We start from the raw sequence: 108,132 nt of genomic DNA, 5'->3' as shown, positions 1-108,132 counted from the left end.
TATAAAATTATTGGATAAAGAGAATTCTCTAAACACCTCCAGTAATATTTGAACAAGGAGGGAGAATCAGTGGTCTTCCAGATGTTGTGGAACTACAGCTCCTGTCATCCCTGATCATTGGCTATGCTGGCTGGAGCTGATGGACTTGGGAGCCAAACTACACTTGGAAGGCCCCAGAGTGTCTGTCCCTACGCTAGAACCTGGGACCAGCCTTCTGTACCTGTGTCCCCATACATTTAAGAACCCTGATTCTCCATAGATACATAAACACTCCTGGTGTTTCTCAAAATTGGGTCTCCACCCATTTTTTGGACTACAATTCCCATCACCCCTAGCTAGCAGGACCCATGGTCAGGAATGATGGGATTTGTAGTCCAAAAACAGGTGGAGACCCAAGTTTGGGAAATACTGAGACAATACAAGGGTGACAAAATCAGCAATGGGGCCTGGGGGACCTAGCAAGCATGCCCCCTAAACCCATGCATTTACTTTTCAGAATGCCTAAAGTCAGAAAATGCAGTTGGGGCACATGACTTTTAGAAAATATCTGAAGGCAGCCCTGTTTAGGGAAGTTTTTAATGTTTGATGTTTTATCAATTTATTATTATTATTATTATTATTATTATTATTATTATTATTATTATTATTATTAATATTATGTTGGGAGCCACCCAGAGTAGCTGGGGAAACCCAGCCAGATGGGCGGGGTATATTATTATTATTATTATTATTATTATTATTATTATTATTATTATTTTTACTAACAGCCTTGAAAAAACCCTTTAACCAAACAAGACTGTTGCCATCCATCTTTCCATCTTTCACTGCAATCTTCTTACCATGTTCTTGTTTGGCTTAGGATATTGGCTTTTCACAGCAGATCCGCCGGAGTAGTCATGTGCTCATGAAATGTCAGGAACATTTTGAAATACTGTCAAATATAATAATTATGCTTTTGGGATTCTGGATCCCCGTACGACACGTATCCCTGGTCATTGACTGGCCAGCTGCGGTCCGGATTGTATCTAGCAGGATAGGCTGGGGACGTGTGAGGGACGTGGCTGAATATAGCATTCCCGTTGTCGCGGGCTTCCAGGGGTAGAAAGAGACGCAGTTGGCTAAGAAGATGTCCTGGCCAGAAATTATTTGGGTCAGTCTTGGGATTCAGGTGGGCAAACATCTTCCTTAGCTCACTGAAAACAAAATCCAAGGAAATAAATACTGTTAGCGTGAAACACAAACCAACACACAACCACAATATGCAGGCTTTGTGACATGGAGACTTCATGAAAACATGGTTCGTCGTTCTTGCAAGCTCAATATGAAAATACACAGGTCTACATAAAATGGAAAGGAGGCCTAGCTTTGGAGTAGGGTAGCGTTAGAAACTCAGATATATAAGCTAGGCGCTGAATGACTCCTTAAACCAAGGTTACGGTCACCAAACTTGAATGTCTAGTTGCCATTTTGGGGCAAGATGGCTCTAAAGTCTTATTTCTCAAATGGTGGACTGACTGTGATTGATTCTCATTTAAACATCTGGCTCATTCAGATGACAACCTTGAGCTAGGTTAAGAGCTTTGAGAACTTAAGGAAGAAAGGTCACTTGGTCCAGGGACAGTCTTTCTCTCTCTCTGCCTATTCCAATATATGCCTATCCCAACCTTTTTCTTAATGGTGACTGCTCCTGCTCTGGCTGCACAGAAAAAGAACTTTGGTTCCTGAAATCCATTATGATTGTGCAGTTCAAATATAACTGTTAGAATTCTACAGGATGCGGTTTTAGTGTGTGAAAACAATCTAGATCCAAGGATCCCCAGTTGATGGAGATGTCAGGCACCGTCCTGACACATCTGCACTAGACATTTAAATCACTATGACACCACTTTAAGAGTCATGCTTCCCCCTACAGAATCCTGGGGACTGCGGTTTGTGAAGTGTGCTGAGTTGTTAGGATACCCCTATTCCTCTCACAGAGCTACAAATCTCAGAGTGGTTGAACCATCAACTCCAATCTGCAGGTGACTCTGAAAACTGTTGTTCTGTGAAGGGAACAACTCTTAGCACCATTAACGACCACAGTTCTCAGGATTCTTTGACTGTTTATACCACATTACTTTAAAAGCATGGTGTGGACACAGCCTTAAATAAAGATGGGATGGGGAGTTTGAGGGAATGCACACAAGCAGGGAGAGAATAAAAGAATGAAGCAGAGTTAAAGAATATTATTGTTAAACCTGGGAATGGGAAGAAACCAAAGCAAAGTGGAAAAAAAGGCGAGGGGAGGGAAGGAAGAGGCCAACCAAACCTTTAAATCAAAAGCCTGCCTGAGGAAATTCCTTCAGGTACGAGACTATAAATTGTTTTTAAAACTCTTCTAAAAGAAAAGAAGAAACATTGTGTGCCATACCTTTCCACATATTGTTCCACAAGTATGCCCATTGATTCAGCTAAGGCGAAGTTATAAGCAGTGAAAAAATTATCTGGAGGAAGCACTCTTTTTGAGTGAGGCCTGCAAAAAGAAATGCAGTGTGAGCTTAGAGGTGGCCAAGCTGGAAAGGAGAAATCTGACAGGATAGAGGAGCCCCAGACCCAACACCTATTTCTACCCAAACAGTATATCTGAAATATTTCAGCCTGATTTCAGATCTAATACCTGGAAGCAAGCGTAGCCTAACTTCTATGTAACACACGTGGAAATATTACACACTCATTCACACCAACTGAAGCGTGCTCACTGAATGCAGTGGCTGAATTCAAAGAGAAGGCAGTAGCAACCGGTTCTGCCAGCACTGATCACCTGACAAGCCCCTGACTTATTCTGCACACTCACCCCGCGAGCACTCTTGCCCGTGTTTGCACTGGTGGTGGGAAGAAGCACCTCGGCCTCCAGAATAGAGGGAGCAGCCAGCAGGCTGGCTTTGGCTGATGCAAAGCAGGAGTGGGGAGCTTTCTTTCAGCCCAAGGACCGGAAGGCAAACTGGGCCTCCTTCCATCAAGCACCTGACGCCATCACCTGAGGCCACTTCAAAGGGGCTTGCTGCCTGTGCCAATCAGCTGATTGACAGCGAAGCCCCTCTTGGTCAGTTTGCAGGTGTGTTTTGGATTCAAACCACGCCTGCACGTGGATATATTTCCTCTGCAGACAGGCAAAGCTGCTCTGCGGAGGAAATAACATCAGTTTGCGAAGCAGTGGAACCACAAACCGAACCTGCGAACAGGCAACTGCAGAGGGGCCGTGTGACCCGCTCACCAAGGAATGTCCAGCCTGTGGGCCTGCTTAGACACAGCGGGAGACCTCATTTGGCTCACAAGGCTGTTTTCCAAACTATGCCTGCTTGTCCCACATCAAATGTCCTACGTGACATCAGGTGCGAGGGCAGGTAAGGGTGCGGCCGAAGAGCAGCAACCGGATACTTACAGTGCTCTGTGTCCTCAGCGGCACAAGAATGCCTTCCATCAGCTTCGGCTGGTGGCCCAGCTGAGCTCTTATTTAGACAGGGACAGCCTATCTACTGTTGTCTGTGCTCTGGTAGCTTCTAGGTTAGATTACTGCAGCGCGTTACACGTAGGGCTGCCTCCAAAGACGGTTAGGAAACTTCAGCTAGTGCAGATTTCAGCAGCCAGGTTGCTCACCAGGGCAAGATGGTTTGAAAATATTACACTGATACTGGCCAGACTGCCAATTAGTTTCTGGGCCCCATTAAGGTGCTGGTTTTGATCTATAAAGCCTTAAATGGCTCGGGGCCACAATACCACAGGGACTGCCTCTCCCCATATAAACCGACCTGGACTCTGCAATCATCACCTAAGGCCCTTCTTCATGGGCTTCCTCTGTGTGAGGTCTGGAGGGTGGCAACACGAAAACAGGCCTTCTCTGCAGTGGCTCCCCGTTTGTGGAATGCTCTCCCCAGGGAGATTTGTCAGGTGCTTTGTTCATACACCTTTAGGTGCCAGGCAAAAACGTTCCTCTTTAATCAGGCCTTCGGCTGATGGAAATCTAATACCCTTTTAAATGTGTTGTGCAAGTGGGATTATTGGGTTGTGTTTGTTTTTATTAATATATTGTGTTTTTTACATTGTAATTTTATGTTGTGAACCACCTTGAGATGTGTGATAATAAGGTGGTATACAAATTTAATAAACAAAAAAGAGGCAGCCTGTATGGGAGAGGTTTTTTTTAAATAATAATAATAATAATAATATACTGGTCTCAGGGCACTTCACAGAATAAAATCAAAATATGAAACCACAAAATACATAATCAAAATAAAAACCCAATAACCCCGCCTCTACTTTAATGTGAGGTAAACATTTGTCCCCTGTGGTTTAGAGATAGAGGCCCCAGAAGTGGCTTTTCGCCATCACTAAGACAAGACACCAATCAGCTTTTGCAGAGTGACCAGGTCAACTTCAATAGGAAGGGTCAATAAGGCTGTGAAAGAATAAGGCTGCAATCCTCCTCACACTTACCTGGGGGTATACCCCCTTGCTTCTGAGTAGACGTGGGTAGGATTGCAGCCTGAGGGGGCCAAACTCAATGGCACAGCTCTATATTACAAGCACCGATAAAAATCTAGGATAACACCCAGCAGATTGAACACATACTTCATTAGTTTCCAAAACTCTCTGTATGACTTCCAGCGAGTGTTAAGGGTCTTGTCTGTTTTTTGGACCTCTGGCTTCTTAACCTCTGCCTTCTTCTTTCTAGGGGAGACGGAAAAACAATTTGTTTAGAGACACCAAGAGGGGAATACAGGGGGAAGACAAGAAAACACTCAGAACGGCGTTTGTCCGCAAGCCTCCTAATATTTTTGCAGCAGCAAAAACGCTGTTGTTCAAATGTTGCTGAGGAAATGATTTTAAGCCAGTGACCCAGTATGGGAGCCCGTAAGCAGCCCATAATGGCTGTGCTCTGAAGCAGGGGCATGGATGTGGTATAGAAATCCTAAGACCTTCCAGTCCAGCGTTCTGGACTTTGCATCCTATAGTGCCATTGCTTTTGCTTGTGCCAGGTTGAAGCACCCAATGTTCAAAGTCCACCCCCTCACTTGCTTTAAGCCTCGGTGCTGTTCAAGCCTCAGGAACATTTTCCACAGTTCTTGTGGCTGCATTAAGGTATGGTACTTCAGTCAAAACCAGGTGCCCTAACCTTATGCAGCTAACAGCCTATGTTCCATGTGAAAGTTGCCCAGAACACCCATGGACAATTAAGCCAGGGAGCTGTGGACTGAAAGTGCCCAATCGATTCAAAATGCCCAGTTGACTGGCTTTGGTTGTAGCAAGGAAATTCCAGCATGAGAATTTGCAAAGACTTCTCTGCTGCTTGTACAGGAACTGAAATAGGATATTATCTTCAAACCAAACCAAACGAAACCTATTTGTATATTGTCTTGATTTTTTAAAAAAGACCCAAAGCCAAACAAACCCTTTTTTGTCTCCTGAAGTGCTTATGGGTTGTGCTGATGGCAATCTTGGTTGGTATCCAGATTGGTCATAATAACCTCCAGGTTGTCTCATCTTGCGGAAATAGTTCCCCTCTCTTACAGTTCTGTCCGGTGGGTAGAGCAAAGCTGATGGTACAGAAAACGAACATTTTAGAAGAAAGAAAGAACTGTGGCATTACAGTCAACCCACATACAGCAAAATTTCTACCTTAGCTATACAGTGGTACCTCGGGTTAAGTACTTAATTCATTCCAGAGGTCCATTCTTAACCTGAAACTGTTCTTAACCTGAAGCACCACTTTAGCTAATGGGGCCTCCTGCTGCCACCGGAGCACGATTTCTGTTCTCATCCTGAAGCAAAGTTCTTAACCTGAGATACTGTTTCTGGGTTAGCGGAGTCTGTAACCTGAAGCGTATGTAACCCGAGGTACAACTGTACAAATAATCCTGGGTAGGTTCAAGCAACTTGTGGATTTCCCCATGACTCAATTGAGTGGTGGACCTCTAGAGCAGTCAGCTTGCCTGAAAGAGCCCAACATGAGCCGGCGCATCTGAGTTAATTGGGCATTGCTGGCGTAACTCTGCACCAGCCAAACTCCCTCCTTCTTTCCCTAGCTTACGGAACTTGGATGGGCATTGCCTGCGCTCTAAAGCCTACCTTCATAAGGGCTAGAAACGCAGCCAAGTTGGTGTGCTTGTGGAGCACTTGTATGGAATCGCAGGATACCGACGGGCTGTGTGTTAAGTTCCACAGCACAACCCTACACATCTTTACTCGGAAATAAGTCTGCTAGAACATAACTCCCTAAGCAAGTGGGTTTAGGGTTGTAACCTGAGTCGATTGTATTCTTTGTTATACCAGACCCACCACCCACCAGACCTGAACTACTACGTAAAGTGTTATTCTGCCTAGGTATTTTTTTTTTTTTGGGGGGGTGTGTGTTAGCAGGCGACTTTGACCCTGAGCCAGTGTAAACACCACTTTGCTTTGATGATATATATGGTGGTACCTCTGGATGCGAACAGGATCCGTTCCAGAGCCCCATTCGCATCTTGAGCAGAACGCAACCTGCACCTGTGCGTTGCAATTCACCGCTTCTGCGCGTGACGTCATTTTGAGCGTCTGTGCATGCGGCGAAACCCGGAAGTAACCCGTTCCGTTACTTCCAGGTTGCCGCAGAGCGCAACCTGAAAATGCTCAACCTGAAGCGACTTTAACCAGAGGTATGACTGTACAGCATTCCCTCCGGTCCCCTTGTTTCACCATACCCCTTTTCAGCATCTTCTCGGTAAGCGGGACGCCGTATTTTTCACACAGCTTGAGACACTGAGTGTAGACCAGGTAGCAAGCCAGCCGGTGTTGGTCCACCAGCTCTCCCATTTCACCCTCGATGGTGCTCGGAAAGCAGTGGCCGTCCACAACCGCGTCTCCGGATTTCACAAGCTTACACTGTTCTGCATACTCTAAGGGGTTGGTCTTTCTCTGCAACAAAAAGACATTGCCTCTTTTGTTACAAAACATCTGAAAGCCGCTGTGCTGTGCAAAACACCATAGCATGCCGAGGAGGATTTTCCACCCGAGAATTCAAGGACCTACAAATATAGGGCTTGTGGGAAAGTGTGGTCCTCCAAGTATTGTTGGGACAGCAACGCCTCTTAATTCTAATCAACAGGACTGATGGCTGGGGGTGATGGGGATTCTTGGTTCAAACGCAGGTTTTCCATTCCTGACCTAATGTTATATTCCTTTCTAACTCTGCCCTACACACTGTCAGGGTGGGGAGCCTGTGGCCCAGCCGATGTTGCTGCACTCCAACTCCCATCAGCCCCAGCCAACATGGCCAACAGTCAAGGATGATGGGAGTTGGAGTCCAACGACAACAACAACAACTGAAGGGATACGAGTTCCCACCCCTGATCTGTGAAAAGGTACCTGAAAATGGTCTGAGAAGCTCCCCTCCCCTCCAAAAAACCTCCCTTCCTCCTGCAGCCTTTTAGGGACCCCAAAATCTGCTCTGAGGGAAGAGGGAATCAGGACAGAAAATGGAAAGAGAAATTGCTGAAAGGAGCGTCCAGTTAGCAGGGGGAGAATTTCCACTGGATTTGACTCACTGCTGTGAATGGAGTAAGTCCTTTAACTTGCAAAACCCAAGGTTTGGAGCCAACTCAACAGAGCAAGACAGTGTTTGAGGGGTAACTCGGCGTGTCTTTTTACAGCATCGAAGGTGCAAAGAGTTCTGCCGTAGAAACACGATACCTTAGTCCGTCGTCTCATTTCCTTGTATCTTTTCCCAGCTTCCTCCATCTGATTATAAGATAGATGCATGCGGTCTACTTCTGTGTTGATGGGGGGAACTTCAAGCCGGCATATCTTTGCTTCACCAGAATGTTTGGAGAATGTACCACTTCTCCTACAAGACTTCTGTGGTGCGGAAGGTGGGAGCTCTTCTGTTTCTTTCAGAAGGGGAGAAAGGGGGAAACATTACAAACCTGTCAGAATATCTCACAAACAGGAAATCTGTGCCATGAGCACCAGCAAGCACCTGTCGCCTGACAGTTTAATGCCTTTTCATGCTAGATCATGCTGGCTCATTCTCTTTCTTCATGGGAGGACGTCATGAGATATTTTTCCTCACAGGGGTTTTCAAAGTGAACAGCAGCCATTCTTGTCATGAAATTCTACTCAATATTGAACCAGAGCAGAACTCCGACGTGGAGTATAAACTTAAACATGTTGCAGGATTCCCCCAAAATAGACCAGAGGCAATTAATATTGAATCCAGCAGAGTTTTACTGCTACTGAAGGCAAATTAGCATAATGGTCACAAATCCAATACATTCAGGATTGGCACAGTCCGTAAGAAATCCAGTTGCAGCAGACTTAACTTAAACTTACAATAACTAAGTCTAAACCTTAACACTAAGCATACTATGTACAGAACATCACACCAGAAGGAAAAGAGATGGAAAGAGAAAGAGAAACCATGGCTCCTTCTGGCCTCACTATTATAGTCAGCATGACCTTGACTGAAAGAGAAAGAGAACCAGTTTAAACCAGCTGTACTCAGCTTCTCAGAAAAAATAACCCAAACATCAGTAACCTTCTGCTTGTTTCTTTCACACAGAGAAGCTTCCAGAACCCTCTTGAATTAATTAGAATAGGAAAGATCTCTACACATCAGATCAATACTTTCTGCACTAAGAAATGCAAACTGACAATTCTGGCCTGTTGTATTAAAAGAAAGTAATTCCCTTGCAATACTTATTTGAGAGTAATCACCTCAAATCCAGTAGGGCTTACATCTGCACAGCACTGGGAATTCTAATCTGAGGTACAGACTCATAGAACTGTGGAACTGGAAGGGACCCAAAGGGTCCTCAAGTCCAAAGCAGGTGGCTATGGTGAAAACCAAAACAAAGCAGCCCTTGTTTCTGATATAATTCAGAACGATTTTGCCTCTGGCTCCACCTCTACTGGCCTGTAGCCCCTAACAGATTACACACACACCACTGAAGGAAATACAGCTCTTGGCATAAAAAGCCTGTCCATTTGACTCTGAATTGCATTTGTTGGGGTTTCCTTGGAGTAGGCACAGCAAAGGGGTTGAAGGACTGCGGTGGCAGCTGTACTGCTCCATCAGTCTCCTTCGCTTCTGACCAGGGGCTAGGATGGCAGCCTTACAACATACTGGACAGCAGAGTATCTTTTGACGAGGAACGAAAGCATGGACTGGCGTGGAACTGGAAGAGGAACGAAAGAATGGACCCCCACCCCCTCTGGCAGTGGTTTGCTGGTTGGCCCAGTCATGCCACTCAGTTATTTTATGTGAAGATTGACTCCACAAGACCAATGCTGCTGGAGGTGAAAAGTACTACTAGGGTTATTCAGATATGACTCAAACATGCCTTTCAAATATGTAGGCCAAACCTGCCTTTCTTTCCCATCTGTAATCAGCTTGGGTTAGCATGGCTCTTAGAAACTCTTGGAGGTGCAGGATAAATTGCTACAGCCAGGGCTTGTAGTATCAGGATACACACTGGAGTGCCAACTTATTTTTTTTTTTTGTACAAGGAATTCCTATGATAACCTTTATCACAACCATCAGCAACTGAAGCTGAAAACTTCATCCCCGTTAGCGATGTGAAGACAACAGAACCAAGTCCTAACACTTTTGCTTGTTTGTTTACCTGGCTTTGATTCTTTAGGCTGCCTCCATTGCTCTCTTAAGTTATCTGCCCATATTCTCTGACACTCAACCAGGTCATCATTGTTTATATAATTCACTTTCTTTGACATCATGAGGTAGGTGATCACGTCTTCCAGGTCAGTTGTACTGAGAGGAATGTTGGTCTGCAAACGAGTATAAAATCAAAACTGCAATCATCAGGTCCAATCACAGTAAGTAAGATGTGTGACCACCAAACTGAAGAGAGAGAGAGTCACTCCTTATTGCAATAATCTGCCTTATCTTTGTACGTTCTTCACAAAATATGCATGTTTGAAATGCATCATATCCTAAAAACACACATTATGTATGCATTTTAACCTAGTATGTGCTTATCTTTAATGTATAGTTTTTGTGCTGAGAACCATATTAGCAAAGTGCAAAAATGGAAGGGGTGATTTTATTTCAATCTGTATATTCTCCCAGGAAGCAGAATTCAGAACCCGTTATATTCAAATGCTAACCCATTGAAATCCTTGAGCATTCGTACTGTGTGTGCCTGTTAGCAGCAAGTGAAATTATGTAGGCCAATAGTTGGTGTGCAAGAGGATGCCTGTGCCCTGATTTGGCTAGAAGCATAAGCATATAGAAGCTGCACACACATCCTTCAACGTAAGAGGAACAAGTGTGCAAAAAAGGGTTGAATATGTGATTCCCATGGCTGAGAAGCAACTACCGAAAATCCCCACCCAGGAGCATCTACCCAATCTCTCTGTCTAAACAGGGAAATGGCTTATAAATAGTCTTTGCCACTTACCTCTTGGATTATTTTAATGAAGTCGGCTCTGCTGAACCTCATCGTCTTGGTCCTGTCTGATTTCTTAAAGAGGTCCACCAGCTTGAGTTTTTGCTTGTGCAGAAGGTTTTGCAGTGTCATGAGGGACTTGGGGTGAGGAGCGTTGACACGAGGGATGACAATCTTGTGTGGTGGCTTCGGTCTCAGATTCTGAAAGACATTGGGCGGCGGGGGGGGGGGGAGAGGATAGAAAAGAACATGTTAAACTTTCTTCCTGTGAAGAAGAAACATTCTCATTGGTCATAGGAACATGAAAGAACCAGCCAATCAGTCGTCACAATGAACACAACATTATGAAGCCATGTAGCCAATCAGAGCTGGCAATGTGTTGATGGTGAAAGCAAGAAAAGCAATTCCCATTGACCTCACTCTGAATGGAGGGAACACTTAAGTGTCCCTTTTGATCAGGTGAGTGAGCTGAACTCCCTGTCATGCTGCAAGTTTTCTTACCTGCCAGGATTGCAAAACAAGCCTGTTGCCCTGATCCAAATGCAGTTTGTGGAGTTGCAGGTGATGAGTTGAGGCAGAATGTAGATAGGGATGCAGGCAACTCCCAATTAACATGGGATTTGTTGCAAGACACTGCACATTTAAGTGAAATCGAGTATATTTGAAGAACCGCCATTGAAAAAGTCTGTAAACACCCCGTTCAGCCACCGCACCACCCTTTTTCAGATGCTTCCGGGTCACTTCCGGGTTTGGCGCAATGCATGCACGGTCATACACATACTGGATGCACCTGCCTGTATATATAGATTCACATCCCACTGAAGAGGATACACTGTAAATAATCCGTGTCTACTTTTGGATGTGCTTACAGATACACATGTCCATGCATATTGCATTACCTTAACAAAATGCCCATTGGCTGCAAATCCCGTCCCCATCTTGCCCTAATCAGGATCTATGCTTGATGGGATTGTGGCAGGAGAGGGTTACGGTTAGCTGCTTGGCAACAGAGACACGCTCCCTCTTCCCCCCCAATATCCTTCCTGGTGGGAAAGGTTTTTAACCGTGTGTGTGTGAGAGAGAGAGAGAGAGACCTTGTTGTTATATTGCATAATTTCATTTGTTACATTGTTCTATTTTTGTTAATGGATATTGTAAAAGAGTAATAGCTGAGATGGGGGAACATTTTTGTTTGCAAAACGAAAACCTCCATTTGGGCTCTTCACTACCTTAAATCAGTCAGTCAGTCAAATTTATCCGTTCTGCTGAGCTGCTAAGGCACAGGCAGAAACCTTATCAGTAGAGTATTTATCCCAACCCATCAACAAATTACGTATTTCTCCCATTATTCGAAATTGAAACTCCCTGGAGAATTCTATCCCTATGAGATAGCACACAGGGAGCAAAACTGCCTTAAATCTCAAACAGCTGAGTCGTTGAGGCCAGCTGTGGCTCTCTGTGGCACTATGAATTTGCAAGTTCCTAATAAGTTCTAACACTGTCACACAGGCAACCCCTCATTTACCCGTGAAACCGCAAACCCACTGAAAAAGCCTGCAAACACCCCGTACCGCCCTTTTAGTGACGTCTTTATGACGTTTCTGGGTTACTTCCAGGTTTGGCGCTGTGTGTGTGACAGCACATATATTGGTCACACCTAAAACAGGAGGGACGCGGGTGGCGCTGTGGTTTAAACCACTGAGCCTAGGGCTTGCCGATCAGAAGGTCGGCGGTTCGAATCCCCGCAATGGGGTGAGCTCCCGTTGCTCAGTCCCTGCTCCTGCCAACCTAACAGTTCGAAAGCACGTCAAAGTGCAAGTAGATAAATAGGTATCTCTCCAGCGGGAAGGTAAACGGCGTTTCCGTGCACTGCTCTGGTTCGCCAGAAGCAGCTTAGTCATGCTGGTCACATGACCTAGAAGCTATACGCCGGCTCCCTCGGCCAATAAAGCGAGATGAGCACCGCAACCCCAGAGTTGGTCACGACTGGACCTAATGGTCAGGGGTCCCTTTACCTTTACCTTAAAACAGAAGGAGAGCGGATCTGGCAGTCAGAGCCAACCCCCTGGGCTAACTGTAAGTAAGAAGGCAGGCAGGTGGGGACTAGCTAAGGGCAGGCAGAGATGGGGGGCCCGCCACACTAGCCCCTAAAGGACCAGCCTCCACTGCTTACCTCAAGGGTGTCATCTCCCCACAACTTGGCTTGCACTTTAGTCTTCAATGCTTCCTTGTCTTCTTGTATCTTCCTCAGCACATTTTGTTCCTGCTCACTGACGGGCTCTTTCGCCATCAGCCACTGCTCCAGGTCCACACAGTTCAGCAGATTCTGCAGTTGTATTCTTCCCTGGATCCAAGCTTCCAGCTCTTGCAGGTCTGCCTCCTCTTTCGTAGAGGTTTTATCTTCAGCCTCTGGAGGTTTTCCTGAGCCCACAGGTTTCTGCTCCGGAGCGGGAAGTTCAGGCGGGTGAGGCCTGGGCCCGCAAACCGCCATTTCACTCATCGGAGGGGCGATGAGAATGCGACGTCGAGATCTGGGGGGCCCAAATCTGCTTGCTTTCACTTTGAGGAAAAAATGTGGATAAGCCTCTCTGAACTTGAATTGTTTAAAGCAGTGATCTAAAACCCAATCCAGGTTGTCGGCGGGGGAGTCTTCGTGCGATGCTGCATTTGACAGAGCTTCGCCTTCGCTGAAAAGAGAACAAAGGGATGAGGAAGTTAAATTTACCCCAATAAAACAAAACTTTGTTTTATATCCCCCCCCCAAAAAAGCTAAGTCTCTTTCCATTAGACCTCCACCAGGAATGGGTAATTCTGCTGTTTCTGCACTGCGTTTGATCTGACCAGTCAATCACAGTGACTCAAGGGCACAATTACAGGCTCTCTCTGAGGCACATCATAGCAGTGGCTCATGAAGAAACAAAACAAAAATTAAAAAATTAAAAATGAAGAAACAGAAGGGGCTGGAGTGTCTCTATCGCTGGGCATTTTTTTCTCTTACACATACTAGATAAACTGTTTGGAGTATAACAAAATGTGCTTTTTTATTTTTTTAATTATTGCATGTAACTCGTATTCAGATTAATGTGTTTGTGTGGCGTGGGGGAGGGGACTGCTTACTTTATGTGATGGCCTCACCCACTATTGTTTTTAGAAAGGGATGGGGAGGGGGGACAGTAATTTGACAAAAACTACAGGGGGCTGGAGCTTGCAGATTTCCTAAAGGGCTCTCATACCTAATTGCCACCCCCCCCACACACACATCCATAAGCTGGGCACCACATTTCATTACTTCAATGTGCAATTTGCATGCACGGCACATTACTGCCATATAGAACAATAAATTCATGGGAAGGGATGCATTTATTGATGGCATAGGAACTACATGTGTTACTTGTTTCACCCAATGAGCAGATTGTTGAGAAGACAAGCCAGAACAGGTGTCTTCAAAGTCGGACAATCCAGCTTGGGTTGCCTGCTGGGTGATTGTGGCCCTGTGTCTCAGCTACCACTGTCTGGGAAACATCAGTGTACAGAAAGAATGCCTCTTTCAGTTGCTCACTCAGTGCCATTGTATCATAGCAGGAAGCAACTTAAAAGCCAAATCCCACACTATGCTCATGAGAAAGAAAGAAAGAAAAAACTACGAGGTAAATTGTACCAGATAATTAAGGTTGCCAGTTTTAAAGGTTTTTACATGTCTGCACACCCTTCTTTCTTTCTTTTTTAAATGTATTTTTATTGAAGATTTTATTGGTTTACAAAAGTATGTGCAATCTCTCTCTCTCTCTCTCTCTTTCCCCCCCAAGTAACATTTTTTACAGATCAGTTTCATTTGTTGAGACATTAGGAAGAAGAGGGGGAAAGGGGGGGAGGTGAGTGGGGATGGGGTTGGGTGGCGATGTTTCTATTATACTTAATATATGTGGGGCTTTGTGTCAGCGTCGCTTGTGCAGGTTCTCTGCTATTCACTTGTGTTCCTTTGATGGTGAGAGAGGTTGGGGTTAGCCTAGGCACACCTTTCTTTCTTAAGGAAAAACAAACCAGATTTTACAAGATTAAAATTATTCTACCCCTATTTCTTTACAAGCAAAGAACAACCTCTTGGGGGGGGGGTCTTGTCTTTTATATGCTGTAAGAAATATTTATGTTTTATATGAATGTTTTCCTGTTCTGTTTTACAATACAGTACATTTATGTATGAGTTTTTCTATGTAACCCGCTCAGATACCTCTTAGTTGACAACTTTTGGCCCATCTTGAGTGCACCACGTTGGCCATCTCCAATAAACAATAACAGTTCCTTAAATGCTGCACGATTGAATTCACGCCCCCTCAAAACCCTACTGAACTAGTTGTTTATAATGTTATCTATGGGAAACGGGCTGCGTAAGGCCTCATGCTGCAGTCTACAAACCTCTTGGGCGAAGAAACGACACTTAGCCGAGGTTGCGACGAAGTGCTAAATTGCCGCGATCTACTCCGAGCGCCTGATGTTCCCGATGACCAGCTCGTCTGATCCATTTTGGTCAACATTTCGGTGTAGGATCGGACGCCTCCTAACGAAGAAAATCGTCCGGTGGGTTTTTCAGAAGAAGCTCAGAAAAGCCTTCTCATCTCAGATCGGCAGAGGGGAAAGAAGCAGCCGAGGACGAACCCCCTTCTTTCTCTTCTGTAGCCCTCAAGCGGCCCTGGGAGCAAAAGGGCAAGGTCCGCGTTGTTCTTTCTTACGCATCTGCGTTAGAGCACAAGGCAAAAGTTGCATTTTGGCGGGCGCCAAGGCAACGGCCGCGGACGCCGGCAGCTGATTGGCCGGGAGACGCCGGCCCGAACGTTGTGTCGGCAACCCTGGGAAGCAGCTCGCGCCAATCCCGCGTGGCGATGAATGGCTCGGCGTCGCTCTTGCGCCTGTACAGGGGATTCTCGAGACGGAGGCCGTGAAAGCGGGAAGGAGACTGGACGTGGCGCAGACTTTTGGTTTGCTCGCAGCCTGATCCTATCCAAAACCCCACTGAAGTCAACGGGGAGCGCGCGTGGCTCTCAAGGCGGAGCACAAGTTAACACTTGAATCGGTTTCTCTGCTTCCCCGTCTATGCAGTTGGCCGAGCAAACAGAGTAAGCTTCCCGGAGCGACTTTTTAATACTAGGTTGCCACATTTCAAACAGTGGAAATCCGGAGCTTTGGGGGGCAAAGTTGTTGAGCTATTTTTTTTATGGAAAATCGGCATGGGCTGCCGTACATCCGAAGTTTCCCGGGCACCCAATCCACTGGGATGCCGCTAGAGACAGCGGTATTCCGTATATATTATATATAACCGGCAAATTCCAGACGTATGACAACCCTATTTCCATAGGAGTCAACTCCTAGGGCCTGAGGGGTCTTTGCCCCCTAAAATATTTGAGGGGGCCCACCCACCTCGAGTTGATGGGCATTGCCATTCAAATAGTGTGCTGTGCCATGTCATGTGATCCAATTTTGCGGGGCAGGCCTCCCCCCCCTATATTTTATTCAGGTTTGCACCCGTCTATTTCACGATTCATCCTGTAGCTCCTAAATTCTAAAGCATGAACACTCTGCCCATCATGAACTTGTTTGGTTATATAATAAATCAGAAACAATCTCATTGTTGGCACAGTCCCGCTAAATGTTTCTTTGGCAACATTCAGGAATATTTCGTATGTTTGGTACCAATGAAAACCTTGTATTCCACTATGAAATATATTTTATGGCACTCATTCTTTTCTAAGTTTTATATGATTATTTTATTCTATTGTAATTTTATTTTTCCTCTTTTTATTATTGCTTTAAAGTACAGATAGGGTGAACCCACAGAATCAGCAAGTTGCAACAATCAGCCATTTGGAAGTATATTTTCTATTAAGGCCACTTACTTTTATTTAAGGAAAGGGCTGGTGCTGTGATGTTTTCATTCTTAACAAACACTGCTCTTTGCAGTTTTCTTTGCCATGTTCATTTGCTGCAGAAAATGTGCCCAAGAGTCTTGCAGGTTCTTAAGGATTAATTTATTATGTTATACCCCTTCTTGGACATACCGTAATCCTAAACCAAACTATATGTTGTATTCAATTAGCTAGAAATCTGTGCTTACGTTGTTTGTCCTGGGTAGGACCTATTAGTTGAGAGAATTGGGAGGGAATAGGAGGAAAGAGTTTGCTAATAATGTGTTTTATTGTTACGAATAAGGATTTCCTTAAGAATCAGTTGAATTTATTTCTTATGGTTAAATGGGTAGATATAAAACCATGACTTACCCCAGCTAGTGAAAATCCATTTAAACTTGAACTTAGCTCCATTTATTTCAGTGGGTCTACTCCAACTATGACTTAGTTGGTGATGTTTAGAGAAGGTTCTATATCTTGAATTTGTAACCATTTAATATTATATACTATAGGGACTTCAGTAAATAAAATACAGAACTGCATCTATCGTAGAACAAATTGGAGAATTATTCTGCAATTATGTTGCATTCTAGTAAGGTTAAGTAAGTTTCATGGTTGTTTGGTACAGTATTTGCAGTGCTGAAGGACTGAACAATTTAGAAAGTGTCACTTAATATTAACACAACTCTTAGTCAACTTTAATTACAAAAGGTCTGAACAGGATTATGTACATAAACCAATGCTGAAATTTAATACACAGTGTTTATACAATACAATATCTATATTAAAATATTTACATTTATAGTAACCAAGAGGGATGACTGAAAGAGTTTGATATTAAAAAACCCCCAGTAGATACTGTACCTACACAGAGCTATGCATTAATTAATATTCAGTTTATCATGATTTTCCCGCAGCCAGGCATGATATACATTCAGCTTATGGTCTTGTGGCTGTACCTGAAAAAAAGATCAGGATGTTAACCATTTTAATTAAGAAATACAAAGATTGTATTAAGCTCAGAGTCTCAAGCACACAAATGGAAACCATTCTTTGGCTTATTGCCATAATTTCAAGTACATTTACTTGGAAATAAGTCCCACTGAACAGCTTTGGTCTTACGCTGCAACTGTGTTTGCTACTACAATATAAAGCAGCTCTGAATCTTCACGGCGAAGGGTTGAAGATAGTCCAGCTTTCTCCTCCACTCTGATGCCTACATATTCTTCTGCAGAGCTTATTGCCGCATCTTCTGCAAGGCATGAGCACAACCAAATGGCAGTGCTACATTGCAGGAAGGAAATATGGGACTCTGCACACCCACCCCATCCCAATGCTGGCTCTGAGTCTATTGCTGCATAGCAGATCACAGAGCTGTACCCACTTGCTTTATGCAGTTGTGGTTCATGCTCATTTACAAGAGAGGGACTGAAGGGAAGCAGAGCCACCTCAGCTTTGTGGAGAGGCAAGCTCTGTCAGGCTCCTCCTTCCAACAACTGCCTGGCAGCAGACGTTACACCAGAGGACGATCATTGGCTGACAGATCAGCAACTTTTGGCTCGTCTCTCTTTTTTGTGACTGCTTTTTGCTATAGAACAGGGCAATCTAGAGCTAGTGCCTGTGTTTGCTTTTCCCCTCCTCCCTCCCAATCGCTTTTCCTTTTGTGTCCTGTCTTTTAGGCTGTAGGCTTGAGAGTAGTGTCTTCTTATTGATCTCTGTTAAGCTGCTCCAGGAAGCTTTTTTGGTTTGGTGGATGAAAAATCATTTAATTAAAAACAAATAAAGGAGAAAGGGCCTGCCCTCACCATAGGTCTTGTACCACAAGATTAAGGGCTTCTTGTTTTAGGGCCTTGGTCATTCCATTATATATTCTTATTTATTTATTAAATTTGTATACTGCCCTTCATCCGTAGATCCCAGGGTGGTTCACAACATAAAAATACGAGATGAAAACCACAAAATACATAATAAAAAGAACAACAACAACAAACCAATAACCCCATCCATCCATTCCCACAACACATTTAAAAGGGTATCAGATGTTATTCATCCAACAGGCATTACAAAAATCAAAAGCAGAACACTTAATCTTTCATTGATTTAAGAAGATGGCAGCATCAGTTACCTCCTTCCACTCATTGATGCAAAAGATCCTGTAAGAGTCGTTTCCATATTTCCCAATCCCATGCAACTCAATAGGATACCTCCACTGCTTGACCAAGTATTCATCTAGGGAACAAACAAACAAAAAACGTACAATAAAATATCCAAGACTGGATTCATTAAATTCACCTTTAAAATTTGTGAAAACATGCATCTTTGAATAAGAGGTGAGCTACACAGAACTTATTTAAAAATCAAAAAAGGGTGGAAAAAAATGGGTGACGTCTAACATTTGTCACTTGGGAATAGTTCCAGTGAAATCAATGTACTTGATTCCAATGGGTCTACCTTGTGTGTGACTTAGGCTGTGTATGCACGTTAAAGCACCTTTGAAACACATTCTTTATTTCAAAGAATTCTGGGCACTGTAGTTTATTAAGGGCTGTTGGAAATTGACACACTGTGTTGGGTACACAACACCTGGTGGGCTGATACTACAAGGAAACACAGCAAGTTATTACTAGCATGCTACATTGATGCTGACAGAAGTGACTAGAACGACATCCATAAATAAAATATAAAGTTTAGTTTCGGTTTTCTAAACTGCAAGACACAGCATAGAAGACATTAAAATGTAGTGTCACAGATGCAGCTCTCCAAACAGTTATCTAAATGGCTGTCAATAAGATCAGAAGTCTTTTTACAGCAGAAAGGAAATGTATAAATTCTGTATGTGGACTTAATTATTTTCCTCAACTTTTCCTCCCTCAAAACCTCCCCACTTCCTCATTTAGTAGCCTCTGTGCTTTTTTTAAAAAAAATGTTCTGTGCTTGGGTAGTTCAGCAATTCAATATGGATGGTTTTCAAAAGGGAAATGTCACCACTGTTCTCCAATCTTTCGCCTCCCACTCCAAATGTTCTTTCAAGGTAGCAGGTTTATGCTCACTTACTGAGGAGGAAGCCTCATACAACACAGTAGAATATAAACCTGAATAGGAGTGCACTGTTAAAAATAAATAAATCCTAATGCCAAATCTCTCAAATATATTTTGTGTTAGTTCTATGGATCTGAAGAACACCCAAGCTTATACAGAGACAACCTTGGAAAAAGAAACTACCAGTAAAAGAATAAAACAGAAATGCAGTTTCATGTGCAGAGCATGCGTGTTCTCATTTCTCTGGATCATAGTCTTTAGTGTTCTACCTCAGTGGCAGCTGGAAAATCTCCAGATCTTGTCTCAGTCATGAAGTCACTAAGTGGCCTTTAATATACCACCATCTCTCAACCATGGCTTCCCATCTGTAATATGAGGATAACAACACTGATCTACTCTGCAGGGCCGTAATTAGGATTTTATGAGATAATGTACTCTTTCTAAAACAAGCTATAATATACATTACATGCCAAGAGTTGCTACCTGAAAATTTGATGATGGTCTTTGCTCTGAGTTCATAAAGGCCAAGAGGTTTAAGCAACTCTGACATTTCCTTCCAGTTTGCAGCTCTTGCTATTTCAGGTGAAGGATATTTCTTGAAAAATTCCCACAGCACAGGGATGGCCATCTTACCTAGTCAGATATAAGACAGTGAATAGTAGGGTTTCTACTGAATTTCTTTGCAAGGCTGGCATAGGCACATATGCTGAATTCCTAATACAGTACAGATAACGTCTAACCTCATGTAACAACTACTAAAAGTAACAAGACTAAGAAGCATCTTCACGTAATCTTCCACACTTGGCATGAATCCTGCTGCCAACGTGTCTTCGGGCCACATGTATGTATAGCAAAACAGACACATGTGTTTACTACGCATTACAATCAAATGACTTCCACAGGAGAAAATTAAGAGTTGTGTGAAGAACTCCCGCAGGACAGAAATATATTTTGTTTCAGTACAGACACAGAAGATGTGTCATCTCAATTTTTAAAGGTATGCATGATCCCAAACTTGTATAATACATTCAGCAAATGGCAAAATTTAAGTCTATTCTAGTCAACCTGCTTATTCAGCATTCATCCTGATTTGCTTACACAAAGCTTAAGATGAAGATAAAATGTGTGCAATCTTTACTGAGCATTCATTCTGATTTGTTTAACGGGCAGCTAAACAAGAACAAACATTCATACTGATTTGCATCATGTTTTCCCATTAGTCATTATTTCATCCCATGCTTTTCAGTGCATTTCCCATCATTTTCCTAACTGCAAAACAGCTTTTTAGGTATTTGTTGCACTAGGATGACTGAACAGCAGAAACCCAAAGTTCCAGTATGTGTTGGAATCCCTCTTGCACAAAATGGTGTCATCATTTTAGTAGCCCTTTTCCCACTTCACATAGGTCAAGGTCAACATTGGCCCTTTTCTCTCTTCCTGGGGAATGTGTGTGAATCAAGCAGAGCCATTTACCATCTAGCCAGCCCCCCACGGGAAAAACTGAAGTAATCAGTTCTGCCCACATAAGAGATTCGTGAATGCTCCCTAGCAGCAGTGTGGGACTGTATAACTGGAAAGCTGCTCAACACTGGTGTGCTTGCAAGTGAGGGGCTGGGCGGGGGGCGGGGGAGAACAAAAGTCTTGTACCTGAGGTCTTATTCAGAAAGATAGTTGCAATGAGAAGTTTCCATGGATCATGAAAGAGTGTTTCTTGGACCAAATTAAAAGGAGAACGAGGTGGAGTCCATTTCCGAAAGGCCTTCCTTCTAGGTGGGCTTGGAGCTATATAGAGGGAGATTCAAAATGTGAAATTCAATTGCCTCTCTTTTATTTAAATACATTGTTTTCCTTAAATCAATCTGTGTCTACAGACAGAAGCAGAAAGAGGATCGTTTTGACTGCCTCTTCCGGCTCTAAGGAGCCTGGTACAGAAACAGCTCTTTCAAGAGCCCAGTGGGATCAGCTGAAGTGAACAACATCTAAGAGATGCATGTCCATGTTGTAAGCCTTCATCTTCATTTGCCCAACTGCAATCCTTACTGGGAATTGTGGTTTATTTAAATCCCACTTATTAAAGTTGCTTCTACAATATCAGTCACCATAGTTTGATTGTAGTTTGTCCTGAAGCAAGACTTTTAAACAACTACAATTCTCCCAAGTCTCGCTGTAATGAGGAACTAGGGTTTGTTTAACATTGGAAGAAGCCTCTGATAGCCTCTGGTGCACAAAAAGAGAGAACACACAAGGCAGTGGCTTATTTACATAGTGAGAAACCATAGTTTCCTAGGCTCACAGTTAGCTTTTTTGACTGGATACCTTACTATTCAGATTTAATTTACTCTCCCAATACCAAACATTTATGAAGTGCTCATATTAACCGAAAGCTGGTAATAATCTGACCCATTAATTTTACCCACTACATGGAAAGGAGTAAGAATTATGGATAGTTGCTGTGTAATCTCTTCTTACCTCACATAAATTCTATCCCAATCTAAAGCACTTTTATTTGGAACCAAGTACCAATAGGACGCTCCTGCCAACCTAGCAGTTCGAAAGCACATCAAAGTGCAAGTAGAGAAATAGGTACTGCTCTGGTGGGAAGGTAAACAGCATTTCTGTGCGCTGCTCTGGTTTGCCAGAAGCGGCTTAGTCATGCTGGCCACATGACCCGGAAGGTGTACGCCGGCTCCCTCGGCCAGTAAAGCGAGATGAGCGCTGCAACCCCAGAGTCGGTCACGACTGGACCTAACAGTCAGGGGTCCCTTTACCTTTACCAATAGGTGAGGTGGGCTTATTTCAAAGTAAATGTGTGTACTTAGCTATGCAAGTGAGAAATACATTAGATTTACTTCTGACTAAATATGGCTAGGATTGGTGTGCAAATTATATTGCTAAATCTTGTAACCCCCCCCCCCCCACAAGCCATTTTCATAGAAAGCATTTTTTACCTCCTTGAATGAATTTACTAGAAAAATATGGACTGGTTTTCCTTCTCTCCACTTGAGGTCTTCGAAAATGGCCCTCTAAAACGTTGAAAAGCAAAGTAAAAAACAAATGCAGATATATATATATAAAACTAAGTACTGCACTATCTTTGTATGTGCCATTCTCTTACAGAGGATCTTCTATTATTAAAGAGTGGTGGATTGGGAGCCCACTGTAGTCTATCCCAGCAGCTACACTGGCTATGTTTGGAAGATCGTTTCTCAGCTTAATAAGCAAAGATGTGAATAAGTCTTCCTTGCTCCTTTCTTTGGGCTTTATCCAATGTAGTGTTAAGTCAGGGTTCCATCAGTTCAAGAATACCTGCAATTGCAACGTGACATGGGACGTGCACTGTAGGGGGGATTTCTGTCACTCTAGCAGTAATCCTTGCACTGATAGGACGAGTTAGTAGAATATCACCTTTTGTGCAAGTGGGAACAAATCAAGAAGTCTTCCATTAACTATGATTTCCCATTTTTTCTGAACCAGGGAGCTATGGCTGATGACTTCAAAGCCATGATTTGAAGCTGACTTATCCAGGCAAGCAAGAGGCATTTATTATGGTTCAAGGAAAAAGAGAAACATTCTAGCCAGGCAAAAGCACTCGAGGATGCAGGGACACTGACAGGGGATGGCAGACTGGAGAGAGTCCCAAGAACCAGACAGAGCTCAGACAGTCACATTCAGCAAAATCATGTGAGCACACTCAGGTAGACAATACTAGCCACACCAAAAGCACAGAGCATGAGGCAAAAAAAGCTCATTTGTACCACTGGCCTGTGATTATCTCCACAGGAAATTTAGAAAAGAGCTCTACTCTGAAGAATATACCTTTTACTGATGTAAAATGGCTTTCATCACTGGTCTGTGACTCAGTAACTTCCATATTGGAAGCAATGTTTAACTCTTGGCTCCCTGAAGGCACCCTGTTTCTCCGGTTTTCCAGTTCTGAAAAGTTTTCATCAGCTGCTACAGAAACTACGCTGGTGGGATCCTCATCACATTTTAAAACTTCTGTGCTTGACTTGTGTTCCAAGATAGCAGCTACTGGTCCAACATGCAACTCCACTTTTGGTTCAGAAACCAGCAGTTCATCCTTTAAGCATGTTTTTCTTTTTCTTGAGCCTCTCTGGCACACTTTATGGACACTATTAAAAATGCATGTATCTTTTTTCCTTCTGGGATTTTTAACAGTTTCTGCCCTTTGACTTTTTTTGGGTTGTTTCCTCTGTCTTGTGTTATGGGCATCATCCAGATTCCCCATTTCTGAACCGCATTTAGCTTTCTTAATCTGGGTCTTCCTCTGAGCAGCACTCCTCTCTTGGGCTGTGAAACATGAATCCTTTGAGGGGTCCTCTGCAGTGGGCCCATCCTGCAAATCTGGCTCACCAGGACTGGTTTGAAATTCCAAAATCTTATTTTGCTTTTCTTCACTGCTTTGTGGTCCAAGATCTAGAGTCTGGCTGCTAGTGATACAGTTCGGTCCTTCTGACCCCAGAGCCCTTGTGCTTGATTGAATACTGTCCCGAACAGAAACAGAAAAATCAAAGTCCTCTGATTTAAGAACAGTCTCTCTGTTCTTTTTAAAGTAATCCAAAAGTGCACGTCTGGATCTGACCTTCACTCCTTGGGGACTAAAAGGGAAAAAGACCATCAAGTAAAAAGAAGTCAAAGGGCAACGTTGAGTGGAATGCAGTGTTGCACAACAGGACTTCACCTGGCAGTGGCGTAGCATGGGGGTGCAGGAGGGGCCGGCCGCACTGGGCGCAACATCTGGGGGTTAGGGGGCGCAAATCCACGGGTTAGGGGGCGTAAATCCACAGGTTAGGGGGCACAAATTACTTGCCTTGCCCCAGGTGCTGACAACCCACGCTATGCCACTGTCACCTGGTTTTCCCCCCTGCAGCAACTGCACCCCCAAAATCAGCTCTGGAGGGTCAGAGAAGGTTCTGAGGGCATGCAGGGGTCAGCAGGGAGAAAGAGAGGATGGTGAAGTCCCATTGTAGGAGTGTACTTTTATTCCACTCTCACACGGAAAGGGTTGGATACAAGTTGTCAACTGTAGCCACCCTGTAGATTATATTGTGGAAAGACAGACTATACATTTTTCAAATAAATATATATTTTGGAAGATCAAAGTTGAAGCTCCAATACTTAAACTATTTGTAAGCTGTTATAAATGCATTTACAGTTAAACAGTGGTGCAAGTACAGCTGCCTTGGGAATTGCAGCAGAAAGATGAGATACAAATGAACACGAACTTAGTATTTGCAAATATTATAAACACAGATGTTTTATACAGCATAGAATCCATCAGCATGATGCTTGGTTGGAGTACTAAAGGGGAACACAAAACTGTGTCCTGACTAGATATGTGTTTCTAATCTTAAGGAAGGAAGGAAGGCTATCTGGAGGATCTGAAGTTGTTGCTCAGCTGAACACTATTATTCTTTGGAAAAAGCTGCCCAATGCCCTCTGCTTCTGGAGAGCTATGGGGGCAGGGGCAGGTTACAACAATTCAGACTTTGAGTCGGAAGAGAAGCAAAGAGTGATTATTATGCAGGAGATGGGGAGAAAGAGGGGGCTCAAACTGTGGTTAAGAAGGAGGAACGGGGGGCTGCTGTGTTGTGGGGGCTGCTGCTGTTGGTGGGACACAGCCCCTTTTTTTCTTGATAGACCATTCAACCCTGGATATGTAGATGAAACAGTACAGAAAATTGCATCTGTCAAATTTCTGAATACCAGGTTATTGTCAAAGCCATGAGAGTTCTGTCAGAAAACAACAGCAACCCCACATAATTTCTTCCTCTCTTTAGTAACACTTCAACAAGCATAAAACATAAAACAGTATATTTACACTTCTCCCTATTATAAACATAATTATGACACTATGGCTCTCAGTGCACCAAAATATCATTTGGATGACATAAGATGTACAATGTCAAATTTTACAATCAGCATTACTGTACCTGACAAAACAGATGTCGTATCTTCCTTTTGTTTTGCCAGACTGTCTTTGCTTTATTATCCTTTCCCATCCTTCAGGAACAGCTTTGCGACACAGAGGAGCCAGGAAAGATACAGTTGCTTCAGACTCTTTGCACCAAGTTAGACTTTCTGTGATGGTCTCAGTATCTTCCTCCTTGGGATCAACACATTCCCCTCCTGCTGTTATAAGATGCCCTTTCTCTTTGTCTGCATCTTCAGTCAGGTGCCTATTACCTATATCACTGAAAGGGAATTATCAGAATATCAGAACAAGTTTCACCTTTTTGTAGCCTTTCCTTAAATAGACATTCGAACCTCTCAATCATTTCAACTGCTTTTTTTTTTTCATCTCCCCCACATTTCTTTTTCGGTTGTTTCAAAACTGGTTTATTTCTGGCAGAGTAAGAGGCAATAAATTTTGCACCTAAAGGTAGAAAAATAAGGTACAACTTAAGCAACGGAGAGCCCTGGTTTTGTTTTTCGGGCTTCAAACACCAATTGCCTAAAAGGTCTGGGTGAATAAGGAGGTCTCCACTGGTGCTGGAAATAAAGAGGGTGCCAGGCAAGCCTTTCTGGGGAGGATTTTCTATAGCTAGGGTGCCATCACTGAGAAGGCCACCTCGGAGGCAGCAGCCCACCTTTCCTCCTCATTTGGTGGGAGCACACAAAGCAGTGGGAATGGGAACCAATGGGGCAATAGAAGCAGGAGGCTAGGAACGGCACAAGTTAAGAATGGCTTTATTCTGGTTTGCAGTACAGTGGTACCTCGGGTTAAGTACTTAATTAGTTCTGGATGTCCATTCTTAACCTAAAACAAAAAAAATTCCTTCCAGTAGCACCTTAAAGACCAACTAAGTTAGTTCTTGGTATGAGCTTTCGTGTGCATGCACACTTCTTCAGATACACAGTGTGCATGCACACGAAAGCTCATACCAAGAACTAACTTAGTTGGTCTTTAAGGTGCTACTGGAAGGAATTTTTTTTGTTTTGACTATGGCAGACCAACACGGCTACCTATCTGTAACATTCTTAACCTGAAACTGTTCTTAACCTGAAGCACCACTTTAGCTAATGGGGCCTCCTGCTGCCGCTGCGCCGCATGAGCACGATTTCTGTTCTCATCCTGAAGCAAAGTTCTTAACCTATTCTTAACACTATTTCTGGGTTAGCGTAGTCTGTAACCTGAAGCGTATGTAACTTGAAGCATATGTAACCCGAGGTACCACTGTATTGCCATAGCCCTCAATCAGACAGAAGACCATCATGTCAAGATGCAGCAGAACGCAGGCGTGCCATTTTTCAAACTGCTGTGACATCACTACATGCAAACGAAAGGTGATGATAGTGAGGGTGATAATAGTTGCTTGCAAAGCAACAGGCCGAGGGGAGCGTTGCCTATTTCAAAAGCCCCGCCCTCGCCATTCCCTCCTGCGTTAAGTCCTTACCTGCCGTCAGGCTGCCCCGTCGCCCCTTGAACTAGCGCCAAGGACATCTTTCCTCTCCTCTCTTGTAAGGCGGCAAATTCTCCCGCGCCTGCTCGTACGGCGCGTGCGCATTCCTAACACGCGCGCCGCCAACCCGCACAATGACAGTAACCAAGAGATCGCTCCCTCCTCTTCGCGCCGGGATGAAACCTCGCGAGCAGCGCGAATTACACCTGAGTGGGCTTTTGCGCACGCGCACTTTCTACATAAGCTCCTCCTCTCTCCACACCGTCGTCCCACTCGCCTCTAATATTAATATTGCGCGTCCTCCCCCGGGCGCCTTAGAAACTGTGGTTGGGGAGAGGGGGGCGGGGAGGAACCCGGCGGAGAGTTCAGACATGCGCAAGAGGCGCTTTTGCGCGTGCGCACAACCAAGGGCGCTTCGCTCGTCGCTTTCCCCCTTGTGCAAAAGGGAAGGAAAAAAGGATGGGAGGCGCGTGGACACTGCGCATGCGTGTTGCCTTGGGTTGCAGCCCGGCGTCCTGAGTACACAAATAAATAAATAAATAAATGAAAACGGGAGTTGGGCGCTGGGGGAGGGGCAGGCAGGGAGGTCGTGAAGGGGATGCGCCGGAGGGGGAAACATGCGAGCTGCGCTGACCTGGAGAGATAAGGCCGAGCAGTGGTAAGAAGAGGAGGGGCCTCCCTCTGACAAGCCTAGAGGGTGGAGTGGGGGAGACTGGGGGGGGGGGGCATGGAGGGAAGGAAGTCGGGGCTTCGACCTCCAGTCAAAAAATAAGGCCTCCTCAGTCCGCTCTCCCTTCCTGCATCACCAGCAAGTCGTGAGGGGGACGGCGTGCAATTTTATCCCGCTCGCGGCAGGCAGCATAAACACCCCCGCAGCGTCCCTCACGTCCGTTTCTGAAGGCAAATGAGTTAATGCAACCAGCGGCAGCAGCAACAGCAAAAACAACTCAGAAAGATGCTTCCACGTTTAAACTGGAAACCACACAGCTGTTAAGATAATGCTTTTGCAGCAGAAAGGGAGCGCGTGGGTTTCCCTTTTTGGTGGAAGGGACACAAAGCGAGACACTGGCAGGTTTCAGTTGTTGGGGGGGGGGTGCGCCTTCCAGAGCCCCTCTGTCCCCTCGACGGTCCTGTTGTGTCCGTTGATGTAACGTTAGATCTTACCCGCTGAGTTGATGTTCTTACGGTTCTCCATCGGTAGGACCGGAACCCAGCCATATGGGCGGGGTGCAAGTAATAAAATAATATTAAAAATCCGCAGTGGCTTTATACTGGTTGTTTTACTCGCCACCTCAATTCTTGTACTGGGCAGGTGGGTGAAGCTTTCATGAGGAAACTTTAACAAAATAAACAGTTGATGCAGGTTCGTTTTTTTCCTAACCCCGTAGGTAGTACAGTGGTACCTCGGGTTACATACGCTTCAAGTTACATCCGCTTCAGGTTACAGACTCCACTAACCCAGAAATAGTACCTCGGGTTAAGAACTTTGCTTCAGGATGAGAACAGAAATCTTGCTCCAGCAGCAGCAGGAGGCCCCATTAGCTAAAGTGGTGCTTCAGGTTAAGAACAGTTTCAGGTTAAGAACGGACCTCCGGAACGAATTAAGTACTTAACCTGAGGTACCACTGTATATATTGCCGCACATCATCTTAAAATTCAAATGATTTGGTTTAATTGAGGTGCATCTTTTTTTTTTGGTACTATCTGTGTACACCTTGTGAAACTGGTCTTCAGCTGGTGGGTTGGGACTCACCTGATTGTCACACCAGCACCATTACTGCTGGGTCAGACCATTGTCCTCCCGTAATCCACCACCTTTTCCGCACAGTGGCCAACCAGACGCCTTTGCAGCAGAACATGACAGCAACAGCACTCTGTCCACCTGTGATTTCCAGCAACTCAGAGTCATAGGCATATTGCCTCAGATATTGGAGGTGGAACGTAACCACCTTGGCCAGTCACCGTTGATAGCCGTGTCCTCCATGAATTTGACTAATTCTCCCTTTTTAATGTATTTTTATTTTATTTTTATTTTTATTAAATATTTTCTTGGTTTACAAAAGTATGTGCAATGTCTCTTTCTCCCCCCCCCCCAGTAACATTTTTTACAGATCAGTTTCATTTGTTGAGACCATCACTGCCCTCTGTGGAAGCAAATGCCATAGTTTAACTATGCACTGCATTATAAACACTCTCATCTGTCATGAATCTTCCAAAATTCAGCTTTGTTGGATGAGCATGATTTCTAGGGGTGTAAGAGTGTGGGAGAAAAAAAATATATATCTAGCCACTGTCTTTATACCATGTGTAATTGTGTAAAAGTCTATCATGTCACCTGTTACCTTTTCTGGAAACTTTAAAAGTTCCAAATGCTGCAACCTTTCCCCTTCATCATTTTGGTTGCCCTTTAAGCATTTATAACTCACATTTCATTGGATACTTCAGTACTACAGCAGAGAACAATTAAATAAAGCAATAATAAAAGATACATAAAAAGATAATATACAATAATTTCAACAGCCATAAAAACAATTGTTTGGCTGAAATGTTGATTTTTTTTATTATTATTGATTGTGTGGGTGAATAAAATCCCCAGTTTTGTCTAGAATATGTACATTTAATATAGATAAATCGCAATGGCTAGAGTAGCTAAATGAATAATAATAATAATAATAATAATAATAATAATAATAATAATTTAAATTTTATTTATATCCCGCCCTCCCCAGCCGAAGCCGGGCTCAGGGCGGCTAACAACAATAAAACAGTACAAAAGTACAGCACAAACAGCACAAACAAAATAAAGTCAGTGTTTTGATGTAATGCTTTGAGTATGTAAATTGCAGCCTTTTGATTTGGCAGATATGAAATGTCTTGAAAATAGTGTGATTGAGGAAATGTTTGAATGACAATTGTGGTATATGAATATTACTCTGAACCTACATCCACAAATTAAATTCTTTTCAAAATACTCATTCTGTAGGGTAGTGATCTATATCTAGAGATCTTGTTTTTTATGTACCATATGGGAAAATATTGGGGATATGAGGAGTTTGGTGTGCCATTTAATACCTTTCTTTGTTTTCACAGTATATATGACCTTGCTTTTAAGCCTGATGGAACTCAACTAATAATTGCAGCTGGAAACAGATTACTGGTACGAGGGTTTCTTTAAAACCACCCACTCTTATTTGTTAGTTAACATCTTGAAATATTTGGTAGATTAATTTATCAAAAGAACTCTTATTTCTTTATTATTTACTATAACACATATGGTAATCTATTGAAAGTACTCTTATCCCTTCTCTATTTAATGTAACACATTTTTTTAAAAAAATCTTACAACTGTGATGTAATTTGACTATGTTAAAAGCTAATTACTTTTTAGCTATTTAACATCTTTAAACAGAGAGAAGGCTCTTGTTTTTGTTTTGATAAATTAAGCTGAGCTGGAAGAAGTCAATAGCTATTTTAAGTAGATACACCAAATTATCTGTCTGCATATTTCATAGATGCTTTTTTCCAATTTCCTAATGTTTGTTATTTGTAAAGTTTGCCTCTAATTTCTGGTTGTGGATTTATGAATGGTTTCTAATTACATGATGTAAGAAGTTAAGTGAAGGTAGGTCTACACCAGCCTTGCAAATAAGCCCATAAAGATACTAGCCTGTGGCTTTTGTTTTTCATGCCTGAAGGCTGGTGGCCTGAATTTCCATGCTGGTTATGAAGAAGGGGAAAGTTCCCTTCTCCAGGTCAATATAGAAATACAGGGTACTAGCCTCTGCTAGAAAAAAAAGCCTTCTAGCAAGAGTTTGTGGGAAAGGGATGGGCTTCCCTTCTTTTGTGACCAACATGGAAGCTAAGCAGACTGGCAGAGGTGGGACAAAGAGACTCATTTCTTCTCTGCCAGCCTGCTCACTTACCTGTATGGCAGGGATGGGGAACCTCTGGATATTGTTGGACTACAACTTTCATTGTCCTTGGCCAGTGACCATGCTAGCTGGAGCTGATGGAAGCGTAGTTCAACAATTATCTGGAGGGTTGCAGGTTCCCCATTCCTGGTGTATGGAGTTTCATGGACTTACCTCCATGGAATTTTTTCTTGCTTATGACAGGAGATTTATTAAATGTAAGGCTAGTCTCTACACTCCTTCGATAAGAGGTTGCTATGCGCACTTTGGAAATTGGTTTGGAGGGGTTAGTGCAATGGTATTCAGAGCTTGCTGAAATAAGACTTTCTCATAACTTTTCAGGCCTGGATTTTCCTTTTAATACCTCTCATTTCTAAGCCCCAAGGAGCAGATTCACTGCTCCTAATGTCAGCTCAGTCTGGCGCTGGCTAGAAGCTGTAACACAGGAATTTATTTTTTGTATCTAGAAGAAACAGAATAGACCTGCCCAGCCCTGCTCTGCTTTACCAAACCCACGATCCCCAGTGGCCTTTATTTGTAACAACACTGGATATGAAAAGAATAGGGTTAGGCTGTTCGTCCTGTTATAATGCTGGCTTCTATGTGTCAGTCCATTAAGAAAATTCCTTGTTGGAGCTGTATTTTAGAAGTCATGTAACTGCTACATTTAAAAAAATGAATAAACAGAAGAGAGCCTGTATCTGGACTGAGAAACATAGGAAGCTGCCTTGGTTTGTCTAGGGCTATAGTGTTAATTTGTGTGCCTAATTCTTAGACTTATCTCTTTATTTTATCTCTACAGGTGTATGACACTTCGGATGGAACATTAATCCAGCCCTTGAAAGCACATAAGGATACAGTGTACTGTGTAGCTTATGCCAAGGATGGTAACTTAAACCTTATGGATTTTTTCAAACCATTAGCATTTGATCAGGTTTCATAGGAACAGAGTGTCATTTGCATTTATATCCAGTCTATTATTCATAAATATTTTTAAAGAAGTATATCTGTATCACCACACAATGTCGGTACAGTCCATACTGTGACAACTGAGTTTCATGTCAGACCAGGGTATATGTAGATACAAGTTTGATTCTTGCTCACCTGAAGTCACTCAACTAATAGTAAACAGTGTCATTGCTTTTCTGTGTGCTTTAGACTTACCAGTTGCAATAAACTTATGTGAGCTTCCATAACATTCCCTAGGTAAGCGCTTTGCATCAGGAGCTGCAGACAAAACGGTGATCATCTGGACTTCAAAGTTAGAAGGTATCCTGAAGTACACGTAAGTGGATTGCTTCATGATTATTTTGCATGCCTTAAATATCAATTTTGAGTATGGACTCCAGCCACTGTTATTAATAATAGTAGAAGGAATATGAACACAGGTAAGAAGCTAAACATGCAAACACAAAGGACATTACACCACTTCACCAGGTTAACGGGAGAATGAGAAAACAAGTTGTGAGGGCTGTTCTCACTTCATGGCTCTTGAAAGGGTTTCGCTGCAGTTACTGCACTTCTGAATCTTATAGTACAGATGCATTCTGGATCTGATATTGTACTCCTATTTTCCTTGTTCACTTCCATCACAGAAACAGATTGGCCCGGCATTGTGTCTGTAAATTCTGCATAATAAACATTATGCTACTGGGGGGGGGGGGCGGGGCGGGGCGGGGCGGGAGAGGTAACTCCTTCAAGATTACTTCCTGAAGTGCTTCTATTCAGCATTAAAGGATAACAATATAAGTTGCTGTCTGATGTGTTCTAGGTAAAGTTTTAGTTACTTATTAACAGCCCATTACCATTTCCTTGTTTTATGTATTTAAGAAACTTTTATTCCACTCACGGTAAAAATTGTCAAAGCAGCTAACATAGCAAAAACTAAAACAATAAGGAGTAAATAAGAACAGTGTTAAAATAGTACCAACGGAAGGAGAGCTGAGTCAGAGCAGAGCATTATACTAAAACCCAGCATAGAAAGGCTTGGGCAAGTAAAAATATATTCCCGTGCCACCAAGAAGACAGCAGAGTCAATGCCAGTCAAATGCACTTGCACTAAGGATTCTAGAACTGGGATGCCACAACTGAAAAGGCACTTTTCATGAGCTGCCACTCATCTCTTTTCTGAAGTTAGGGGGACCACTCAAATAAAGTTCTCTGAATGGGGTCTTGGTAACCAGGCAGGCCTGTGTGGGTAAGGTTTTGCTTAAGAGACTCTGGTCTCTGACTTTTGAACCAGCTCTGGTGCAGTGTTGAGAATCATTATAGAAGTATCTCTGTATTCCTCCCCTCACCTCACACAATGCTTGAACGCTTTATATTTTCAAATAACCATATTGTACCTGAACTATTTTTAAAGCCTGTTGGATTTTGGTTTGATTTGCACTGAGCTCCTGGTAGAGTTGGGTGAGGCTTAAAAAATAAATATCCAAAGTTATTTGTTTATTATGCCTAACCAGTTTTCAGATTGTTTTGTTTCAGTGTTTCTGGTTAATTTGTTTTAGGCACAATGATTCCATACAAAGTGTATCCTACAATCCTGTCACTCACCAATTGGCATCTTGCTCCTCCAGCGATTTTGGTACGTCTTCCTCATCCTTAGTTTCTTAAGGCCAAATCCTATGACTTCACATAGCATTCAGGAATCAATCAGATAGAAATGCAGTGTGTGCTGTACCATAGGTATAAGCAGTTGAAGGACCACAGGAAGTTGCAATACAGCAGCTCAGACTGTCTATTTGACCCTGATCTCAGGCAAATCTCAGGTATCCAGAGCTACTCTTGGCCACTATGAGAGCAGGATGCTGGACTAGATGGGCCACCGGCCTGATCCAGGAGAACCATTGATATTAATGGACCTGTGTTCATCATAGAATAGAATCATAGAGTTGGAAGAGACCACAAGGGCCATCAAGTCCAACCCCCTGCCAAGCAGGAAATTAATCATGCTCATTAATTTCATTGGAACTACTCTGGCTAGGTCTAGACTTAGATACAACAGTTGGTTTCAAATAATCCATCACATAGAATGCTTTTGACCAAAGAAATAACTGATTAAATGTGGAACCTTCTGGTGCAAAGCATGTGCTCTGTCATTGTGCTGTGGTCCCTTTCTTGGCACTGCTATCAGATGGTGCATTGTGGCATCATGTAAAGCCATTACGCAGCACATAAGCTGGCAGAGAGAAGGTGTGGCAAGGGGAAGGACTTTGGGGAGTTGTATTTTGTTAAGATTTAGGAGCTCTTCTCTTTCCCATTCCCTCGTTGTTGTTGGTGTGAATGTTTTCTTATAATGATGAATGAATTGGATGGTAACACTATGCTGTTGTTATTTTCAAGGTCTTTGGTCTCCTGAACAGAAGTCAGTCAATAAACATAAAGTTAGCAATAAGATCACCTGCTGTAGGTATGTAAAATGTAGTTATTTTGTTATTGTAAATATTAAAACATCTAATGAGTTGCCACACGAAAGATTGAGAACTCAAGGCAACATACAATAGAGGTAAAAACAAAACTGAAACAAATCTGACAATACAATAGAATGGACAGCAAAATTGTCCTCTAATGAGTTTGTAGAATTTTATTATACATTTAATTATAAGATAAGGTTCCAGGATGGGTTGGAACAAAAGAGTAAGCAATTAAACTATATCCTTGTTCTTCCTGTGTGTGGCAATTATTCTGTTCACGCTGTTTCTTCCTTTCCTTGTAAGATGTTATGTTTTTCTTTTCCCCGGTTGTTGCTGTTATTCGTCATGCCTTGAATGGAGCTGATATCCCACTGTCGTTCCAGAAATTTCTCCATCACTCCGCCCCATGCTTCGTTGTTTTGCAACTTTAACAACAGCTGCAAAAGTCACTCTGTCCCAGTAAATAACCTTTTGTCACCATTTTCCCTCTCAGCCTGGGAAGAGTGGTCTGTTGATCTGCAGACGACTCAGTAAGGAACTGTACCAGTTGCTTGGCAGTTCACAGACTCCTTTCATCCTTCCTTCCAACTGAAGACATATGAGCAATTATCTTCCAATTAAATTAAATTCCAAGTTCTCTTAGTGTTATTCAGTTCACATCATTAATAATAAAGGATGGGGAAGTTTCCATCGTAAACCTTTTGCAAAATGGAGCTTCCCTCCCATTTCCCTTTTTTTACACAGTTTACACAGTTCTGTTTGATGTTATATTCTATATTTATAATCCAAACTCTTCCATCCTCACTTGTACAAATAAAATGCGAACTAACATTGAGAGGAGGGTTGCTGAATCATAAATGTAGAGAATAAAACTTATAATAAAGAAACCGTAGGCTCCCCCCCAACCATCTTTTGCACTGAATGAAGTCTTATCTCAAGTTCAAACCATAAAGTCCTTACAATTGGTTTGTTCTGTAGTTTGTCATCTCATCTCTTCTAGCATGTGCCTGTAATTTAGTCCAATTAAGCTCTAATTAACAGGAGAACCTCTGCTTCTTAATGGCAGTGTTGGAGGGTTTTCGGCAGGCTTTTGCACTCAGTGCCTCCCTGACCCCCGCATTCCCTGCTGGAGTGAGAGCCAGGTACCAAGATGAACTGCGAGTGAAGCCCGTTCCCCCCTCCATCCCTGGGGGAATTTGCATGGATAATTACCCTCAGTCACCCTTGTTTTTCCTTCACCAACAATCTCCCGTTGTCATGGGGGCTGCTTCCATTAAGGCAGAGTGGAACTGGAAGCCAACCTTTCAGAATCACTATTTAGTTAAACAGAGGTTGCCTTATGCTGCTACTGCTCCATATTCTTAATTAGCATGTCCTCTCCTTCTGAATGCAGCTGCAGTTCATTTGGGCAAATGTATACTTTAAAGCCATATTTGTCAGTGCAGTGGAAGAGTTCAAGGAGTACTTTGTGTCCTCTTGAGCCTTTTATGCCCACCTCTAAGTAAAAGGTATAATTTCTGTAGGCCTCGTGACTCAAATGTTGAGGAGGGGGGAATTTTTTCAAACTGCTTTATTATTGTTGCTATCAAAGGGTTAAAAGGTAGCAGAAACGCTCTAATCACTGAGCAGCTGGAGGTCATTAGGCTTCCAGGAACATGAGTTTGTATAAATAGTCTCCTGTGTGTTTGTTCTTCCCCCTTCTCCCCTTTTTTGGGCGTGTTTGCTGAGATGTGTGGTTCTTCGCCAGGGTTGTTTTTTGTTTTGTAAATAAACCTTATCTTTCAGTTACAAACCGCATGCTCCAAGACTCCTCTTTGAAAAAATACTGCCTCTCCTGCCCTTCTTCAACTGCTGTGCGAAATACTCTGCTGTAGTGGGACTTGTGACGATGGAAGCGCACTGGGCATTTACATTAAACTAATTAAAGTTTAATGGGACAGGTTATGGATGTTTGTACGTCAAGAAGGAGCTAAGGAGTGCAGTTCAGAGTGATTTATGCAAGGACTGGAGCGAAGTCAGAAGCGGTTGCCGACAACGAAAGCTTTCAAAGCAGCTTGAGTCCTGCAATGTGCCTAGAAAAGTTTTAAACAGGCACTGAGCAGTTTGTACTCGCTGGAAGACGTCTTATTCTTCAAGGAGCCACCTCAGCAGCTGGGAGACGGTCTACAGGTGTGTGAGTATCGTTCCTAAGCCCCAGGGAGGATGGCAGAGTCCCAGGAAAGTTTTTCTGTCCCGTTTACGCGACTCAATGGGAAAAATTGGCAAGATTGGAAGGCTAGAGTGAGGGTTTGGTTGCAAGCAAAAGAGTTGTGGAGTTGTACTGAAGCACCGCCTTTACAGGCAGCTGCAGACGCGTCTGCAGAAGACAAAGCAACAGCAGCAGCTTCACAGAAACGTGACAGGAAAGCCCAAGGTCTACTAGTTTTGGCAGTGGGACCAGAGCAAATGCCTTACGTTTCTGAGTTAAAGAACACGCATGAGGTCTGGACGGTTCTGCAGCGGCTAAATTCCAGAAACACTGCGGGGGCCAAGATCCATGCTACAAGATGTTTGTTTGATTTACGTCTCCAACCGGGAGCATGTGTAAAAGAACATATTGCCAAAATGGTGTCTGCCTTTAATCAACTAAGACAGCTGGGCATTCCTTTCTCTATGGAGCAGCAGTCATACATATTGTTGTCTTCTCTTGATAAAAGCTATGAGACTCTAGCTCTAACTTTGGAAGCTATGCCTTCAACTGAATTAACCCTTGAATACATTTCATCTCGGCTTGCAGATGAACAGGATAAAAGGCAAAGAGAAAGAGGTTTGTCTTTAAAGGGGAGTTATGCTGTGCCTAAGAGTGTTGATGCTGAGTTTGAGCACACAGTAAATGCTTTTACAGCTAGACACTGTTTTCGCTGTGGTTCCCCTTCCCATCTAATTAGGAATTGTCCACGTGAACCTGGTCAAGACAGCACCAAGGCCGTTACCCCTAGTTACCAGACAAGGAGTTCCAGGGGACGTCGAAGAAGAGGAGGAGGTCATGGCTACTCCCACAGCACACAGCACATGGCTTCAGCAATGGCATTGATGCAAGGGCGTGGCCAAGGCAGCAATCTACGCTGGTTGATCGACAGTGGTGCATCTCACCACCTGGTGGCGCCATCTAGTGTCCATTTGCAGAATTGCAGACATTTGCAAACCCTTAAAGTTGTGACAATGGCAGATTCAACTAAACGTTCCTTAGAGACCGTAGGCACAGTGTTCTTGAAATGTTTGCAAACAGAAATTGATGCCTACGTGCTAAAGGGATTGAAGGGGTATGTTTTGTCTGTGTCAGAACTTGATAGAAATGGGTTTAAAACTGTGTTTGAAAATGGGGTTTGCACTATTTCAAAGAATAACGTATCTCTTTTGCAGGTGGAATGCAGAGATGGGTTATATTATTTTGAGACAAGTCCAGATGAAGTTGAACAGGTTCATGCTGGTTGTGTGAACTCACCTACCCATAATTCTTGTGTCCATTTATGGCACCGCCGTTTGGGACATATTAATTTTCAGTATGTTAAAAGGCAACCTGAATTATCAGAAGGGTGCAAAATGAACAAATGTACTAAGTATTTGGATTGTACTGCATGCAAAAGGGCGAAGGTTCATAGATGCAGCTATCCCAGTTCAGATAGGAAATCTGACAAAGTATTCCAACTTGTGCATATGGACCTATGTGGCCCAATGCCTGTTGCTAGCATGGGAGGTTCGAGGTATGCACTGTGTCTCTCGGATGACAAAACAAAGGTTACATGGTTTTTTCCTCTCAAAACAAAAGCAGATACTGCAGAAACAGTTAAAAATTGGGTTCATGCAGTGGAACTTGAATTCGGTACTAGAGTACTTGCTTTTCAGACAGACAGAGGGTCAGAATTTACCGGGTCTGTGTTGCAGAATTTCTTTAAGAAAAAGGGAATTAAGCATCGTCTGTCTACACCTTATTCCCCCCAAGAAGGAGGCGTGGCCGAACGTAAAAACAGGGTTCTGCAAGAGTTGGCAAACTCTATGTTGTTTGATGCTAAACTCCCTCAAAGTTACTGGGCGGAAGCCTGGCAGGCGGCTACTCATATTCTGAACCGAGTATATAGTTCGGTAATTGCCACTACCCCATATTTTGCTTTATATGGGAAGAAGCCCAAAATTAATTACTTTCGGGTGTTTGGATGTCCAGCCTATGTACTTATCCCAAAAGCGTTAAGGAAAAAGGGAGGTCCAAGGGCTAGGAAACTCATCTTTTGTGGGTACGAACCACACGCCAAATCTTGGAGGTTCGTGAACCCAAATGGGGATACTACAAGAGTGGTCCTCAGTAGGAGCGCTGAATTTTGTGAGCAGTCCGGATGGACTCACTTACATGCTAACCCTGACATTTTGAGAGATGATTTAGGCATTTATGCTGAGAATGAAAGTCCAGAGAGTAGCGAGCCAGAAGAGGATGGTGCACATGGTTCAGATGCAGATTCTGACCAGGCACAAGGTTCTTCTCCTAAGGTAGAAAAGCCAGAATCTAGGAGTGTTCCAACATCGCCAGTCAGTAGGCCTAGCAGACAGCAAAAGCGAAGCAGGACACCTGCAACACCAAGCCCAAGGGAGGTATCTAAACGGAGGTCTTTATCCCTAGAGGCACATCCAGGTATAAAGTCTGAGACAGATTCTGACAGCCAACGGTCAGAGGGGGCACAAGAGGAACAATTGCGCAGGTCAAATCGTGCCACAAAGGGCAAGCTGCCAGAGCGGTTTAAGGTGACAAGTGTATACGTAAATATGGCACAGTGTGAGCCAGATAGCTATATGGAGGTACAACAGCTTCCAAGCTCAGAAGCCGTTAAGTGGCAGGAAGCAATGGAAAAAGAGATGGCTTCAATGAAGTCTCTCGGTGTGTTTACAAGTACAGAGCTTCCGAAAGGGCAACAAGCTGTAGGGTGTCGATGGGTATATCGTTTAAAGCCCACAACTACTGAAGAGTTGCAATATAAAGCCCGACTAGTTGCAAAAGGGTTTTCGCAGCGCAAAGGTGTTCACTATTCTCAAATCTATGCACCTACTTCAAGATCGGAGTCACTAAGAATGCTTTTAGCCTCTTCAGCTAAGAAGGGAAATAAGCTGTTTCATTTTGATGTCAATGTGGCTTATTTAAACGCAGACTTACAGGAGGAAGTCTATATGACACCACCACCGGGTTTTGAAGGAGACAAGCCAAACCAGGTCTGGCGCCTACACAAATCCATTTATGGGTTGAAACAGTCCGCCCGTAATTGGAATTCCTGCTTAAACGATGCTCTAGAGCAGTGTTTCCCAACCTTGTGCCTCCAGATGTTTTTGGCCTACAACTCCCATCATCCCTGACCACTGGTCTTGCTAGCTAGGGATGATGGGAGTTGTAGGCCAAAAACATCTGGAGGCACAAGGTTGGGAAACACTGCTCTAGAGAGCATGGGGTTCAGAAAGAGCGCAGCAGATGCGTGTCTTTATCTAAAAGGCTCGGGATGTGAACAAGAAGCAGTTTTGATATTTGTTGACGATTTATTATACAGTGGAAAGGATGATAAACTTGCACAACAATTTGCCACAAAGCTTGGAGAAAGGTTTCAGATAAAATCACTAGGCAATGTATCTGTTTATCTAGGAGTTAAAATTCAGCAAGATGAAAATGGGAACTATTGGCTCAGCCAAGAAGCTAAGATCCAGCAGTTGCTGGAAAGGTTTAAAATGGACAACTGTGCTGGCGTTAAAACCCCAATGGAATTAAGCTACACAAAAGATGCTCAAGCCGAGCAACAGGCAGAGTTCTCTAATCCCGGGGTTTACCAGTCAGCGATAGGCAGTCTACTCCACATTGCACAGTGGACTCGGCCCGATATAACATATGCTGTCAACATGCTGTGTAGACAAGCTGAAAAACCATCAATGCATGCTTGGCAAGGAGTAAAAAGAGTTTTAAGGTATCTCCAAACTACCAAAAGGTTTCGCTTAAAATTATCAGCAGAGGGCAGCACACAACTTGAGTGTTGGGCCGACAGTAGTTGGGCAGATGCTGGACCAGATAGAAAATCAGTGTCAGGAATGGCGATAAAATTTGGAAATGCACTAATTGGTTGGAGATCAAGAAAGCAGTCACTTATAGCTTTAAGTTCAACTGAATCTGAGTTCAATGCATTATCAGATGTATGTAGAGAACTGGAATTTTATAAGCAACTGGTACAAGAATTGTTTGGAGAATGTTCCCTACCTATCAGAGTGTGGGAAGACAATCAACCTTGTATTAAACTAGCTAAATCAGGTCAATTCAAGGCACACACAAAACACTTGGATATCCGTTATCAAAATGTATGCCAAAGTGTAAAACAAGGTTTAATTGAACTAAAGTATTGTCCAAGCCAAGAAAACCTCGCAGACGGTTTTACGAAAGCTTTGGGTCCGCAATCTCATAAATGTTTCTGTTCAGGTTTAAATTTGAATTAAGGTTGGTACAGCTCAGTGTTACGAGCGAGAGGGGGTGTTGCTATCAAAGGGTTAAAAGGTAGCAGAAACGCTCTAATCACTGAGCAGCTGGAGGTCATTAGGCTTCCAGGAACATGAGTTTGTATAAATAGTCTCCTGTGTGTTTGTTCTTCCCCCTTCTCCCCTTTTTTGGGCGTGTTTGCTGAGATGTGTGGTTCTTCGCCAGGGTTGTTTTTTGTTTTGTAAATAAACCTTATCTTTGAGTTACAAACCGCATGCTCCAAGACTCCTCTTTGAAAAAATACTGCCTCTCCTGCCCTTCTTCAACTGCTGTGCGAAATACTCTGCTGTAGTGGGACTTGTGACGATGGAAGCGCACTGGGCATTTACATTAAACTAATTAAAGTTTAATGGGACAATTATGATTCTTCCCCTTTCTCAGTTGGACTAATGATGGCCAGTACCTCGCTTTGGGGATGTACAATGGTGTGGTCAGCATAAGAAATAAAAATGGTGAAGAAAAAGTCAAAATTGAACGACCCGGTGGATCTTTATCTCCTGTGTGGTCCATTTCTTGGAATCCATCAAGGTAAATGTTTCTGTCCCTATATTGTTTGTCTTTGATAGTGTCTGCACACTAGTCTGAATTTGACTTTTAACAGTAGTTCTATAAACATAAATAAGAAATCATTTTGATGAAGCTCAGAAGACTGATTTAATTCTTTCATTTTCTTGGCAATATCAATAAAAATTCTTAAACTTTCTCCAATTTGAAGGGAATTGCTAGTTGCTGAAGTTGCTAAAATTAACTGTTCCTGAATCTTTAAAAAAAACCCCACAGAAATAAAGCACATTATAACTGATCAGCTCCCTCTTTGTCTGCTAATACAACATATGGGATGTGGGTTGGAGGTTGACTTTGGAATGAAGAATGCCTAATGCATTCTTGGATTGTTGAGACTCTAAAAAAATATATATATTTTACATATTTACATGCTTTTTAATGATATTTGTTGCTTATGTGTAGCCCTGTAGGTCAAAAATTCAATATACAATATTTTTCGTCCCATAGGATGCTCTGTCCCATAGGACGCACCTAGTTTTTTTGGGGGGGAAATAAAGGAAATATTTTTCCCCTTTGTTTCCCCCCCAAAAGCAGGTCGGGAAACCGAACCAGGTCGAGGAACAGTGGGATGGCGGCGCTGCGCCTCCTTGCTGTCCCCCGAGCTTGTGGGGCTGGCCGATGTCTGCCCGGCGCGAGGGGCGCTCTGCTTCAGTGCACCCCGCCCGCCGGGCGGCAGGCTGCTATCTGCAGCGTGGGGGGCCCTGCGGGGAACTCCTGCAGGGCTCCCCACGCTACGGATGTCTGTCCGGCACGCGGGGCGCTCTGCTTCAGGGTGCCCCACACGCAGGGCGGCAGGCTGCTATCCGCAGCGTGGGGAGCCCTGCGGGGAACTCCTGCAGGGCTCCCCACGCTGCGGATGTCTTTCCGGTGTGCCAGGTGCTCTGCTTCAGGGCGCCCACCCGCCGGGCGGCAGGCTGCTATCCGCAGCCTAGACATCCCTGTGGGACCTCCCGCAGGGCTGCCTAGGCTGAGGATGTGTTCCCAAAGCGCGGGCGCTCTGCTTTCAGCACGCCCGGTGCTCCGGGAAGCAGGCTACTTATCTGCAGCCTAGACAGCCCTGCGGGAACTCCCGCAGGGCTGCCTAGGCTGTGGATGTCTTCCTGAAGCCTGGACCCCTCTCGCTCTCCACACTTCAGCGAAAGCCTGCATTCGCCCCATAGGACGCACCCAGATTTCCCCTTCATTTTTGTAGGGGAAGAAGTGCGTCCTATAGGGCGAAAAATACAGTACTCTATCTCAAATAATATACTGGATTTTAAAGCAAATGTAAAATGCATCTCATTTAAATTAAACAGCTGGAAGCATACAACTTAATCAAGCCACCCCCCCAACCTACTCAGTGCTCTTAGGATGCTCCTGGAAGATCTTTAGTGCTTTGATGAATGTTTCTGGTAAGGGAGTTCCATAGTTTATAGGGAAGCTGTATTTGCATAGGTGTCCTGAGAGATAATAATCTCAGGAGCATGTGGTTGGTGAATTTTAGAGCTTGTAATACAAAGTGGGGAAGGAGGCATATATTTAGATATGCAGGGATTGACTGTTGCATCAAATGATACTTGTTAGCAATTGCACGTTTACCATTGTATGTACACACAAGAGGGAGCTGCAGCAAATTCTAGCTCCTTGGTATATGTACCTGTATGGTTCTTATGCTGTGCATACATCAAAACAGTTTTATAAACAATTTAAGGATTCATATAAAGTTAATACCCTGTTTCTTACTGTTGCACATTTCAGTACAGTCATACCTTGATTTTTGAACAGCTTAGTTCTCAAACGTTTTGCTCCTGAACGCCACAAACCTGGAAGTGAGTGTTCCGGTTTGTGAACTATTTTTGGAAGCGGAACGTCCGATGGGGCTTCCGATTGGCTGCAGGAGCTTCCTGCAGAAGCCGCGCTTTGGTTTTCGAAGTTGAACGGACTTTGGGAACAGATTCTGTTCGACTTCCAAGGTACAACTGTATTTGGAAACAGCTGTATTTTGAGAACACATATAAGAAGAACCCCACTGAACCAGAACTAAAGGCCTAGTCCAGCATCTTGTTCTCACAGTAGCCAACCAGATGCCTCTGGGAAGCTTCCAAGCAGCATGAGTCCAACAGCCCTCTCCCTGCTCATCATGCTCTCTAGCAGTGGGTGTTCAGAGGCACACCATCGGCAATACTGAAGATGTTACACAGCCATCATGAATAGTAGCCATTGATAGTCTTATCCTCCATGAATTTGTCCAGTCCCCTTTTAAAGCAGTCAAAATTTGGTGGCTATTGCTTCATCCTGTGGAAGTGAATTCTATACTTTAACTATGTGCTGGGCAAAGAATGCTTTCTTTTGCCTGTCCTGAATCTTCCTACATTCAACTTCACGGGGAGGCATTGAAGAACGACAAATTACTTTTATTTTCTCCAACCTTATCCTTCTCTATCCCACAGCGGGAGGGTCATGTTTTCCTAAAGCTTGACAACCAATTGAGTTTGCACTGAAGAAGACTTACTGTCCCTTTTAGTAAATCTGGGGAAGAAAAGTTTCAAAAACTACCTGGGCAAAGTGTTTTAACATCAGGAGAGTTGATCTTGGGCTAATCTGTTTTGAAATTTAAGTTTTGTAGCAGTAGGTCATGTGAATGAACAATTGATATTTGCAGTCGATGGGAGAATCTCTGGAGTTCTAGAGAGAGCGAAGAGGAGGAGGAGGCAGGTCACGCCTGTTTAGAGGATATACCAGTTCTGAAGTCCATCACATGCAGTAGTCAGGGTAGTGAGGCAGAGGAAGAAGAACATGAGGAAGATGAGAGCCCTAGGAATGCCAGCTCGTGAGTGCAAAATCAGAGAAATAAAACTATAGTATGAAAGTAGACATATATTTAAATCTTAGCTTGTTTCTGTCTAATTATCAATTTATAATTACAGTATTGCTTCACAGTATATAAACAGAACAGTATTATATATATATCTGTGGCATTTATATTCTGCTATTCAGGTGGACTTCACAAAGCATTTTACGTGAGATTGCTACAACAATAAGCATTGAGTGTTTATTTTTAAAATAAGTTATAATAACATGGAAAAGACAGCCACTTAGACAAAGCTGTAATTCTCTCTGCTCCCCGTCAGGGCAATTTGTGGTGATAGAGAAGGGAGGGACCATTACTGGGAGCTGGATTATAGTGACTCACCAGACTATTTCTTTTTTCTCCACTCCACTCAAGCCAAAGTGGAACCGCTATTAGGGCAGATAGAGGCTCCTGTGAAGACTGTTGGATGATAGGGAAGGGCCCCCGCTTGAAACTGGATGATAGCAGCTCATCAGGCTATTTTGTGACTGCCTGAGGTTCCCTTAAAGCGACCTCACAGTGTTTGTCCATACATTCCCCTTCCAATAAATTTCTCCATTCTTCACTCTTAAGGATAGTATCCAGCATTTCTCAGCATAAGTTCTGGCAGTCTTCAACAGAAGTTGAATGTTTGCCTGAACTCAAGTTTGGGGAAATTTCCATGTTTGTGCAGCACACCTTGATTCTAGGGATCTGTAGGCCACACAGATGTCTGAAGAGATTCCTGGAGTTCCAGGTAATTGTTGAAAAGGACAGTTAATACAGGTCAACAGTGCTGGGCCCCGTGTTTTTTCCTGCTAATCAGAAACTGGCTAATCAGAAGCTCTTGAGTAGATTGACTCCTACGGCTTATGGCTAAATAGCATTTATTTTAATAGATGGAATTTCAATTTATTTTAATAGAAAGGTTTGAACAGCAGTTTGCCAAGGATCATTTTGAAGGAAAACATGGCAACCTTCTGTAGATGGTGGGATAAGAGGTATATTTAGGTTTTGGAGTTGTATTTTCTTTTGCACTTGTGTGCAGTTGTGCAAGTGAAAGGGAGCTCTACACATATAAGAATGAGGGTCAAGGGACCGTTTTAGGTAAGGTGGGGTGGAGACTCCTTTTCAGACTGAGGAGTCACAGCCCCTCCTGGCCAACCTTCCAGGTGCTTCATGCCACTTGTGAGCGCAGCCAAAATAGGCATGGCCAGGCACCTGTCTTCATTGCTGCTCAGCAGTATCAGCGAAGCTGAGGGAGGAGGAGATAACCAGGAAGGGTTAAAGACACACATCCACACAACAGAGTCCTCCTTGCCTTTGCATCATTGGGGGCAGATGGGTGGAAGGGGATTAGAAAACTCTGTTTACACAGCTGACAGCCATAGTAGAGAACACTAGGGGCTATCTGTTGCTTTGTAGTTCATCAGAACTGTTTACAACGTATCATAATTGGCTTCTCCTTTTGTGCATGGTAGAGATGAACACAATGACATCTTAGCTGTGGCAGATTGGGGACAAAGGCTTTCCTTTTATCAGCTCAGTGGCAAGCAAGTAAGTGTTATATTAATACAATGCCTTGGAAAGTACACTTTTTATTTTCTTCCTGGGAAAGAACTGAGTTGAAAGTTCCACTTATCCAATAAGGTGTGACTTTAAAATTATAGGCCTGCTTGCTGGCCCTTTGTACAGTAAAGCATTTATATTTTTCTATATAAATCATTAGCAGCTCATGGCTCGGATTTGCAAGTTGCTAAGGAGATAAAAAGCATTGTCTCCTTGATCATTAGCCAGTTCAAGCTGTACTGTTTCTCAGGTACTCATTAGAGTAGCTCCACAGCTGTGCTGAGTGGTGTCACTTGTCAATATCACCATGTGCTTCAGAGCCAAGGACTGCTGAACAGGAATATCCTGACCAGGCTCCATTGACTGGTTTGAAGAACAGAACTGGTGTATGAGGTAGACTTGCCACCTGCTACCAGAGCTAAAGACCGATCGTAACCTAACAGCATTAATTAAGGAAGGAAAAGGAAAGCCTGTGAGATCAAACAGCGATATGTGACAGATTTAATAGGAACGTGTATTTAATTACTGCATTACCTATGAACTCTAAAAAATATATATCTGATGTCTTCTTTCATATTGTTCTAGATTGGAAAAGACAGAGTCCTGAACTTTGACCCCTGCTGTGTTAGCTATTTTTCAAAAGGAGAATACATTTTAATTGGAGGCTCCGACAAACAAGTCTCTCTCTACACAAAGGATGGTGTGCGCCTTGGCACCATAGGGGAACAGAACACTTGGGTGTGGACGTGTAAAGCGAAGCCAGATTCCAATTACGTGGTAAGAGTGAATTGGTAAAAGCCCTTGCACATGTGGAACTGCAAGGGGTCCCCCCACTTTGGGGTCATGATTTTGTTACCACTCTCCTTTGTTCCAAAACCATCAAATATGAGGGATAAGTTAGCCATGAGACATACAGTCGTACCTTGGTTGACCAACACCTTAGCGATTGAAAGTTTTGGCTCCTGAACGCTGCAATCCCAGAAGTGAGTGTTCTGATTTGCAAAAGTTCTTTTGGAAGCTGAACGTCCAGCGCGGCTTCCATAGTTTCCGATTGGCTGCAGGAAGCTCCTGCAGCCAATCGGAAGCTGTGCCTTGGAAGCAGTGGCAGAGGAACACTCTCTCACAGCCAGGGCAGGACGCCGAGGAGCGGGGCAAACCACCTGGTGATGCACACACGATGTCCGTATGGAGTGTGCATGTGCGACATCCTATACAGAGTGCACATGTGAGGCATCCCGTACAGAGTGCGCACGAGCGGCAGCCCATATGATTGCCGTGTGAGCCGCAGCCCATACGGACGGTGTGTGAGTGGCAGCAGCCTGTACGGTCGCAGTGCGAGAGGCAGCCCGTATGGACGCCCGTACGGACGGTGCGTGAGCGGCGCCCATACTGACTGCGCGCGCCCTCGGCCACTCTACAGCTGGGAGGAGGCAGGGGCCATCTTGTCCCCCCCCCAAGTGGCCTGCCCCCTCTGCCCCCCACTTCATACGCCCCTGCTTGGAAGTCGAACGGACTTCCGGAACGGATTCCGTTTGGCTTCCAAGGTATGACTGTACTTCAAAACAAATGGCATGAAGGTGGCTTTTTACAGTTCTTGGAACAACATGTGTCCTAGGAACCATTTCATGCGTTACAAAGAGAGGCAAATCTGAGAATACAGTCAACGGGACAATACAGCTGTTCACAGCTGGTGTTGCCGTATGACACCTGTTTTTTGGCAGACATATTTGTTGCATTCTCCAGTGGTGGCAAATGGATGGCATGTGGATTAAGGTCTCCCGCAAGTGTAGTTAGCAGCCAGATAATAGGTCTGTGCTAGGAAAATTCACTGAGCTCTGAGGCATTTTGCCTTAACTTTAATAATACTACTTCAAAGCTAACATGCACATTTGGGGCATATAACAGATGAATAATGCCTCCAATCTCTCCAGCTTTTTTCCGTTTCATTTTTCCCTTACATGCTGAGATTTGTCTATTTGAAAGGCAAAATCTGCCTCTTACTTGGTACAATGATCTTTAAAAAAGGTCAAGTAATCTAAGAAGGTTGCCACCTTTTCAGTCTGTTTTATGGTTTGGATACATAACCATATGGTTTTCGACTTCTGGTGATCTTTTGCTTTCTCTTCAGGCAGTAGGATGCGAGGATGGAACAATTTCATTTTATCAGCTGATTTTCAGCACAGTCCATGGCCTTTATAAGGACCGCTATGCTTACAGGGACAGTATGACTGATGTTATTGTCCAGCACCTCATCACAGAGCAAAAAGGTAGCTTTTGAGGGGCATGTCTCTCAACTTGGGTGGATATATACAGCTTAATTGGTGTCTGCATATTTGACAGTAAAGGTAAATGGACCACTGACCATTAGGTCCAGTCGCGGACGACTCTGGGGTTGCGGCACTCATCTCGCTTTATTGGCTGAGGGAGCCGGCTCAGCTTCCGGGTTATGTGGCCAGCATGACTAAACTGCTTCAGGCGAACCAGAGCAGCGCACAGAAACACCGTTTACCTTCCCGCTGGAGTAGTACCTATTTATCTACTTGCACTTTGACGTGCTTTCAAACTGCTAGGTTGACAGTACAAAGTGTATTTAAAATAAAACATTGATCTGCCGTTTTATGCCATGAGTATGAAGGTTACAACAATCGATGGAGGCCCTGCTTTTTGATTTGGCACCAAAAGTGGTCGAGGCAGGGCCTTCTTTATGGTAGCTGCTCAGTTTCAATATTACTTCCCAAAAGAAGGTAGACTAGTGCTATTCCTGAGATATTCACTCTGGCTTTTAATGAAGTTTTCTACTCTCTTTACTTTTAATCCTTTCTCTTAGTTCTGTTAAATTATGTGCATAATGTTTCAAATTGTCCAGTGCTAAACATTTTTGTGAGCCCTTGTTAGGGCTGAACCACAATCTAGAAATCGTCTTGTAAATAATTTTTTTGCATCCAGGAGACCTAGCGTACCCTCTCAGTGGGTATCTTTTGGCAGCTGTCCAAGATTTGTTGCTGCAGCTGCTATTTTTGAAGTTTGCTGCTGCTGATTGGTTTTATTGCTTTAAATCTTGAATTGTGAGCTTCCCTGAGGCATAGGGCTGGAAGGTGCAGGATAAAAGTATTATTGCAAATCTATATTTTTTTTAGAGAACATGAAATTAGACTTTTACTTGGATGTCACCATCCTTTTGGGGTCAGTGGGCACATTTGGAATTTTGAGGAAGGGCTGTGGGCACCAGTCACAAAAATGGAAAGCAGATGAGGAATCAGGACCACAAATGGGTGTGGGCAGTGCCGGATTTATGTATAAGCTAAACAAGCTATAGCTTAGGCCCCACTCTCTTGGCCCCCCCCCCAAAAAAAAATTAAAGGAAAAAAACTGGATGTACATTTCCACAATTTTAAGTTAGAGCTTAATAATTATTTCACTATTAATAGACCTCTTCTTAATTGTATTTCACTATTAATATACTACTTCTTAATTGTATTTCATTTCAATGATTGCTTCGATAAAATACGTATTTTGTTATGTGCAAATGGCTTTAGATACCTATTAGGTCCATAAATTACCATATAGCATATATTCAACACAAAAAACAGCAACAATTTGTTGTTGACAAAGGACAGCTGGACATATAAAGGGCCCCATTACCTTCAGTAGCTTAGGGCCTCATCTAACCTAAGTCCGGCCCTATGTGTGGGCATATTCCTGCCCCCAAACCAGCCTATCCATTGCAACCTTGGGGAAAAGACACTCATATTAGCCACCATGGCACTTGTTCACAAAGAAAAGCTCTTTGGACCTCTCCTTTGTTTGGAACTGATGAGAGGGTGGATGTTCAATCCTAGCATCTATTATGAAATGTGGACATTTCTAAGGACGTGCATTCAAACAGGCTGATTCATTGCACGCAGAAACAGAGCAGGAAAAGGAAGCAGTTTCTCAATGATGGTGGATTTTTGAGGAGATAGTTATTGAAACCTTTCACGGGCACCATAGGAATACTAGTGGGCACAGTGGTGCCTACAAGTGTTGTGTTAGTGACATCTTTTTAAAGTAGTAAAAAGAATGAGTACTAGTAATAAGTGGCTTCTAATAATTGGCACCAGATATCTGTCTTGTGTCGTATGAATCTAAATAGATGCTGTAATAGGATATAAGGCACTTTAACTTAACCCTGCAAATCAGTTTACTATTTTCTTTTCTTTTGTTCCAGTTCGCATTAAAAACAGAGAGCTTGTCAAGAAAATTGCAATATACAAAAACAGATTAGCAATCCAGTTGCCAGAGAAAATCCAGATTTATGAACTATATTCTGATGATTCTTCCGACATGCATTATCGTGTGAAGGAAAAGATAGCAAAAAAGTTTGAATGCAACTTACTGGTTGTGTGTTCTGAGCACATTATTTTATGCCAGGTAATTAATAAATGTATACTTTAAAATGAACTATACACATATTGAAATATTTTTTTATAATAAGAGTTTCTTGGGCAGAAGTCATCCATAATGAACTAGTTTATTTCAGAGATGGCTGTGAAATGAGGTGCATATATTTTTTTCCACCTGTCCCACCCCAGATGTTACACATACATGGCTTGCCCAAAATGTGGTACTTAGAAGAAACATCAATATTTTATTGGGGGTTAGATTCCCTCCCCTTTTTAAGCATAGCAATATTATCCCTTTTATTTGGTTGCTATCGGAATGTTAATAAAATGTTGCCAGTAAATCATCCGTCCTTGCTTTTGACATAGTTGTTCTTAGAGACACTAAAATGGTTTGCTGCAGACACTCAATGCAACAATCTAGTAGTAAAATAATCTGTGGCTATCCTTTAAATGCTGTCTGGCAGTTCTTTTTGTCTCTCCGGAGGCTTCTGTCCTGCTTTGATGCAGTCTTGAATAACTAGATTATAATGTGTGGTTGTAAACATTTCTAATGAAGGATCCTTGAAGAATTGTAGATACTGCAAAACCTGTGTTGTTGCGTTGTTTGCCGGTGTCCGGGATGCAGAGGGTTCATTGAGTCCTCCGCACCAGCCCAGCTCTTGCCACCAGAGCCAAGCGGGGCCACGCCGTGTCACTTCCTCACCCACCCAGTGAGGAGCCCGGCTGGATGATGTGGCCCTTGTCAGGCAAATTCCCCCGACGCTGGTCGAGCAGCCATTCAACAAGGGGGACACGGTGGTGAGGCCAGGCTCTGGGGCTCAGAGATGCCTGGCGGCAGGCAGGGTGGGATGGGGATCCCAGGGGAGGGCACGCTTGGTTTGCGCCCCCTCAAATTCATACCTCTGGGACTAAGGCCCCCCTCACTATCCCCCTGTGTAAAACCTTCCTCACCTGTTGCAATGTAAGCGGTTGATGAGTTGTAAATCATACTGATATCTGTACCTTGACTGCCTAGCATGAAAAAGGCCTGGCATGTGTACAGCACTGTTAGGCTGAGAGATATGAGAATTACTTTAATGAGAATGTAACATGTTCTTCCCTTTTTTTAGGAGAAAAGGCTCCAGTGCCTCTCATTCAGTGGTGTTAAAGAAAGGGAGTGGCTGATGGAGTCTCTCATTCGGTACATAAAAGTAATTGGTGGACCTCCAGGCCGAGAAGGACTTTTAGTGGGGCTAAAGAATGGCCAGGTGACCTTTTGTGATTAAGTTCATAGGCTTTTGTGAAATTTGTACTCATTAAGGAGATGATTTAGATGCTAAAGGGCCCAGTCAACAGGCTGAAATTGCATATATGCTTCTTAGTGTCTTTGGCTGCTCTTTAAGTGACATGTTTTTTAGTTTTTTGCACGTTCTGTATTTGATGGTTACCAAGAATTACATGTTCACAGAAAGCGACAGTTAATCAAAAGCTTCCTTCACCACTTCTTTCCTTTAATGGAAAATGAGTTTCAAGGAACTGGTTTGCAATAAGTTAGGGAAAAGTACGTACTTCAGTAAAGTGCTGTAGAGAGCAACATAGACTACTTGCAGCTTACTGTTTTGGATGAAGTTAATACACTAGCTTCCTGGTAAGCTGGTTGCTGTTGCTTACCAGTCGGGAGAGGGGAAGAGGCAAAGCGGCAGGGATATTGGCAGGGTGCTGTTGCACTGTGCCAGATTGGCTCCAAGGTATGTTTCCACCACATCAACCTTCCTGCCACTTTGCAAAGTGACCCACAGGAAGCTGTTTCTGCTTTTATATTAAATATTAAATGTTTTTTGGGGGAAAGAATCAAAGTGTGGAGTTAATTTTTGTTTCTGATTCTTGTGACCCTAAACCTAGCCATCATCTTGCCTCATGTTTTTATTTTTATTATTTATAATCAAGGAAGTAATTTGGGCAAAAGCGAACAGTCTGCTTTAAATGTGTTAGACTAATTATTCTCCTGAGTTGTATTCTCCTGTGCATGAGTCTGACAAATAAAAATAGTATTGCTTTTAAGACGTATTTTATTAACCCTCTGAATTTAATCACATCCAGATTCTAAAGATATTTGTAGACAATCCTTTTGCAATTGTCTTGCTGAAACAATCCACAGCTGTGCGCTGCTTGGATATGAGTGCATCTCGAAACAAGCTGGCAGTGGTTGATGAAAATGACACCTGTCTAGTGTATGATATTAACACCAAAGAGTTGCTCTTTCAGGTAAACATTTGGAAACTCCTGCCTTTGTCTAGCCCTAGCCACATGATTGCAAAGAGCTAAATCAGAGAAATAGCTCTATCATGCTGTTCCTTTGTCACCCTGTATCTTAGAGAAAAGTTTCCCAAAAGGATGAGAAAGGAGCCTTAGTGAGACTGCTTGGGTAGCTATTAGGAGTTGTTATCTACTAAAAAGAGGGTGGGGGATCTCTGGCCAGCAGATCAATAGTGGCCCTCTAGGAAGTCCAAGTTGACCTGCCAAGCCTTCTTCAAGCATGATCATGTTCCATAAATGAAGACCATTCATTTTTTTGTATTGCATCTTGTTTGATCATCCTCTAGGAACCCAATGCTAACAGCGTGGCTTGGAACACACAGTGTGAGGACATGCTCTGTTTCTCTGGTGGTGGATATCTTAACATCAAAGCTAGTAACTTTCCTGTCCATCAGCAGAAACTTCAGGGCTTCGTTGTGGGATACAATGGTTCCAAAATTTTCTGTCTCCATGTTTTTTCCATGACTGCTGTTGAAGTTCCCCAGGTAATCTTTAATCTTGTTCATTAATTCTTTTTGTTGCTGATGTCAGCATTATCTTAAGTGCTCCTGAAACATGTCTACTTTCTGTCCAATAGAGTTTAAAAATATTTCTTCACCAACTTTTTGGCCTTCCTTTCATGAATAATGTCTGTAGTTTTGTGCTTGGAGGAGAACGGGATAGTTTTCACTGTCCTGTGAGAGGTAGGTGAAAGTTTATTGGGTTAATCATTTAACACAACAATATAGAATAAAATCAGGTAGACAAGAAAACTCCTAGTAAAATTTGGCATTACCAACTGCAATTGCATATTATTCCATGGCATGCTTTCACTTTAATGCTACTGTTTCTCCTATTACTATAGTTATAGGTAACTTTGCTCTGTTTTTTCTTTCGCTTTGGTGAAGTTCCAGCCAAATGCCAGTTATTCTCCTACACATTCTTGCTTGTGACTTGTTCACGTACCAGTTGTGTTGTTCAAAACATTTTAGATCAACAACAAATGTGATTTGTCCCTAAGAAAACGGTGTTCTCAACAAACCAATTGTTTGGACATGATGGAAAGTACTAGCAATAGAGCCACTGAAGTATTTAATATAATGAGTAAAAGCTGGTGGTGTCAGTCTACCAGCAGAACAGACCTCTGCAACAGGATTTCCATTTCTCCCCATTGCAACCCTTTGTGCGCCCCCAAAGTCTGCTCCAGAATTTTGTAGGGTCTGCAAGTATTGGGAAGAGAGGAAAGGAAAATCTGGTTGCGCAAATGGAAGGTTGCTTGCACAGTGTGTGGATTACAGGAACAGTTCACTTAATGGTCAAGTTCAGATGTATTTATTACAATTTAATAAGTAAACGTATGCTTAAGCCTTGTGAGTATATACTTCATCCTTGTGCCATGCCTTTCGTCCTCCTTAGTTCACTGCAATTAACTCAAAGTCTTCAGCTTATCATAGTTATCCATTACCTCCAGCAGGGAAACTATGGTTACCGGAATTTAAACAAGTCATGGTCTTAATTCATGGTTTGATGTTGGGTTAAGATCCTTGCTTGTTTGTATCCTGGCAGCCATAGTTTCTTGATCTGAACAAAAAGGGAAATAATTAACTGAAAAAATCCTGAGTTAATTGTGGCATGCTAAGAAGGAAAAGGGGTAACATGAGAACAAAGTGTGCAGGCCTGAGGTACATGCACATCTCAGCTTATTAAGGCAAGACACAAACCAGACTGTTAAGTTTGTAGGGACTACTTTGGAAATGCCTTTCTTTGTATTGTTTGAAATTTTAAAAAGTATGGTGGTGGAATTTGTGCTTGATTTTGCACTTTGTGTCCATTCACAACTGACTAACATTAGCAGAAAGAATGCAGAACTGGGGTTTAAATTTAGCTGTTTTGCATTTACATGATCAAAGATCTAGTAAATGCCACTCCTAAAATTAAAGGATTTTGGAATGCACTTGTTTTCCACTTGGCTTACATTTAAAGGAAGAGAAACTGAGGGGGTTTTATAGAGCTTTGGCTTGGAGCTGGTGGTCACCCTTTTAAATAATGACTTGAATAAGAGCAGACAACAAAGTTGTCACAATTACTTCTTCGTTTTCTGTCAATCTATATTTTGGAGTGTAGGATAGGAGGATAGGATTAGAAATGAAAATCATATTGACTGAGTGTACTATAAAGTTCAGCAAAAATTCTATTTACACGTAATTGTGTGTAGAGAACAAATACAAAGGATGGTAGACATGCAGAGGAGGATGTAAGGTTCATGACTGATCATAAACTGGACCTTTGCCAGCATTGTTGCAAATGCCATTTAGGCAAGTAACTATGTAAAGGGGAAATTTGAACACACAAGAATAATCAACACGAATCTGACATCAGAAATGGCAATATTCAGAAGCCAGTGGGGGAACATTTCAGCATTCTGGGACAATGTGCATGCCCTTGAAGTGGCCATTCTGAAGAAAAGGGAATTAAAACAGAGACTGCAAAGTAAAACTAATGAATTACATTCTGCTAAGAGGTCCAGTAATGTCCCTTGTGGATTGAACTGAGACAAAGGATTTTTAGCACTTTAAGGGGCAATCCTATGACAAGATCCTCTGGAATGAGTAGTTTAGGATGCAGCAGAACTCCAGCTTAGTCAGGGTTAAGTTTCCAACCATAGCTCAGCAGAATATACACAGGTATAGCATGCTTGGCAGAACCAAGTCTGGTGTAAGTCCTGCAAAAGGAGTGGCATCTTATCTTGTCTACCAGTGGGAGTTGACCCTTACCAGTTTGCGTACAAGGCAAAGAGATCCACAGAGGATGCTGTGGCAATGGCTTTACAAGCTGTCCACACTCATTTGGAGAAGCAAGGAAACTATGCGAGACTGTTATTTGTAGACTTTAGTTCTGCATTTAATACTATTCTTCCACATAGATTGCTGCCCAAATTGTTAGACCTGGGACTTCCACCATGTTTGTGCAGGTGGATATTAGATTTTCTATCAAACCGTTCCCAAAGGGTCAGGTTGGGTTCCCACATCTTTGCAGATCTCATCACGAATACAGGGACGCCGCAGGGGTGCGTGTTGAGCCCGCTTTTATATACACTCTATACAGCTGAATGTGCCCCCAAATACCCCAGTAATAAGATCATTAAGTTCGCAGATGATACAACGGTGGTTGGTTTAATAACGGCTGGAGAGGGGGAGGTGACCTATAGGAAGGAAGTTGAGCAGTTGGGGGAGTGGTGCAGGAAAAACAACTTACTCCTTAATTTAAAGAAAACAAAAGAGATCATTATGGACTTTAGGAAATGTAAATTGAATATTCAGCCACTTATTATTGAGGTGAAGTGCGTGGAACAGGTCTCGGTGTTTCGATTTCTGGGAATGGAGTTGAGAGATGACCTAACCTGGGGAGAGAACAGCAAAGACCTGGTGAAGAGAGCACAGCAGAGGTTATATTTTCTGAGAATCCTCCGGAAAAACAATCTCTCAAAGGACCTGTTGATGGCATTTTACCATTGCACTGTGGAGAGTGTACTAACTTATGTTCTGTGTGTGTGGTTTGGGAGCTGCACGGCCAGGGGAAAAACAATGCTATCCAGGGTTGTAAAGACTGCAGAGAGAATAATTGGGTGCACTCTTCCCACCTTAGATCAAATCTATGCTGCTAGGTGCCATAAGAAAGCGGCAGAGATAGCGCAGGATAGTACGCACCCCGGAAATGATCTTTTTCAGCTTCTGCCTTCTGGAAGAAGGTATAGGGTTATAAAGGCCAGGACTAGCCGCCTGAGAAACAGTTTCTATGCAAATGCAATTCTGGTTCTAAACGCAGCATAAGGGGTCTCTATAGTATAGTGTATTTTAAAATGGGGTTTTAGAGTTTTTAGGGGTTTTTGAATGTTTTATGTAGTTTTGTAGTAGTTTTATGTAGTTTTGTGGTAGTTTTATTTGGTTTTTATGTAGTTTTATGTAGTTTTTCAATTTCCCTGTTCTGCATGGGACAGTGACAATAAAGATATAGTAATCGTAATTCTGGAGCCCTGGTGGGTGTGAGACCAGGGAGAGGGGACCCAGCCTGAATCCTAAGGCCACTTAGCTCAATCACAAGACGTGGCCATGGAACATTATTTTAAAGACTTGTTTTTCCTCTGCCAGACATAGGCAGAACAGCCGCAGCCCTGCTGCTTAGCTGAGTTTGGATACGGTATAACTTTACATTGGCTTAATTTACACTGGCTTGCTTTCCCTTAGTTCCTTGTTTATAGCATTGCTCCCTTATTGTGCTAGTTGGCTTAGTAATGGTAAGAGGTCTGTGGCATCAAGAACTGTGAATGTAAATTAGCCCTGTTAATTAGATCCTTTTTTGCATTTCTTCTAACCTCACTTCTCAGAATCCTGCTTCAGCCTGTGTGTGAGAGAGTATACATGTACACCAGGGGTGGGGAACACAGGCCTCAATGTGACTATCCAAGGTTCTTAGGACACTCCCCAGGCCACACCCCTCACTGGTCATTCTCTGTCCCTGGTTTGAATGAATCCTTGAGTTGCAATAATGTATCCTGCATAACTAGATGGATGACTTTTGCATGGTTGAAATATAGCCTGCTGTACTCATCTGATGTCCCACCCATCTTCGTCTCTGGCACCATCCGCCCCTGGAATGTGGCTCTTAGGAGGTTCCCTCTGAGGCAATGCAACCTTTTAGCTGAAAAGGGTCCCCCATTCCCAATATATATCTATAATATGGGGGAGAACTTCATGTATCTGATGATGTGAACCTAGTTCACTAATGCAAATGGTGTAATATATTCGTTGGCGTTTAAGGTGCCACCAGACCCTTTACCGTTTGGACTGTAGTAGTAAGAAGTCTTGTCAACCAGAAATGGATGGGGGAAATTCAGTTGTTTGGACTGGTTAGACCCATGCAGGAGTCTTTCAACTAGATGATTATAGAAGTAGATGTGTACATGGGATCATGTTGGGTTTTGCATTTCACAATTAAATTACCGTGCTGGGGAAGACGGAAAAGTTTAGCAGAGATGAAATAGCATAGAATACAAGAGACCGGAGAAAATGTTGGATGCATTTTAATTTATTTATTAGCACAGAGAACGTTAGCACTTGCTTTGTAACATGGATTTCCCACCAGCAGCTAAAGAATGGATTTGTTTTAGCACAAGGAGAATGAAGTTGCTTGAAAACATCTTTTAAATTATAGATGGGTGCAAATGTAGCCTTAAGGAAAGGGATTTTAAAGGGGATCATGGAGCGGGAATAATTTTCAAACATTTAAAAGGCTACCGTAAATGGTGATAGAGCAATTGCAGTCTGTTGCTTTGACAGAGAGAAAACAGAATGCTATCTGCAAGAGCAGTTTGGCAACAGAACAAGTTAGCCAGGGGATGTGTTTTGGAATTTCCTACACATGAGATGTTTTGTACAGAATTCTTGGTAAACATCTGTCGAAGAGCTTTCTTTAGTGAATACTGCTCTTAGAGAAAGAACACTGATCCAAATAATCACACTTAAAATGGTACTTATATGTTATGAATTCTGTCATAATGTGGATAGAGATGCACATTCAAACATGAAACCTATGGAAGTGCCATTTAGATGGGTGGCATTCGTTATTTGGTTTGTAGTCCAGAGGACATTTAATCGGATGCATGTCTTTCAGTTCCTGATCCAGCAAATGATAGACATCCAGATTTCCAAATTGGGGTACTAGGGCTACATTATTGGGGCTACATTATTTTATTGTATTCTGTCATGTCTGAAATTTTCTTTATAGTATCTTAGTGGGAAATGCAGAAAATTTGGTTTGCCCTAGAGTTATAGCCGCTGTGATATGATAGGAAGTTTATCAAGTGCAGGAAATCACACTAATATCTTAATGCTTTACTTTGGTTTTTCAATTTGCAGTCAGCACCCATGTATCAATACTTGGAAAGAAAAATGTTCAAAGAAGCCTATAAGATTGCTTGTTTAGGAGTAACTGACACAGATTGGAAAGAGCTGGCTATGGAGGCTTTAGAAGGACTTGAATTTGAAACTGCTAAAAAGGTAAAGTGTTCCAGCTTCATATCTGAATCTTCTGCAATTTGTATTGGCATGCAGTTAGAGTAGACTAATTGTACATACATTCCCAGCTGTATCACTAGGAACTGTGAGCTGAGTGCTTAAAAAAAATATTCATGGTGAAAACACGTAATTTGTTCTCTTCTATTTCTGTTCGGAATGCAGAAAATCTAACGGACTAGGGCTTAGCACATACATTTTGCTACTTGGGCTTTTAAAGGCATGAGGAATCTATAAATTCCAACTGAATTTCAGTGATAGGTAATGATTTAAATGAAAGTTTAATTAGAACAGCACTTTTCACTATGGGTAGAAAAAAATCACCCATATTCACCCATCCTTGGCTGTGTTGACCACTATGTGGCAGTAAAGATTTATTTTGCTGTAACGTAATAAGCCTGCTTAAAAAAAAACTGCTTTAACTTTGAATATGGACATTTATTCTATTTCTCTCTCATTCAGAAAAGCTTTGAACATCTCTTTTTAAATGCCCTCCTGTGTGTGTCTATGGGAGGGGGGTATACAAACTTCACATGTTCCAGACAGTATGCACTCTCTTAACATCTGGAGCACATGTGTCTTCTCATCCTGGCGGTGAGGAGTTGCATGGGCTTGGCCTTGGACATTGTAAACAAACCTAATAAGTGATAGCACATTTTCTTTCTCTTCTCCTTCTAATGTAAAGTCCCTTGCCATTAGGACTAGGTAACATTGTGTTTCCTAACATTTGTACTTAACCTGTTTTCAAGTTATTTCTGACGTAGTGTGGGAAAATGTACTTGCTGATCAAATATATTCCCCACCTTTGTCCCATCATGGAATTCAAGGTTGTGTATATGAAGTTTCTAGATGATCTCCCATTCTGGCACTGACCAGATCTACTTCACTTCCAACATGGTTGCTGTAGTGTGTCCCTTCAGACCATGCCCTGGGACCATTATTCATCATTTGTCTTTCTGCTTCAACAGCCTTCTATCAAATAAAGGGGATCGTTTTGAAATTAAGACTAGGTATTGCTTAAATACCAAGTTGTTCAAATGTGTGTCCTTCTTTCTTAATTATCATCTTCACAGAGCTTCGATACGCAGAGTTTAGATACAATTTTCATTAATAGTAGATTTTGTCCCATAGTGACTTTGTGCAAAGATGTTTCTGTTCCTAGAGGTGAGGCATCTGATTTTCACTGATACCACCATCACCTACTGCAACTCTCCTTACCGTATCCTGTACTGTTCCAGAGGATTCCCCTGACCCTCAAGAGCAGCTTTTTCAATGGGGGGTGGGGGCAGTAGTGACAATTGATGAAAAACAAGAGCCTTGCCTTGAGCAAGCAGGAGTGTTTCCTAGAAAGCCACCACTGACTAAAACTCAATAGATGCTTCTTATTTCTTAAAGCGTTTTTATCCTATTACTTCGCCAAAGAAAGGGTATTAGATCCAGTAGTTTAAAGGGAGGTTGTTTTTACCATCTTGAAGATGTTAAGTAACCTGTCCACTAAGTATTAGAACAGATTAGCACGAAAAGCAGCTTCCAGAATACATAAAAAGAGAGACACAACTATCCTTGTGTAAGCACAATATATTTGTTTTAGATTAAATATCTCTGTAAATGAGGAGCTATCACTGCATTTATTCGAGCAGATTATAGAAATGTAAATAGCTGTGACTTATTTAGTATGTTGAGATTATATTCTTAAATGTCACAGATTAGATTATTAAATGCTACAGGTTTTGAGATTTTTTTTAATTGAACTTTTCTCCTCTTAATTTATATGCTATATCATATAACAGCGCACAAGGCAGCCCATATAGATTAAAGATAATAAAGATGAAAGATAACAACTTTTCCTTAAAAACATTTTTAAAGGAAGCCCCATGCAGCATGCTTAACCCTGGTCAAATCTCATTATTGTAATGGCATGGCTGACAGGGGCTAAATTCCAGTCTCTTTGGAAGGGATGCAGGAGGTGTTTCAGATTAGCTGACAAAGGAACCTTCTAGCCATAGCTACTACATTTCCCCCTGTACTGTGTTTGGATGCAGGTGCTTGCACAAATTGCACACCTGATTCAGCAGTGCCACCAGTGTACCACGAATCACAAGTAGATCATATCCCCAGGAGCATCCATGTTACAAGCATTAACATCATCTTACCTGTGTTCAACATCTGTTGTTGAGCCTCAAAGAATTTTGCAATATCTCACCTTTATGGTGTAAAAGCGCCACTCATGGCTTCTTACAATATTTAGAAATTACAGTTTTTTTAAAGACAGTAATATAAGATAAGTAACCAAAGAGCAGCTGTTCAAACCTGAACATGGAAGCAGCTACATACAATAAAAGCTTGCTGTAATTTGTCTTTAACTGGAGAGAAACAGCAAGGGAAGATGCCAATCGACTTCAGTGGCAAGTGTTAATTGGGCTAAGGATTGTAGCCTTGTACCTTGATCCCTAAACTTTAGCCGTGAGCTAAAGGATCAGTGAACGGGAACTGCCTGTGTTGTTAGGATTCCCAGCAATGTATTAATTTATTCATTTTTGCCTCCCCACCCCCGGTTCCATAGCAGTGGCTGGATAGGTGTTTGGCTGTCTGCCCTCCTGCAACAAAAACTGGAAGGAAAGCTCTGATGATGTGTTTATTCTTGGGCCCCACTGAATTGTGGTCAGTACACACAAGAAATTCCCATTGATTTCAGTGGTACTTGCTTCCAGTTAATGCATTTGGGATCAAGTGTTAGACCAATTATCTTTCCATGACTATGCCCATACTTAATTAGTGCATTCAAGAGATCCTACAATAATTCCGTCTTTTGAATACAAAGTAGATTAGTGGTCTGACCTGTTTTAAAGGATGACCTGTTGTTTTCCAGTTTCTGGCCAATGCAATCTTAGTATTGCTGTACATTCATTTTTAAAAAATGATACCTGCTTATTATAGATTGGTTATGATTTATCCTCAGTGATAATGACTAAGGCAGTTCCATCTTTTTTTTGCTGCCGGATTTGTGTGTTGTTTTATCCCAAGAGTACATGACACATGGGGTCCCGTTCTTAATAAAGGCTATACACTGCACAAATACATTTCCCCCTTCACTGAATTAATATCGTACCTATACACAGGAGGCTAAGTTTATTACAGAGCTGCATTTTTAAAATATGCTTGTCTCAACCTGACTCTGTGTAACTCAATGCTTTGCACAGCATGCATTATGTTTATATCGGATATTCTGTTTAAATCTCCATATTTAGCTCATGCAAAAAGTATAAATAGTAATCTAATTCACTGCCACTTGTGGTACACAGTAATCAATTTTTGTCTAGTATGCATAGTAAGTAACCATAACTAAGTATATGTGGAATATATTATACCTGTTGACTGTTTGCCTACACAATATTAGGACATTGCTGATGCATTTTTGTTTCTTTGTTTCAATAGGCATTTACCAGAGTACGAGACCTTCAGTATCTAGAACTGATAAGCAGCATTGAGGTAAAGAAAAAAATAGGGGGATGCAAAATGTGAATTAAGGAAAAAGCTTACTCGGTGCAGTATCCATATAACAGAATGTTAAATGGACAATGAATCTATTGAGAGTAAAAAAAATGCTGAGTATTTTTGATTTGGAATGATGATTGATATGTATTGACTTTGATCCACTCTTATGACAGAAACTTAATGAAAAAATGGGGAATGGCTTGAATATTCAATTATAATGCTGTAGATTCCTATGGCTTGTTTCAAAGTATTTTATAAATAGGAATTAATTAAGTCTTACATCACCCTCTTGAGATAGGTAATTATTTTTATCTCCATTTTCCAGACCAGGCAACTGGCACAGAGGTACTGTGACTTGCCCAAGGTCACATGACAAATCAGCGACAGATGGGAGTAAAATTTGGGGCTTGCAACTTTCATGTTGCGCTCTTAACCTGTTCAAATTCCTAGCCCATGACTTGATAGATTTTTTAATTATAGAATAATTACTAAGAAGAATCTAAAGGAAAAGCAAATCTATCACCACTCTGACCTTCCTGTAGGATGTCGTAGTAATGTAAAACATGTGGGTCTACAATGAAAAGTCTAAAGGGAATCCTTCATGTAGATGTTAATTGGGGTTCCTGTCTCTTGTGTAGGGATGCAATCTGCTCTCTGCAGCCACTGGTGGCAAAAATGTCCTTGTTTTATCACGGTGCTTAAAGGAAGTTTACTACTGACATGGATGACATTGGATGCAGGAAGGAATGCCACAGTTATCATTCTTTTTACAAACTATGAAAGAGCAAAAGTGTATTTGCGTTACTGAATCAGCCCGCCATCTGTCCTGTTGTTGTACATGATCTCTGGGTTAGTTATGATGCCTGAAAATGAATGGCAAGGGAGCTTGAATTGTGCAGACCACACTTTTCGTGTGTAGCGATGGGGATAGCCAAGTCTAGGTTTGAGAATGGTTACCGAAATGGTTGGAACTATTTAAAACCTTTCTTGTGTAAATGCCCCCAGTTAGTATGTTAGGCTTATTTTGAAGCTAGGTCAGAGCAGTATATGCCCAGCAGTATGTTAACTTGCTTGTGGCAAATCCAATGAAAAGAGAGATAGCAGGGTCCCAGGGTCACATATTGTGCTTTAAAGAATTCCCACTCAGTTGCAGTTTTATGCAGTAAAGGTACATTTTATTAATCATTTCACATGGGAAGAGCCCTGCTGGCTCCTTCAGACCAAAGCTCCTTCCAGCCAAGCATCCTATTTCCCAGACAATTCCAGGAAGCTCACAAGCCGGGCATCAACTCTCCAGCAACTGGTTTTCAAAGGTCTGTTGCCTCTTACTTGGACAGTCCACTTAATTAGCATGGATAATAGCCACTGATGGATTTATCTTCCATAAATGTGCCAGGTTCAGACATTTCATGTCATTTGCAGAGATGCTGCATTATCCTAACCTCCCAAACCACAGTGTTTTTAATACTTCTTGATACAGCACCTATAGATACGCCCCTTTTTTGTGCAGTATCTAGATGCTTGGTGTATCTAAACATACTTGATGTTACTGATTCCCAGCACCATTTTAATTTGTTGCTCTGCTGCTGTATGATTCATAAAACAGTAAATCTGCCTCCTCCCATTCTATCAAGCAGATTTTGTTTTAGGTGTGGGTTTGTTTTTCCATTTGAAGGCTATGTGCTCCCCCTTTTCAGAGTTGTGAAAAAGCTTTGACCATTTCACTTCTCTGCTTTTGATAGCAGAAACTGAATTGAGCTGGGAGGTTCTGGATGCTGCCAGTATTTGCAAGCCTGCCCCCCAGCTGTCCTCTGATTGGCCCATTCTCATGGGCAAGGCCTGCTAAGCCATGAAGGCACAGGGGGAGGCTCTGGTGTCCTCCAATGGTGCCGCCACAGTGTGGATGGCCCCAGGAGTGGGCCGCAGCCGCACCGGGCTGCAACCGCCACCCCAAGTTCCAGTTGAGCAGCCATTGTCAGTTTCACTTCTCTGCTTTTGATAGAAGAAACTGAATTGATAGAATTCATTTAGGGTGCTGTGAAAGACCCTTCAGGGCAGGAAATGACAATTATATCCAGCCTTCTGCATTGGAGCTTCTATCTAGCCTTTCTCTCATTAAAGTAAAGGGAGATGTGGAGCACTGGCTTCTCAAATGTGTCTGAATCTGTAGAATTAGTCATTTGTCCCCACCCTTTATCCTTTGAGATTTGTTTTAGTCCTCTGGCAATGAACTTGCAGATTATTCAAAAGATAAAATGCAGTAGGGGGTATACTTTGTAGGGTTGTATGTCAGACAGACCATTAAGATACATGGGGGGAGATTCTGTATCCTGTAGGATCAATCCTCGAGATGCATGAGGGAGCTACATCAAGGAAGGAAAAGCTTGGGAGGCAGGGAGAGAATAGAAGATGCTATTCTGTTGATTCGAAACACCGACAATCAACAAAAAGGTGGACTGTAAGACTTCACTAAATTAATTGGAGAGAGGTGGAAGCAAAAACAGGCTCTCCTGCCTCATGTTAGATACCCCATGAGATGGATGACAGATTAGTTCCTATCTTGTAGTTCCCTGTGCTTCAGAATGTAAGTCCACAGTGGCTATATATGCACTGTTGTTTAGCTTAATGTGGGTAGTTTAGAGAGAAGAGCTGTTGCTCAGTGGTATAGCACCTGCTTCACACACAGAAGGTCTCTAGTACAGTCCTTGGCATTTCCTGGTAGGGCTGGGAATGTCCCTGTCCTGGAACACTGGAAAGCCAGATAGACCAATGGTCTGACATGTTACAAGGCAGCACCCTACGTTGCTTTGTAATTTGGCATTCTGTATGCATGCTATAACATTAAACCTTCCTTTCATAGATAACATGCCACTAATTAGAGAGAAACATTTGCCAAATCCTGTTTTTCATTATGTTCTTGTCAGATTAATTTTTCTTTTTAATCCAGATGGTATAAGCATAACTTTCAGCAGCCATTTGATAAATTTTAGTACAGCTAGGTTTTATGATCTTGAAGTGGGGCAATTGCATGTGGTTTGGAATTGCTAGGCTAGTTTTTTGCACATTTGAGAGCAGGGAGCAACAACCATATATAATAAAATAGTATATACTCACATGCGACTTGGTGTGTTTGCATATCGCTTTAGGTGCAGAACAAGTGGACTGAATTTCATTCTAGACTTGCTTGCTCACTGACTGGAACACTTCTCTGGAGTTTGTTTGCTTTCTCTTTAGGTCGTCCAGTCACAGTAAAAGTACATAATGTTGGGAAACCTGTGAGCAATGTGCTTCTTTGGCATAGAAAGCAGGCAAAACTCTACCAGTGTAGACAGAATGAAGTAATTTCTGTTGTGGGCTGCCCTAGTTTATCCCTGGGAACAAACAACAGGATTGCACACTCTTTCTTTCCTTGCTTCTTCCCTCCTTACTTCCCCAGTGCAAACATTTTGGTTTAATTAAACTGCAATTAAGTGGTTTGTCCAAAATGAGGAATGCCAGTTTACAGACCAGGATCTTAAGCCAGCTACAAACATAATGCTAGACCATTCTTTATCGCTAAATGGACGAGCCTCAGGGAGCCTGTGGTCGGCATGAGCCTTGCTCAATAACCCTTCCTCTCTGCTCCTGAGAGGAGGCATTCTGCTGAGTTTACTTTCAGTTCCAAAGAACCTTGGCTTATTTTTACATGCAGATGAGGAAACCTGGTTTAAAACAAACAATGCTTAGTTGCTAAGCAAGTCAGCTTCAAACCGTGGATTATGAACCTGTCTTGTTTAATTAACTGCTGATTGTTTTGAACCAGGTTTCCTGGGTTGCACTTAACACTAAGCTCAAGCTTCTTTGAGACTGAAAGTAAACTCAGTAGCCATCCTCCTGTTTCTGTGAACACAACACTGATGCTTTGCTCAGGCTCATCGAGGCTTATCCATGCAACACTAAACTATGGCTAAGTGTTGCATGTGGTTTAAGATCCTGCTTCATATGCTAGTATTAATCCACAGTTCCCTGTTTCGGCAAGAATAGTTAATTGCTTAAATGAGTGTGTGCATGCCAAGGAAGGGTGGAGGCAAGGGCAGCATTCTCAATCCTGGCTATTAAACTGTGGTTTAGCAAGCTGGGGATTCAGCATCTGAACATTTAAGCATTCAGCAAGTCTGGATGTTACACTGCTTATTTCAAATATCTCCAGGATACATTTAGAATGGAATCAGCCTCTGTCACTTGGTTTAGAGTTCTTGTTGTTTAGTTGTTTAGTTGAGTCCGACTCTTTGTGACCCCATGGACCAGAGCATGCCAGGCACTCCTGTCTTCCACTGCCTCCCGCAGTTTGTTCAAACTCATGCTGGTAGCTTCGAGAACACTGTCCAACCATCTTGTCCTCTGTCGTCCCCTTCTCCTTGTGCCCTCCATCTTTCCCAGCATCAGGGTCTTTTCCAGGGAGCCTTCTCTTCTCATGAGGTGGCCAAAGTATTGGAGCCTCAGCTTCACAATCTGTCCTTCCAGTAAGCACTCAGGTTTAGAGTTCTAGCTAATGCCAAACCATGATCTCTGCAAATGCAGCAAGAGTTCAGAAAATGGCATCCCTAATGCCTGCTATCAGTTGGTTCCACCAATCACATTCATGTTTTGTTCCGCCTTTCTTAATAATTTGTTTCTGTTTAGGTGATAGGCACTGAACACTCGACAAACTACAGCAGTATTCATTGCTAGCAGTTACTATTTTGATCCATAAAGTACCTAAGTTACTAATCCTGAATGGAATTCCAGTTAAGTGGAACATCGCCTCCCTCTCCTCCCTTCAAATGTCCCCCAATTCTGTTCTGGCATTTCCCCCACCATCCAGGGCATATTGTGAACCAGGTGGGAAGTGGGGAACACAGGGAAAGAAAAGGAAGGAGGAGTTCAGTTGTGCAAGCGGAAGGCCTTGCAGGGACGACCCACTGTTTTTCATTATTTATTTATTCACTTTCTTTTTAGCATTCCGGTTAGGATTCTTTGAGAGACCAATTCTTAATCTCTATATCCAGTTTTTCTCAAGCGGGGAGGGCTGTATTTCTGTTCCCGCGAATGATCAGCTCGGTATTCCTGGAGATTGATTCTGTCAAGAGAGGTGAGGGGGGTGGGAACGGACAAAGTGACAGCTTTCCAAATTAAATGTTGCTGCTTTGTAGAACAATGAGAAATAGGCCAGAGAGAATGGGGTTTGGAATTGTTTAGTAGGTAATTAAAGTAAAGCGTGGATCCATTTCCATCTCCAAATGATGTTTGTGGAGGATTAGAGGAGAGGGAAGGGAAGGGAAGAAGAGTAGGGTGTCAAATGCCCCTTTCCAAAGAGGGATATGCACAAGGAACCATATTGAGTGGTATATTTTAGCCTTTGTTCTAAGATACCAAGTTATTAAATTCTTGCATATAGCCAGGCCACCTTTCAGCATGAGTGATGTAAATGCCAAAAATACTGAGGAATAAAAGGCTTGTAAGCGACACACTGTGCTTCTTAAGTAACATAAATATCTTTCGATCCCGCTGCCGGTTCTGACAGGATTGAAAGACAAAGTGCTACTTTGAACAGCTAGAGTGGTAAACCTAGGTGGTCTGCCCAATCATTCTTTTTAGATTTTTGAGAATATTTGAGTACGGTAATATTTTTAAGGCCATTGCTTTTAAAAGTATATGGTGTTCTTAGAACAGTCACTGATATTGTTTGGATTCTGACAGCACTTGTATGCAGGCATATGCATGAATGTGAGCACACACACATGATATGGACATTTCCTCCAAGAAAGCATCTTTCCATGACAGGAAAGTGGTTTTATTCACACCAATACAACACACATCAGATGGGCAGGGATAATATAATATGATGATGATTTCTGGCAACCAATTAAGGTTAGTCCTTCCTGAAGATGTAGATTTATTTCACTGGGAGGGAGACATGTTGGAGAGTTCATTGTAGATGTAGCCATCCCATTGAAGGATATTTTTATTCCATTGTAGTGACTTTGAAAGTTCTTCATTAAAATTTATTCTTAGCTGTCTGTCAGAGGCAACTTTTTAAAAAGTTACACTCAGTGCCATGTTTCTTAACTAGAAACTATTAAATTTAAAATGCAAAGTACTTAATTAAAAATATAGGCATTTCCATGCTGTTGATCACCATAACAACAAACTGATAGTGCAGATGGTGACCATTAATTTTTAAAATAGAAATAAAAGCAACACCACCACTTTCTGATGTTTACAACCTTGGTTATTAAATCTGCATTATACTATAAAATCTAAGGCTACCAGACACTTGAAATTCCCTTTCATTCTCGTGTCTCTGTATTCGTTTTGCGTGCCTTCCATAACCTTGTCAAAGTTGTAAGAGCTTTGCCAAGAATGACACATGTCAGCAAGCAGAACAAATGTAAATAATACACATTTTTCAAATGTGTTCAGTTTGTATTTCTTTCCTGGCAGGTACTGGAGAAGGAGGAAGGACAGGACTCATGGGGCAGCAAGTGAGCAGGGTAGAAAGGGAGTGGATAGATAAATTTAGTAGAAAGGCTTATGACAACTGTAGGTACAAACTGGGACACTTCAGAAGCATCACCTGGGTTCCTAACCAAGGCTTTTTTTCAGCCGGAACTCAGTTCTGGCACCTCTCAGGTAGACGCCATTGCCGTTATAAGAGAGCAAGGGAGGTGTTCATGGTGAGTTCTGGCACCTCTTTTTCTAGAAAAAGAGCACTGCTTTTAACAATTGTTTTCACATATTTTAAAAAAGGTAAAACTGAGATTTTTCAATGAATTCAAATGCACAGTCCAAAGACCCTGGCATAACTTGTATTATTTTCAAAGGGGCTTCTGCAGAACAACAGGATCCTAATGTCCCACATGAAATTGAAGCATTTTTATATGTATGTATCTGTCTTTGTAAGGAAGTGGACTGGCAGGATCCTTTTGGACTAATTTGCCCTGCAATTTCCACTGCAGACTGAAGAGTCCAGTCATGGATCAGTAGGGTCAGCTGCAAATGTCACACCTGTAAACTTCATTGACCAAATGCCCTGCTTCTTAAACTCACATTTATCCTACCATGGGAACTGTTTTACGTAGCAGTTTTGTATGCCTGTATCATCATCATCATCATCATCATCATCATTTTTATTTCTATCCTGCCTTTTCCCCAGATTGAGACTCAAGGCATCTTACAGATAAAAATACAAAAACACAGATAAAACAGAAAAGGCTAAAAACAAAGTCTACTTCATGTAGTTGCCATAGTGGCCCACTTAGTATTATGGTTATTTTAGGTCATATTTACAAACATGTTTGTATCAGAGCTTTGGGCAATCTCAATCAACTTCTTGGTTTCTTTGTGTTATCTCTCTCATGCATTAGCCAGTACAGCCCTTGCTTTTGAGAAGCACCAAGGGGCTTCATTGGTTGTCCTGGGAAAAGATACCCATAATGATGAACTGATCTTAACTCAGAAATGCAAAGATTACAATGTGAACAGTGGAGGTGAAAGCTGCTGAGCTTTCTTAACAACTGCAAGTGGATAATTTCTCATTGACACGCAGGAGGGCAATGAGACATTTGGTAGATCAGCACCTTTGGCATTGTTCCAGGGACACCTCTTAAGCATGCCAAACTAAGGCATGATCACTTTCCCACCGTATTTAGTCTTTCATTAAATTGCAAGTTATCAATTGGTGCCAGGTAACAATTTATTAACTGTTTGAGGGTTATCTCAGCGCAGTCTCAGGCATTTATAGCTCAGGGAAACATTTCATCCGATATGACATATGCTTTTATTTCTTGGAGATCCACTCGCTCTCTGCTGCCTTTGGGAGAATGGGGCTGAGAGTCCTCCTGTAGCCATAATAAAAAAGCATAAAAGCAACTTGTATTTTGCTGTACTGATCATTCCAGTACTGATTTGCTCAGTATGTAGCTGCCTTTTGTACTGTGCTTTTTGCCGGTGAGTTCCTCAAGAATTTTTGATCATGAATCATTGTGTTTGATTCTTTGCCTCAATGACTGGCACGATTTCATTTGAGTAAGTTTCAATCCAGTCCTTCATGTGACAGAACTGTTATCTGAAAGAGCTTTAGATGGTTCCAGCCATTTCCTTATAAGCCTTTTTTGTCTGGTTGGTAGACACTAAGCATCACAAATACACTCTTCCATCTTTAATGCTGAAAGTGCTGATATATTGCAATGTATCCATGGAATCCTAATCCTTTTGAAATGCATTTGCCTTGGACTGTAGATAAGAGCAACATTGCAGTAAGCGTTGGTAGGAACAAGGTTTGACATGTGTTGCATAGGGTTTGTCTACATATCATGCCAATGTAGAATTGATGTCACCTCTCAGATCTTGGTTGTCATTGGGAAACCTGCATGTGCCTACTGATTGTATGTGATAAATTTATTATTATTCTATCTTGAGGCGAAACACATGATAGTGCTAAACTGCGGTTCTTTGAACATGTTTCAAAATGTTTATTCTGAGATGCACAAAAGTTTCTTTTGCAAAAGAGCTGTCATTAGCTTTTTTGTCTTTAGCCTTTCCATCAGTCTGTGGGTGATACTCAAGGTTGGTTATCCACAGCGTACATCCACTGAATACTGCCTAAGTAATTTGAGCCCATTGGTTCCAATGGGTCTCCTCCAAGTACGACTTGGCTGGATGTCACTAAGTATCCTGGTGTTTCCCTCCCTGCGAGTACAGTGGTGCCTCGCAAGACGAAATTAATCCGTTCCGGGAGTCTCTTCGTCTTGCGAAGCACGGCTATTAGCGGCTTAGCGGCTATTAACAGCTTAGCGGCTTAGCGGCTATTAACGGCTTAGCGGCTTTAAGAAAAAGGAAACAAACTCGCAAGAACTCGCAAGACGTTTCGTCTTGTGAAGCAAGCACATAGGGGAAATCATCTTGCGAAGCGACGCAAAAACCGAAAAACCCTTTCGTCTTCCGCGTTTTTCGTTTTGCGAGGCATTCGTCTTGCAGGGCACCACTGTAGTGAGGTTACCGGGAACCAGGCAGAGGGCCTTCTCAGTAGTGGGCCGCCCTGTGGAACACCCTCCCATCAGATGTCAAGGAAATAAACAACTACTGACTTTTAGAAAACATCTGAAGGCAGCCCTGTTTAGGGAAGTTTTTAACGTTTGATGGGCGGGGTACAAATAAATTATTATTATTATTATTATTATTCCCGAAATCCACATCTTAGCAGCTAGCCTCATGATATAACCTGTATTAGAAATAATAAGGAATGAGAAACGTGATGAATTTAGGTTTCATTTATTTGGAGACATTTCATTTTCAAGTTTTATGAGAACTAAAAGTATTTTTAGAAATGAAATTTGGGGTAAATAGGATTATAATAGGAATATATCATTAAGAACATCTTTGAAATTTCAAGACAGATAAAATGCTTCTTTACCCGGACCATAGTTAAATGATGGTTAGCCCTCTTCCAGGAGGCAGTGATGGGCACCAACTTGAATGGCTTTAAAAGAAGATTACAACAATTAAGAGAAGACAATGCTATAAACAACTAGTAGCCTCAATGGTTGTGTTTTACTGTTGTGTCATAAACCTTATGCCTTTGAATACCAGTTGCTGGGAATTTCAGGTGGGCTGTTGCGCTCACGTCCCGGTTGCAAGCTTCCCACAGGCTACTGTTGGAACAGGATGCTAGACTACGTGACCATCAGCCTGATCTAACAGGCTCATTTTATATTCTTCTTAGGTACTGCATTAAGGTGTGAGCCTGCCTTGACTTTTATGTTCAGTTAAATTATATCTTACAATGGGATGTGTTCTGTTTTTTACTGGACTATTGAATGGGCAGGGCAGTAGAGAGACAACATAGAAAGCTTACTAATGGTGCTATTGATGTTAGCAGGGCTAAGTCAGTTTATGCATCAGTAATCCAGTTTAAAAGCTTTGTGAATCACGGCTTAATATTTTCAGTGGCTCTAGCCAATCTTGTTTCCTGCCTGATTATGTTTGCTAAAACATTTCCTGTCCTTTATTATTATTTTTTTAAGGAGAGGAAGAAGCGAGGAGAGAGCAACAATGACTTGTTTCTAGCCGATGTTTATGCATACCAAGGAAAGTTCCACGAAGCAGCCAAGCTGTACAAAAGAAGTGGACATGAAAACCTGGCTCTTGATATGTACACTGACTTGCGCATGTTTGACTATGCAAAGGTACATGGATGTGATTTATGGGGGGTTTATTTAAACGGCCTCTGGTGTCCAAGAATCAAGCAGTTTCCTTTTGGTGTGTGCATTTTCTTTGGTTCTTCTTTTCTGGAAACTCCTGGTAAATATTACTGACCTAAGTAACTAACCTCTCAGGAACTTTCCCACACAGCACAGTTAAACTATGGAATTCACTCCCACAGGATGTATTGATGACCACCAATTTGGGCAGTTTCAAAAATGGATTAGAGACATTCTTGGAGGATAAAGCTGTCAATGGCTGCTAGCCCAGATGGCTGTGTACTGCCTCCTCCAGTGTTGCAGGCAGTGTCCCTCTGGATACTAGTTGCTGGGAATCTCAAGTGGGGAGAGTTCTATTGAACTCAGGTTCTGCTTCCAGTGTGTGGTGTAGTGGTTAAGAGTGATGGACTCGTAATCTGGTGAACCGGGTTCGCTTCCCTGCTCCTCCACATGCTGCTGCTGGGTGACCTTCGGCTAGTCACACTTCTCTGAAGTCTCTCAGCCCCACTCACCTCACAGAGTGTTTGTTGTGGGGGAGGAAGGGAAAGGAGATTATTAGCCACTTTGAGACTCCTTAGGGTAGTGATAAAGCGGGATATCAAATCCAAACTCTTCTTCCAGGCTTCCCGTAGGCATCTAGTTTGTCCCTGTGAGAACAGGAAGCTGGTCTAGGTGGACCTTTCACTTGACCCGACAGGGTTCTTTGTACAGTCTTAGGAACCTACATGGTGGTATTGTGCTGCATTACTGTGCAAGAATGTGGCTTAAAAACTGGGATTCCCATTGTATGTCAGCAAGTTTCACAATACCAGTTAACAGCCTCTGAAATAATCTTTGATTCCTTTGATCCTGTAAATGACCCCTGAAGTTGTTTTTGTATACGTCTGCAAATCAAATTCCCATGTAGAAATAAGTTGTACACAATATGAAGAATGTGACAGTTTTACATGCACTTTCATAAGTTTTATGTCGCAGACTTTTAACGTCTTCTGTGGTATTTTTCTTATCAAAAACCTTGAAAATCAGTACACTTTATAGTCTCATTAATCACTCGTTACAGACTTGCTCCATCCATTACTGGACATAAGCTTTGCCTTGGCGCACATATTTCTAAATTTCTTTTCTGTAGGGGGGAAAGGTCATCTGAAATGCAGATGGTATTGTCAGTGTTTGAGCAACACTGCTTTTCTTTAGCAAGTTACACTAAAAATTGCAAGGTCTTAATATCGGTTTGTGTTTAAACTCCTCTGAAGCAGAAATCTAATTCATAGAGTAGAAATTTGTCATCATGCTAATAAGAATTTTCACAATGCTGAACCAGCTTAGAGTAAAATGAAATCTTTTCAGGGTAGCAGAGCTTCATATAGAGGCTAATGACATATTACACACATTAAGCCCTGAAAGTTGGGTTTTCAGTCTGTTTATTTAATGTTAAAGAAATAGCAGCTCTGAATGAAGAAGCAATAAGGGATTACTTAACTCTTTCCCCATCCTCTCAGTCTCTCCCTCACTCCAAATCCCTCCTCTTGAAATCTGCTTTTCCTTTTTTAAAAAAAAATCACACAGCTGCCAGAGCTTCATTACACATATTTGCATGTAATGAAGTTAACTTCACGGACAAAAGAGCAACTAAACTGAGTCAATTTTATTCAGTGGTTGAACTTTGGTTTGCTAGTATTGCTTTTTAAAAGTGTATGCAGATTCTTATTTTTTGCCTGCTACCCTCAGGCTACTAGACATTTGCAGAGCCTGTCTCTTGAGCCTTGATAGTTTCAAACGACCCTGGACAGTTTGTAGTTGGGAGGGGGGATCCTATACTGTGGGGACAGCTCTGGAGATCATGTGCATATGGGACCTTAGATTTCTTATCAGTATACCAAATCACACATTACTGTCAACCCACAAGTAATTTATTGCAGTTCAGGAAACTGAACTTTCTGCTTCTAATTTATTTCAGTGATCTAAGCTACAAAACGCAATTACACAAAACAAACACTGTCTCTCTCATTTCTTGGTTCAGCTTCTTCTCAGTCAAATAAAACAAAATGCTCTTATTTTTAACTGGACCCCACAGAACAGCAGGATGTTCTTAAGCAGAATTGAATTTAATGTTCCGTAAATGCTGTTCTGGGCTCACATTCGCTGCAATGATGCTATATACCAGTCACACTAATTCAGAGTGGTTACTTCATTCCACTTAGTGTCTGATCTCTGCCGAGTTCTTGTAGTGTGGTACAATCTAGCAACTGGATATATTCCCTTGCATTACATTAAAACCAGTTTGCTGCAGGGATGTGCCAGGATGACTTACGACACTATTTCACCCAACACGATGTGATTCCCTGCAGGCTTGGTTACAGTTGTGTCCCATTCTAAGTATGTGCTTACTCTGCTTCGAGCAACAGGATTTCTGTCATTTTTCGTGGCCTCCTAACTGATCAGTTTCTTTTCTGTGTTTCTCTGTTCCCTCCACCCCCAAATCCAATAGGTTGTAGCCATCTGGTATCAACTGATAGGGCTGTATGGTAGATATGTGTCATATTCACAGCCCTTCTCATACAGCAAACATTAAACTAGCACAACAGGTACCCGGCCATAGGCACTTTTCCTTTACTGTGCCATAAGTATTTTAGTAACATCTGGGTTTGTGTCAAATGTGTTACATCTCTCTAAAAACCAGAGGTGCTTTACGGTCTTTGTAATACATGTTTTCAAAACAGTCTAGCAATTTAGGCCTCTTTGGTTGCCATTTTGTAAATGTAGAACCTAGGAGAGAGAGTACAAGCTCATGGTGACTTACAGAATCACAGGTGGTTGCCCCTTCACAGAGATGCCAAAAACTGAATCAGAGGCATGAGGTGTGGAAACCATGTTTCCTGGCTCTTTGATTGAGAGACCTTCCTCATCAAAATCCAGCACTCTGTCTCTTGAGCCACTTGTAGGAGAACACTAGTAAAAAGTAATTTTGCAATTAATGAAGTGTTTGGGTCAACTATCACATTCTAGTCTCACATGTTTGCTAATCCTTTCCTTAAGAGCTGTTAAGTAAGCCAAATTTGCCATTATGGTTTTCGACCAGATTTCATAATTGAATCCATTGTCTTTAGGACGTCTTAAATTGTAAGAGTGACCTGTTTCGAGAAAACTGTCACCTGTCTCTTAACTTTATTTACAGATGTTGTTCTTGGCAAGTCATGGAAAGCGGGCAAAAACTGATATTTAATTGGTTTTTCCTCCAGAGAATTTTCTGCAGACATTCTGTTTTCTCTGTGTTCAAACTATGAGAGTTCTTGTGTATTTTGTAATACCAGTCATGCTTAAATCTAATCAGTTGATTTAGTAATTTCTTCTTTTTTTTTACTCCCCATGTGATGTAAACTGCAATTAAGTTACCAGAGTATATTGAAAAGTGAGTTGGTAGGGAAATGGGTATTTGGAATGGGCAGTTGGCACAGTGAATGCTACAGGAAGCATCGTGATTGTCATCTCCTGCACTTTACTCAGGAATTCCTTGGCTCCGGAGATCCCAAAGATACGAAGATGCTAATTACAAAACAAGCAGACTGGGCCAAGAACATCAATGAACCCAAATCAGCTGTGGAGATGTACATTACTGCCGGCGAGCACATGAAGGCCATAGAAATCAGCGGAGATCAGGGCTGGGTTGATGTGTATGTCTTGATTTGTTTTTTTCAGAGCTATATGTTGCCATTGTTCAGCAGAAATATTGCCAATTTTTTCTGGTTGTGCTCACTCTATGGGTTGCACGTGTTGAGGGAGGGAATTCCTATATTGGCATAGTGGGAGTGGGGTCTGTACCTAGTGAGAGATGTAGAGTGCCCCTGAATTACTTAGGGGCTCAGTTGTGCTAGTTGTTGTACAAATCTGTAACTGAAGATAGTTGAAGATTATGGTGCCTGTGTGATTTACATGTTCAGCAACCCTGTTTTCAAAGCATTCATCCATTCCTTTGTACTTTTGTGTATGGCTGCTTTTACACAAAATTGCATTCCAAGTGGCTCTGAGCATATCAAATGAGTAGCAACAGATAAAAGAATTCAAAACCATGGTATGAAAAATTAAAATTACAAGAACAATTATAAGGACATTCTTCAAGGTTATCTATAATTACTCTGATTTGTTGAATGTTGGTTTCAGAGTCTTAAGAAAACACTGCTGAAGATAAAGCATGCATGAAATATGAATTTCTTAGGATTTTAAGAGGATTCCAGAGTCTGCATCAAAGCTGCAGACTGGATTCTCTGTAGCAAGGCTGTGCCATGCACACTAGAAGTTGCAGTTTTGTAGCTGGAAGCTTTTGCTTACAGTCCAGGAGTCCTTTCTGGTGAACAGGCAGGTTTATAGTTTGGCAAGGAACTTTCCGGTCTATGCATGTAAACAAAAGTGCTTTGCCTTCATACTTAGAACTCTGTACAACAAGTTGCATGCATATGTTTTCAAGAGGTAGCAAGAACTAAGAGTTTTATAGCCACTGATGGGTCTTCTTCTTCTGCATCTAGATTGATTGATATTGCTCGGAAGCTGGATAAAGCTGAGCGCGAGCCTTTGACAAAGTGTGCCTACTATTTCAAAAAGCTATTTAACCATGGCTACGCAGCGGAAATCTATACAAAGATTGGGGACTTGAAGGCCTTGATACAGCTCCATGTGGAAACTCAGCAGTGGGATGAGGTAAGTACAACTCATTTATCACCCTCTGGGTATCTGCATCCTGGATATATTCTAGTCCTTAAATCTTTTCAATTGCATAAACAAAATTTCTCCTTTTTTAATAACTTAAGTTGCATGCATGCCAGTGTTCTATCATGCATTTCAGAGTAACCTTGCTACTTGAGGAGAAATAAACCAATTGCATGAGAAGCCTGTCACCTGAGGAATTCCTCAATTACAGTGAGCTATTTACCTCAGATGCTGATCTGTGACATCTTTGTGCCACATGGGGCTCATTTTGTCACATGAAAAAGAGGTCAACAGAGGGGAAGAGAGAATGGTTTGCGGGAGATGATATTCACTTAGCACAGCTTGCTACCCTTTTGCCATATTTCCCTGTTGTGTGGAACTGCAAAGCCACCCTTAGGATTTTCTGGTATGACTGAACTAATGCAGTTTACCAAAATCTGAATGGATCTATGCAGCCCATTTTTACTCAGGAATTGGCCAGGAATTCAAGTGGCAGATAGAGATGATGGAAGTCATAGCCCAAACTGTCTGGAGGGCACCAGGATGGGGAAGGTTGGATTACAGAATTCATTTTCAATTGTCTGGGGGAAGCATTACTTATTGAAATGGCGTGCTGTTGATAAATTTCTGTCACAAGGCACCAGTTCTTGACTGTAATGCAAACCAGGTCTGAAACCCAAGACCCACATGTGGCAAACTACTTCACTTTGATTTCATTGTTTATTTGCCATCAGGAACAGTTCCTCAGATGTATTTCTGAATTGGAAAATCATTTATGTTCAGCTATGTTTCTCAGCAAGCATGTTAAGAATGATTTTTATCTGGTACTTAGGCATTTGCTTTGTGTGAAAAGCACCCTGGATTTAAGGATGAGGTCTATGTTCCTTACGCTCAGTGGCTGGCAGAAAATGATAGATTTGAAGAAGCCCAAAAAGGTAGGACAGCATTGCAAGTATGCCTATGTGTGTGTTTGACTAAAATGTTGATATCACTCAACATGCCTTGGGAAAGTTCCCAGGAACAAAGGTTCAAGCACTGTCTCTTTGAAAGTGATGCTAAAATTTGCATTAAAAGCCAAAGAAGACTCTTAAATGGATCTTACTCAATACTTACTTTAGTTGTTGGGTAAGCCAGTGTTTCCCAACCTTGTGCCTCCAGATGTTTTTGGCCTACAACTCCCATCATCCCTGACCACTGGTCTTGCTAGCTAGGGATGATGGGAGTTGTAGGCCAAAAACATCTGGAGGCACAAGGTTGGGAAACACTGGGGTAAGCTTCTTGTCACTAACAGCAGCAACAAATTTAATAAAGTATAAGTTCAGTAAAAAGAGCAGACAAAAAAGTAGATTCTACATCTAGTGTTTCTACTTACTTTCTGCTCCAACAGCCCTTGATAATAATTTGACACATATATATTCTGTTGGTTTTTTTTAAGGCATGTACTGGTATTGGGGGGACGTGGATGGCGCTGTGGTCTAAACCACAGAGCCTAGGGCTTACTGATCAGAAGGTTGGCGTTTCGAATCCCCGTGATGGGGCGAACTCCCGTTGCTCGGTCCCTGCTCCTGCCCAACCTAGCAGTTCGAAAGCATGTCAAAATACAAGTAGATAAATGGGTACTGCTCCGGCAGGAAGGTAAACGGTGTTTCTGTGCGCTACTCTGGTTCACCAGAAGTGGCTTAGTCATGCTGGCCACATGACCCGGAAGCTGTACGCCGGCTCCCTCGGCCAATAAAGCGAGATGAGCACCGCAACCCCAGAGTCGTCCACGACTGGACCTAACGGCCGGGGTCCCTTTACCTTTACCTTTACTGGTATTGGGGAAAGGATTATCCCAGTCTGAATAACTAGAATAGCAGCAGCTCTCAGGAGAGCTAGAAAAGCATTTGGCAGTCTTGCACATTCATACCTAGTCTTTAGGAACAACAATAATAATAATGAGCCTTCATGTCCTTTGCATATCAGTGGAACACATTTGGATTGCTTCTCTAGCCATAGGGCGGTGATGAGTCAGATATGAAAATCTATGAGAATGCAGTTTGTAGAGCAGCAAATTCTGTGTATTACCTTTCATAAGCAGTTCTGTTGTATAAGTTGCACATGGGAACAAGACCATTAACAGAAAACATAAGTGTGAATTAGCCCTCAAAGCTCATTCTCATTTCTGTTTTGGGCTTTTGTAAAGCATATATTTACTGAGTAGAATCTGGACCAAGTTTTAATTTCAGCTAGTGACTCTTTATATTTTGAGCTTATTTGCACTTTACATTTTGAACTTGGGTGCAAGGACCCGAGTTTAAATGGCAAATACATATATGGCTTTGTTGATTTGGAAGTGGATGTTTGTGTTTTAAGTGACAGGGTTTCTCAGCAATGAACAGTAAGCAGCAGTTAGGAAAGGATCAGGGCTCTGCTTTCACATATATTGCAGGGAATATTGATCACTTAAATGCACATGTGCAATTCCTTAGTCATTACTGCCGCTGATGGGTTTTTTTGCCATTTTAACTTGGGTTTGTACTGAACTCAAAAACTAAAGTGTGAATTAAATCTCTTATGTGTAGGCTTTCTTTTGATCAGAATTATTTTGCAGCTATCGAGACACAAATAAATTTGATTGGCTCCTTAGCTAGATAAACACCCAGTTACAGTTTTCCTCACTTCACTGCTTTTCAGCCCATTTAGTGCTGCTGCACCATCTCATTGGTTTCAATGGGTCTTTTCAGGAACCATAAAAAGGCAACCTTGAAATAAATGGGAGTTGTGCAGCAGCAGTGCTTGCTGGATTGTGCCCACAAAGCACATGAAAGAAGCCCAAGACACCACAAAAGCCACAAAGTACATTTTTGAAGTATCTACTGCTACATTAACTTCCCCACAAACATGGAGAAGAATACTAGGGTGTAATCCCTTTCATCTGCTCCTTTGTTTAGTTGTGGGCTCTGTTCTTAATTTTAATCAAGTTAATTGGTTTAATCACTTTGTAAAATCTTCTTTATTTTGGCCCCCTTTGCAGCATTCCACAAGGCTGGCAGGCAAACCGAGGCCGTAAAAGTGTTGGAACAATTAACTCGCAACGCTGTGGTAGAAAGCCGATTCAATGATGCAGGATATTATTACTGGATGCTGTCCATGCAGTGTTTAGATATCGCTCAAGGTAAGGAAATACAAGCAAGTTTACATGTAATCTGTTCATTCCCAAAGGCAGAACATCTCTCAAACTCTGATGGCTTAACTGAAAACTCATTGTGAATTGCGTTGTACCAGACTTTTGAATTTTGTTATATTGTACATATTATGATCTTATCTTTTCATGTATGGCTGAGAAGAGAAACCTCATTCTTAACTCTAGCTCAAGCTCTGTCTTCTAAGGAAACTAGGTAACTCCAGTTTCTCAAAACATGGAGGCACACACATCTGCTAGGGGAAGCCCAAGCTCAGTCTGATTGAATGAACAGAATGGGGTTGGTTATGCCCACTTATTCATTTCAAGGTGGAGGGCTTGTCGACAGTCCTGCTCTTCCACAGGCTTCTTCTTCTTCTGGTATTCCTCCTTTGGGAACCTTGAAAAATGTTCATTTATTTAAAATGTTTGTCTCCTGCCCTCCCTTTTTTTACTGATCCCAGGGTGGGGTTTAGATCATATCACAAACACAGCAAGAGCAGAAAATACAATAGTGTGAATATGATTAAAGTTCCTGTTAAAAAAATAAAGTTCCAGCAAAATTTCCATAGGTTGATATCATGCAGATGCTTGTGGAAACATAATCATTTGGGGTTGCTTCCAAAAAGAAACTACTGTTGGTGTCAACTGAATCTCCAAGCTGAGAGTATTCCACAACTCAGGTGCCAACATCAAAAAGGCCCTGTGCTATGTTACTGCTAAATGTACAGTCCCTTGGTATCAGAGCAGCAGGAAGGGCCCCACCTTTAAAGATCTTAACATCTTGACAGGTCGGTGTCAAGAGAGGTGCTTTTGTGGACTTGATTCTTTTCCCCATCCATATGCTTTCCCTTCCAATATCCCAGGCACAAAATATGGGGACAAGTTTTGGGTTGGGGTTTTGGTCTTCATTTAGGAAAGCTCACTGTGGCTGATGACATCTGCCGTACATCATTCCTTAGCATGCTGCTCAATGGGTGGCCAGAAGGCTAAAGTTCAGAGCTACTGGTCTTTAAAAGTGAAAGGCTTTTACAGGGTAGAGAAGTTGACATTCATTTGTTCTTCTAGAATGTGATTCTTGTTCTGGCAATAGCATTGGGGAAGCTGAGCCATGGGCCCAGGGCCCTATTGGGCAAGCTCCAAAACTAGGGCTGCTGGAGAGGTTTCTCAGTCTAAATGCTGAGAAGAGAGGAGGTTTCAGAAGCCATTTATGAATCTTTACACTTCACTGTTAGCAATCCTTTGCTTAGGGGGATTTAATGTGTAGACAACTGTGCTGAGGAGCACAGCCTCAACACGCATCTCAAACATGTTTCACTGAGGATGGGTCCCACTGAGTTTCCTGCTGAGTACTGTAGGGATTGCAGCCTTTGCATACAAAGTAGCTTAAACTATTTCTTTAATGCATACAGTGATCTTATAAAGCAGGCAGCTTATTGTTCCTGTTTCACAGAGTGGGGTTTACACTAGGAAAGAGCAATTTGCCCAGGAACATGTCAGTCTGAGAGCTGATTTTGGCTCCATATTCATTATTCCCACTACCGTAAGATGCTGTCTGTCCCTAGCTTTGTGTGACCCAAAATTAAGGTGGAGCAGGCATTATAATTTTTTAAACAACACTGTACAAACATTGATATCATTTTGCCAGTACTCTTAAATACTGTTCACTGAGTAAAGTCGCTGCCCTTCCTGTGCACACTTACATGGAAGTAAGCCCTATGGAACACAATGGGACTGCCGTCCAAGTAAACCTGTACAGCAGTGGCGATAATATTGTGTAAATTATTCCAAAAATGCTTGTTCAGTCTAAATGTAAACATGGAAAATGTTATTTCCTTTAGTTATAGCTTCTGCAGATGGTGTTGCTAGAAATGTGCTCCGCTATTAGCTATGGCCCCTGGCTGTGTTAAAACTATGCATTTGTCTTCTTAATTTTCCTGCTTTTAAAGCCCAAAATGACATATAAAGCTCACCAAACTACATAAGCTATACTTGGAGGCACACTTGCTCAGTGGTGCTAATCTCTTAGGGGTGTTAATGCAGTAAGCAGGATGGGTCTGTGATCTTTCTTGAGTAAGTCTCTCACTGCAGGTTGGCAACTGATCAGAGGTTTTATATTGATGCTGCCTTTCCCTCCCTCAGACAACGAGCAGCAGAAGACTGAAATGTTACAGAAGTTTCACCACTTCCAGCACTTGGCAGAACTTTATCATGCCTATCACTTCATCCACAAATGCACTGTAAGATTTTCACATGGAGCTTCACAGTTAGTGCACTCTTTGTCCTTTGAAACCATTCAAAAGACTGTTAACTGATGCAATGTGTTTCTTAGGCCTCTTGTGTCTTACCCAGCATATCCTCTCATGGAGAGGCTGGTATAAGATTGTCCCCTGAGTAGCTTATCTTTGTTGCCTCTTTCTTTAAAGTTGAGATTAGATCTAATCTGTTTGGATTCTTCAAGTGTTGTTGCTTTCTGAATAAAGGAAAGCAGTGTGATGCAAGATAGCAATCAACTAATGCTTAATTCTGTGCATTTCTTTATTAGCTTAACCTTTAATTTTTTTTTTAACATTGCAGGAAGAACCCTTCAATTACTACTTGCCTGAAACACTCTTTAATGTCTCTCGGTTTTTACTTCATAGCTTGACCAAGGAAACACCTTTGGGAATTTCTAAAGTGTATCCTTTAAAAGGCAAAATCCAAATTCAAGAGCTGACAGGCCAAGCAGAAGGCTCATTGGTGTTGTCTGTTACTGGTGTGCTGCAAAAATCTATGTGATACTTGCTCTCTCAGAGCTACATTACACAGAATATCAATAGGTTGCTATTCCATCCTCTGTATGATGTTTGAACCTCCAACCCTCTTTAAACACCTGAAAGCATAAAACACTTCCTGCATAGCTTTAGAAACATCTGTGAACCGTACAGACATGTTGCTTAGAAAATTAGCCCTTCACTTGGGCAGATGAAGTTGGATCTTCACGTTGCCACACGACTCACCATTGTGTTTGCTGCAGCAGACCAGCATGGTTACCTTTCTGGGGTTTGTCACTGTGAAGATTGTAGATACGTTACACTTGCCATAAGGAGTCTCTTGACTGGCCATACAGTTTAGTTCAAGGCATGCAAAGTTCAGGCAAGTATCTGGAATGTAACCGAGCTTTTCCTCCCACCTCTCCATGGATGAATGTGTGGGACAACTTGTTTCCTATCACTTCCTTTGGGAAGGGGCCATGCCTTAGTGACAGAGTATCCATGTTCAATCCTTGGCATCTCCAGGTAGGTCTAGGAGAGACTCTCATATGAAATCTTGGAGAGCGCTGAGCTAAATAGATCTGACTGGCTCTTGACAATCCTCCTTTTGGCCTGGCTCCAAATATGAAACTTCCTTCGTTTCTGTCCAGAATTGCTTTTCTGGAAGCTTGGTCCTGGTCTCCACAGACCACATTTATGATCAGCTTGAATTCAAGCTTAAGCTGCATGGTGTGTTTTCCCTGGGATTTTTGAGTTTCTAAGATAAACAGGCTTCATTACAATAAGAGGATGGCCAAGGTTTTAGGGTGGGTTAGTTTCTTGAAGGAGGTTCCTCATAACTTGCCCCTTCAGTCTTGCTCTTTTCTGTTCAGTGAAGTCCAGTTAACCCAGTTTAAGTGAAAATATTTGAATTGAGGCCTGTTAATTCCTGTCAAATGCATTTAGTTTATCTAGACAGCAGATTTGGCCCCACTTGCTGTCTAATCACCTTTCATCTGGAAGGAAGCACCCTTGTTTTTTGTAATGGACCTTGGTATGAAAAACAGACTGTAGTGATGCTTTTCTACTGGCTTCCTTTTGCATGCAATAATTTATGTTGCAAGGTGGAGGCATTTTGACCAACAACCAAAAAGGGGGTTCTTTAAGAAAAGCCATCTCTGTGTCCCCTCTTCTCTGTGCAAACATCACTAATTTCAAAGAAGCACCCTTCATATTGATGGGATTTCTCTTTCAAAACACCATCCCCTTCAGCCATCTAGCAGTTGTTTCACATTTTGTTTATGTAAACATTCTTATGTAAACAGACTTCTCCAGCGGAGGCCTCTTCCAAGCCCTGGCTTTGGTTGTGCTTAAGCACATAGCTTCTCTGATTGAAAGCAATGATGTGGTTTTTTTTTCCTGCTTACCATATGTATGTTTTGTTCCTTAATTTGATTACAGCAATACGTTATTTGCCCTGGCAAAGCAGAGCAAAGCTCTGGGGGCTTATAAATTGGCTCGTCATGCCTATGACAAGTTGCAGGGGCTGCAGATCCCAGCTAGATTTCAGAAATCAATTGAGTTGGGAAGCCTGACAATCCGGTCCAAGCCTTTTCATGACAGTGAAGTAAGTTCCCATTTTGTATTTTCCCCATTTCCCCACATATTTGACATGACACAAGAGACCACACTGGCACACGCGCATAATCTGAGAGGCATTGTGAGTAAATGCACTGCTTCTGCAGAAAAAATACAATGTTATATGTCGTCTCCTTATTAAAATGAAGATAGGTGCCTTGTATGTTCAAATGTATGTCTTTCAAGAAACTGCCTCACCAACTTAATCCCCACATGCTATCCTGGCTGATACTGTTGCGCTGCTTATTCCCACCACTCTGTGGCATGCTTCACCTTACTTATTTTATTTGCGATATTATTTATAATCTTGCCGGCCCTTCAGCATAAGTTCCCTGGGTGGGTAACAACGATACAGTATAGACATATAAAAGCAGATAAAAGTGGTTCAAGAATAAAACACCTAAAAGAGCTCCAAATGGAAGAGAACAGTGTCTATCTAACAGTGCAATCATGTTTAGTCAGAAGTAAGTTCATTGAGTTTAGTGGGGCTTACTCCCAGGTTGCAGTCTAAGGGGCTCTGTTTTCATGTATTCCCATAAGCATTTAGTTCCTTTCTTCTCTCTGGGACTGTTCACAGTTGGTCTCTTATGTTTGGGCCTACCCCATTTGTCAGGCTCCCCCCTTTTCCAGCACTTGGGACTCGTTACTCTTTGTAAATCACGTTTTTAAAAGCTTGCCTTCCTCTTTTTAGTCATTGTCTGAGTCTTGCCAATGTTCTATAAAATTCTATCTAAAGGGGTGTGCAAATCAAAATAAATTGTATGGTGCAAATGCTTAACCTTAAATGAACAGGAAAAAATGCACTCCATCTGGCCACCTGAAATAATATAAACACAATAAGGCCCTGGAGATCCATATAGCTGCCTGAAGTAATTGTGCAATTTAAAAGGACATGAAGTGAATGAATCAAAGGTCCCATGTTTCATCAAGACTCTGAGCCAAAAAACCTGTTTCAGTAACCTTTGTTCACATCTTTCTGGCAATGAGTTGTGTGTTGCATAGGACGCTGCAACGTTTGAAAATAGAATATCTAATGACTCAAGCAGTCATACACTGGAAGAATATTTATGAAAGTTTAAAGGCCCCAATTTCACTATTTTATGTTTGGTTCTGTACTCCCCCCCCCTTTTTTTTTTGGTGTAAAGAAACTTAAGAAAATGAGAATTCTCATGTGGTTCATATAGCCTCGTTTTTTGGCTGCCAACATTGTATAGGCAGACTGCTTCAGGTTCACACACAGTCAGATGCATACAATATTTTACAGCTGAATGTGGCTAGTAGCCATTAATAGATTGATCTGTCTCCTTGTGCTCATGCCGTGGTAGCAAATGTGCTGCCATCCAGATGTTGTTGGACACCAGCTTCAGTTAACCTCCGCCAGCCTGGTCAGCGGGATGATGGGAGTTGTAAGTGCAGCAACATCTGGAAGGCACCACTTTTGCTATCCCTAGATTGCTTTCTAAATCCCGACACATTGTGAGACATTCAGTTCCATTACTCACTGATATTTTGTGGTTTTAAAAAAGGGTGTGTGTGTCTGCCTTTTTCTGCTTTTGGAGAGAAGGTGAATAATTTCACTTTACTTAGGTGCTTTATATCAGACATGAGATTTTGCACTTTGTTGTAACTCCCTTAGCTGTTTTCCTGCCAAAGGTGTCTCTCAACTATACTGAAACTCAGCTAAGCTTGGCGTGAACAACCTGGGCCCTCTGTATTAAAGATGAACTCTTCTTCTTTATTCTGTCTTGATTGCTGCTATCTACCAAGGATGGTTCTTAATGGTCTCTTCAGCACATCAAACAAGAAACATGATGACACATGCTTATAGCCTTGTTAGTAGTTGCTGTCTGCTCTGGAAATTTTTCTCCTCTGAAAGTTCACCAGAGTCTGAGCATGTTTTGCAGAATCCATGGGATATATTTTTAATTTAAGATGTCATTTTAGGATTAAGGATATATGTTTCCATTCTGAACCTTTCAATATATGTACTCATTTTGGTTATTTTTAAAAGGTAGCTGGCTCGATGTGAAAATAAATATATACTGTAACTGTAGTGATAACTGGTCAGATTCAGTAGCTGGAATCTAGAATTCTGCAGGTGCATCTAAGTTCTTCCTCACCAGCATCAGGCTTTGGGGATTTCCCCCTCTTCAACCCAGTTCCTTCTTTTTGAGGTTGCATTGGAAGGCCGCCTGATTTTTCTGAAGCAGATCTTTTGAGCGGGTGGGGGCATAAGGAGGTGCTAGGGAAGGGGTTATTAGGAATTCTCAGACTGGCTCCCCACTGTTCTTACGATTCTGCCCAACATGTTCAGCTGTGCTCTTTTGCTTGCAGTAACCTCTGTGTGCTTCTTTGCAGGAGCTTGTGCCTCTGTGTTACAGGTGTTCCACCCACAACCCATTGCTGAACAACCTGGGGAACGTCTGTATTAACTGTAGGCAACCCTTTGTCTTCGCTGCTGCTTCTTATGGTGCGTTGAAATATTACCGCTCTCCTGGATAAAATATGTCTGATATCTGTGGAGTCTAAAATTGTTGTGATTCTGCATTCTTACAGGAGTATCTGGCAGTGCAATGCCTGTTTCTACTGTGTTTCTCTCTCTCTCTCTCTCTCTCTCTCTCTCTCTCTCTCTCTCTCTGTGTGTGTGTCTGTGTGTGTGTTCTTCCTCAGGTGGGTTTCCAAGTATATGAATCTCATTACTAACAGGTTGTGTGTGTGTGTGTGTGTGTGTGTGTGTGTAACAACAATGTCTATCTCTTGAATGGCTACAGCAGGCATTGTGGATTTTCTAAGTCTCGCTTTCATCTCTGTCCTTTTCAGATGTCTTACACCTGGTTGAGTTCTATTTAGAGGAGGGGATCACTGATGAAGAAGCTGTTGCTTTGATAGATCTGGAAGTGCCGAGACTCAACAAAAGAGACAATAAATGGCAAGAACAGATGAGTGATGGTATCCTTTCACTCTTGAAAACGTCACTTCCCTTTTTCACATGTAACACTAAGCTAAACCATGTCTTAGCATAAAAGAGCATAGTGGGCTTCCAGAGAGGAGATTGTGGCCACTTTGGTCTTCCTTGGTCATTTAGCCTTTGTACTTTGCTGAGCTAAACCATGGTTTGGCTTAGCATGCTTTCTGAACCTCAAGTCATAGATTAACTCTCTTCAGACAAACCACAAGCTGTAACCAAGGATTGTCCTTTGGTTTACAGGTTGTGATTTGCGGAGAGAGAGCGAAATGTGAGTCCAAGTTCAGATGACACACTAAGCCAAACCAAAGCTTAGCTCACTGCAGCAGCAAAACAACCAAAGTAGCTTGGAGCCTGTATATTTATTCATTTGTGCTTCACCAGGTTTTGTTTGGAACAACTATATAGTAACACTGTAATTTTTATTTTATTTTATAAAATATCCACATGGTTTATTAGGGTTTACACATTACTGTACTACAATAGAACAGTACAAATCCTTAGTTTCCCTTCCTGCTTCCAGCTTCCTTCTCTCTCCCCAACCTCATGCACTTCTTTAAAAATATATTTTTAGCTACAGTGTTTTCACCTCTGATACTCAGTTGTTTAGCATGCAATGCAGTGTTCAGGTTTACATGCACAGATAAAGGTTAAGATAAATGAGTATCAGTGCTCTGCTGCAGTCCTAGATTAACATCTGTTACATTGGAGAAGTTTCCATCCCTTCGCTGGGCTGAGCTTATCCAGCCCCCACAACAGGGAAAAAACCCCACTGTGCAGTTTTAATATATTTTAAATCCTTTTTGTTTGAACAATCACATCAAACTGTTAGGACTTAAAATAATTGTTTCCCTAACAGACTTTAAAGAAACTACTTTTTTATTTTTCAATCCTCCAGCCTCCAGCCAAGGAAGACAAGAACTCCACTCTTTGAACTCCACCATTATTGATAGCATTGCCAAAACTTGCCATTTTAACGGGCCATTCGCTTTTGGAGTCTCATTCTACTGGCTGCAGTATAAAGACACGAAGCCAGAGAGATTGAGATCCATGTTGAGGCAGGATGCTGTGTGCAGCACTATACAGAAGAAAAGTGGGAATGGGAAATAATGAGACTAACACTTTGAATGCATGTTGGGAGAAAGGTTGAGAGTTAGCCTATTAAGCATCCTTGTTCAAAGGACTAACTATGGAATAACTTGTGTGTGTTTGTTTTCCATAATCTGCTGCTCTCAAACATGGTGAGGCAAGCCTTCTGCATCCTGATCAAGACTTACATGCAGTTTTGATTGTAAACCAGGGTTTCTATCATAATGTATGAGTTTTTCACCATTGGAAATGCGGGGAATAGAAATCTGAACACCACACAGGTGCTCTCCCTTTGCACTCCCTACTTGTGTGTAATTCTTCCCTAACAAATATTCCTAGATGTGCAGACAATGAGACTTCTTTTCAAAGCAGATGAGATCGAAGAGGATGACCCATTTACAGCAAAACTGAGCTTTGAGGTTAGAAAATGTCTTTCCTGCAAATCCCTTCACCTTTGTTTTTTGCTTTGCTTTGTGTTGCGAAAAAGCACCTAGTATGGATTTCCTACCAGCAAATGTTCTCTTCGTGTCACATCTTCATTCCATCTATAAATATTTTGTAATTTCCCATAAACCTTCTCTACCTTACTCCACCAGATACAGCCTTCCCTTGACTTGTCTGACTGCTTTATTTCTTAATCCCCCAACTGTTGGAGCGTAAGACCCAGCTGAGAATTGCTTATTTGAGTCAAATGGCCAAAATTGCAAGAAGACTCCTGAAAATTCATTGAAGGAGCCACCCTGAGTCCCCAAGAAGGGTGGCTGGGAGGCCACTGGATATGGCAATCCTTTCTCTCCATGGTCTCACAGGAAGGTTCACAGCTAGAGGTTTCCCTGGTGGGCTGCTGGCAAGGCCCGCTGCTGTAGCTGAGTGAGGTAAGGGGAAAAAGGAAGCACCCCAGAAGCATGCCAGGAGCAGATCAGAGATCCAGCACCCACTTACTCTCTGACCATGCACCTGGAATGGGGAGAAAACCTATGTCAGGCCAAGAGTTGGCACAGTTATTTCAGGTTTTATTTTATTTTATTTAAGAGCCCAGCAAAGAAGAAGAAAGTGCACACATGCGCACAAGCCCAGCAGAGCTGAGGAATTTGCCATTTCTTCTGCCCTGAATTGTCCTCCCTCCTACCCAGGAAGCCTCAATAGGATTGCCATGTTCAAGGAGATACAGTGGTACCTCGGGTTACAGACTCTTCAGGTTACAGACGCTTCAGGTTACAGACTCTGCTAACCCAGTAATAGTACCTCGGGTTAAGAACTTTGCTTCAGGATGAGAACAGAAATCGTGCTCTGGCAGCGCGGCGGCAGCTGGAGGCCTCATTAGCTAAAGTAGTGCTTCGGGTAAAGAACAGTTTCAGGTTAAGAACGGACCTCCGGAACGAATTAAGTACTTAACCCGAGGTACCACTGTACATCCAATATGCCTCTACACATTTCATTCCTGTTTGTTGTTGTTGGTTTTTTTTTTAAAAAAAAACTCAATCACTTTAGGTTATTGATTTATTTTACAAATACCTACCCCATTTTTTTCCCTTTAAAATTTGGAGAGGTGAACTTCAGTGAAAGGCTACAGAGGCAGCTGGACACCCTGCAGGCAAACGTTCATTACTGTTTGTTAAAGAAACGGGCAGCTTACAGCATGAAAAAATACATAATTACAGACCTAACAAAAGCAGTCATAAACAATAAATATAATATCAAAGAGTACACAACCAAACTGAACAATTTCCACATAAATCATAATAAGATATAAAATAAAGATACAAAAATATTTAATAACTTTGGCAGTAAGAGCTGTTTGACAGTGGAACTGACTCCTTCAGGAGGTTGTAGACTCTCTTGCATTGGGGGATTTTTAAGCAGAGGTTGAATGGCCATCTGTCATGTGTGATCTAGTTGAGATTCCTTCATTGCAGGGGGTTAGACTAGATGACCCTGGGTTCCCTTCCAACTCTACAATTCTATGATTCAGTGCTTTCCAGCACTGTGTTGCAAGAGGACACGTGCAAGCTCTCCAGAACTAGGAATATTTCCAGGACTAAATTGAGAGCTTGCAGGGCAGCAGCTGAAGAAGGAGCAAAAAGGGTTTTCTTGTGTGTGTGTTTCTTTGTGGCTGATTAGCTGCTCTCCCTGTGCAAAGGTCAGAGGGGGCAGGGTTTCTGTTGAGGCAGGTGATTAGCTGTGGGAGGAGCTTATCAGAGCTTGCAGGGCAGCAGCGCGCACCTAGCGGCACGCACAGTTTAATCCATCTTTTAGGGGAGCTAGTCTCAAACGTTTGTTGGGGGAGACCTAGGGTTTTTTTGGGGGCGGGTTATTTGTCCTGTCTTCACGCTTTTTATGATGGAGGACCGCTGTAGCCACCCCCAACGACACGTTCTCAAGATGGAGGGTGAGGAAACAGCTGCAGTCGCCTGTGGTTCCTGCGCAATGTTTGCCATCTTGCCAAAGGTTGCAGGCAGCTTTACCTGCAGCAATTGCATGTTGATTGCCCTCTTAGAAGACAAAGTCCAGCAACTGGAGGAACGTGTAGCTACGCTCCAAAGAATTAGAGAGCTGGAGCTCTTCTTGGAAGCAACAGAGCACACCGTCTCCACCAAGGAGGAGACAGGGGACTCCCCTGTGAAGGAGGCTAGTTCACCAACACAGGAGCCAGATATATGGAGAAACGTGACTCAAAGAATTAGGAGGCCCAGGGTTCGCTCTGATTGTTTAGAAATACACAATCGCTTTTAGGTCCTCTCCCCTAGCATGGAAGACGAAGAGCAGACTCCATTTGAGGATCTCTCCCTCGTTACAGTCGATCAGGTATATGAAGACGAGCAGCAAAGTCAGTCCTCAGGGAATGTGTAGGCGACCTTGGAATGAACAGCTCATGGAAGAAACCCGACCAAACCTAAGAGGAGGCGTGTAGTGGTGATAGGGGATTCCCTACTAAGTGGAACAGAAGCAGTGATCTGTGGGCCTGACAAGATGTCTCGGGAAGTGTGCTGTCTCCCCGGGGCTAAGATCCAAGATGTAACTGAACGACTGCAAGGAATCATAAAACCCACTGACAAATACCCCTTCCTCTTGGTTAATGTGGGAACCAATGACACTGCAAGCAATAGCCTCCAGAAGATCAAAAGAGACTACGAGGCTCTGGGCAGGAAATTGAAGCAATTAAATGCACAAATTGTCATCTCATCTGTCCTCCCAGTTGAACGACGTGGCCCAGGGAGAGAGGGAAAAATAGTGGAAGTGAACAGCTGGCTTTGCAAATGGTGTATACAGGAACGGTTTGGATTCTTAGATCACAGACTGTAGTTTCTTGAAGATGGACTTCTGTCAAGCGATGGGCTGCACCTCACAACGGTTGGGAGGACTGTTTTTGCCAAAAATCTCAGAAACCTCATCAGGAGGGCTTTAAACTGACTAATGTGGGGGAGGGAGACAGTGCTCCTGAAGGTAGGAGTCTATCAATTGATGAAGATGATCATCTAAATGTCATAGACCAAATGGAGCAAACAGCACGCAGACCTAGTGGTGGGAGGAAAAAATCCTTAAATAAGAGACACAGGGGAATGATTAATGGACTTCAATGTCTGTACACTAATGCACAAAGCATGGGAAATAAACAAGTTGAGCTTGAGCTCTTGGTACAGCAAACTAAATATGACATAATAGGCATCACTGAAACCTGGTGGGATAAGTCCCACGATTGGAATGTAATAATGGAGGGATACAATCTATTTCAGAAAAACAGACCAGACAAGAAAGGAGGAGGAGTGGCGTTATATGTCAGGGATGTGTATACCTGTGAAGAGATCCAAGATTTAGAACCTCAAAGCCAAAGTTAGAGCATTTGGGTCAAAATTAAGGGAGAGAAGAATAACAGTGACCTCATTGTGGGAGTTTACTATAGATCCCCAAGCCAAACGGAGGACATAGATGATGCCTTCCTGGAACAGATGGCCAAGCATGCAAAAGGAAGGGAGATAGTAGTAATGGGGGACTTCAATTACCCGGATATTTGTTGGATGTCAAACTCAGCCAAGAGCATAAGGTGAAACAGATTCCTCACTGGCCTTGCAGACAACTTTATTGTCCAGAAAGTGGGAGAAGCAACAAGAGGAACAGCCATTTTAGATCTGGTCCTAACCAATGTTGATGACCTGGTTAGTGGGGTAGTAGTGGAAGGATCACTAGGCGCGAGTGATCATGCTCTTCTGAAGTTTACTATACAGCGGAAAGGAGCAGCCAAGCATACTAGGACTCAATTTCTTGACTTTAAGAAAGCCGACTTAGGGAAGTGCTGGGTGAGATCCCATGGACAGTAATACTAAAAGGAAAGGGAGTTCATGATGGCTGGGAGTTTGTTAAGAGGGAGATAGTAAAAGCACAACTTCAGGCAATACCAATGAGACGGAAACATGGAAGGTGCCTAAAGAAGCCAGGGTGGCTATCTAAAGAACTTTTAACTGAGTTAAGATTAAAAAAGGATGTGTACAAAAAATGGAAAAGGGGGGAAAACACCAAAGTGGAATTCAAACAAACAGCCAGCACGTGTAGACACAAAGTCATAAAAGCTAAAGCACAGAATGAACTCAGGCTTGCTAGAGAGGTTAAAAGCAACAAAAAAGGCTTTTATGGGTATGTCCGTAGCAAAAGGAAGAACAAAGAAACAGTAGGGTCACTCAGAGGAGAAGATGGTGAAATGCAAACAGGGGACACAGAAAGGGCTGAACTCCTCAATGTCTTCTTTGCCTCAGTCTTCTCCGATAAAGAAAACAATGCCCGACCTGAAGAATTTGGAGCAAATGATTCAGCAGAGGAAACACAGCCCAGAATAACTAAGGAGATAGTACAAGAATACTTGGCTAGTCTAGATGTATTCAAGTCTCCAGGGCCAGATGAACTGCATCCAAGAGTATTAAAAGAACTGGCAGATGTGATCTCAGAACCACTGGTAGTCATCTTTGAGAATTCCTGGAGAACAGACGAAGTCCCGGCAGACTGGAGGAGGGCAAATGTTGTCCCTATTTTCAAAAAGGGGAAAAGAGAGGACCCAAATAATTACCGCCCAGTCAGTATGACATCAATACCAGGGAAGATTCTGGAGCAGATCATTAAGCAAACAGTCTGTGAGCACCTAGAAAGGAATGCTGTGATCACCAATAGTCAGCATGGATTTCTGAAAAATAAGTCATGTCAGACTAACCTGATCTCGTTTTTTGACAGAATTACAACCCTGGTAGATGAAGGGAACGCAGTGGATGTAGCCTACCTTGATTTCAGCAAGGCATTTGACAAGGTGCCCCATGATATTCTTGTAAAGAAGCTGGTAAAATGCGGTCTTGACTATGCTACCACTCAGTGGAATTGTAACTGGCTGACTGACCGAACCCAAAGGGTGCTCATCAATGGCTCCTCTTCATCCTGGAGAAGAGTGACTAGTGGGGTGCCACAGGGTTCTGTCTTGGGCCCGGTCTTATTCAACATCTTTATCAACGACTTGGATGATAAAGGGCATCCTGATCAAATTTGCAGATGACACCAAACTGGGAGGGGTGGCTAACACCCCAGAGGACAGGATCACACTTCAAAACGACCTTGACAGATTAGAGAACTGGGCCAAAACAAACAAGATGAATTTTAACAGGGAGAAATGTAAAGTATTGCACTTGGGCAAAAAAAAAATGAGAAGCACAAATACAAGATGGGTGACACCTGGCTTGAGAGCAGTACATGTGAAAAGGATCTAGGAGTCTTGGTTGACCACAAACTTGACATGAGCCAACAGTGTGACGCGGCAGCTAAAAAAGCCAGTGCAATTCTGGGCTGCATCAATAGGAGTATAGCATCTAGATCAAGGGAAGTAATAGTGCCACTGTATTCTGCTCTGGTCAGACCTCACCTGGAGTACTGTGTCCAGTTCTGGGCACCACAGTTCAAGAAGGACACTGACAAACTGGAACGTGTCCCGAGGAGGGCAACCAAAATGGTCAAAGGCCTGGAAACGATGCCTTATGAGGAACGGCTAAGGGAGCTGGGCATGTTTAGCCTAGAGAAGAGGAGGTTAAGGGGTGATATGATAGCCATGTTCAAATATATAAAAGGATGTCACATAGAGGAGGGAGAAAGGTGGTTTTCTGCTGCTCCAGAGAAGCGAACACGGAGCAATGGATCCAAACTACAAGAAAGAAGATTCCACCTAAACATTAGGAAGAACTTCCTGACAGTAAGAGCAGTTCGACAGTGGAATTTGCTGCCAAGGAGTGTGGTGGAGTCTCCTTCTTTGGAGGTCTTTAAGCAGAGGCTTGACAACCATATGTCAGGAGTGCTCTGATGGTGTTTCCTGCTTGGCAGGGGGTTGGACTCAATGGCCCTTGTGGTCTCTTCCAACTCTATGATTCTATGATTCTAAATACAGAACTGAAAAGAAACTGATAACTCAGTGCAAATGCTGCTTTAATATATGCAGATTATTGCCCCCCAAAAAACCTCATACTTACTCCCTGAAAAAAACCTTGCCTTTCCAGTGATCTACCAAGTTCAAACATATTTTTCCTTTTCTCAATCACTTGTTTCCTGCAGCAAGGGGGGTCGGAATTTGTCCCTGTGGTTGTGAACCGCGCAGTTCTCGGGTCAATGAGCAGGAGAGACGTGCTGGTTAAACGCTGGCCCAAACCGTTACAATGGCAGTACTTCCGATCCCTGCTACCAGATAATCCCATTACCACGTGTCCTTTCTGCTTTCAGGTAAGGGCAATATTTTACTTCAGGAGAGTCTGATAAATAAAATAGTACAGGATTATTGTTTTTTTAAAAGCCCTGATACACTGCTGCTTAATTGTAAATATACCTGTGGCACTAATTCATTTTAATGCTTAAAAATAAAACAAAAGCCTTAAAATTAACTTTACTACATAAGTGGCAAGGCAAAGCATCACATTGTGGCTGCTGTGAAGCCTTTGGGAGACCTAAATGATGCAGCCAAGTTGAACTAAAGTGGATCATAAATTGCACTTCTGTTTGGGGGTTGCCTCTTTTTCTGACTGTATCCATGGTTCCTCCAGATGACCTGTTTATTGCCATTTGCCTTGATTTGCTTGCACAAAAGTTAAGCACACATTATACAACGTCCACTCTTTTTGTGTGTTCTTTCTGGTTTATCTGCAAATCAGGTTATATGATGATGAGGTTATATGACAATGGATGTTAAGCCTGATTTGGGTGCCCAGAAGATACATGTCTAACCAGTCAATCATTTTTGCTAGTTTTCGATGTCAGACTTGTGTCCCTTTATTGTCTTTCATAGAGACTGACATGTCTGCTCAATGGAAACATTAGAAGTGCATTGTTGACATATATTATGTGGGAGAATGTGTAGGTGAATGAGTTCATGGTGATATATAGCTGATGTTACCAGGGTCATAAGAGTGTTGCAGTTTATGTGCATGTTAATACAAATGGAGAAAGCACCAAAAATGCTTTTAGAGCAACCCTGTCCACTCACTTTCTTCCTACACTGTGACTTAAATTGAGTCACACCTGACATCTGCAACCCTCATTTACAGATGTTTCATTCAGAAGATTACGAGCTCCTGGTGCTGCAACATAACTGTTGCCCATATTGTCGGAGGAAGACGGATGAATCCATCCAGTGAGGGAAACCAGACGCTCATGCATCCTGCTGCTTGGTTTCTGTAAAGTGTTCCTGAGGTCCATTAGGCTTTCTTAACAGTTTGTTTGATGGCAGAGTATAAAAAAGAAAATTATATATGATATTCCTACTTTCCTACTCTTTGTATATGAAACTGGCACATGCCAAGTTTTGTTTTACCCCCCAAGAGAAATGTATACATATATATTTATTTTTAACAAGTGTAACTGCAGAATTTGTATGACTGGTGGGTGATTTGTACATCTACAGAGTAAAACAGATGAGAGGATCTATGGAGCTATATTTTTTCTATTAAACAGCCCCCCTGCGTAATGCTAGAATGTATTCTTGACATTTTCACAACAGCCTGTCAATTTGTCACTGCTAACCTTTTAGGGTGAGATTCTGCCTGAAGAAAAATATGCTAGTTTTGCACCTGCTAGCACTAGTTCTAGACTGGCTCCTTAGCATTTGGGTTTTATGACAGTTTTCAATAAAATATCTCTTTTTGAAAGAAACCTGTGTCCTTTCTTTTCATATTTGTTCTCTGTCTCTCTCTGAACTGCTATTATGAAAAATGGGCTTCCACAGTTTTGACAAAATAACTGTACTTACACGAAGGACATTTCTTTTTCAAGGTCTTATTTACTGCCAAATGCTTCCTGTTATTTTAGAAAAGAATTATTGTAGTGGGAGTTTCATAGAATTCAAGAGACAAAAGCTCTCATTTATTGAGGTATCAGAATCATTAGGGTCCTTCAGCATGACCCAAAGACCCTGACATTTGCCACATCTGTAGGCACCCTAATTATGAAAACAATTTGCAAGCCACATTTTGAGATGTGGGACATGAAATAGAAGCCAAAAGGATTTAAGTACTTTGACATCACTTGCAGAGCTGAACTTTGGGGGGGGTGTGGGTGTAGTTTGAAGACACTCTGATTAGAAGCAAACAATAATGTGACATTTGTAAATATGACTCAGATGTAAGAATGAGTTGGGTCCCCAAATAGTTAAGCTGCTCCATTAGCTGAAACGCTGAACTTCAATACACTCATTGTTGAAGACACACTGATGGTTATAAAGCAAAGATGGGAAGCCTCTGGTGTTCTAGATGTTGTTGGACTCCAACTTCCATCAGCCTGAGCCAGCATGCTAGGGGATGATGGTCTAGCAGCCAAGGTAACTGTAGCAAGACTGAGTAAAAAAAATTAAGTGTTAATCAACGATACATATTTTGTAACAGGTGCTGCATATGCAGGTCTCTGACCCAGCTGTGAGCATCAGCAGTAGCCAAAGCTGCACCCATGTGGGCTGGTCAGCAAAATTGGGAATCATACTGGTCACCTCTTCAGCAGGGAGGCAACCAGAGACTAGGCCAGAGCACTTCCAAAAAAATGAGGTTTTATTGATGAAGTAAAATATAAGGCAAATTACTAAAGGTTCTCCGGGAGAGGAAGGGGAAAGATGAGAGTGATGAGGCAACAAGCCAAAGGCAGGTGAACAGAGATGTTTCAGCATTTGAAAGGAAAGGAGCAGGGAACACTGGAAACTAACACAAAAAAGAGCATCTGAATGAGACAAACGTAATACTGAGTTCTTGTTTGATATTTATTAAATTTCTATTCCACCCCCTCATCCCGAAGGAAACTAGGGCAGCAAATATCAAAATGTTAAAACAATATCAAACACATCCTTCCATTAAGATCTGTCAGGAACATGCCAGAAGGAGGCAAGGATCACAGGATGATGGGCAGACCTGGACTGCCAAAGTCAGGAGATCCAAGAGTCAATCGGACTGTGTGCCTGCTGGCAAGACTGTTCTCTTGAAATCTCACACAGTTCAGGGGTCCAAGACCAGCTATAGCCTTTGAAAAATCAGTAAGGCAAGACACTGCAAAGTTTAGACAGTGCTGTCATAAATATACCAGCATACATGGAGCCTTGACATGTTTTGGCAGCAGACTTGCCACATAACATCAAAGGTGTCTTTTGGATCTTCATAACTGCTTGGACTGTCAGAAGTTCTGATAATATATAAATATGTCATGCTTAATCTAAAAAGAGCTTTCTAAAATCTGTAGTGGTAGCTCATAGATGTTAAAATATTAACTTTGGCACCACTCATTATCATTACTCATATATGGACCAAACAAGCAATCTAATAAAAGCATCCTTAGTCAATCTGATTTGCTTTATTTCCCCTTTCCCACTTTGTTGATGTGGGTGGTGCACTTAAAAAAAAAATACTTTTTATTGCCTTTCAAACCATATAGCCAAACAAATATCTACTGCTTCCATTACAAAAAGCCCTTAAAAGTGAAAAGTTAAAGAAAATTAATAGGCTCTCATCTGTCTGTCTTTGACTGCAAGAAAGACTGATTGATGATTGATTGATTGATTGATTGATTGATTGACTGCCTAGGCCCTCATACAGAAGCTACAGTTATTCTATGTAGTGACAATATTGTAGACATATTGCAATTAGTTAAGGAAAGTTGTAAGGAAGTGATAATAAACCATATGCTGTGTAAATAAGCCATTGTTCATTTAAAACTTAGATTCTATTGGTTTTGTTAACAAATTTTATTGTCTTTGACCTCAAAGCATTCCTAAGTTTTTGAGTCAGTTTCCCCATCAACACAATACTCCATTGTTGTACCTGTTAGATCTTGCCAGGGTTTTGCTATGGTTAATCATTCCACCCTTAGCAAATGTCCCACCAAAGCCTTACTCAACCTCTCCACATTCCAGTCATATAATGATTCCTTAAGGATGACTGGGGCGGAGTCCTGGCATGATGCAGTTTTGGCAGCGAGCTCTGTCAACCTCAGCAATGGCTTATTGAATCTTAATATAGTCCGTTTGTCCATCTGAAAGATAAAACCTTTAATCCCACAATGCCAGATCTATATAACACCTAAGTATTAGATATCTGGGTCATGTGCGCATAGCAGATTCCATGCCCTTGGACCAGCTATGTAGCAGGGGGAGCATTCCTGTACACAGTTTCCCAGTTAGACACCCCTTTCCATCAAAGTGGGAAGTCAGGTGTGCAAGCTTCCTGTCCCACACTAATGGTCCTACAAGGCATGACCTGATATACCTTGCATTTTGAGTCTTTCTTGGGGGGAATCAGTTGTCTGCTGAAGAAATCAGAGTGCATTTGTTCAAATCCTGACATGAAGGTGTTTGTTAATAAATTAACTCTCTTGTTCCTACTGTTATTACATGCATTTTATTTAAACTTGGGTGGCACTAGAAAGGAACCAGTATAAAAAAACTATATAGCACCCATTCAAGCATGCTTCACCCACCGTGCAAGTAGATTGTGCCCTGTTAATTTATGTACAAAGCACTGCTTTATTATTTCAGTGCTGCAACTTTACTGCTGATTTTTATGACTGTTTATTGTTATGATGGTTTAATGCCGATTTTTATTATGTGGTTTTATTGATAGTTCTGCATTTGGGTTCTACGGTGGCTTTCTATTTCGGATATGGTTGGGAGGCACATTATAAATGATGGATAGTGTGCCAGCATATTTAAATGCAAGGTGCTTCTGTGCCACAAGTGTAGAGCAGTTTCATTCCCATTTCCCTGCCATGGCTCCTACACACAGGAGCTTGAGGAATGTAAGGAAGGGACTGGGAATCTGTAACAAAAGCAATCTGGGCATCTGCATGATTCCAAGGGTTCTTTCAGGGAATCGATTGCATTTAAACCAGTTTCGTAGTGGATTCATCTCTATTGTATAAATAGACCTATTGCTATTGCCTTAAGGGCCTTAACTGAGATTACATTCAGAAGCAGAAAAGTCTTAATAGGCTAGCTACACAGCTGAACTTCAGGTATGATCAGCAAAAGCATGCAGACATGTGTCCCTGGAACTTCCTTCCAAAGGAGACCTGGTTTTCTAGAAACGGTGCATGATGTTTCTACTCTAGCTGAAGTAAAAGGCAGGGAGCAGCCTCTTGAAGCCAAGCAGGTAACTGGTTATTTCCTGTATCCTATTTGACATCTTTGTGTTATATCTAAGCACTCTGTCAAATACACACACACAATCTGTTCTTGCAGCAGCTTTGTAACACCATCACAAGTACTACCTGAGCGTCACCCCAGCAGAGAATTAACAGTTCCAATCTTAGCTTGGATTATTATGATTAATGTTGACCCAAGTCTAAATTGTGCTGACATCAATAACACAGGGCTTACCTGTGGTGGTTTTTTTTATAAAAGGAACAGTGCTAGCTTAGCTTGGAACAGTCCAGCAAATGTAAGAAGGAGATTTATAGAGAAATACAGAGATCTATACTTGTTGAAGAAGCCAAATACCTACAAAGCTGCCACCATGAATGGAACAGAAGGTGAAAATTTCTATGTCCCCATGTCCAACAAGACCGGAGTTGTTCGGAATCCATATGAGTATCCTCAGTACTATTTGGCAGAACCGTGGAAGTTCTCTGCGTTGGCTGCCTACATGTTTCTTCTGATTCTTCTGGGATTCCCAATCAACTTTCTGACTCTCTTTGTCACAGTCCAGCACAAGAAACTCAGAACTCCTCTGAACTACATCCTTTTAAATTTGGCCATAGCCAATCTCTTCATGGTCTTAATAGGCTTCACCACTACCATGTACACATCTATGAATGGATATTTCATTTTTGGAACGGTAGGATGCAACATTGAAGGCTTCTTTGCTACAATGGGCGGTAGGTCTGTTTTATGTTTTCCTTCAAGTATCATGCCACTATGAATTCACTGTAGACATAAGTTCCTATTTCAGATCTTATAGAATTGTATAGGAGGAAGAGACCCCCGATCATCTAGTCCAACCCCTGCAATGCAGAAATCTCAGCTAGATCATAACATGACTTCATTCTTCAACAGAATTCCAAAAGCTAGTACTATTCAGAGATTCTTGTGTCACCTTCTTGTGTCGCATACCTGAGCTAAGGTAACCGTGCTGGAATAATGTTAATAGAATTGATGGGAAACCAAGCTTGTGATCATGCTGGCAAATGGTTAAAACTAGGTTCAACTTCAAAAGTGCAATGTGATATATGGTTCTGTGCACTATGCCTACTTCTCCTGTTTTATAAAGTTTGCAGTCGTGATTTTTCTCATGGTTTTGGTGGAAGACATTCCGAGAGCCTCCGGAGATGGTAACTTGTAAGATCTCACACCTTAGCTGAAATGGCAGGGCTTTAGCTAAGGCATCTTTTATTCCACGTGTAAATCAGGAACGGAATTAAGTTGTTAGCAAAATGTAGACCAAAACCTCTTTCTGTGCTCAAGTCAGTTTCAATCATCATCTCTCAATCACTTTGATTATGTGATGTTATCTTTTATTTTATTTCTTCTTGGTTTTCCACTTGACATACAGTCCTCAGGGTAGAGAAGACCTAAATCTGAAATAAAATAAACCAGCGAAAAGCAAACAAACCCGACCAAATTGGCTCAAGTCTCTTTAGGCGGTCTTTATCAATGATCAAGAAGGGCAAAAATCCAAGTTTTATTCCCTTCACTATTCAGTTTCAAAGTGTCTTGCTGTGGGCAAGGTCCACCCAGTGCTTCTTCCCTACTAGCCCATTCATTTCACTGAGGTTTGTAAAGAAGTGAAGCTTCAAATATGTGGCTATTCCCAGGTTATTGTTTGGCTACAGGCAGACAGCAGAGAAAATAAACCTTTGATCAAGAATTATGTGACTCGGGCCCTTACCTCTCAAGCGTCCCTCACTGGGAGGCGTATCCTGCATTCAGCCTGCTCTCCAAGGGCTGAGAAATGCCAGGAACAGAGCGGTGGGAAGCCACAGCATCCTTTAAGAAAGGATCAGAACAAATGTGGAACGGTGCTTAAGGCAGCAGAGCTGTGTTGGTTTTCGTCATGCTGGGTTTTTTTTTATGTCGCCTGTGTTTTGATCTGTTTTGTTGGGCTTTCAACCGTTACTACATATAATGATTTGATAACTCCGTTGTGAGTCACCTTGGGCAGCTGTGTTGAAGCATGAGGCATGCTTGTTTTAAATAAAATATATTAGTAAATGAGTGAATAGAACAAACTCAGATTTGCCTACATCCCATACAAAACAAGTGGTGGAAGTCTAATGTAACGAGAGAGGAAAGCAACATCTTCCTCAACACTTTCCTCCCTATATAATCTGAACCCCGGTGCCCCCTTTTCATCCCCTGGGCTCTGCTGGAAAGTGTACCTGGTTGAGGGAGAAGCACTTGAGGAAAGGAGCTACAGGGATGTAAGCTATGAGACTGAATTATTGAAAAGCAGAATAAAAATGTTACAAATGAATTGACCAATGGTTGGCATGAAGAGGGTTCAGCTCTCTCATCCTCTGAGCTTAAGTGCATGAATTTGCCACAGTCTTGTGTGAACCTGAAGAATGAGGGAACGAAAGGAGGATCTGATCAGACATGTAGTATGGTGCTGAGTAGACCATAGGACAGGGAGGTGAAACCTGATGCCCTCCAATTGTTTTGCACAACAACTATCATGCCCAGCCTTTGGTCATGCTGACTGGAGCGGATGAGAATTAGATTCCAATAATATATGAAGAATTGCAAGAAAAAGAGGAACCCATTGAGTTGTTTGAGAGGGTGGCTTTTCCATCTCTCCCTCTCCTTCTCATCTTCTTCCTCCGCCCCCACCTTATTGGCAGATGCTTCTTTTGTTCTCTTACAGGTGAGATAGCCCTGTGGTCTCTGGTTGTCCTGGCTGTTGAAAGATATGTGGTGGTCTGCAAGCCCATGAGCAATTTCCGCTTTAGTGGGACCCATGCCATCATAGGGGTGAGTTTCACTTGGATCATGGCTTTGGCATGCGCTGGTCCTCCTCTCTTTGGATGGTCAAGGTAGGTATGCATCATATTCCTTGCAGTAATGCAGACTGCAGTAAATTTGGGGGGTTTGGATTGGAGAGGGATAATGGGGCCAGAACAACTAGTGAGCATTCCTTAATGATCAAGGGTGAAGGGTGTTATTTGTTGGAGGAAATGACGGATAAATGGCCCACAGTGACAGGAGATACTTCTGGAAGGTGAGAGCCGTTTTGGCAAAGGCATACTTTGCCAAAGTCGAAACCAGCACTTTAATTGGACCCAGAAACTAATTGGCAGCCAGTGCAGTAGGGACCAGGACCATTGCAGTATGCTCAAATCATCTTCCTCCAGTGAGCAACCTGGCCACTGAAATTTGCACCAGTTGAAGTTTATTCATACTGTTAAAGCATTAAATGAATGACTGAATGAATGTTACAATTTAAAGCTATTGGAGTGTTAATATGTTTACCCCCCAAACTATGCTCTGTTTATAAACCCAAATATTACAAAATAAAAACCCACTGTGACTGTGCTCTCTTCCTCCAAATGAAACCAAACCTGGGTTGCTGCTATTGCTGGAGCTTCTGAAATCTTGTGGAAGTGGGGCACACACAGTAGACTACAATCCCACCCACTAACTCTTTTGGTTTAACTGTAGGTATATCCCAGAAGGTATGCAGTGCTCTTGTGGAGTTGATTATTATACACCAAACCCACAAGTTCACAATGAATCCTTTGTCATCTACATGTTTCTGGTGCACTTTGTCACACCATTGACTATTATATTCTTCTGCTACGGTCGCCTTGTCTGCACTGTTAAACAGGTGAGTGACCCTACAAAAAGATAAAACTCTTCTCCCTTCCCCAGCACAAACCTATCAAGGCTGCAAACATTTCTCCTGACTTCATCAGTCCCAGCCCAGTGTACGGAGATTCCACAGTGCAGCTACCAGAATAATCCAAGTTTTGACTTTGTACCTTCAGGGTACTTCTGAAACATAACCACAGCAATAATTGTGGAATGTTGCATTTATAGTTTACTTAAGGTAAAGGTAAAGGGACCCCTGACTGTTAGGTCCAGTTGCAGACAACTCTGGGGTTGCGGCGCTCATCTCGCTTTATTGGCCGAGGGTGCCGGGTCATGTGGCCAGCATGACTAAGCCGCTTCTGGCGAACCAGAGCAGCACACAGAAACGCCATTTACCTTCCCGCCGGAGCAGTACCCATTTATCTACTTGCACTTTGTGCTTTCGAACTGCTAGGTTGACAGGAGCAGGGACCGAGCAACGGGAGCTCACCCCGTCGCAGGGATTCGAACCACCAACCTTCTGATCGGCAAGCCCTAGGCTCTGTTCTCCTTAAATGCCGTAAGCCCTTCTCAATGATGCCCATGCAGCTGGTTACAAAACAGAATATAAATAAATATTTTGGGGGGACGGGGGCGGGAATTCAAACTGCGATTTGCACAAACTATGAAACCCCATGCTGTTTTCCACATCCCTGCTGCCTGCTCTTCCCTCCAATGCCAGCCTTAACAATTCAACATATTGCAATACTAGTTTTTGATTGTCACTTGCTTCTGAAAAAGGATTCGGCACCAGCTTCACAACAAAGAGAACCAACTGTTATTCTTTGGGATGTAACAGAGGTTCTGGAGGCCCAGAACCTTTAACTACAGCAACTAAAGAAACCCACCCAGAGCTGTATCATCCCCCACCGCACTGGAATGCTGCTAGTTTCTGTTCCAGTTAGCTGGAACAGCCCTGTTGCCTAGTCTTGACCACCCTCTGTTTTCATGCTTCTAGGCAGCGGCTCAGCAGCAGGAGTCTGCCACCACCCAGAAAGCTGAGAAAGAAGTCACCCGCATGGTCGTCATCATGGTCATTTCCTTCCTTGTTTGCTGGGTGCCCTACGCCAGTGTTGCTTTCTACATCTTCACTCACCAAGGGTCAGACTTTGGCCCTGTATTTATGACCATCCCGGCCTTCTTTGCCAAGAGCTCTGCTATCTACAACCCAGTGATTTACATCTTAATGAACAGACAGGTAACTTGGCAACGTTGCCCTGGCTTTCCAACAATATAACAATACTTGAAGAGTTTATGGCACTCTCCCTAAGTGCTTAAAGTGCTTCCTTATATACATTAGCTTAATAATTCTTGTGGCAAACCCTGTAAGGTAGGCCATTTTTATTACCCCCCGTATTACAAATGTGAAGTGGAGGGACACTGAGAGACGGTGGCTTCCCCTAAGTGATTGTGTTGCTGAGCTGAGATTTGAACCAGGCTCTTTAGCTCATGTGCTAAATTTATCTTTACTGCATTTTGCTTCTTATTAATGTGCCTGAATATAATGTGTCTTGATGCAGGTGCTGATGGTTAATATGAAAAAAATCCCTAATCATCTGTTTTAAAATAGAACCGTGTGGCAAGGGACTGGAGAGGATGTTCTCACATTATCTCAAGGATGATACTTGCTCTCTGTTGGTTGCCAAAAAGCCTGTCCCCCTTCTCACCCATTTTTTAAAATTAAAACAGCAAGCTCCTAATGACTCTCACCATTTGTGAAGCATTTACGGCAACAGGACTTAAGCCTAAGCATTTCTCAGACTATGAATTATAGTATTATCAATTACTTCCCTGGGAGCTGCGTTGTGCCAGGGAATCAACATATGGGTCCCAGAGGATTTTCACTTGCTTCAAAATACAGTACAGCTTTTACTATGTGACTAGACAGAGAGGGGCAAGACAAAGCAGTTTTTTAAAAAATATATATGTAGGATTACAGTGACAGAAGAACAATGGAAGGTACAGTGAATTCAACTTTAGACGATTTGTGTAGCCATTGCCTAAATCAGGATTTCCCAAGCTTGGGTCTCTAGCTGTTTTTGGACTACAACTCCCATCATCCCTAGCTAGCAAGACCAGTGGTCAGGGATGATGGGAATTGTAGTCCAAATACAGCTGGAGGTCCAAATTCAGGAAACACTGGTCAGAATGGACTTTCCTGATGCCCAGATACATCAGTGACTTTTGGGCACAGCTCCACATGCTGATTTTGTTCGTTTGTTTGTTTACAGTTCCGTAACTGTATGATCAGTACCCTCTGTTGTGGAAAGAATCCATTGGCCGAGGAGGACACGTCTGCAGGCACTAAGACTGAGACTTCCACCGTCTCCACAAGCCAGGTTTCCCCTTCATAGATCTACCAAGGAAACCTTGGGCTTCAGACTGTTTCATTTGCATGACCGCATTCTTTTCACCCCTGCCGTCTCTGTCACTCTCTGCAGCATGCCACCTGCAATTCACCTGGCAGGGCAGAATGGACTCTTCATTTTCTGACAGCTGGTATCAGAGAAATGAGCCTGTATTTGTGTTGCAAATCAACTCAGGCCCAAGGCTGTGATGTCGCATGAGTTCATGGCCCTAATATGCCTGCCTCTAAAACCATATATTCCCTGCAAATTGACTTACCTGCTTGGTGCAGCATTTGCATCTGATTTTCGTCTTCAGTCATATGGCCTGTGTACATAAGGTTGTCTGGGGCCAATTGGCTGTGCTGATGGAAGCATTGCCATGGTTAAATTTCCATTTTCCTCCTAGGTTCTTTTCTGAGCTTTGTACAGAATGAACAGCTGAACATTCATGCGTAGCGAAGAGACCTGTTTTGTTTTCGTTGTAGCTGTTGTTGCTCATTTCTTCTTATGTAGAGAGACTTATCAAAGCTTAATTTACGTAATCAAAGAAAAATGTATAATTTGAAACTCACTTTTGTGAACTGGGAGTGTGGGCAAATAGGAAAACCAGGACATCTCTGTTGTAGCATGAAGTGGGTTGGCCTTTCTTCAGATTGCTTCAACTTTCAATGCAATAAAACTGTGGTATACCACAATGCCAGCGCCCACATGCTGTCAGTGCAAATCATAGCAGGCAGGATTTACATTTCACTTCAGGCATGTACTGCATCTGCCTTTGTTTCTTCCTAAAAAATTATAACCAACACCTTCAGAGCCAAGTGGCATTCCCAGGATAGATGATAGAAAACATAAAAACAATAGCTTGAATCCTAAGAAAAATTAGCAGAAGGAAAATTTCTTTTCCACTCTGTCCTTGCAGCAGCTCACAAAAAGCTTAGGAACACAGGAAGCTGCTGTATATTGAGCCAGACCATTGGTCCATCTAGCTCAATATTGTCCACACTGGTTGGCAGTGGCTCTCCAGGGTTTCAGACAGGGTTCTCTCCCAGTCCTACCAGGAGATGCTATGGATTGAACTTGGGACCTTCTGCGTGTAAAGTAATAATAATAATACTAATTTTGATTTATACCCCGCCCTCCCCAGCCAAGGCCGGGCTCAGGGCGGCTAACAAGCAATAATAAAAACAAGTTGAATGAATACAACTTAAAAACAAGATTAAAATATTGAAACATTAAAATATTAAAATGCAGCCTCATCACAGGAGGAGAAAGGAAAAAGAAAAAAGAAAGAGGGGGAGGAAATAAAATTGGCTCCAAGCCAAAGGCCAGGCGGAACAACTCTGTCTTACAGGCCCTTCGGAAAGAAATCAGATCCTGTAGGGCCCTGGTCTCATGAGGCAGAGCATTCCACCAGGCCGGAGCCAGTGTTGAAAAGGCCCTGGCTCTGGTTGAAGCTAATCTAACTTCCTTAGGGCCCGGGACCACTAGGGTGTTGCTATTTATGGACCTTGAGGCTCTTGGTGGGGCATACCAGGAGAGGCAGTCCCGTAGGTACGAGGGTCCTAGGCCATGAAGGGCTTTAAAGGTCAAAACCAGCACCTTAAATCTGACCCTGTACTCCCCCGGGAGCCAGTGCAGCTGGAAAAGCACTGGGTGAATATGCTCCCATGGCAGAGACCCCGTGAGGAGCCTCGCTGCAGCATTCTGTACCCGCTGGAGTTTCTGGGACAGCTTCAAGGGCAGCCCCGCATAGAGCGAATTACAGTAGTCAAGCCTGGAGATGACCGTCGCATGGATCACTGTGGCCAGGTCGGGGCGGGAAAGATAAGGGACCAACTGCAGATACTCTAGCACTGAACGATGGTCCCTCCCTTTCTGGAGGACCTCATGAATAACGTGAGATGGGTCACAAGGTGAGGCTGGGGTTCAGTTGTGCTTTGGAACTGGATTTGGGTTCCAAGTTAACTCAACAAGTTCAAGGAAGGAAAATTTTATATTCCCTTCTCTTGTAACAATTCAGCACTGTGTCCCACATTGTTCAGGAAGCTCCCCTCATCCTCCAGAAAGGCTTCTCAGGGGTCAGAAGTGCCTGTGGGCAAGAGAGGTTGTGAACGGAACCCATGTGGACAGGTTTCACCTCAGAGTGGCTCCTCAGG

The 108,132-nt window shown here is 42.4% G+C and overlaps 4 protein-coding genes across 9 annotated transcripts; 2 read left to right on the top strand and 2 right to left on the bottom strand.

Moving 5' to 3' along the window:
• Positions 1–825: 825 nt before the first annotated feature.
• On the bottom strand, positions 826–15,145 carry EFCAB12 (EF-hand calcium binding domain 12). Of its 2 annotated transcripts, none has more exons than XM_083724010.1 (10): positions 14,832–15,145; positions 12,592–13,105; positions 10,431–10,619; positions 9,636–9,798; positions 7,705–7,901; positions 6,717–6,930; positions 5,429–5,573; positions 4,609–4,707; positions 2,411–2,512; positions 826–1,193 (listed from the first exon to the last, which is right to left on the bottom strand). In XM_083724010.1, the coding sequence occupies exons 1-10, from the start codon at positions 14,948–14,950 to the stop codon at positions 935–937; spliced, it is 2,001 nt and encodes a 666-aa protein (XP_083580136.1). In that variant the 5' UTR covers positions 14,951–15,145; the 3' UTR covers positions 826–934. The 2 variants fall into 2 exon arrangements, with proteins under 2 accessions (XP_083580136.1, XP_083580135.1); XM_083724009.1 differs by having other exon boundaries at positions 7,705–7,895; positions 14,832–15,137.
• Positions 15,146–16,985: 1,840 nt separating this feature from the next.
• MBD4 (methyl-CpG binding domain 4, DNA glycosylase) lies at positions 16,986–26,974 on the bottom strand. Of its 4 annotated transcripts, none has more exons than XM_083724404.1 (8): positions 26,773–26,971; positions 25,309–25,569; positions 23,171–23,973; positions 22,303–22,377; positions 21,002–21,136; positions 19,838–19,987; positions 18,441–18,544; positions 16,986–17,274 (listed from the first exon to the last, which is right to left on the bottom strand). In XM_083724404.1, exons 1-8 carry the CDS (start codon positions 26,817–26,819, stop codon positions 17,197–17,199), a joined length of 1,653 nt encoding a protein of 550 aa, XP_083580530.1. In that variant the 5' UTR covers positions 26,820–26,971; the 3' UTR covers positions 16,986–17,196. The 4 variants fall into 4 exon arrangements, 3 of the variants coding, with proteins under 3 accessions (XP_083580530.1, XP_083580532.1, XP_083580531.1); XR_014560585.1 differs by lacking the exon at positions 16,986–17,274 and adding an exon at positions 17,437–17,763 and having other exon boundaries at positions 18,138–18,544; positions 26,773–26,973; XM_083724406.1 differs by lacking the exon at positions 22,303–22,377 and having other exon boundaries at positions 26,773–26,974.
• Positions 26,975–26,978: 4 nt separating this feature from the next.
• Positions 26,979–96,466, top strand: IFT122 (intraflagellar transport 122). Of its 2 annotated transcripts, XM_083723250.1 has the most exons (30): positions 26,979–27,436; positions 29,869–29,935; positions 31,492–31,576; positions 31,896–31,974; positions 33,197–33,273; positions 34,032–34,098; positions 41,016–41,162; positions 43,840–44,007; positions 45,489–45,564; positions 46,162–46,353; positions 47,705–47,843; positions 49,784–49,986; positions 51,068–51,205; positions 52,038–52,202; positions 52,541–52,738; positions 58,148–58,288; positions 61,739–61,792; positions 71,842–72,003; positions 75,523–75,689; positions 76,539–76,710; positions 77,552–77,654; positions 79,736–79,876; positions 82,025–82,122; positions 82,460–82,560; positions 84,076–84,241; positions 86,611–86,722; positions 87,073–87,201; positions 88,646–88,725; positions 94,880–95,044; positions 95,863–96,466. In XM_083723250.1, exons 1-30 carry the CDS (start codon positions 27,396–27,398, stop codon positions 95,950–95,952), a joined length of 3,723 nt encoding a protein of 1,240 aa, XP_083579376.1. In that variant the 5' UTR covers positions 26,979–27,395; the 3' UTR covers positions 95,953–96,466. The 2 variants fall into 2 exon arrangements, with proteins under 2 accessions (XP_083579376.1, XP_083579377.1); XM_083723251.1 differs by lacking the exon at positions 43,840–44,007 and having other exon boundaries at positions 27,099–27,436.
• Positions 96,467–99,082: 2,616 nt separating this feature from the next.
• Positions 99,083–106,258, top strand: RHO (rhodopsin). The gene is made up of 5 exons (XM_083725489.1): positions 99,083–100,660; positions 102,646–102,814; positions 103,440–103,605; positions 104,587–104,826; positions 105,860–106,258. Exons 1-5 carry the CDS (start codon positions 100,108–100,110, stop codon positions 105,980–105,982), a joined length of 1,251 nt encoding a protein of 416 aa, XP_083581615.1. The 5' UTR covers positions 99,083–100,107; the 3' UTR covers positions 105,983–106,258.
• The last annotated feature ends 1,874 nt before the right edge of the window (positions 106,259–108,132 follow it).

This window comes from Podarcis gaigeae (assembly GCF_964106915.1).
Source record: "Podarcis gaigeae genome assembly, chromosome: 2".
NCBI classification, from domain to species: Eukaryota; Metazoa; Chordata; class Lepidosauria; order Squamata; family Lacertidae; genus Podarcis; species Podarcis gaigeae.
The sequence above is the reverse complement of the archived record's forward strand: the minus strand, read 5'-3'. Positions and strand labels throughout refer to the sequence as shown.

What these genes read in the sequence shown, in the direction of transcription:
- EFCAB12 (XM_083724010.1), bottom strand. Translation starts at nt 14,950, where the DNA reads ATGTTGACCAAAATGGATCAGACGAGCTGGTCATCGGGAACATCAGGC. An exon ending in AAATGAGACGACGGACTAAG is followed by an intron (nt 6,931 to 7,704) that starts GTATCGTGTTTC and finishes TTTTTGTTGCAG; the next exon opens with AGAAAGACCAACCCCTTAGA. An exon ending in CGAGAAGATGCTGAAAAGGG is followed by an intron (nt 5,574 to 6,716) that starts GTATGGTGAAAC and finishes CTGTACCATCAG; the next exon opens with CTTTGCTCTACCCACCGGAC.
- MBD4 (XM_083724404.1), bottom strand. Translation starts at nt 26,819, where the DNA reads ATGTCCTTGGCGCTAGTTCAAGGGGCGACGGGGCAGCCTGACGGCAG. An exon ending in ACGGGGCAGCCTGACGGCAG is followed by an intron (nt 25,570 to 26,772) that starts GTAAGGACTTAA and finishes ATTCCCTTTCAG; the next exon opens with TGATATAGGTAATAGGCACC. An exon ending in CCATTTTACATCAGTAAAAG is followed by an intron (nt 22,378 to 23,170) that starts GTATATTCTTCA and finishes TCAACGTTTTAG; the next exon opens with AGGGCCATTTTCGAAGACCT.
- IFT122 (XM_083723250.1), top strand. Translation starts at nt 27,396, where the DNA reads ATGCGAGCTGCGCTGACCTGGAGAGATAAGGCCGAGCAGTG. An exon ending in TTGCTCCTCCAGCGATTTTG is followed by an intron (nt 33,274 to 34,031) that starts GTACGTCTTCCT and finishes GTTATTTTCAAG; the next exon opens with GTCTTTGGTCTCCTGAACAG. An exon ending in ATTTGAAGAAGCCCAAAAAG is followed by an intron (nt 77,655 to 79,735) that starts GTAGGACAGCAT and finishes CCCCCTTTGCAG; the next exon opens with CATTCCACAAGGCTGGCAGG.
- RHO (XM_083725489.1), top strand. Translation starts at nt 100,108, where the DNA reads ATGATTAATGTTGACCCAAGTCTAAATTGTGCTGACATCAATAACACA. An exon ending in CCTCTCTTTGGATGGTCAAG is followed by an intron (nt 102,815 to 103,439) that starts GTAGGTATGCAT and finishes GTTTAACTGTAG; the next exon opens with GTATATCCCAGAAGGTATGC. An exon ending in TTGTCTGCACTGTTAAACAG is followed by an intron (nt 103,606 to 104,586) that starts GTGAGTGACCCT and finishes TCATGCTTCTAG; the next exon opens with GCAGCGGCTCAGCAGCAGGA.